At 44.9% G+C, this 144,179-nt stretch overlaps 1 protein-coding gene across 9 annotated transcripts; it reads left to right on the forward strand.

Annotated features, from left to right (window-relative positions):
* The first annotated feature begins 6,011 nt into the window (after positions 1 to 6,011).
* Positions 6,012 to 106,076, forward strand: SPATA2 (spermatogenesis associated 2). Of its 9 annotated transcripts, none has more exons than XM_085619157.1 (6): positions 6,012 to 6,195; positions 9,989 to 10,191; positions 10,809 to 10,892; positions 25,369 to 25,408; positions 25,541 to 25,976; positions 104,136 to 106,076. In XM_085619157.1, exons 5-6 carry the CDS (start codon positions 25,662 to 25,664, stop codon positions 105,387 to 105,389), a joined length of 1,569 nt encoding a protein of 522 aa, XP_085475283.1. In that variant the 5' UTR covers positions 6,012 to 6,195; positions 9,989 to 10,191; positions 10,809 to 10,892; positions 25,369 to 25,408; positions 25,541 to 25,661; the 3' UTR covers positions 105,390 to 106,076. The 9 variants fall into 9 exon arrangements, with proteins under 9 accessions (XP_085475283.1, XP_085475287.1, XP_085475284.1 ...); XM_085619159.1 differs by lacking the exon at positions 6,012 to 6,195 and adding an exon at positions 6,329 to 6,498; XM_085619158.1 differs by lacking the exon at positions 25,369 to 25,408 and having other exon boundaries at positions 6,018 to 6,195.
* The last annotated feature ends 38,103 nt before the right edge of the window (positions 106,077 to 144,179 follow it).

Here is a 144,179-nt window from a genome sequence, read left to right on the forward strand (position 1 = left end):
ACCCTGAACGCACCCTACGAAAGGCCTCCCCTTCCCAGGAATTATGTGACTCCCTGAACGACTATTTCATTGATAAGATTTCTTTAATAAAAACCAGTATACCGTCCCATCCCTTTCAGTAGGATTCTACGGTCCATCACTGTAACAACAGCACCCTCTGCAGCTTCCCTTCTATTAGTGAAGAGACCTTTCAGTCTCTTTTAGTGGAAATTAAATCAGGTGCACCCTCGGACTGTTGCCCCCCTCATATTCTTAAAGAGTGCCTTGCCATCCATCCTGGACCGGCCCTTGCCTTATTGAACAATTCTATAATATCTGGCATAGTCCCTCTAGCTCTTAAAAAAGCTACAGTGGTCCCCCTCCTGAAGAAGTTGGGAGCCGATCCGGCGCTTCTCGCCAATTACCGTCCCATATCCCTGCTACCTTTCCTGGCTAAAGTTTTGGAGGGCTATGTAGCTAAATGCCTCTCCAACTTTCTGGAGTTGTACAAACATTTGGACTCCCATCAGGCCGGTTTTCGTCCCGCACATTCTACTGAAGCCGTGATCTTGTCAGCTATGGACAGCTTACGTAATTTCGCTGATATAGGGTGTCCCCGAGCCCTGGTTTTGTTGGATCTGTCTGCGGCTTTCGACACGGTCGACCATAACATCTTGGTCGACCGTGTCAGGGGGGCCGGAGTCCTAGGAACTTCGGCACGTTGGATCTCCTCTTTTTTGGAGGACCGCTCTCAAGCGGTGCGCCTCGGCCAATTTTCATCTAACCCTCACACCACCACCTGTGGGGTGCCTCAGGGCTCGGCCCTCTCCCCACACCTGTTTAACATCTATATGGCCCCGCTGATTAAATCACTCAAAAAGAGAAATGTATTGGTCCTTAACTATGCTGATGATCTGCAGCTCTTTCTCAGGGTTGATAGTTCCAACAATTCCATCATGAAATTCCAGGATACTATGCTATTTATCCAAAATTGGATGGATCTTAACCACCTGAAACTAAATCCTGGGAAAACGGAAATTGTCCTTACTGGGGACAGCCTTAAGCATTGGGGCCCCCAATATTGGCCTCCTGTACTCGGTCCACCTCCCATCCCCTCTAGTTCTGCTAAGACTTTGGGGGTACTTCTGGATAGTGGGCTATCCTTAAAAACCCAGGTTGGAGCTGTGGTGTCCAAATGCTTTTACCAATTGCGAAAAATTAGGAAAATTCACCGTTTTCTAACTCACAAAGCTCTGGTCCAAGCTATGATTTCTACAGTATTATCTCATCTAGACTACTCCAACTCGGTCTACTTGGGAATGCCCCATTATCTGTTCAAACGACTTCAGCTGGTCCAAAACCAGGCAGCCCGACTGATATACCATCAACCTAAATGGCAACCTGCCTCTCCTTTGTTGAGGAAATTACACTGGCTTCCGGTGTCACAACGTTGTGTTTTCAAAATCGGATGCCTTATCTTTAAGGCCTTACACGGTACCAGCCCGGAATTCATTAACAACCTCATACTTAGGTACTCCCCCATTCGCTACCTAACATCCACCCACCTTTCTTTTCTTACTATTCCTAACTTCAAGAGGGTTCGTCTTGGAGGTCGCAGGTTTGCCACTCTTGCTCCCAAGCTGTGGAATTCCTTCCCTCTTGAGATTCGAACTTGCACCGACCTCCTTCCATTTAGGAAACTCCTGAAAACTTGGCTGTTCACTCAGGATTAGCTTCCGTTGCTTTGTCATTCTGTTCTCTAGCGCCATGAAGCCAACTCGGCGTACGTGCGCTATATAAATCCCCACTAACATTAACATTATGCCCTTTCAAACATCCTAAACTTTCTTTGAACAATGTTGGAAATTCAGATACAAAATCAGTACACCTAGTCCCAACCTTCTGTATCTGCAGCCGCGGTTCTGCATTTGGATTCAAAGTAACAACCAATAAACGTTGGTGTGGCCACCCAACCAAAACCTCCCCTTTTTTAGAGACATACATTTTCCCAACCATTAATTTCTTGCCCAACTCTATACAAGCATTGAAATAACCCAACATACTTATGGGTTGACCTCCAGATCCTCTAGGACGCACATCGATATTGTACAGTTTGTTTTTCTCTTGAAACCATTTGCTGAATGTTTCTTTTGAAATAATAGCAAGATGAGAGCATGAATCAAATTTCATCTCTAAATCAACCTCATCGATTTTCACAGAATGATCTTGTCCCCCAGACTCTTTGACCTGACATATAATTTCTTTTATTTCCTTATTCTGAAATCTTTTCTATTTATTTCTACAAAATCTTATAAAGTGTCCCCTTTTTCCACACCCATGACAAATAACACCCAAGGAAGGACACATTTTAGAATTTGCCTTATGACCACTTCTCCCACAACGAAAACACTCAAATGAATTTTTAAACCATTCTTCTTTCACATCCTCTTTAGAGGTAGACTTTTCATTTTGTATAACACATACATTTTCTTCCAATTCTTCCACACACGGTTGACTTTTGTTTTTCTCACTCTTCAACTCAGATACACATTTTAGCATATGATCCACCCTTTTTGCTATTGAAATTACCTCTTTCAAAGGAGGTTCATCTTTTAGCCATAGTTCTTCACGAATGTTAACTTCTCTGCACTTTAAAACAAATTGATCCCGAATATGTTCCTCATTAGCTGCTCCAAACTTGTAACGTGACGCACGTTTCCTAAGGCTGGTAAAATAATCTTCAACTGTCTCATCCTTTCCCTGTTCCCTTAACCCAAAATGATACCTTTCCATTATAGTACTCACCCTGGGCAAATGATGTCGATACAGTTGTCCAATACTTATTTAATATTCAGTTAACCCCCTTTGTTCTTCTGTAGTCAAATCTGGTAGATTTTCTAGCACTTCCTGTCCTTCACCACCAAAACAGTGTAGTAACAACAAATGCTTCCTTTCTGCACTTAAATTAGTACCACATACATGTGCATAATGCCCACATATCTTTTTCCATTTGCTCCACTTAATAACAGGTTCACCTGGACTGCTCAAAAAGAATGGAGGTGCTGGTACATTTTGTATGATGCACCTAAATAAGTGGAACTATAGCCCAAAAACAGAACTAGACTAGAAATCGTAGACGAAGAATAATGCACGGAGAGAAGAAAAATCGAGAAAGAAAGAAAAATATATATAAATAAATAAATCAATAATTAATATTTTTTCTTTTAAATGAGCCAAAAAAATTATATATATATATTCACTGAAAAAACCATAGGTTTCAGGCACGTTATAGTTAGGAATTAGCATTTAAAAAACCTTAAAAATGCACTGAAAAAACCATAGGTTTCAGGGGCGTTATAGTTAGCTGGACTTTTCATTCTTACAAAACCATTGAAATTCCCCCGTTATAGTTAGTTCAGCTAACTATAACTCGGGCGCCCGCAATGCACTGCTGATGACGTCACATATTACATCACTCATGACATGGTCAGTGACATCACTGATGACATCTCAAATGACATCACTGATGACATCACGGATGACATCATCCAGTGAATGCGTGTTTTTCTGAAAATTACATATGTTTTATATATGTATATCTCAAGGTCGATGGAAGAATAAATGGGTATATAAGTGTCTAAATGGATGATTTGTTTTTGAAAAATTGATTGTATAACGGACTGATTAAGTGTATCTTAGTGAATACATGGCTTAGTGAGTAATGTTTAAATATGTAAATATCTGTATCAGTCTCTCACTTTGTGTATAAGTGGCTGCATGGGTTGGTGAGTTGCTACATGAGTGGCTCCCTTTGGTGTGCGCATTACCGTGAAGACGTTTTTTCCTTTAAACCAATTAGGATGTGGAAAGGAGTGCGCACATTTAAAATTGGGCTCCTTGCTGTGTACTGACTTCCGCGTCACCTCCGTACAAGGTGAAGACTTTCACAGCGTAGTCTTCTGTGCAAACTCGCAACCTGAAAACAGCAGTTAAAGTAAACGCATTATTATTATTTTTTTTATAGCTTTTCCTTGTTGGCACTTTTTGAGAACACTGAAGCCCGTAGGCACAGATCCATTATCGCACGCTGCGCTTCACATGCTGTTTCCATGGAAACACTCTCTTCGAGCCTCGCAGACAGATGTACCTCACAAGTCAATTACAAACGCCCCAATATTATAAATTAGGAGAACAGTACAGTTGCGAGTCCGATACAACCGCTTTCCTGGGTAAACAAAGCCCAGCATGTGTGTTCACCCGCACAACTACAGATATTCTTACTCCAATGGTGTCCACACTCCGTGCCAACGGCCGAACTTCATATTAATCATTCCTTGTTGATGTTGACGTGCTTATGCTCAAAACATCCCTCGCTCGTCGCCGGTAAAGGATCCTCGGAATGATGAAGCAGCACACCAAAATAAGCTCCAGAAAGCACCTCATCATCCAAACATTGTCAGCTCGGTCCTTGTACCACCTCTAAATAGATTGTTTGGACGCTCAGTTTGAAAATTAATTAGTCCTGATGATGACCGTGTAATTATACAACGGTCGAAACGCCGTCTACGCATATGTGGCCATAACTAAGGCAGGACGCATCGTCTTGCTTCTTGTTGTTTTAGTTTTGTCCTGAACTCCCCCTGCTGTGTAATTCCTTCTGTTCACCACTTGTCTGGTTTTGTATCGTATATTAATTTCTTTATGTACCACTATATGTTCCTGAGCGCACTATTTCAGATTGTTTTTAAACTATGTATTGAATAAAATGTATATATTTTTCTAACATTTTCTATAGGGGTTTTCTGTTCTTTCCTCCCCCCCTTTTCATTCTTTCCTTTTTTTCTGGTCTATTAATGCATTGTTATTGAATGTTTGTGAAAGTTGATATTGATCACTTGAATTGTTGTTAGGATTAATTATATTTAACAGTTATCCAGCACTTCAGTGAGTGTCACAGCTGAGAGTCAGTCACTATGCATATGCGTGACAATGCATTTCAGTGCGGTAATGCGGAGTATCACACTGAAATGCGTTAGTCTAATGCCTGGGCGTGGTACTTGGCAGGACTGGGAAGGGCCGTCAGTCATACACACCGAATTGGACGATGGTTATTTTGGAGACTCATTCCACATGGTTCATGGGATATGTAGTTGTAAAGACGAGGCGATGGCTCCAAGATGCTTTTCACATAAAGTATTTAAGGAGTACAGAGAGCCGTCCCAGCCGGCACAGCTACAGCACAGAGTCCAACTGCCCTCCAGAGAACCTCAGAGCAGAACCAACTTAAGCATTCTATATGACATCATGATGTTCTCACAAGTCTCTGCCAGTATCAGCATCACATCACCACAGTAGTCTGTTTCTTTTCTTGAAATATGTTCTTTAAGGCTGCAGATTAAAAAAAGTGAAGAAAGAAATGCATAATCCCCGCCTCACATCCTGACATAGAATGCAATTAAGACTGGTTTAGAATGTTGAGTTTGCAGTTACACACAGTCGAATAAAGATGCATAAACTGCTGTGCATGGCGTAGTCAATGGTGGGTACCCAGGCTGGGGAGGATGCTACATGAGGGTGCGGTCACAATCCACAAATCAGTCTTTACTATGGTCTAAATCTCAGAACAACAGCTACCTGGCCAGAATATTTTCAAGCTGTTCACTGTTATTTGAGGCAAAACTCATTTCATCGCTTTACCCCTAAATGGAAGTCTCCTCATGACTTGTCCTGTAAGTACGTCAACCTGAGTCGCAGACAATTTTGGTTCCCTGGCGCTCGTTGCCAGTGAGCTATTAGGTAACGTTAAATATAATGCTCTTGCTTCGGCCTCTGAGATAACTTGACTGGGATTGGCTTGGGAAGAATATGGTCAATTTTCATTGGATGGGGACTTCATTAGCTGCGGTGTAAAGAATGCACTAATGTAAACTGAGATTGGCTGAGGAAACACTTTGTCAGTTTTTCATTGGTTGCGTGCCTCTAAGAGTTGCACGTGCCCATAGCTCGGTGTTGGCTACTGCTTGAGCCCCTCCGTCAGTGGGCGGGCTCTAGCGACGAAAGTGAAGCCAGCGACGGTGATGCCTTACGGAGTGACTAACTGAGCTTGAAGAATATAGCGGCGCAGGGCTAATGCAGCTTGTTTGCCTACTAAGCCTGGACGAAGGACTGTGGCCAACTAAAGGATACGCGTGACTCGTGTGAACGGGATTTCTGGTGGTAAGTAAAGTCACCAAGACAGGTTCAGAGAGCTGCTAAGACTGCATCTCTGATGCCATACCTACTATGCAGGAGCCACACGGCCCTAACCTTGTACGTCAGCACGTCATCTCCTGCTTCACTAGCCTCTGCTACTTCCGGTACTGTGACTCCCCTCCCCGGTGCTGCGACTCCCACCGATGTACGTTCTTCTGTGTAGGAAGGCCTGCATTAGCCGATTGCGCCCGGGTTGTCACTGCCATCATCCACCTGTGCTTCCGTAGACTTCCGTCCCAGTCCTTCGCCGGTAGCAGTGCTTATCCGGTGAGTCCACCCTCACCTGCCGAAGGGGATTTTCCTTTGGGGTCCACGTCCGCCGCAGAGCACGGGACAAGAGGCTTGATGGTTTATTCTTTTTGGACGCTTAGTGGTGACTGTCAACGAGAGCATAATAGAATATACTCAGATTTTCACACCATCTTTGGATACTACGCTTTTTGTTGGAGAAAATGCAAAGAATCTATTATTTTAGTGTTTTATTTCTATATGTTAAGTACAGCTGACGATTTTATAAGTTTATCTTTAATTTTTGGTGGAAGTTATCTAGTAAATAAAAAAAAACGGACTTTTACTCGCGTACTAAATTTGGGAAAATTGTGTTTAAGATTTCAACACTTGTCAAACTGTTATTGAACTAGCAGCAAAAGCCCTTCCTTGTCATTCAGTGACAGAAGGATAATCTGTGCTGCCACGGGCAGGGATTGGTATCGTGTACGATCACACGACTGTGCACTGCAGCCTGGGGTTTTCCGTCTTCCTTCTTTCCCTAGCAGTGGTGGCTGTGACATTTGAAAGTGGTAGGTCATAAAAGTGCTTGTTGAGTGACCTGTGGCAAGCGAGCGTAGCCCAACCGTCATACACGGGATCCCTCCATGAGAAATTTTGAAAAAAAGAGTGGGCAAATAGGGCATTTTCAAGCAAATTTGAGAAAGCATGACAGTTAGGAAAGCAATTGTGAAAGAGTAGTTAAAACCTCAATAAAGAGATTTCATTTGATAATGACATGGGTAGCTGCTTATTCAGTATAACCAGAGAACTTTTCAACATCAAAACATGCAATGCACCTATTCGCCTGCAAGCACTGTATTTTCATTCACTTTTGCCTTCTCAATATTTTGGCAACAGTGTACCTCCTATACACAAGGTTGCACAGAATCACTATTGCAACTGGAATAAGTGACCATTGCACTGTTTGTTCAGCAGTAAGGCCAAGGATTGGGTGACCAAGTATTCTAAACGCCTTTTTGTCCCACTGACGGGTACTGTGTGAAATTTGTGCTGCCTTCAGCCTCTACACCTTTCAATGGTGGCCCTTTTAAGAATGCCTGAAGGTGACTCCCCTCAAAGTATGCACTGTACAAAAGAAATATGCTACACACAAAAATACAACATATTGGAATTAGATGCTCATTCTGTAACAATTCAGTTGTCAGTTCCTGTTTTATGTTGACTCTTTCAGATCAGGAGTGATTTTCCTTTGAAAGAGCCTTTGATCCTTGATAGTGAATTGTGCTGGATGATATGACATTTCAAACAGATTAACAGTGCGTACATCATGACACACTGAGCCCTGCTTATCGGAGTTCCCAGTAGCATAAAATGGTCGGTGCCTTTGGGCAGTTACAGAGAGAGCTTTTGACTGTAAGCCCTCTCCTACATCCTCTAACCCCTGTGCTTAATTTGTAAAAACAATTAAGTGTCTGGTCCCTCATCAGGAGGCTGCTTCTGCCTACTCCCTACATTGCCCCTCCTAGCACTATCTATGACAGTAACAACACAACTGCTAACCATCACACTCCTTCAAGTGAAACAATTCAGACTATTCCAGGACCCCAAAGCTAGGAAATTAGCATGGGCAGCAGATACTAGTTATTTTTAATGTATATTGAATTAGTAAACCACTGTTGTTGTGCTCACGCTAAATCAGGCAAACAGCCTACCTTGTGGCAGACTCTCATAAGTGCCGGTGCTGCCAAATAAGTGCCAGTGCAGAGCACTGGAAACCACCAGCTCAAATTAAGCACTGTCCTAAGCAGGACACACATTCAACAAATATCACGTCACTTGTTTCTGTAAACAATCATTACTGTTGTGCAGCCCTCATTTGTCAGCACTGCAACGACTTCTGTATCTGATACAATTGTATTCCAATCATTAGGCAGTTTCACTACAGTAAACATTTTGCATTCCAGCAGGCAAACTTTACTTTCAGAAAAACATGCAGAACATCAGGGTCAGCCTCAGACTGTCTGGAACACAAAATGAGCTCCAGCACGAGCACCAAAATAAAAGCGGACACTAGATAGCTAAAAACTGGCCCACTTGATGACATTTGCAAATGGGGGGAAATTTGAACTTGTAAAGACATGGTGATAGTATATAGTTATCTTACAGTATGGTAGACTGCATGCATTTGTGTGTTGCTGTAGTGAATGTTTGCAGTAATATGATCGGGGAAAACAACAATAAACCTCAACCCAGGCAGCAACAAAACAGGCTAAACATACAACCACAAAAAGACCCACACACTGACCTGTCGGACCAGCCCATCAGACACAGCCAGATTGCTCTAAGCGTTAGGCTGTCTGACACTGCAGAAAGAACAACCAGTAGCCCCAGAAATCAAATTCACACACACGCTGTAAGACATCTAAGCGCTTCAATGCCTCCTCAGGGGTAGTGAGCGCTATTGTCAATAAAATTACAATCTAAAATGTTGCTGTGTCTCGCCTCCGCTCCTTTAAAAGAGTTTGACGAGCAGCTTCTAACATGCATGGCCATCAAAAACATATATGTAACCTGGACCCATTTCCTGCTGCTGCGAAGCACTTTAGTGTTCACCTAGCCAAACTGGATGAAAGACACCCTCTTTCAGAACAGGCCAAAGGTTAATTTCAAAGCAATCTCTTGTTATGACAACGGAATTGATCTGCAAGTTTGGTTCTGGAGTCCCAGCTGAAATGTGAGGCGGAAGCCTAAATGCACTTGTCTGAGAAGTAAATATCGTGATTGCAGACATCAATTCTTTAAGGGGAAGTGATTGTAATGAGAAAAAAATGTGGCTTCTTGGTAAGGGCCATTTTTGGGAGCGCATGTAGCTGTTTAACGTACTGGTGTCTGCTTCCACCCCAAAGCCCACAGCTGACACTCCCATATGGAGATGTCATCCAGACGCACAACTTTACACATGGCCCTGCCCTTAAACGTCGTCGTCGGAGCCGAGGCCTTGGTTCAAACTAACACAAAAATTATATTCACAAATTAAGATTGAGACTTGCAGTCACAGAGAAGAACCCTCGTCGTTACTTGCTGTCTCGTAACATTGCACAGCCTGGCGAGGATTCGAGTGCGTATGATGGGCTGGTCAGAGCAAGGCACCTGTCCAACCCTACATGCGCACGGAAATGGCACTTCACCCCCCTATACACGCACCCACACTTCCAATCCACTTAATTTAAATGGAAAAGTAAAATTTGACTGACAGGTGGATGTCACAAAATCCTGTGCAACTGTGATAATGAAACGAATTTGCTTCTCTTGTTTTTGACCGTTGAATATGTAGTTTCACAATGTAATCTAGCTGTAGTACAAAGCTGCGAGAGGAAACTGACGCTCATGACTGATTGAAAACAAGTCATATCGTCTCTTGTAAGTCGATGAGGCTGAGTGAACCAGGCTGCAATCCGTAAATTGTCCATATTAGTCCTTTATGTTCTTGACTAACCAGTACCAATGTTGTTTTGTTACTTGGCAGGTGTAGACTGACTGGCACGGGTAGTAGAGCACTTGTACTTTCGTCTTCTTGCCAAGCAACCCTTTCCAAGAGACCTAGAGTATTATCGCTGAAAGACTGGAAGAACAGCTGCAAGAAGTTTGTCATGGATAACTAAGGAAGATTGCAGCTCGGTGCTTTCAGAATCCGCGTAGACACCATCCTAATTTTAACAGCCGCTTTTGGTAGGTACAGCGATATGCAAATTGGGTCTGGGCAGCGTTATTCGCAACAGGTGCTTAGGAGTGTGGTACACATGCAGCTGTTTCACTTGTCTGATCTATTGCTTGGATTGGAGCAAAACATAGCGGTCACCTTTTATTGACGTCATTGGTGATGGTACCCAGTTCTCTCACTTAAGCACTGTTACATTGACTCTCTTGGACCCCGGAAGTTTAAGAAGTGAGGTCTCTTTCACCTACTGTTAAAAACGAATCTCATTGAGTTAGGCACTTAAAGCACCGATTTAAAACTCCAAATGTCTGCACTGTTGGTTGTGTGCTTTATATACAGTCTTATGGCTCACTGATGGTTATGTTTCCAGTATGAGAGGCTACATCTAGCAGTCTTTTGTGGACTTTTGAGTTAAGTATTCCTTTATGGAGCTGCCCTGAGTAGGCTAAAATAGGGAAAGTGTTAAATTGCTTGTTATTTACAGTGACAGCAATTTCACGAACTCAGCCTATTTAAGTGTGATTCCATTGCCTTTATGTTTCTCACTCAAAATCATAAACCCGTTGTGAAAAGAAGTACAAATAGAGGAAGAGTATTTAATTGTGGTAAGAGGATGTGTTATTTCTAGGTTACCGATGAAGAATTCATATTGAATTGTGACTGCCCACTATATTACTAATGATCATCACGCGTTAAGGAACCTGCGTTTGAGGTAAGTGTCACTGGAGCTTGTTTTCTATCAAACTTGGTGGTAACATTGTCACTGTTCAGTATTCTCCACCTTGCTCTGGAAATATTAATTTTGCAACTAAAACAGCTAGATAAAAGTGGGATGTTGTTTATCGCTCTTGACACCCTCAACTTCACTGTATTGTTTTGGAGAAGATGTCCTTCTGCTGGAGGAAAGGGCTTGCCCTGACTTTGCATGTTACTATGCTTTTGAAACAGTGAACGAAGTTGTCTATCGTATTGGCATGCGCCTCACTTTCATGTTGGTTTATGTATGAACTTTTCTGAGCTGTTACTTTATTCTCTTGGCCAGGGCAAAATGCACATTGTTAGAAACCATTCTTCTGCAAGAATTTAATTACATAATGTAGATCTTTTATTTTCCTTGCACATAGTTAATAAAAATCATCACAAGTTCATCCATTTGTCATTCTAAAATTCCAATAGTTAAAAAAATAAATCCTAAAACCGGTTAAGCTCATGTCAATATAAGGGGATCTAACACAACATTTACAGCCTAGGAAAACAGTTAAAATAAAGATGTTGCAATATTAAGATTTATAAAAATTATTTTGACAATTCCTAACAATTTTTAAAATGGTTGTGGCTGCATAAATGCAATGGTAGTGCAAAAGGTACAGTTCAACTCTATCGATGCCTGAACTCGTGGAGAATAAGTCAGATTTAACAACTCCAGTTCATATCATCCTGGTTTCTAAAAAACCCATACATTTTACACAATTACAAGAGAGTTGCAGGTGGACCCCATATAGACAAGGAATCACCGCTTGCCTATGTGATCTGTTTTGTAGAGTGTTTAAAGTTCTTTCGTAGGAGATACCTACATGCATCCAAGTTTGGACAAACACACAAACTGTGAATTAATGTTTCCTCTTTATGTCAACATAACTGAAAGGAATATGTTGACCAAGTGCAGTTCTATTGTGGAATTATATCTTTTGTTGATAGGGACCCATCTATAGTCTCATGAATTTTGACTTAATGAAGTAAGAAAACATGGCACTCAAAATAAACCTCTGGTTTTAAGCTGCCATAGTTGTTAATAACCATCCATGCATAAGGTTTTTTAGCAAATTGATTCTTGTCCTGATGATAGCAGGCAAGTCTGACCCATTTACAGCTTGCTTAGAAGAGGATCCTGATGCCCCTGAGGGCCATTACGAGCTGAGCCCTTAAGTGCTCAGTGTGAACGTAAGGTAATCACACTAAGGAATATTTATTTTACCAAAAAGAACTAGGATGCAAATAAGCACGGCCAGAGAGTTAATGAACAACTGTTCCAATATTTCTATTTTTTTTTTTTTTAAACAGAATTTAATAAATGCTTTTTGGCATGACCGCACCAGATTAACTAGGCTGAATACCAGTCATATATGTTTGTCGTATTTGGTTGCAGTTTAAAAAGATGCATAAAAAAATAGCCTGGATTGTATTCAATAGATTGCTGTCTTGACCTTGCATTATTTCTGAATCGTATATGATTTATGCCATTAATTTGACCTCTATTGTTTTGAGTATGGGAATCATTGTTGGATCTCTCCATATTTACTTGAGCGATTTAAATGCGACTAATAGGGAGTTTGTTTTTGTTTAACACTTTGCAAATGCTGATTGTACTGAAGTTGAGAATCAAGGATGACTCCTAAGTATGTATACGTCTTAGTGGTATCAGCTTTTTATCCAGTCCATTTTTCCTAGTATATTCTGCAAATGTGGTAATTGAACGTTGCAGATTAGTAGTTTTGCTGAACAGGACACGATCATCCGCATTTTCAAGGCTGTGGAGGAGAGTTAGAGCTAACCAGGGAGGATCCAAGTTAACTTAGGTCAGACTGTCATCAAGATCTTCTATCAATATGTTAACGGATGGGGAAGAACACAGTCCTGTTTTAGACAATCACTTTTCTGGATCTTCTTTGTAGCTGTTAGACCATCACTAAAATTCACTCTCACCCAGGGGTTATGAAATAAGAGCTAAATTGCACGGAGTAATGTTGGGGGTATCCCCCATTTGCTTTATTTAACCCAGAGAGCCTCCTGTGAGTCTTTATCAAATGCTGATTTTAGGTCCACTAAGCAACCATAATTTAGACACATTTTTTCGATTGGAGGCCTTACTAATGGCCGTTAGGTTTGTTATGGAGCCAGTGCCTTTTTGAAAACCAGTTTGGTTTTATGGAATGATTGATTTTGCTGAGACCCACACCTCTAAGTGCTTCAGTAAAAGGCTACCAAGGAACCAGGCCTCCATGTCAAATGAGTAATTAGCTTATCATTGATCAGATCGTTTTTTAAGCACTTTTGTAGATAAGATGAAATATTGTACCTCTCCAGGAATCTGGTATGACATTAGCAATCAGACAGGTATTCAATAATATGCACATATTATTTGACCAGAAATTTGTATGTGCTTTGTATATTGGGAGGCCATTTGTGCCAGGTGCCCCATCAGTCGTGGCTTTTTTAATGCTTTGTTTTATCTCTATTGTAGTAAGAGGAGAGGCCTGTAGTTGGCGAAATGTTAGGATCGAGACTCAGAATTTGTTGACTCATTAAGGTTTTCTCCATGTTTTGTCCATGTTTATTCCACGTTATTTGCAGTATGCGTCCTGTGCACCCCGTAAATTAGACCATTAATGAACTTCCAAAAGGCTTTCGGGTTTCCCTGCCTACACGTTTATTGTAGTGTTATCCATATTGTGCTTTTATAATGGCCGCCTTCTTGTACATAGTCCTGGTTGTCAATACATTCGGAAACAGCTTGTCTGGCAGATAATTAAAGTTTCTAGTAAGCTCTTATTTCCTTGTTGAGTTTATGTTTTTCACCCCTTAACAATTAAGTAAATAATTTGTTTTTCCTGTTAGTATGATTAGAGAGAAATTATATGCATTTGGGATTTTTGTAGGTGTGAATATTTCCAAAACTATTCCAGTGAAAAACCAAGCATTTACCAACATCCCTGGGTTATCTTCCCAATGTAACCCTTCTTGAAGAAAGAATTTTGAATATTTTATAATGGGGACTGTCTGTTTCTTTCCACTTCAGTTTTTTAGGGAGAAAGCGTAAGATTAAATTGATTCAGGTTTCTTCACATATTTATGGGTTCATCTTTTTATTTATTTACTTTTTTTTTTTTAAAGGTTTTATATAGCGCTGGCCGGACCCGGGGGTATCGGAGCACTTTACATGAGTGAGGATAGTACAGGCATAATACAGTTGTTCATAGGGTAGAGATCACACCGGTCCGACGATTATAAAGAACAAGTAGCATAATACAAATTAGCATATGTCAAACCAAAAGAGAAATGAAACATTAAAAAAAATGGATACATGTGTCGAATTATACACAGTAGCCTGAGATGGAGGTAGGCTAGGAGGGTGGAGGGAGGGAAGGCGTGAATGGGAGTAGAGAAAAATAGACAAGGGGAGGTAGTAATTCAGGGGAGGGAGTATGTAAGGAAGAGGGTTAAAAAAAAATGGAAGGCGGGGAGGTAAAAGGAGGGGAAAGGACAGGATTATGGACCCCAATATTTCTTGAGCAAGTGCAGTTTTAGGTCTTTTTTTAAGCTGATGGAGGGCTTACAGCGCAGGTCTTTACGGAGGGCATTCCAGATGCTGGGGGCATATACAGAGAAAGGGTGAGATTGAGTGGTTTTCTTTTTTGTCAGGGTTGGGACAAGGAGGAGAGCGTTGGTGCTTCTCAACGGTCGGGCGCAGCCTGATTTGTTGAGTTTATCAATGAGATACAGCAGGGGCATTTGGTGAAGGGTTTTGCGCATAATGCATGCCATCTTGTAGGTGGATCTGCCTTCGATGGGCAGCCATTTATAGGGCCTTAAGGGCTGGGGAGATGTGGTCAAAGCTTTTGTAGTCGATGATTAGCCTGGCCGCTAGATTTAGCACAGATTTGAGTGGGGCTAGGTAAACGTTTGGGGTTCCGGAGAGGATGGCGTTACCATAGTCAATTCTCGAGAGGACACGAGATTGGACAACCGATTTTAAAGCCGTCAACTGGGATAAAGGGTTTGATTTTCTTGAGATGGCGTAGAGTGAAGAGCGCTCCTTTGGCTGAGGTTTTTTATGTGGGCCTGGAGGGTTAGGCTATTATCAATGGTGATGACAAGTGATTTTACTGAGTTTGATAAGGTGAGCGGACAGTTGGGGGCATTAAGGTCAGAGATCCATGTTAGGATAGGAAGAGGGTTGTTTTTTTGAGAGAAGAGAATGATTTCCGGTTTTTTTACGGTTGAGTTTGAGATGGTTGGAGTGGAACCAGGATTGGATTTTAGGGTGTTGTTAGGGTGTAGAACATCGGAGTGGGATCTGATCTTATAGTAATGTTGGGTTTCATCAGCATTGAGGTGGTAGTTGATTGCAGCTTGTTTTAGAATGAGGGTAAGGGGTTCCTTAATGAGGTTAAAGAGAGAGGGAGAGAGAATAGAACCCTGGTGGACACCGAGGGACACGGGTGTGGGGTTAGAGAGGCAGTTGTAGATTTTGATTTGTTGTGTTCTGTGTTGGAGGAAGGAGAACCATTTAAGTACCGGGCCATTAAGGCCAAATCGAACTTTGAGCGCATTAAGTAAGGCAGGGTGGTTAACAGTATCAAATGCAGCAGAGAGGTCGAGGAGAATGAGTAGGCAGGTCTCGCCATTATCTAGAGAGTGATGGATGTCGTCTACAATATTTAGTATGACAGTTTCTGTACTGCAGCCTTTTCGGAAGCCGGATTGTAATGGGTCGAGTAGGTTAAAGGTGTCAATGTGTTTGTCCAGTTGACGAAGGGCACATTTTCAAGTGCTTTGGAAAGGAGGGGAAGGTTGGAGATGGGGTGGAGATTATTAAGGTCTTTGGGGTCAGCATGGGGATTTTTAAGAATGGGAGTGATTTGTTCGAGTTGGAGGGAGGGAGGGACACATCCGGAGGTAAGGGAGGAGTTGATGATAGAGGTCCAATAAGGAGCAATGATGTGCTTAAGCTCCTGGGCAAGGCTAGCAGGGAGAGGGTCTTTGGTGTGCGAGGACGGTTTAAGTTTGGAGATTATGTTAGAGACTTCAAGCTCAGTTACAGGGTGGAAACTGTGCCAGGAGGTGTTGTTTTTAGGCTGTGAGTTAGAAATGCTGGTATCCGGAGGGGTAGTGGCAGGAAGGAGGAGTCTGGGTGAGGGGGAGTTAATAGGGAGAGAGGTTGAGAAGTAGAGTCAGCGATAGATAGGGGATAAGGAGGGATCTGCGATGCAAGGAAGGATTGGTCCATTATGGCTATTTTTTCAGAGAAGTTAAGAATTTCTTCGCATCTGTCAGTTGTGGCCGTCCGGGTTGGAGGGGCAGAGGAAGTTTGGTTTCAAACTATGTTGAACAGCTCTCTGGGTCTATTTTTCACTCGATCGAGTTGTGTACGGAAGAAGGAAGCCTTTTTCATGAAAATGTGTTTCTTGTACGTCGCTCTGGCGGATCTAAGGAGAGCAAGAAGGGCGGCGGAAGGGTGTTGTCTCCATGTTCTTTCTGTAAGTCTAAGTGCACGTCTTTCGTCATTGAGGTTGGAATTGAACCACGATTTAGATGGAATGTTTCTTAGGGTTTTAAGTTTGGAAGGGGCAATTTGGTCTAAGACATCGATGACCGTTTTGTTAAAATGCTGGGTGAGTTTTTAAGCATTTAGGGAGAGAGGGGTGAGATGAAATTGTGTTTTGGAGTTTAGACTCCAGTTCACCAGGGGGGATGCAATTAAGATTTCTGATCCATTTTGTGGCTTTAGTGGGGTGGGGGGGGGGGGGTGCAGCCGAAGTGCCGATAGAGAACAGAATGAGGTGATGGTCAGGCCAGTCGATGGGGATGATGTTGGAGAGGGAAGCCAAGTCGTTGTTGGCAATTATGGTGTCAAGAGTGGCCCCTTTGTAGTGGGTGGGAGAATGGCAGAGTTGTTTGAGTTCACTGATCTCAAGAAGATTGGTGAGGAGGTTGACTGAGGGGTCATTAGTCACATTCCAGTGGAGATTAAAATCTCCAAGGATGGGCTTTTTTGAGTTAGAGAGAGAGACGATTGAGTAAGAAGTTCGGATAGTTCCTCAACGAAGGAAAGTGGGTTACCCGGAGGGTGGTAGATATTATGCAGTCGATTCGGGGGAGAACCTTGAGACTTAAATTCGGCTTCAAGGTATTCAAAGATATTGCGGAAAGTCAAAGATCATTTTCAAAGATAATCGCTAATCCACCCCCTATTGTCTCAGTTCTGTCTTTTCTGATGAAGGAGTAACCCGGGCGGGAAAGTGAGTCAAGGCTAGAAGTAGTGGTCATTGAGCCAGGTTTTCCTGAGGAAGGCGATGTTGATAGCTTCGTTAAGGATAGTTTCTGATATTTCGATTGCATGTCGGACGGCCGAACGGTAGTTCACGAGCATGCAGGTGAGGGGTTTAGGGAAGTCTTTGGGGGGAGAGCGTGAATGGATGGTGGAACGTTGGGGTGGGGTCTGGAGGAGACGGGAGAGGAGGGGGATCTGTTGGTCCCCACATTAATGAGAATGTTGGAGCTCGGGAGAATGCAGGCGAGGGGTTTAGGAAGTCTATGGGGGGGAGAGCATGAATGGATGGTGGTACGTTGGGGTGGGGGTGTTGGGGAGAAGGGAAAAGAGGGGAATCTGCTGGTTTCCACAATAACAGGAATGTTGGGGTGAGGGGGAGGAACGTTAATCGAGGAATTAGGAGGGTAGGAGTTGCAGAGGTCATGAAGGTCGGAAGAGGTGAGATGACTCGATGCACGGTGGGGCCTATGGGTACGGCAGCCGAGGGGTGTAGTGTCCCACGGTTTAGGATTAGAGAAGCGTTGTGAGACAGGGCTGACGGAGTTAGAGTGATTAAAGAGGCACTTGGAGTAGAGGGAGTTGAAATCCTCTCTCAGCCGTGTGAGTTCAATCGTCAAGGTTGAGAGACTGCGTTCAATGTTGGACAGAGTCTGGATTAAAGGAATAGGGTAGAACGCGGTTGGGAAAGAGGTGGTGTGAAGGCTGGGTTCATTGTTGATCGGGGAGAAAATCTGGTGTGAGGAGATGGAGACAGTTCGGGAAGGGGGATAAGAGGAGTGCACAGGTTGTAGGATGCATGGCGGGCCGATGAGAAGGACAGGACATTCCTTGAGTCAGGAGATGTGGTTTGAGATAAGAGGCCATGAGGGCGGTGGGTATGGACAACAGCGGGTGTAGGGGGAGGACTGTAGTTCTGTAGGGTGAAAAAGGGGTTGGTGCCGAGTGGGGTGAATTTGGGTGTTCCATGGAGGGGGGTAAGGTGGCAGGAGTGTGGTCTGGGGTAGCATTAGGGGTTGGAGGGAGACGGTCATTGGAGAGCGAGTGAGTTTGGCAGATGGATGGTGTTGTTTGGAGGCCGGGGGAGGGAAAGTCTCAGGAGGGACGGAGTGATTGGATGTTGAGAATTGGGAGACAGCATTAGCAGTTGAGACGTCTAGGGGAGGGAGCATTAGAGTCGATGGAGAGAGCCAAAGGGTGTCGAGGAATTGGGTACAAGGGGGGGGGGTTAGGCAAAGGTTTGGATAGAAGGAAGGACAGAGTCTGGAAATGGTGCTCAAATATGGAGAGGTGGTGTTCAGAGGATTGTATGAGAATATTACTAGTTTTAAATATGGAGATGTCTCTGAGAAAAGTTGGAAACCACTTCCAACTTTTCTTTATTCTTTATGGATTTAAACTGTCCACTACCACAGTGGACAGTTTAAATCCATAAAGAATTTTGCTTGATTTGGATACTGGGAGGTGTTGAAGGAAGACGCTTTTCAATTTGGAAGGGCACTTGGAGTAGAAGATGTAATTGGTTTTTATAGGGGAGGAAGGGCTGAGGTTGTTGTCAACAATTAATGTTTCAGGATCCCGAATTAGTAATTTGTTTAAAGATTTTCTTGCCATTTTTTGAGAGATTAGGAGGGTAAGAAATGGTCCCTAAGTTGGGGCCATGTCTGATGAGGGTTGAGTCTTGGAGGGTGAGGGTGTGGTTGAGGGGGGCATGATAGGTCACTGAGTTGAGGTGGTGGCGGAAAAGAGGGGAAAGGGGGAGGGATGAATAAATAGTAAATCTGGGGGGGAAGAAGGAGAGAGAGGGAGGTCGGTGTTAAGGGGGTGAAGTAGTGGTCAAAAGCAAGGGGCAAGCAGCAATTGGGGGGGGGGGGGTGAGCGGGGGAGGTCAGTAGGACACAGAAAAAAAATAGCCAAATTAGGGCATACATAGGAGGGTAGGTTATCCTGAGCGAAGGATTACAAAAATAGTCAAACCAAGACAGGCTTAGACACAGGTAGTTGAGGAGTGATGAGCAGTTGACCGACTAAGGGGATCCAGGAAAAAAGTTTTGCGCAATGAAGTAGAAGGTGGCGAGGACGGACAAATAAAGAAGATCAGGAAAATTATGATACAGGTGAGGCATGAAAGAAGATAGGGCAATATGGAAATGAATAAAAGGTCAGCATAGGAGTAAAGAGATATGAAGCGAAGGGGAGGGCAGCACTTGGAGGGGAAAAAGGTGAGAGAGGGAGGTCCATAAAACGAACCAGGTAAGATTACCAGTTAGAGCAGAAACAAGAGGATAGGTTATCAGGAGAGGCCAAGGCACAAGTAGCAGAGTTGGAAGACCCAGAAAATTCACATTGAGTAATGTGTTAGAACACTTGTGTATTGGTGGAGGTAAAACATTAGTGCGATCTTTGGTCAATTACACAAACCAAATATCTGATTCTAGAGGAAGCCCATTCAGAGTATGAAACAGAGGTTATCATCTAAAACATCAAACAGTAAGGTTATTACAAAGTGGATACGAAGGGCAAAAGAAACTCAGGGAAGAATATACATTAAACTGAGGACTCTTTGGGTAGTCCAGTTCGGTGAGGACGTGGTGATTCAGTTCAGAAAGTCTATGACTGCTCATGAGGGGAAATGATAGAAGGCAAGAGAGGTCGCACAGCATAGGTGCGACAACGTTCAGCAGAGGAACAAAATGACAGATATAGGCGTTCGGTGGCTGCCTTACTGGGAGCCCAAGAATTGTAAGTGAGGAAGAACCAATCAAATAATTTCCTGAATTCCCTGGGCAGGCCGGTCGGGAGGGCAAGTGGACAAGATTCAACCCTGAGTATCTGGGGTTAGTTCTGAGTATCCGGGGGTTAGTTCAGAGAAGTCTCAAAACACAGGAGAAATGACGTTCAGCTGGGCCAAATTCGGAGGCGTATGGGGGTCAGTCTCACTGGGGGGGGGGGGGCGGAATGTGGCTAACATGGGTGGGCCAGGCAGGGGGCGACTCACCCTGATATCAGTACACCAGTAACGTCGTTCGCCATCTTGTGGACCGTGCCATCACCATCTTGGGGAGTGGAAGCAGCCATCAGGAAGGAAATGGCCGCCGCACAGTCAGGGTAGTTGATCAGGATGGAGGCATCTTTGGTCCGGATGAACCGGCGGAGAATCGGGAGGCAGTGGGCAGATCAGGAAGACGGACAGAGGAGGCAGCAGAAGGTCCGGGGAAGGAGTGAGCTGCGCAGAGAGAGGGCGCAGATCTGGGCTTAGGGGAACTGGGGAAGGTTCACCGCCCTGCTCAATGAGGTTCTACAATGAGAGCGGGGATGGAACAGGAGACCAGGAGCTCCTGGAATGAAGGACCAGGGCAAACGCAATAAAAGGATCTCCCGTGGTAACGCCAGAGGAGAACAGGGGAGAGGAGCGCCGGATCCCAAGGGGAGAGTCAGTCGGTTGATCGCTCCCGAGTTAGAGTGCTGGGGGAGGGGGCGCTGCAACACGACTAACCTGGGGGTCGGTGAGGTCGAGTCAGGAGCGTGGCGGAAAAGCCGGAGAGGCCGCGGATGTAGGCCAAGCCTCTGAGAGATCCCCAGCGAGAGCCAGAAGGGGTTTACAGCCTCGACAAAGAGAGGGAGCAGGCCGGATGACATTGCGGGCCTACCCAATGGTAGCCCACCTTGACTCCAGGGGATTAGGGCCTGGTCCGTTTGGCGAGCCCAATCCTTGAAGTGAGCTAAGGGGAGACGGGTCCTCGACATCCTGGTCCAGAGGGCTCGGTCTTGGAGGGCCCACACACCAGAAAAGAGCAAAAAGTAGGCATCAGATCAGCAGGAGTCGCCATTGGTCCGGGTGGCTGGCTACAGTGTTAATATTTGTGGAAGACAATAGCTCTTGATTCATTGACCTATTTGGAAGCTAGAGATCGTGTGAACATTTTTCACACTCACAAGCGTGTCGTTGAAAACAGAGTTTGTGTTTGACATAATTTGAGTGGGGCTGGTGGCTGATCATCTTTACATTGCCCGTTCAGGACACGAAAATCAAATTGCTGAAGAGTATCCAACAGCACTTCTCGCAGCTTGTGTCTTTTTTTTATGTATCTGTCCAACCAGCAGTGGAATTTTCCATTTTCATTTAAAATGCTCACCTGTTCTGCGTCAACTCCAGATTGATCAGATTAAGGTTAAAATCACCAGTTGGGAGCCAGCCGGTGTCTGTATAATTCGTTTTTAGGTTTCATTTAATGTCTTTCTGGTTCTCAATCATTAATCTTTTTTGCTCTCTGTTGGGACGCAGATATATGTTAAGGTCAATTAATGAAAATGAATTTGCTTCTTTCCAAATGTGTATGATTATTCCATTAAGCCAGGATTGAGGGAGATTCAGTGGTACAATATTATGATTAATCATTACATAGCTGATGGCCCAAATTATTATTATTATTATTATTATTCATATTTTTAAATTGTTCCTCGGGCCTGAAAGCGGGAGAAACTAATTCCCCTCCTGAAGAAAGCGTTTCTTGACCCAACCAGATCCAAAACTCACATCCCTATTTGCCTGCTCCTTTTCCTAGCTAAAGTTGTGGAAAAACATGTAGATAATCTCCTGGCTGAGTTTTTAGAGGTCAGCCATATTCTGGACAACTCTCAAAATGATTTCAGGTCCTACCACAGCTCAGAATCTTCTCTCTTGGCTGTGACTAACGATTTGAAGAGCAGCAGATGAAGGCGGCTCTTCGGCCCTTACCATTCTGGACTTGAGCGCTGCTTTGGATACTGTATAGCATAAGGTGCCTTTACAGCACCTCCACGATTTAGGCATTTGCTGCAAGGCTACGTCTTGGTTTACCTCCTTATTTAACAATCGGTCATCTCTCCTCCTTTCTAGACCATTGGAGCACCGGGTCCCTCAGGGCTCCTTGTTGAGCCATATCCTCTTTAACTTTAAAGTCAGGCCTCTGTCAGAGATTGTAAAGCCCTTTGGGGGCTCCATAATCTTGTAAGAAGATGATACTCAAATTATCTTCTCTTTCACTGCTGATGCTTCTAAAGACATTGTTACATTTCAGAAATGTATGGCAGTGCCCAACTGGATAGAAGATAATTGTCTGGAACTTGACTAATAAAACTGAGATCCTGTTTTTCAAAAAGCACACCCAGACTTGGGAAGATCACTGGTGTTCGGAAGGCTTTGGGCCCCCCTCTTCACCTAAATCATCTTTAAAAAAAAAATTATCTTTGCTAATTGGTTGGATGATTTCGTTTTATTTGAGACTTAAGTGAGAAATCTGGCAGGCTCCTGTTTTGGCCTTCTGAGAGGCCTTAAACCCAATATTGGTTTCTTCCAACCCTACATTTGACAGTTGATCATCTAATCTCTTATCCGGTCGTGCCAGGACTACTGTAACATCTTGTATCTTTCTGGCAAGCAATCCTTCTTAAAGAGGCAGCCTTCAATTCAAAAAGCTGCTGTCAGATTATTGTTCTACCTCCCCAAGTTCTGCCCCACCTTTGGGCTCCATCAGCAGCTCCACTGGTTGCCCATTGAGAAGCGCATTCAATTTAAAATTCTTAGTACTGGCACATGATTATGAATTCTGCAGAAGCCCACATTCTTTTAGGACTCGTGCAACCCAATCTTCCTACCAGAACGCTTTGCTCAGCGGAATGAAACCTGGCAGTGATCCCTCGGTTCAAAAGAAAGAATTTGGGAGGTTGCTCCTTTCGGGTTCTGGACCTGCCTTTTGGAACAGTATGCCCCTGATCTAAGAACTACGCAGAGTCCTCTCTGTTTCAGGAAAAACTTAAAACCTGGCTCTTAGCTAACTTGGCGTCGCCACGCGGTCCCTACCTTTCTCTGGTGCATAATGCCTTGTCTATTGTGGTTGGCGCTGGGACGCCCCATTGCTGGGAAAGCCATTCGCTTTGTAAGTCATATTGACATAACTTCTGCAGTCTGTGGTCAGCTTGCTACCCCTGATGTTCTGCCTTGAATAGTCAATTTGTTGTCCCTCCCTCTAGGCCCCTCCTACCTAACCTTCATTATCAGCTTGCTGCCCTTGCCCCCTCCCGCCTGTTGTCCATGGTCAATTTGCTGTCCATGCCGGCTTCCCCCTCCATCTCCTCTTTCTGCCCCGGCCCTACCTTTTTTCCTCCATGTGCATGCCCTTGCCTTCTCCTTCCTGCCCTCTATGGCCCATTATTCTGTTCCTGACAGCCTGCGCATTGTGGTCCACATGCTGCCCTTGCCCCCACTCCCCCACTCGTCTGTTGTTTGTCCTTTCTTTCTCCTGCCTTTCTTATGTGGTCAGTTACCTGCCAGCCTACTCTCTGTGGTCCACTCGCTGCTCCCACCCTCCATTCTGGTCAGCAGTGATCACCTTTCTCCTGTCCTCCATTCTTCATCTGTCTGCTCTCTCTCATTCCGCCTGCTCTCCGTGGTCTGTTATGCCACTGCCCCATCTGCCTGTATCTCCCTCTGCGCTCGTCCTCCATTGTCTATGTATGTGCTCCTGTCCTTCTCTCAAGCCCTCCGCTGTCGGTAGTGCTGCTACTCTTTCCTGGTCCTCCTCCCACTTCGCCTCTTCCTGCCCTTGGTTGTCTGTGTGCGTACCCCTGCTCATTTTATCTTTCTAGTGTACTAACCATAATTTGTCAGATGGAACCCCCTCATTTTGTTCTCTCTAAAGAAATGCTATAGATTTTGCAGCTTTGAACCAGAGAACGTCGGGGTGCACCACTCCTGTCATAAATACAGAGTGTTTCCTCTCTTAGTTCATTAGAACACAGTGGGAGGCTGCAGTAGAACACTGGGGAGTTAGCCATCAGGCTCCTGTTTCTTATGGAACGACATTGTACTTACCAAGTCAGATTTTATTCTTACATGGCTGAGGGAGATCGTGTGAATTTATAGGAAAGGTATGCTCTTATTTTAGCTTCTGGAGTACCTTCCATCGCTTCTATGAGAAAATCATGCGAGAAAATAATTTTACCCCAAACAAGGTTTATCATCGCAGCCGAGTATCTGTATTATTCACAGGGTAAAATTATCTTGGAATCACCAAAAGTCGCAAAATTACTATGGTACCCCCAGGAAATGATTTATATGGTGACTAAAATCTGTTATCACCGTTTGTGGGTTCCTTTTTGTGACCCTCAAAACCGCTATTCACTACAGTGCTTTTCAGGGGGGAACATGACTGCGATTCCTGTAATGTTCATGTTGTAGGTAGATAATTAAGTTTGGAGGTCCCCCACATTCCCCTTGAGTTCACCTTGCCCCCTTATATATATTTTTGGTAATTATTTTCAGGACGCTAGGACTATGTCCCTGAGTCCTGTATGGTTGGCTGGCCACAGCCTAAACAATATGCTGTGCCAATCAGGATTGACTAGTCTCCTTTAAAGTGGTCAATCAGAACATGTCTGGACAAATACAGTCCGGATATAATTATTTTTGTCACCCCTTTATGACCACCTCAACGAGCACCACCCCCAACTTTGGTTTTATACTTGCTCCCTGCTCGGCGTTCATCCCAAAACTTTTCAGGAAAAAGCTGAAGTGGATGAACTTTTTTTGTGTACAGTTTGATGAACCTTCATGAGTCATTCCAAGTTATTAATGAAATAAAAATGCAAGTGCTGACCTAACTATAACTACACCGTGGCGACTACCTCTGTGTGATAGAAGAGAAAAAAACAAATATATAAAATCACTTTAGATAACCACGTGACATCGGAGCATTTTTCCTGGGAATCAATAGTTCCAATTGCTAGAGACTCCAGGACTTGGAAGCTTAGATGCTACTTTGTTGAAGCTGTGAAGGTTTTGCACTCTCATGTTCATTTCGAGGCTTCCAAGGAATGCAAGCAACGTTCATAAATCAGTTTATTCCAGCAATGGCTATTTGCTTCAGTTTGATTTCTAACACTTGTTAGGCTTTTAAAGTTGTATACAGCTGTAACCGTTGAGACAACAAATTATTATATATAAATCCATTATAGAAAGTTTTTTGTTCTGAGCGTTGACGCTCGTGGATTGAATTCATGCTAGTCACACAAGACTTCAAGGTTGGTATGGTTATGAAAGATGCAGATGTAGACTTAAATGTGTAGTCGATTGTAATTTCTATACCTTTCTGTGCACTAGGTTGATGCCTGCAGTACCATGTTCAACAGACCGTAAGAATGTAGGTTTTTTTTGTTTATTTTTAGTGCTACCCCATCACCTACCCCCCCCCCCCCCCCCCCCCATAAACTCGCACAACTTTGTGTAAAATGACGTTTTCAGGAACTTACATTCCAATTCTTCTGACTTTCAGAGTTTGCTACTGAAGATTGAAAATGCCCGCCTGCTACCATCTTGTTGAAGCCAAGTTCCTTGTCCTAGAAAAGCCATGGAAGAGATGATGTATCTGTGCTTCCCAATCAAAGTAAATCTCAATGGATACAAAATATAAAGACGACTTGTTTAGAAAGTATGTGCACTTTCATGAGTCAAAATTGGATGCGTTTGAGAACAAACAATGCTACAATGATGACTACCTTAGAACTGCTGCTTCAGCCTTGCTCAGCCTCCATAAAATTGATCCTTGCTATAGATTCCGGTTGATAAAATTTTATGAGGTGGCTGAAAATTCACTGAAATTGATGAAGTCGTCAAATTTGCACAAACTGTACGAGGCGATTGAAATGTTAGAGACTATTGGGATTAATCTTTTTCTTTATCCATGGAAGAAAGAATTTAAAACCATTAAGGTGAGCGCTTTATAATAAATGTTTTCTTTGTACGTTTTTTTTTCTCCTTAAATTGTTATCTTTAATGATAGTGATTAGTTTGCAATAATGTATTTATCAAGAAGTGCTGGACATGTTAAAAGTATAGAAGAAAATGACCGTCAGTTTGGATGGGTTCCGTTATAGGCCAGGATGATGCATTTGGTACGAAGAATTGACATAGGCAAGGGCTTTAAAAATATTTGACTTATCCTTCAGAAAGTGTTTTTATCAAGGCCAATTGTTAGTTGGAATTGGTGTTCCAATCAGGCCTAATGAGTTGCTTTGGTTTTAAAGTCTCAAATTATAAGTATTCATCGTGATCTTGAAGGAGGGTTAAGATTTAATGGGGCGGAAAATGTGCCAGTAGTATATTCTGGGTAAGGAGCCCTAAAAGAGGCATCTTTGCAACCTTGATATTGTACTTCATGTTTTTAGAGTGGTGAGTAGTTTATAATTGGCAGAACAGTGATTATGATCAAGCTTGCACAGGTTACGGGTTTCTTGGCAGTATGTTGGGGTGGGCTCATAGATGGTTGTTAAACCAGCATAAATATCCCTTTTTAGGTCTCGGGACCATCCGGTCGGCAGACCGGAAGACCGGAGATTTAATGACTTGGGAGAAGAGGGGCTTGAACCTGCCCCTCTTCTGCCCTGTTCTCCATTGGCTGGCCTCGTAAATGCTGGCCAGCCATTGGAGAAGAGGTCCCGTCACTCCAATCCTGCCCCGTCCTTTTCGGATCGGGGGGCGTGTTTTTTGCGAAAAGTCTCAGGGAGGAGACAACAGCAAAACACGCCCCCGAATCCGAAAACGACATGTAAGACCAAACAAAATTTCGAAATTGATATCTTTCAATAAATACCTAAAAATCCTATCAATTTTACACAATGTAATCCACCTCATGTGTTTCAAACCTCAATGCCACACATTTGCATTAAAGTGCATCACCACGGCACTGCTAGTGTAGGAGGAAAAGTCTTTATACGGGATAGGTTAACATGAGCCACTTCTGTCTGTTGCGGGTGCACGGGTTTGTTTCCTGTTTTCGAAGTGTTGCGGTCACCATGTACACTGAGCTTTGTTAGTGCTACAAGCTAACATTATACCTGATTTCAGGTGATTATAACAGTGCTGTACGTTGTAGTTGGAGTGTTGGCCCTGCATTGCCTGGCTTTGGTGCTACACCCTGTTCTGGTTCGCCAAACGCCTCTCATGTTTTCAAGAGCGTGAAGCTGTGGTGGCACTAGACGTAATTGTCATGTACACCTCCCTCGGCGCCAGGGGCTGGTATAACACTCACAAGCTGCGCTTTAACTGTAGTTATACATTAGATGCAGCAGCCTCTCTAATTGGTAATGAACATACGCTCTGTGTTTTCCTTGGAGCTGATGCCGGGATGATGCTGTCTAGGCCTGCCGAGTCCTGCCTGCCTCCTCGGGGCATCAGACAGTGGCCATGGTGACACAAGAGCATTCCCTCATGCGAGCACGCCAACTTCATCCCCATGGACGCGGCACTCGGACAGCCGGGCAGATTCATGATTGGGCGCCTTTCACGACACCGGACAATGATTGGTGAAGGCGAGAAGTCGTGTTGTGGAGGGTCGCGTGTTGTGATTGGCCGTCGGTTGGCTGCGCACGCTTTGATTGGACGACTGGCGGCGACGCGGGCGAGTTGAATGGGCTGCGTGTGTCTCGCGGACGCTTTAGATTTAGCTTGGCTGTCACTTCTCAGCTGGAGCTCGTCTGTGCCTGAGCAGCCGTAGCTTAATCCGGAGCCGCCCCTTCGCTATAACTAGCTGGGGTGGGGCCACTTTTCTTTGCTGACCGGACCATCACTGTCTGTCTGCCCGCACAACAACCGTACGGAACTGCAGCACCGCACCAGCTAATGTAGTAGCTTGTTATTGTTTGAAACTTGTTTTCTACTGAAGGACTTGGTGGAGTAGGGGTGTTTGTAGGGGTGCTTGCTGGAGTAGTGGGGATGTCTTTGCAGAAACTTACGATTGTTAGCCTTTGGGAATAGGCGGTGGTTGTGCAGAACCATTTAATTTCCCCCATTTAAGGTTGGCTATGCTTTTGTTGGAGCCTGCGTTTTAGAACGTGTTTTGAGTATGTAACTAAGGCGATACTGCTCTTATGTATTTTTCTGATATATTCTACCAATGTTATTTCTTAATTTGTGGTTGTGTGTCCCGTGGAGCTCTGATAGGGAGCGGGCAGGTATGGTTTCTTTTTTAGGTCTCGGGACCATCCGGTCGGCAGACCGGAAGTCCGGAGATTTAATGACTTGGGAGAAGAGGGGCTTGAACCCGCCCCTCTTCTGCCCTGTTCTCCATTGGCTGGCCTCGTAAATGCTGGCCAGCCATTGGAGAAGAGGTCCCGTCACTCCAATCATGCCCCGTCCTTTTCGGATCGGGGGGCGTGTTTTTTGCGAAAAGTCTCAGGGAGGAGACAACAGCAAAACATGCCCCCGAATCCGAAAAGGAGGCTGCCTTTCTCCGAGGCATTTATTCTGTTCTGCCTCGGAGAAAGGCAGCGGTGTGCTTGTACTGGCCTCCCCCCGGCCCTCCCTTGACCTTCGTGGCACGTTTTCCCCACTGCGGCACATCCGTGAGTCTTCTGGCACCAGGGGCCTCGGTAGGTTAATTTCCCGGCCCCTTGTGCCCCCTGCGCGGGCTGGCCTTCGCTGTTCTTACTGCTTGCTGTGACTGAACCCCCGCCCCCACCTCATTGCCTCACTGTACAATGCCCGAACGTTTCATACAATAGACGGTGGATTTCAGACGTGCTTTCAGTCGAAAAGCATCGAGGCAGCTAGGAAAGTCGGTTAACAGTTTAGTACAATAGTGACGTAACCCTTCCTCCTCCGCCGCCCCCCCCTTCAGAATCCCCGCTGCGCAGCACCCCTCCCAGGAGCCCGCGTACTGTGTCTGCGGTGACGTATGGCCCTGGAGTTGTCATGTCATTGGTATGCTTTCCTCCTTGATACAGTTGTCTGCCATCTAGTGCATTATTTGGACAAACACCGAGCCTCGTCGGCCCCTGGTTTCCCTCGGGCTGTCTCCCCCTCAGACCTGCTGTGACCTTTCTGTATCGAGAAGGCTGCCCTTCCTTCCAGGAGCCAGGAGGCCATGTCAGGGCAGACACAGTACCTGCTGACTCTCGGCTTCCCTCGCTCTGGTCCTCTCCCTCAGACCCCCGGGACCTTGATGTGTCTGGCACCTCCGCTGCTCTCCCATTCACGAGTCAGAGCAGGCTCACGCCTGCTGACACTGCCTTGTGCAGCTGACTGAGCCCGAGGCACGGTGGTCCCGTTCTGCACTCTGTGCATCAGTGTCTGGACGGGAGTGTGCCTGACACTAGTCGAGATGTGGTTCACTAATTGCTCTGCCATGGTAAAATGTGTTCTTTGTGTGTGTGTGTGTGTTTTTTTTTTTTTTTTTTTTTTTTTTTTTTTTTTTTAAGTAGGAATAGATTTTTAAAGCTAAACATTTTGGCTAAAAACGGTCGGCGCCCTCCAGAATAGGGAGTGTTGGCTGAGAGTAGAAAGTTGACAAATTATATCTCACTGAGCTGCAGCACTCCCCGGCTTTGCCCCCTGAAGAAGCTGAGGATGCTCTCTCCCCCCGTCCCCGCCTCCTGAGTGAGCAGTGCAGCCTTGCCCAGGCCAGCATCACGGGGTGGAGGTGAAACCCCTCCACCCCCCAGGGATGAACTCGGCTGACAGAAGCGGCTGTGCGGGGCACGCCGTGCTCGAGGCTTTCCTTGGAGTTGGTACGCTTCTGGGACTTGGGAGAAGAGGGGCTTGAACCCGCCCCTCTTCTGCCCTGTTCTCCATTGGCTGGCCTCGTAAATGCTGGCCAGCCATTGGAGAAGAGGTCCCGTCACTCCAATCATGCCCCGTCCTTTTCGGATCGGGGGGGCGTGTTTTTTGCGAAAAGTCTCAGGGAGGAGACAACAGCAAAACACGCCCCCGAATCCGAAAAGGAGGCTGCCTTTCTCCGAGGCATTTATTCTGTTCTGCCTCGGAGAAAGGCAGCGGTGTGCTTGTACTGGCCTCCCCCGGGCCCTCCCTTGACCTTCGTGGCACGTTTTCCCCACTGCGGCACATCCGTGAGTCTTCTGGCACCAGGGGCCTCGGTAGGTTAATTTCCCGGCCCCTTGTGCCCCCTGCGCGGGCTGGCCTTCGTGATAAAATGAGCAGTTTGGTCACGGCCAGCAGCGTTGCTGGGTAGTGTCGCCAGCTGCGGCCGGTTTATTAGTCATTAAGCCTTCCGACTCCTCTGTATGTTGAAATTCACTTCTAGAGAAAATCAGCGAGTTTGTAAAATGTGCATGCAACTGGAAAATATGTTCTTCGAAGTAATGCTAGGGACATATTTGACTGTTCTTACTGCTTGCTGTGACTGAACCCCCGCCCCCACCTCATTGCCACACAGCCCTTTGAAACCCTCTTGTGATCTCCTCCCCCCCCGACCACTCATCTCCGAAGAATTATCACCACTGTTATTCTAGTGCCATACTTTCTGCTTCCATGTCGTCCCCATACCATTCCTCTCCACCCAAGTCTCCTGCCACTAACATTCTTCACCAATAACCTCCTGTTTGCACCATTCTTCACCACACTCTCCCTCGCACCATTCCTCACAACTCCATCCTTTACCTTAAGAGAATTTCTCAACATTCTCATCCTCGAGGCACTCCTTGCGACTTCCACCGTACCCGTGAGCGCGTGTCCATATAAGGCACTTGGAAACATTACTCAATCCCCCCCCCCCCCCCCCCCAAAAAAAACCTCCTTGCATAGGGTACAGATCGAATCTAACAGGGCACAGCAGTTAACAGAAAGCAACACCGCACCTACCAGTGAGCAGCAGCGACCCACAAACACCACCGAAATTAAACCGGATACGACTCCACAGCCGAAGGGGTCATAGCGAGGTCGCGGACTGCTCTTTACATCTAGCCGAGAAGTTGCACGTGTTCTACAGAGTATGTGTCGAAACAGCTGGCTACTCTACAGTGCATGTTATCAACAACACCGCAAGATACGATTCAGGGAAACTAGACTTAGTTATCCTCGTCCTACATGCAAATTAAGACAACCCCCCCCCCCCCCCCCCCCCCCCACACCACTCCCGCAGCCAAACCTCCTCCCCAGTCCCAGACCCCAAGGCCGGGGTGGACTCGGGGACGAGGGCCAGGATGCGAAGATGTGCAAGCTGCGATAAGCTAGGCTTCAAGGAAAGTAATAAACACGGCTTTATGTTCACAAAAAATCCCCTCACACTCTCTCTTTGCCGCCTCATTATAGGAACAAAGTGACAGAGCAAAGCGTATTACTTTAAGTTATGAATAATGGGTTTTCAATTAGGTTGAAAGCATTTCTATTGGACACGGACTACATACGGGTCAATAAAGCCATTTCCACCAAGACGGGATTTCGAGAACAAAGCCCTTAACTAAGGAGAAAACAACGGTCTCGGCATTGTTAAAGTTAGAGCTATTGGCATTGCTCATGACAATGCCGTTTGTTTAAATGTTTTAAAAACAAACACATAAACAAAAATAATGTCATGAGCAATGCCAATAGCTCTAACTTTACCAATGCCGAGACCATTGCATTGTAAATGCTTGTTTGAGACCTTATGGTGGATAGATAGCAAGTCATCCTTGTGATGGTTTTTGATGTTGGATGTGTATGGATACATTTGATAGTATTTGCATGGAAGTTTGATTGTATCCAGGAAGAGGAGTACTGGATTATATCAACTGCAAGGCTTTACAAATGACTTTTTGTAACTCATGGCAAGTATTTTTAAGTCTGTTAGGTGCTGCCTTTTCCATGTTTACTTGAAATCTGGTAGCAGTCATTGTAAATTTGCGATCTAAAGTTGTATGCTGGCGTTTCAGAGAACTCCATATTTTTCAAGTCGAGGGGGATACAGTCAAGAAGGCTGGTTGTAAGTTAATAGGAGTAAATCGACATAGGGGTTTTGAAATGAATTAATCAAAGTGCCAGACAATAGCTCTTTGCAGTTGGAGGTTATCGGAGGAAGATAATAAGTAGACCACAATAAAGGTGTGTGGTGTACAGGTGGCACAAGAAGAAGGCATGCTGTGTGCAGGTGGTACAGCAATGGTGTCTGTTATGTTAATTGAGTGTTCTCAGCTCTAGGCCATTAAGGTGTACGCAGCTAGGTGCTGATTGGCCATAGAGCTCAAACAGCAAGAAACAAAACAGGCTTGAGACGCAAGAAAAAAATTAATGGAGCAGATCCTGTGGTGCTGTGAGTGATAGAGTAGTTGGCTAGCTGTGTCAAAAGCAGCAGAAAGTTTGAAGGGCAAGAGAATGGATGTCCGATTAACTGAGAGGGTGAAGTTTGTTACATAACGTGGGCGTGTCATTATGGTGTTAATTATTTAAAGGCTTAATGAAGATTTACGTAGGCTGTAGATAGCAAATGAAAGTTTCGAACAAATACAGCAGGGTGCTATTGTGTGTGTTTTTTTTTTTTTTTTTTTTTTCTTTTCTTTTTAATTTTTCTTTTTTATTTTAATTGTGGAAGAAGAAATAGAAATTGAACACAACTGAAGTTTGAAATGATAGGCCAACCAATTTGTTTGGGAGCTGTTATAGGACAGTAGAGGATTTTAAGGATTTACGGTGTTCAGTGGCAATGTTGACTAAAGTATACTGTTAAGAGAAACTTTGCTGAAGAGTGCTTCACATAATTCCTTATAACAAATCTTTTCTTAACCCTTCTTATTCAGACTAACTTTTCTCAATTATAGTACACATAGCGTAAACCTCCATTCTATCAATGTTTTACTTTCCAGTGAAAATACCCACTTGATGCTACCACACCTCAATTTTGCCTTCACATCTGTTAAAGTGCTTTAAAAAACTGTGAGCTAATCTTTGAAGATTTCGATTTGTTCACCTATACTTTGGGGTTATGGACATTTCCTTGTGTGTGTGTATGTTTTTTCCCCCTTCCCAGTACTATTTTCTTTCATCGTTTTGTTGGCATGATTACTTTCTTCTAATTTACTTGTTTGCAAAACAGTGGGCGTTTTCTTGCCTCTTGTAGATGTTCAATATTTTCCATTTATTCTTTCTGGCTGCCTGTCTGCAAAATACACTAAATTCCTCCAACTGCTGCAAAATATGTTAGCTGCTATTACCCATTAGTTCGTGTTTTTCATAAAAAAATGTTTGGATGTCAGAACCTGCTGATTACTTTGAGCCTTCACATCAGAGAAATGTGCTTCCCAAGCATTGCCGCATCTAGGTTCACTCTTAATACCATGCAAGCATAACAGACTCTCAAACTGTGATCTACTTAAGCCAGTAGACTGGTAACCTCATAGGTTTGGCTGACTCTGTTTGTATTTATAAATTTCTTAAAGCCCTGACTGCTCACCAGCGACCTCAATAAATAAGGTCTACAAATGTTACCCTAATCCTATGGCGATGGTTGCAGCCTATTGGTGACTGCATTCAATTAACTGCATCTTACTGATTAGTGTCCTTTAGTTTTTAGAATGAGATGCATACAAATCTGTAGATTTTGTTTGGTGTTTGAGTGGATCTACTCAGTAGTTTCACTTGGCTTTACACTGACATGTCGCACTACAATTTAATCTTTGCGTGTTGTGCTCTAAATGAACTATGCATAATACTGTGGCAACAAATGATGAACGGAATTCTGATAATATCAAACATTTCCCCTCCTCCCCCCCCCCCCCCCAGTCAAGAGATCTGGGTTAAATCCATCGTTCTTTTGCTCACTAAATCACCCCAGTTTGGACCTCGCCATATGAAAATCAGTCTTGACCCTGTTTCTCATGGGAACAGTCCAGCCTGGGTTTGTCGATGATTCTACTAGAGGGAACTGAGAAAATTGGCAAAATATAGCAACCTTTTTAGGTTTTTGGGAAAATAAGAATAAAAGTGCTCCATTTATTAGGTCTCGCGCCTAGCGTTGCAGTGCGGAGCACTGCTCGCTCATCGAGAGACCTCTTGGAGGGGGTTTCAAAACGTACCTAGAAATCACACACGCTCGTGTGTGTTCTTTTTCTTTTGATCCCCGCGATTGGCTTGTGCATGTGTGTTTTTCACAAACTGAGCACGCAATAGGCCAAAGGCGGGCACATTGCTCCGTCCATGGCCTATTGGTGTCTATTACGCGCACCGGTTGTCATGTGGTTTCAATTATCGTGCCCAGACAAGGGCGCGATAATTGAAGCCACGTCTCGCTGTGACGCATGCGCGCGCACCACTCGCGGGCTTCTTTGGTTTTTTTTCGCAGTGGAGCGGAGTCACGACCTGCAGAGCGGAGCACACAGGGATCTAGAAAGGTACTGGTGTTCCAAAAGTCTGGATATCCTCATTGTGAAAACATTTCTTCGGTGAGTGTGGACAGGTTTTATTTTTTTTAGCACTATTCTCTGGGAAACCAGTCGTATACAAGAAAGGGATTCTGAAATATGAGGTGCTTGTAACACAGAAGAGCTAACTACGAGGAGAAGCATTTTACAACTCCAATGATGATAAAGGTATTGGAAACATTGTAGTGAGTGAATTTATAGTGCAAAGGCACAAGAACAGCAGGTGACGATTCTAGTCGAGGTGTTGCAGACGGTGGGAACTGCCACACTGCTTGAGCTCGGTGTTCGTCATCTAGCATCCCTCCAATCGGAACCCCGCCCCTATGCGTCCTTTTCTACTCCAGGTTCTAATCCCCCTTCCTTCTGCTTTCTCTTTAACTTTATGTTCCCTCGCTTTCCTCTCTCCAGGGCTCCCCCTTTCTCTTTGTAAACCCCTTCTCTCAAGGTCCCTTCCAGTGGATATCTCCCCCTGGTCCCTTCTCACGTAGTCACATTTATATATTCTATTCCCATAAAGCTGCTCTTGGTTTGCCGTCTAAGCCGGTGTCCACCACCCCTCGTCCCCCCCCGCCCCCTCGCTCCTCCCACCTTCCTGGTGTGGAATCGAACTTGTAGTTTCCAATTCCCTCAAAGCTGCTCCGTGCTGCCTACCTCTCGCACCCTCAGGGGGGCTGGTAATAGACTGCCAGTGCCCACTTATTGCTTTCAAACAAGATTTCAGAAGTTCTTTGAAGCCCCTCCCGCTGCAGCCCAGGCCTGGGGGGGCGGGGTGCTAATACATGTGAGAGGGACTTGCACTACAAAGCTCTCAGAGCTAGATCCTCGCCCAGGGCGGCCCTGCCTGCCTACAGATAGCCTCAATCCGCCTCTCACCGGATCAAGGGACAGAGGCATCAGTTAAGGCTTGGCTTAGTACTGCTGTAAGAGACACTGGCAGTAGGAGACGGTGGACGGTCCCATTGACACCGGCGAAGGGGGTGTAAGTGGTGGGGGTGGAAAGGAGTGTTGAGCGGTACAAGAGACTGCCAGTGACGTGCCAGGGTAAATTGCCCCTTCCTCCCAGATGGGTAATAAAAAGGCCATTTTTGGAGCGCAGTGAGCCCCTCAATCTCTGGGCCCTGGTGCAATGAAAGGTGCACTATTGTGTGGGGAGATGGAGTTCCTGCGAGTCTGCCAACACCAGTGGCAAAGGGCCCTGGACCCTCCCGGTTAGGGCAGTCAGTAGGAGGAAGGTGACGGCCCAGGGTACCATAAACACTTGTGAAGGAGAAGGCGTCCAGTAGCCTGCTGTACCTCCCATGGTGAACAACGCTTGTTGTTATGTTATCTTAGCAACATTTATAAAGCGCACATCTGCTATGAGGGTGACCCGTTGGCGCTGTGGCCTGTCCAGGGTGCACGTTTAAGGCTATTTCTGGCTGGCAGCGTATTGTCCTGTCTTATGTGCTCAGACTGTTAAGGATGAACTTTAGTGTTGTGTGTTTTGGTCAATGAGGGCTGTATTTGTAGGGCTGTTCACAAACTCCCAAGGTGTGGTGGAGGACCAATCGCCCAGAAGGTGGTTGTATCTTGGTCAGTTTGGAGTGTATTATTTTTTTCAAGTGTATAGGTTTGTGTTTGTGGGTGAGCAATAAGCTGGAAAGCTAATCCACTTGGCTTGGGTTCTGTTAGAATGGTTGTTGTCATTTACCTGCCTGTGAGGCATGTTAGATTGTGCAACATATACGTTATAAGCAGTGAGTATTGTAGGATGTATTGCAGACTGCTTTAAAATTGTTCTGAGTCTAGAGTTGCTTCTACTGTTTGTTCGCTTACCGGTTAGGTGAAATTTTGTTGGGTGGTCTGAGGGTCGTATTCAATTTCAGTCTGTGTTTAGTGATTGTTGTCATTTGCATAGTTTAGGTGCTCTGTACGTCGCACAGGTCTCTGATGTTTATGTATTTAGTGTGCTCTGTATGAAGGTTGCTGGGGGCATTTGTTTGTGCATGCTGTGTGTGTCTTGTATTTTCAGAGTGTGTTGTAGGGTCTTAGATGGTCTTTTTTTTCGTTGGGGAGTTGGAGAAAAGCTCATTTCGAATTGCTGTAGGAGGGTGTGGGTTGGTGCATATTTTGTGTTTTTTTTTTTTTTAAATGAGATTGGTGGTTGAACATATGATCATTAAGGTGTTCTATTGTGTTTGCAGCATTGAGCCCTAAGGCAGAAAGGTCACTGCTGTGTTGTAGTCGTTAAGATGCTCTCTTTATGTTGAGTGGAGCTGGTGCAGCACATTGACATTTGAATGGTCGTCGGTGCTGTACTTGATGTGTAGAAGTGTGGGCTGGTGTGTCTAGAGTATTCTGTTGAGCTGAGTTTGGCTGCTGTTGGGAATTTATTGGTAGTAGTTCTTGCAGATTTTGTGGTCATGTAATGGAAGATTCGGGGCTGAATATTTTGCCTTTTGATTTGTTGTCTTTCTAAGGTCTTCTGTTTGTTTTTAGCGCTATTGAAAAGGGGACCATGCCATCTGTCTTGAGTATATGGCACTCTCTAGGAATAAAATATGGTGATTAAACTGCCTATGTTTACTGGTGAGGAGCGGCGTATTGATGAGCACTACTGACCTAAGGCTTGTGCAGCAGGGCAGGTTGACTGGCAATGATTCAGCTGTGTAGTTCTGCGGGGAGTCGATCTGCCCAGAGCATTAAGATGCTCCTTCACTGCTGCTGTACTTTTAAAAGGAAAATACTAACACTTGTCAGCAGAGCTACTGTAACAATAATTTTCATTCTCAGTGGCAAACTTGACAGAGAGTACGAACACTGTATTTTGTGGCTACCATACTTTACATCAGAGTACCAACACTTCTCACCAAGGATGCCATACCTTAAATAAGACAGTGCCAACATTTTTCACCAGGGCTGCTATACTTTAAATCATCCAAGAGTACCAACCATTCTCACCAGGGCTGTTATATTTTAAATCAGAGAGTGCTAGAAATTCTCACCAGGGCTGCTATACTTAAAATCCGAGCGCACCAACAGTTCTCACCAGGGCTGCTATACTTTAAATCAGGCAGTACTAACACATTACAGAGCTGCTATACTTTAATGCAGAGAGTACCGACAGTTCTCACCAGGGCTGCTAAACTTTAATTCAGCGACAACCAACAATTCCCATCAGGGCTGTAATACTTTAAATCAGGCAGTACCACCACTTATCACCAGGACTGCTATACTTTAAATCAGAGCGTACCAAATCTTTTCACCAGGACAGCTCTACTTTATATCAGATTGTACCAGTCCTGCTCAGCTGGGCTGCCATACTTTAAAGTAGACAGTACCAACTCTGGTCACCAGGGCAGATATACCTCAAATCAGAGAAAGCCAACACTTCTCTTTGGGGTTGCTGCACTTTAAATCAGAGCATCAACACTTCACAGCGTGGTTGCTATACTTTAAATCAGAGAGTGGCAACACTTCTCTGTGGGGTTGACATACTTTAAATCAGAGAGTGCCAACGCTGTCAGTGGGATTGCTACACTTCGGGGGGGGGGCAGGGGGGTGGTACGCTTTAAATCAGACAGTACCATCATTTCGCAGTGGGGCTGCTAGGCTTGAAAGCAGACTGTATCAAGAATTTTAAGCAAGGCTGCAATACTTCAAATCTTAGAATACTAAAATTTCCCATCAGGGCTGCTTCACTTCTCAGTAACCGAGTCCACCCTCTGCGGCTTTACTATTGAGAAGAGGGTGCAGGCAGACATCAGGATGACTATATATTGTGATTGCTTCTTTAAATACAAATGGCCGTTTTGTGCTATGCCAGGTTTCCATTATTTGGTATTGGAGGGGGAGGTGCAGCTGGTTTAGTGCCTTTCAAGTCCTCCAAGAGGCTGGAAGAGCTTGGCAAAGTCAGTCACGTTATGCTCACCCAAGAACCAGCTTTTAAGAGGCCCTGCCCAGAAACATTACAGCCTCTACACTAGTCCTTCAGCCTAACAGAAACTGGTCTGGCATAGCACTGGCTCTGACCATCCCAACCGGCGTCCAGAGGGACGCGCCTGTTGTGAAGTTCCTGTTCTGTCTAACGGAATACCTAACGGTAGCCTGGAGGGCCTCTGTTAACGCGCAGATAGTGACTGCAGATGGGATGAGGGGCGGCGTCAGAAGTGAGTTCTGCAGAAATCTACAAAATATGCCCGTTTAAAACAACAATCTGCATAGATTTAATTGCAGCATTTTCACGCTGCAGTAGGGGCGTTTGTAATGAGTGTCTGCGCAGCGGCTAGGCAGGCGGGTGCTCCTCACCCGTGAACTCGCCCTCCGTTGTCTAATGGGAGACAGACAGCCGGTGAGAGAAATAATTTGTCAGCAGAGAGGGTGTCAGATGCGCAATCCGCGGTACCCATTTAGCGCGGGAAGCCTGCAGGTCCCGTGCTCTCCTGAGCTTCGACGCGCGCGCGCCATTGCGAGACCAGCTTTTCCAAGCGGGTCGGGGGGCGAGCAGTGCACCGACTGCTCCCCATTAATTGAAGCAGATTAGGACATAGATTGGCTGTGACAGGCAGGGGGAAAGTGGGGACCGGAAACAGCTATTAGCGGCCCGACAAACAAGCTGTCACATCTCACATAAGTTAACTCCAAGCACTTACTATTATTTCACGACGGCTATTAACCCGTTTTCTCACATTTCTCTATTAATTTAATATGTACTCTGCTTCTCCCACCCGCTCCTATAGCTGCTGTGTGCGCGCATGTGTGGCTGTCTGGTCATGCATGACATCTTAAACCAGAACTAGGGCTATGGTTTCACTGTTAATGCCTGAAGTACAGGCTTAAAAGTCGCAGCATACCAAGTGCGGTTTGCTAAACTGCCAGGTCTTGTCGAAGACGTGCACATTATATTGGCCCACTCAGCAAGTACTTTCAAGATGTAATTTGGACAAGTCGAAACCAGTTGGTTTGTTATTGAGAGACTAAAGAACACATAAAAAGCAACTTAATCCACGTCCTTCCTCCCCCACGCTTATACTTGCTTCTAAAGGTATTCCAAGTTTAGTGCCTACTGCTGTGGCCTCATGGCAGCAGTGTCTGGGAGTGTGCTGCAATGAAAAGTTACATTTCAACTCTGCTTTACAATGCTTGGAGAAATTGTAACTTTCTACAACGTTTTCCAGATCTGGAGTTAAAATAGTCAATTATTGCATTACACTTTTCTGAGGTCAATAATACCTATCTAGAATTATATTGCATCCAGTACATGCCCTACTGCTGTATCGCAAGGTAACTATATTATTATTTTTACATCTACATCATTTACCTAACCCTGTTCACTATAATATTCACCTATTATTTTCACCTTTCTCTGTAGTAGTATAAAAATGCTTTGGATGCGATATTATTGTCATACATTATAATGCTTGTTATATATTTGAGTATACCTGTCAAATAAGCCGCTGGGACTATTTTGTGACAAGCAGCGCTTTCTCAAAATATTCAAGGACTTGAGTTTGAATAGTAGTATATTAGCCTTTGCAGCATCTGCAAAGGCTCTGCTGTCCTCGGGGCACAACTGAAAACAGGGGTTCACCCTCCAAATTGCTCTGAAGCACCTTCCAGGCCATTTGTAACACCCTCTAAGGATCGCCCCTAGTGCACACACCAAATCACTCGCTAGCACACTTGCTCTCCCAATGCTCCTTTGCTTGTGCTAGAAACTGCTACCTAACTCGGAGTCACACTTTCGGATAGGATGGAATGGGGTCCCCAGTTAGCAAAAGCTAAATTACGACTCACGCAGGCCTGCGATGGGATCCTCAAAATGTATAGAGCGACCACCTCCAAACCCATAGCACCCACCATTGAGATATACAAAGCACAAGCACGGGCTGCAACTCTTTATGGGGTTGAACTTTGGGGGCACTGCCTAACTGGAGACATTGGCAGATCTGAGAATTTGTTTTTAAGGTCATTACTGTCCTTACCACCTAGCACACCCCTCACACCACTTAGATTGGACTTGGGAGTTAGGCCTATCCAGGATGAAATTGCATTAAGGCCATTACTGTACTGGCGTAGGCTGTGGGCAACACCGGAGCTAGTGAACTACCAAAACGACACAAAATCACTAATGACCCTTTCTGGCCTAGCCAATATACCGTGGCTGCTATATATTAAAAGGGAGCTTATTAGACTAGGGTTTCCGGCTCTATGGCATCATCCTGAAATAACTGCCCCTAAACTCTCTAGAGCCGAATTGGCTAATGCATTTTGGTTAAACAATAAAAATATGATGTTAGCCAATAACAAATTAGGCCCACTGACTATGGATTTTCTTAACATCAAGGTGGAGTTCAAAATAGAATCCGTTTTAGACCTGATTGAGCCTAATGTCTCTAGAATATTGTACATGCAATTTAGATATGGCACATTGCCCTTGAGAGCTTTTACAGGAAAGTGGTCGACTGACAACCCTTCTGATTGCCCAACTTGCGGAGCCAACAGTGAAACTGACTTACACGTTCTTTTCTTCTGTCCCACATACAAACTAGTCAGAAAACGCTTGCTTCTCCAACTCTGTAGGAACATGGGGACTACACACTGTAAGGTTGCCTACAGAATCTTGAAGACTGATACATCATTACCTATAGTCTTCTCGGCATCACGTTTCTGGCATGCTGTGTGGCGAAGGAGGTGTTCTCTTCTAATGTCTAACCCTTAGGCTCAACCAACAGCCCCTGATTTTATGTATCACTGTTTTTATAATCATTTTAAACTTTTCCTCTTTTCCTCACTGTTTTAATGAATTGCTTATGAACTAATGTAATCTTTATTGTATATACCTTTTATGAATTGTAATATTCTCCTTTTTAATAATGTATGTTTTTTGGATCGATTATCTTTTATGGTCTATGACCGAAATAAAGATTACTTTGATTGCTACCTAACTCACCCTCTGGATCATTCTGAACACATCAGAAAATTCCTAACCTGTGCTCTAATTACTCCAAACACACATTGCAGACTGATCCCTATCAAATGTTCTCGATTGCACTTAACACATACTTTTCAAATAGTTACTAATACACCCTGGAGATTTTCCAAACCAAACAGTGTAGATCACAAACCAAGACACTCTGGATCGCTCTGATTAATATGCTCCAGATTGCTTCTTAATACAGTTTCTAGAATTCTCTGATCATTTGCTCTGGATAGTTCCACTGTGATCACAGCACACACTAGATCACTCCCTAACACATATTGCAGATCACTTCCTTTTGCATGACTCAATCATTCCCACACACGTGCTCAGGATCACTCTCTAAAACCCACTTAGCATTGCTCCCTAGCATATTCTAGATTATCTCTAACACTTTCAACTGTCCATTCAGCCCTCACTCAGACTCCAGTAGGTTTAGGTCAAGCTGGTCTTATACGAAGAAGGAACATGGTCACTTTGAAGTCCACCCTTCTCTGTATTTGATAGCAAACTGAGGACAAAGTGGATCGATGGGGGGCTTCCCAGGGGAATAGTTCTGCATCCAATTTATTTCAACGAGCGCTCAGGAGGACGGAGGACTGTTCAAACAAGTCCTCTCTCTGGAGCATCAGAAGTATTGGGACCTAAGGCTCAGAGTAAAATTGACTCAACTGGAATTTGATTGTTGAATTTTCCAATCCTTTACTCTTCACAAATGTCAATTTATAGTCGACCACAGATATTCTCACTGAACTTATGTTCCCCTTTTTAGGTATCGTGCCTAGCGTTGCAGTGCGCAGCACTGCTCGCGCAGCACGAGACCTGATGGGGGGGTTTGAAAACTGACCTAGGAATCGCACACGCTCGTGCGTGTGCGATTCCTTTTGGGCCACGCTATTGGCCTTTGCCTGCGTCTTTTTATGAAAGACTGCACTCAATTGGCCCGAGGTGCGCGCATAGCTTCGCCCATGGCCTATTGGTGTCTATTATGCGCACCTCCGCCATGTGGTTTCAATTATCGTGCCCAGACACAGGCGCGATATTTGAAACCACATGTCTTGCTGTGGCGCGCGCGGGCGCACCACTCGTCTTTTGTTACACAGGCTTCAGGTGCGTGAGCCCCCCACATATGGTGCAGATGGATTTATTTCTGAAAACAGTAAGGGGAGCATTTGATTGTCATTTTATTCCGCTTGTGGCTTTATCACGCTTGCCGGTAACAAAATAACGTGGACTTGCTTGACAAATTCGACTGACTTTACTCCTGCACCGCCTAGACAGGCTCTATTCCTTAGGATGCTTTACTCCTGCGCCATCTAACAGACTATGTGCGTCAGGATACTTTACTCCTGCAGCGTGTAAAGGGGGCTCTGTTCGTGCTTAATTGTTTATTTTTTTGGGGCAGTGCAGCACGCTTTAGCAATAGCGGCCATGTGCCTTTCTTTTTGTCTCCGTAAGCAGCCAATGGCGGCTGTGCTCTTTTATTTTTAAAGTGCACGCCTCGCCTCACTCCAGCAAAAGGCATGGTTCGGCAAACTCTATTTTAAATATTTTATGCTTTTAGAAAGCAGCGTGGCACAATCGGCATGCTGCGTTGCTTACTAAAAGCCTAAAATATTGAACAATTAGAGTTTTTCTTTTCTTCGGCATCGCTCGTCAAACTCTGTATGTGTATTCTGCAGTCCCCTAGCAATGAGATAGAAGCTTCACTATGCACACTTTCACTTTCATTTCCCAAGTAGCCCTTCACCCCTGCGCTTCAGCATTTGTTAAAGTTTGACTGCCTTCTTGTAAAATTCCCTGCTCTTACATTGAAGTCTGCAGAGACCCCCGCACGTAGAGTGCATATATCTCCCCAATTCAAGGTGGCTGCCAGACTAACTAGAGTGAACATAGACTACTCGCTTGTAGTTTCAGTACCTGTTGCCCGAAATACGTCATTGCTTTTCCGGCGTGTTTCCCCTTTGACATTTTGGGCACGCATTGAATGCGGATTGAAGTGCTCACTGTAGTACTAGTTTTGTCGGTTCCCCACGCCCTGGTGTTACCAGCCATACCGGCCCCCACACCACCCTTGGCCCCATCCTTGTCCGCCACTCTGCCCTACAAAGCAGCGGGCGCATTATCAAAAGACATGTGCAGAAGGAGCGCATGTCCCCCAACTGTCAGAGATGCTGCAAGTTCCCTCAGTAGTGGGATTGTGGAGGGCAACTCGTGAATAGCATTTTACTCACTATTGTGTATGGTGTGATGCAAGTATTTGACATAGTTTCGGTTGCCTTGGCTATTACTATTATTAATGCAATACCTGATGCTGTTGTTGTGCCCATCTGCGCCTCTGCTGAAGCCGCTGCAGTGCCTGCCGGTGTCCACTGCACTGTCCCTGTTGTTGTCAGCTGCTGCAGTGTCTGCCGGTGTCCTCTCCGCTGTCCCTGTTGTTGTCAGCTGCTGCAGTGTCTACTACTCTATTTATATTTATCTGACAACGCAGATTTCTACCAGTAATGAGGTACCTAGGATTGTTGGCGATAGAAGTGTTTTTTTTTTATATTTTTTTTTATATAGATTTATTGTTAAACCCACCTTTTTGTCAGTGTCTGTTTACTGCATTGCATGTAATGTACTTAGCTGAATGAACTATTTGTTGCTGTGCTCACATTGGTACAAATACATTACTTCAGCATTTGTTAACGTTTGAGCTGTTGGCGTTGAAAGTGACAATGTTTTTACTGTTGTTTTTTATTTGCAGTGGTGTATTTATACTTGCATAGCGTTATTGTCATTGGTATAACAAGCCAAAAGTAAAAAACATTGTCATTTTGAACGCCAACATCTCTAACTTCAACAAATGCGAGACCTGTTGCATTGCAAATGCTTGTTTATTTTCCTCCTAAAAATGGCATCAACAAACTGTTTGGTGTGCTAACCTCACCATCTCCTCAGGAACATGCAGAGCTGAATAAAAAAAAAACAGGTTGGGATTTTTTTTTTCCTTTTTTCCTTTTTTCTTTTTTTTTTTTTTTTAAGATGTAGCCCACTTTTTAGGTCGAGCCTAGCAGTGCACATGCCCTGCTCTGCAAGGCTTGATATATCTTCTCTAGAAACATTTACCACATCCCTCACTCCCCATTGGTTCCTTTGTGTGCCTTTTAGAAAATCCCTTCTTTTCTGTGGATAATATTCACATTTGTTCCGCCATTCGGTGGGTGGTTTCCGTCCCTGGCGACTGGCCCTGGTACCTGTATTATTGCTTTTCTCCCTATCTCTACAGTTTCCTTGCACTTCTTTTTGAGTTTCTTTAGGAAGGCTCTTCTTTCAGCAGGGTTTAGCATTTTCTTAGCCCACTGAAACTGGCCCTGCTTGCGAGTGTGCACAAGACCAAAGCCTCCTCCCCCTCCTGCTGCTGCAGCCTGTCCTCCGAAACGTACAACAATATTTAGCCCTCGGGGTGCTGCGCCCTCTCGTGCTCACCAGGGCCTGTCGGATGTTGTGATTTCTAGTGCTGCCATCAGCCCAGCGCCTCGCCCCTTTCTAGCAGAGCAATCTCTGCTGTGCAGAGGCATCAACAGCCCCGGGACTCGTCTGCCTGCTTGGTGAACGTGATCCTATTTTTGAAAGGCTCTCCTCTAAGTATTAGTTGCCGCTGGTTACGGTGACAGATCACCGTCACGAGGTGCGAGTAATGCTTTTATTCATCCTTTGAAACATTGGAAGGTTTGCAAATGTTATGTCGCAAAAATAAAGCGAGGTCTGGAGCATAGAATGAGCTGCTGGATAAAAGAGCGGTGACCCCACTCGGAGCCTTCTCTCTCTCGGCCACAAACACATCCATAGAGACTTCACAAGTATGGAGTAGTGCGCAGCAGCACCCTCCTCAACCTCCCCAGTCTGAAAGCCGAAAAAAGTTAAAACATGAATATAGCCACCACCTGCTGTTTCCGGCGCATGGAGTGCACAGTCTGCTTTCTAATTGGCTACTGTTTTCTGCAGAAATGTTGCAAGAGTGCAGTGCATGAAAATTATTCAAAAGTAGGCTGCTGTGCAGCCGTTTATGTAAGAAGTAAGCGGTATACCGAGTACTGCTCCCGGTGTTTTTGCATTGTCCATGCTTCTGAAACATGTTCTTTAGGCACTGATGCTTCAAGACAATAGGCGCTTGTCTCTTTCAGTGCATTCAAATGGGAATTTTTCACAGTAGCGTGCCCCTGTAACAAGTATCTGGTACCTTCTGTATGCATGTGGGTCACATGCTATGGACCCAGATACAAAGCAGCTGAGTTAAGCAAGAAGAGGGCAAGGGGGGAGTGAGGTTTACAAGAATGGGCTGGTGAAACAGCAGGGAGGGAGCTGAAGCTCAAGACTGGAGGGCTAGGAAAGGAAGGGGACTGATTGCATGTTCCTCTCATTTGGCGCGCTATCCCCCACAAGGAAGTCCCACTCCACAGAGTCAAACTCCTTAGTGGCGTCTAAAAAGACTGCCAACGTAGCCAGTTCAGGATCAACATCTTGCATCAGGGAGAAAAACGTGCGGAGGTTATGCGACTTTGCACCCACGGGTTTAAATCCTGGCTGATTAGGTAGTACAAGGGATTTCATAAGAAGGCTCAATCGATTAGCACAGACTCTGGTGAGAATCTTAATGTCACAATTTATCAGGGATAATGGTCTGAATGATTCACACTTGTTGTCAGGTTTACCTGGTTTCAATAAGTAGATGATTACCGCCTCGTGCGTAGTCTGGGGGAGAATCCCTGTTTACCTGGCTTCTTCATATATCTACTTCAGAATAGGGGTCAAGTGTTCAATACAAGCTTTGTAAAAGTCGTCCGGGAGGCTGTCTTGATATTGAGCGTGCCCTGATCTCAACTGCATCACCGCCGCCTTAATCTCATCTTCCTCAATTTCAGCGTGTCTCCCCCAACTATCCCAAGGCCATATCATCCAGATATGGGTTTAGGTCAAGTGGCTGTATCCTTTTCGTAGTGTAGAGGGTTTCATGCGTGTCTCAAAGGAATAATCCATTCAGTTCCTGTATTTCTAACTCACAATTGTAGAAACTGTTTTCGCTAGTGCTTTTCCAGTTCTTTCCCCCTCGCCATATTGATATGCTAGTAAATGTTTTCCCCTAAATGAGCATTCCCGTTCTGCGGTGTCCCTATATTCTGTCCTCTTGTCCTTGAGGGTGGTCTGTTTATCCCCATTAGGGGAGTCAGTCAATTTTCCCTCTAGGCGCCTGTGGTCTACTTCCAAACGAGTGAGGGTAATGTGTATGTTGCGTAGGATCCCACCTCCCTTTGCAATGCATACCCCTCTGATGGTGACTTTGAAGTCCTCCCAAAGTGTTGTGAGCTGAGGGACTAATCCCATATCACGTTTGAAAAATTCTTGTATTTTCTTTCCCACTTCCGCTCTAAAGGGCATCTAGCAGTGTTGTCGGGGTGAGCCGCCCAGCTAAATGTGGCGTGTGTGCGGTAAGGGGAACTATTGTCATCTCAACAGAGGAGCGATCTGAATGCGTGCGCGCTAAATGCCTGATCTTCCTTACACAGGGGTCCGTACCTTTGCAGGCGATCCAATAATCCAAGCGCGACCACGTGGAATGCTCCGTAGAGTAGTGAGTGAAGGGTGGAGATATCTCCACACATCTAGAAGGTAGTTCTCTACAACAATATTCTGCACCTGGCGCTGAGCTGCAGTGTAATGGTGGGGTTGAGGGTTTGATTTATCGTGTTGTGGCTCTAATGCGGTATTAAAATCCCCCGCCCGAGATCACAAAGGTAGATCCTATGTCCGTCATTTTTCCCACAGGGTGGTGAAGAAATCAGGGTCATCATTATTGGGACCGTAGCAGCATACCAAGGTGACAGAGTACGACGCTAATCGACCCCACATAATATTGAAACAGCCTTGTGTATCCTGAAAGGATCGCATTGCTACATAGAGCGTATGTCTTCTAATAAATATCGCTGTGCCTCTGGTGTTTGTGGAGTAGGTGGCAAAACACTTATGTTCCGCCCATCGAGTGGCAAAAGTAGAAGCCGTTGAGGGGATAAGATGTGTCTTCTGTAGCCTGGCAACTTGAATGTTATGTCTGTCTTAATATGCCAGGAAGTGTCTGCGTTTGTGGGGGTTCCCCAGCCCACGGACATTCTAGATCAAGAAATTAAAACCTAACCTCTCTAGTTGTCTTGTCATGGGATGAATATGAAGTGTTTTGAATTAAGCATGCGCTGTCCATGTGACTATATACATGTAACAAACGACATGTGTTGCCCAGCTAAACTGTCTCCCACACAATGTATTTGTGAAGATGTAGTCCCCTCCCACAACAACAGCCCAAACCTGTTTGAGTCAAAGTTACCACCCTCCCAAACAACCTTAACCAAAGACTGTATGTAGGTTGAGCAGCCCCGGGAGCGGATCCAATGATGAAACACCTGGGCAGTAAGCAATATAGCACGTCAACAGGAGCCTCCCACCTGGCAGGCCTATGGAGGCCATTGCTCTCTCCAGCTTCACAGTAAAAGAAAGGGTAGTAGAGCAAGAAAGAAAGGAAAATAGCAGTGAGTAGTTTGAAAAAAGGAAAGGAAAATAAAACCCAAGGCAGAAACAAGAGAACTAGTTATCTGGTGGGGATCTCCTAGTGGACTAACCAGAAGCCACGGCAGTGGTCCCCCAGCTTCATGGATGGGGAGTGCCCGGAATCAGTCTCGTTTCGGTCCCAATTGCCCACTATAACCACTGTTCTGAGAGTGGAGGCGGGCTTTCACTCTTTTGGTTGCGTATTCCAGCGTTCCGTATAGGGCCACGTGTGTCCAGTGGGAATGCAAAGACTGAAATGACTGTGGTTTATATTAGAGACTGCATCACAGTGAAAATCAAGAAGACCTCGGCCCTACCGCGTTTGCTCATTCGCTGGGCAAAGCTCTCACGTGTGACATCGGGCAGGTCAATCGGGCAAGTGAGCGTGTCGTGACATCTGATGCCGTTGTGCGATTGACTCGTTTAAAAAAAATCCGTTCACATGTGGGTTTGTGAAAAAATGCTGCTTTCCCTGGCGAGGGATGTGGAGACGCGCCAGTTAGTGCATGGCATAGTCTTGTTTGGGCTTGTTGTATCTTCCTTTTAACCGGCACGAATTCCCTCCTGCCTTCCTGTACCACCATGGTAAAGTCAGGATATATCGCAATGCTGTTCCTTTCGAATGTGAACTGACATTTTTCCCTGGCCAGTCGAAGAGCCATATCCCGATCGCAGTAATTGAGGAGCCTGAGTGAAACAAGACAAAAGCACAATATACTGGTCGACGCGTTTCGAACCCCGTAGATTTAAGGTGGGGTTCTCTTCAGGACCACTCTCTATTTAGGACGAAATCAGCCAATTTCGTCTTGTGAATAAACACATATGCCAAATGGTTTTTGGTGAGTGGGACAACCAACATGCCAACGGTAAAAGGGATTTGACCTTATAACCGCTTTAGGGGAGATTATATCCTTAGTGGAGAGGAGCTTCGTAATTTAAGCCCAGGCCTAATTAGCCATTTGTGATGTTCGTTGTACGACCTCAATATCGATATTAATTAATTAATTATCAAAACGCGTCGACCAGTATATTGTGCTTTTGTCTTGTTTCACTCGGGCTATGTAACAAGTGGAATGTATTTAAAAGTTTAAGGAAACACTGTTACCTGTGATTGTCTTTTTATTCGTCAATTATGGCCCATTTTGTTGTGTCAAAAAATAATGTAACAAGACTTTAATGTTTTGTATATGTTTCATGTGTTAGTTTATGTAAGTAAGTGATTTGTCTTTAATATTGTCCAGCATTTGTGCCCCCTTTTTTTCTCTGTGAGTCTCTATAGGCTCTGGAAGTTAAAATGTGTGGTCTTAGGTTTTTGGTATATTATTGAAATTTGCTAAATCATGAGATTTTGTTAAAATAAAACAACACATTTTGTTGGAAAATATTTCATATATGTATTCAACTTGATTTCGAAAGATAACCACCTTTGGTGTTGGTGGTGTCTGTTTCCCTTCAGAGGCATTGATAGAAATATCAGTACTGGCTTTTTGTTGTTGTTTATTGATTGTAGGCTCAGCCTTACTGATTTGAGCTAGACCCTTTGGTGTTATTTACCTCTCACACTACATCGTTCCTCTGTTGGCCGTCTCTGATGCTTCTGGGCCTCAGTCCACCTCCGATTTGAATTCACGGCTGCACCCAATCCTGCTGGAGAGAACAGTCTCAAGCTGTGGGCTTCCTGGTCCTAGCCCCTGCTCCGCCAAGGCCGGGCCCGAGGACCTCTCCAGGCCAGTCTCTCTGACCTCAGTTGCTCTCTGAGCTGTTTGTGTGGTGCCGTGAGTTTCCCCTGCCATCCTCATGCAGTTGTATCTGCCTGCAGGGGCCTCTCTCACTACAGCAGCAGCAGGCATGCGCTCACCGCGGCCCCGTAGCTTCACTTCTGGCCTGCGTCTCTCCGTCTGCTCTCGAGGATGCAGTTTACTCTGGCCGCCGACCAAACAGGGAAGACTACCAGTGGGAGGGTCCTGGGGGGTCGGGGGGCCTCCTGCTCTCAGCACACAGCAGCCGCCATTTAAAAATCGTTGGGGTGGGTCATTTGTGCAGGATTGGGAATTGTTTGTCCCAGTCTGCAGGAGACTCACACCAGTGCAGCCTTCTTGAGTGTGCGCTCTCAAGCGCCCCTCTAAAAGTAATTTCCTATAGCTACAAATCTACCTTTGATCTCAAGGAGCACACATTTACATAGTGGCCACTAGAACTTTGTGCACAGGCGTGCTCCTTGTAAAATCTCACATTGCTATCACCAAGATCAGTGGAATTATTCGTAAGAGCACCAGATTTTCAGACAGGTTAGCTAAATTATGCAGCATAATGCGTAAAATCTTTCATAGTATTAAGTGTCTCTTTCATTTATAAACACAGTAATACTGTCTGATACCACAAGGGCTGACCTCTCCCCAACCCCCCCCCCTCCCCAACACTCCCGGTGGCCTAGTGGTTTCCTGAATGTGGTTGGCAGTGCAGGGAACCGTTTCAGGAAGACCTGTTTAAAAGGAGAGACTCTCCCCTTTCAAACAGGGCCTCTGAAACCTGAGGAGGCAGTTATCTGCATTATTTACTCACCAGAGCTGGAGAGAGGGCTCACCTCCTCCTTACTGCTGCTCCAGTGGGAAATCTTTGACGTCATCGCTCCTCGCGGCGCGCTGATGTTATAATTGGGTAGCGTGGGTGGGGGCTGACGAAAAAGCAAATGCGCGTCTCTCCGCCCATTTAAAAAAAAAAAAAAAAAAAAAAAAAAAGAACCTCCAGTGTAAGCACTGCAGGATCCCTTGTAGCCCTCCCCAGTGTCTGCTAGACACCATGAAATGTTCGTTGAGCTTATCAATACAGCATTGGAGAAGGGAGACCGCAGCAGAGTAATTTATTAAGTTAAATAAAACAAAAAAAAAGACTATGAAGGTGATGATACAAAATAACTCAAGTTAAAATAATTTTACAACAAATTTGTGCAATTAATAGAAAAAAATTCATAATGATTGCAGTTAGGAAAACGCCCAACTGTACTCATTGACAGAAAATAAAACCTGTTAACTTGTCAGTTCTCAAAAAGCAACAAATCAACCTCTTCTGTTTACTTAGTTGCCACTTTTAATGAAACCACTTGCTAGCGCCACTTTTAATAATACCACTTGCTAGCTGCACAACACAACTTTTAAAACGCATTAAAGGTGCTCCCTGCAAGTTCAGACACCACCTTCTATGTGCTTATCCTAAAAGGTAGTGTTTTTCCATTTTGTAAAGCTGGACACCAACATACAATGTGCCCAATGCTCTCTTGGGTAGGCCCGAAGAGTCTGTGGAACTAGGTTGTGTTTCTAGGACTGTCTTTATTCACCTAGATCAAATAGAACAAAACACAATAGTCTTTCCTTTCTTCCTTTCTTTTTTTTTTTTAAAGAAAAAGCAAAATCGTTTTAATGTGACCTTGAAAATGGGAGTACACTACTAGAGCATGAAGATTCATTATGGTATATACTAAGTAGTCCTTTTAAGTGCATTGTATATAATCATTTTTAATTGTTTTCAGCACTAAGCCATAACAGTTTCTACAATTCAGAATATAAAAACGCATAATTGCCTTACATATACCAGGGTTCATATCATCAACCAAAGTGCAATACATTTTCCAAATTCAGAATACTGAACTATGTCCAAAAACACATTGATATAGTGCAATTACCGTCACTCAGTGTAGAATAGGAAGACCTACCCTTATAGCAAGGCCTACACGCTCCATACCCCCCTTTTTCATTTTTGGTCTAATACAACTTTATCATTTCATTACTTTTTGACCTGCTCAATAAAATGCAAATATTTTGCTTGAAGATTCAAACCCAAGCAAATTTAAATCCAATAAAAACCAAGTTAACAAGGGATTTGCTCAGGTGCATATCAACAAACAAAATGTTAACGCGCCACAAGCCCTAGTTGTAAGGCAAACATAACTCAGATCGCCCCCTCCACCCCCATGAAAATTCCCCTTGATCCTTCAACTTTTGGCTCCAGTAGCAATTTAAAATTTCATCTCTTTTTACCACTCGAAAAAGTGCCCGTGTTTTTGCCATATGAATGTGTAGGAGCAGTTTAAGAAGTGGGTTGTCAAAAGATGTACAAAGACACAAAGTACTAGGCCAAATGCTGATGTACATCTGTCAAATTCAGTGGGGTATACTGTTCCAATATAGGTTCAAGGTAGTATATTAAATACTAGGAACCCACTCAGTCGCTAGCAGCGTCTGCTCATTGAAGCACACGCCCTCAAGGGTGGTATGCTTCATCATTAGGCTTTGCTGCTCGTTGGGCTGGCTCTGCAATGCCCAACGGGCCCCTCGATTAGGGTCTTTGCTGGAAATCTTTTAATGCCAGATGGAGCCTGGGTGTGTTAGTTCGTACTAGCAACTGAATTGGAAGATTGGTGTTGGGTGATTAAAATTGGCTATAGGTACTAAACCATCTACGTCAAGGTTAAAAACACAAAATGAGAAACCACATGAAATAATGTTTCTAGTGTTCTCTTTTAAGTAGCCTTTCTTTGGTACATAAAACGTAAAGGGTTAAATTAGATTGGATTCATGGTCGACATGTTTCATGACTTTCTGTCCCTAAGGATCAGTGGCATTTCATCAGGACCTTTAGAAATGTAGCTAAACTTCTCTAGGGATGGAGATCGTCAATCTAGTGGTGTGGTTAATGATCCCTACCTCTCTGAAAAAACCCCAAAGAATTGGTTGTCTCTCAAAATTTACACTCCCTATGTGTGGGTTGCAGTTTAAATACTGATGACCTAGAAGGAACAACCAATATAACGAACCACAATTTAAAAAACCTCTATCAAACACTGGTGTGGTATGACTCGTGATGATAGTGAATACATTTAAAACACGCTCAGTTTGTAGATATTTATGTAACAAACACATGCTCAAATAGGCTCGGATACGATGTGCAAGCAAAGTGTGTGCCAAAAATACACCCATGCAAGTGCGTTGGTAATTGCACTTGATTCTTTCCCTCCTATATTAAGGAAAGGGTCCCTTGAGGTACATAGATGAACAACCGTTCTCAGGACTTCTAACAATTAAAAGGAACATGGATAAAAATCCTGTGGCCTGCGTGCGCAGAGACAGCATGCTTACCGGTTAGAAGCAGTTAATTTCTTGAGAAGGAGTGCTGGCAGGTTTGCCTACCCTAGATGGACATATATATCTTGAATGACCAAATTGCTTAACTAAAAAGGCTTATGTATGGTGTGATTAGGTCAGGTTCCCACATAGTTGTCATAAAATATTACATATGTTTAAGCCGTCCAGACTGCATTTAATCAGCTGTATGTATTAACAGCAAAGAGCCATATCCAAATGCTGCAAACACAACGGGATGATGGACGGAGCGCTGAAACATTTGTTACTCATCCCTAGTCACAGATCTGGGTTGAATCCATCATCACACTTTAGCTCACTTTGCCACCCCAGTTCAGACCCAGCCATATGCAAATCAGTCTTGACTGTCCCTCATGGGAACAGTCCAGTCTGAACTGCCAATCCAGGTCTCTCTGCTGAGACCACTCCTGCCACGAGTTCTCGAGAAGGTCGGGAACTACTGGGCCCAAGTCATTCTAGTGATATGCATGAGGCAAAAAGTCTGGTAACCGGAAATCCGGCTATGAGCATCTGTCTTCTGGTCAACCTGCCTCTTCGGGGGAATCCTCTGTTGCAGTAGCAGGGCAGGGTCCTGCACATACTCCACCTTCATGCATGGTAGATTGAATGACGACAATTAAGGATTTCAGATACCCCCCCTCGAAGTTTGTAATGTTATCTTGGCACCCAAGTGTCCCGCTGCAGAAACAGCCTGCGCCTGCTGTTTGGATATGTTGGTGACTTGGTGTTCCTCACGCCACGTGGACCCCCCTTTCTGCACCTCTTGCTGAGGTTTTGTTTGTTCTTTCTTTAGCCCAGCAAGGCATTGAGCTGGGCACCATTAAAAGTTCTTTGTTAGCCATCTTGGCTTTCTTGCAGCTGCTGGATCAACTCTCCTTATGTAAATCATCTTTTGTGACTCTTTTTTTGAAAAATGTTTGCAACATTTGTTCCCACATACTCCTTTTGTGATGCCCCAATGGGGCCTTAATTTGGTCCTTACTTTTCTTATGTGCTTTACCTTTGAGCCCCTGCTTAGCTTTCCTAAGCAGCTTTTCACTTTGAAAACAGGGTTTCTGATGGCCATTACATTGGCTAGGAGGGTCAGTGAACTACAGGCTCTGTTGGTCCAACCTCCATACACCAACATCTTTTGTGACAAGCTGGTTCTTTAGACACTTGGCTCTATTCTTTCGAAAGTGGTCACCCCTTTCCGTATTGACTAGAGTATTAATGTTCCTGCCTTCAACGCTCAGCCTCATTCGTCAAAGGAGGAAAAGAAACTCCATCGTTTGGGCCCAGAAAGTGCTCTGTCTTTCTATTTTGCTTGCACCAAAGATCATAAGGTGGAAGTTCAGATCTCCATTGGGTTTACTGAAGAGAAGGGCAAGGCTGTGCAGAAATTAACCATCTGCAGATCAACAGTGCTCTGCATAATAATCTGCTACACACCGGTGAAGAAGTAACCCATGAGGGCTTGCAGGATCACTCTGCTAGGCCTAAAACCACCACCACCACTGCTGTATTAGTGCGTGGGGTACTTGCCTTGGACATCTGCCAAACTGCCACGTGGACGTCCCTCTATAAGTTAACAAAGGGCTAGTGCTTGGACAGTCAAGTCAGTCGTGATGGGCATTTCGCCTGTTCGTTCTTCAGGACTTTCCGTGTAAGACCATTCATAGGCCCATCTCCAGGGAGTTATTGCTTGGGTAGCTACTTTAAGATGAGGAATATGCAGTTGGAAGTCTCTATCAGAAGAATGTTATTCTCCTTTTGGTCATGCCTTTTATAGTAGAGACTTGATCTAACCACAGATTACCCACTGACCCTCCCATCTTCCCACTTTGTGAACTGGGCCCGTCCACAAGATCGCTTTAGACATTGCACACTGGTCAAAAAAGTAGCATTGTTTTTACATGACTGCGTTTTTTGGCGCAGATCTAGTCATGAAAGACACTGTGTCAGCGTGCCAGGGTGGTGCCTATATAGGCACTGCAACGTCTCTTCTGACACAGACTATGCCGAAGTAGTGCTGAACAATGACACCTACCAGAGTGCAGATTTACTGCTTAAGTTTTTCCAGATTCAGTCTGATGCCTGGGGAAAATTCTGTGGTTAGGAGTCAGCAGGTGGGTCTCTACCAGAAAACACAGTAACCAAAGAATTTGTTCATTAGTGCCATACGCAAACTACAAATAAATGTTGCAGGATAACTTAAAAATGAATAAAAAGACAGGCTGCTCTTGGCATTGTAACAGCAACTCTTTATTGTTGCAGCAGGGAGAGCGACCATCTTCACACAGGTAAATAGCCGGTCTCAGTTTGCTACTTCGTAGGCAGTTATTTTTATACACAGTTGGACAATGGTTATTACAAAAGTTCAAACTATGAATTACTAGACTGTTCCACATTGGGACCCATTAGTTATGGAAAAACATGGAGTCACCTGTGACCCTAGACTTTAGCCTAATTCTCTACACATCCTTTATTGTATTGCAGTTCTAACAATGCTCAACAAACTAAGTGTTCTACTTTTGAAATGCATGTGTATTTGGGTTGAATGCCTGTATATTTGTGGGTGAGCTTTATCATTGTACCTTCCCCCAGACCTCTTATCAAATTCTGTGCGTTCTTGGCTAATTCAATCTCCTGCTGCTGTTGTCCAATTGCAAAAACAACAGTTGGTGGACAGAATGCAGAACGATGTCATACATTCACCCCAGTACAGAGATCTGGGCCTAAATCCATCGTTTTTTTGCTCACCCTGCCTTTCCAGTTTGAACCCAGCCATATGCAAATCAGTCTTGATCCGGTGCCTCATGGAAATCAGTCCAGCCCGAACTGCCAAGCCAGGGAGGACCTGGCTTGGTAGTTCGGGCTAGACTGTTCCCAAGAGGCACCGGGTCAAGACTGATTTGCATATGGCCAGGTCTAAACTGGGGTGGCATGGTGAGCAAAAGAAGGATGGATTTAACCCAGATCTCTTGACTGGAGGTGAATGTTTTGATTTGTTCTGCATTCCGTCCATCAATTGTGTGTCTTTTGCTGTTGTCCAATTATTCTCCAATCTATTGAAAACACAAAATAAGTACCTGTGTGCCAAGTCCATAAATTCCATTAAGCTTGCTAAACAAGAGTTTTCCTTCATTTACGACCTTTCAGGTCATGCACTCTGTTATTAAGTAAACTCTTCATCTCTTTCTCATCAGCACACGTTTTCAGCCTGCACTGCTTTTTCTCCACGTATAGCAGTGTGACGCTCTCAACTGATGTTTGCTATTGTGTATTTTCATATATCATTTCCTCCATAACATTCCCCCCTCTATTTGATATTTCAAGTACTGGTTCTAGACTTTGGTCTACGCTTGCCCTGAGCATCTACTACATGTGTTTGTGTCCTAACAGGAAACCTCCCTCCTGCTTTGGTACCAGTCCTTCTACAACATGCTAGAAGTAATTGGAAAGTACAATACACCACTATTATGAGCACAGTAGTTGGCAACAAGGCTCTTAACAGACCCAACATCCAGGATAGCAGAAAAGAAAAACACCTGGTAAAACAGTGGGGCACCTCCTTCATCTACCATTTTCTTCTGTAGATTATGCAAAGTTCGTATGGCCATTGTTCACATTGTTTGCTGGGATAGAATACGGCAAGCAGTTCCTATCTTGGCACATATCCCTCCTTCCATGGCCGTCATAAGGTTAAGTACATAAAGGTGCTGCATTATAATCATTCTCATAGCACGCAGCTCTTCCTTTATGGCATTGAATGCATCTTTTGTGGTATTGCTGCACTTGAGGCGCTCCCATAGTTATCTGCAGCCATCGAGCTGTTGCCTTAACCTGAACAAATTTGTGAATGCTCCCAAAGAACAGCTGTGCATTATAAAACAGCTGATACTCTTAAGGAATATCATTCCACGTGGTGGTGCCATAATATTCTTCAGTTCTCTTCCTTCGATGATGTAACAGTCATTGGACTGCTCACAGGGTGTTCATGTAGATGTTAATTCCAGGAATTACCAAAACTAGGGCATACAAGGCTCAGAGGCCACCCCAGTTTTGGTGGTAATTGGGCGTACAGTAGTTCTCTACACTGCGAATAATAGTCCGTGAGGATGGATTTGCCCCCCTGCGTGCCAGCGTTATCTATTGTATATTATTAAACTATGGAACCCCATAGGATTGGTCAGGGACCTTGGGTATAAGTATGCTACAAACACAGTGGTCCCTCACAAAAGGAGTATGGGAGAACCAATAAATATAAAAATACAATGACATTTTAGATTGCTTTGTCCAGCCGGACAAGAATAATTCTCCTAATAAGTTATTCTTGTCTGGCTGGACAACGCAATATAAATTTAATTGTATTTTTATATTTTTTGGTTCTCCCGTATTCCTTTTGTGAGGGACCACAGCGTTATCTATTGTGGCACTACAGTTGTAATTGCATCCTACATTAACATTTCCTCTAAAACACAAAGAAACAAATGTTAGTCTCATGACTGTCTGAGGACTTACTGTATTTTCTAGCCAAGTCTAATGTGCGACGTTGTTTTCCCATATCCGCGCACACTTCTTTACTGCATCCTCACTAACATCAGTGCCATTCCATAAAGACCTAACCCTACAGGAAAATTCAATAGCAGAATGCTATTGATTATGATCAAAAACTGATCCAGTCACTCTAAATCCTGGTCTATGAACACAATGTGGGGATAAAGGATTTACTAAATGGCTATTACACTCGCTGGCGTGTTACTCCTTAAAACCCTAAATCTAAACCATTTATATCCATTCTGTGGTGGTAGAACAACCTGTTTTCTTCCTGCTTGATATCTCTTCCTTAATGTCCTGTCTATCTGTAAGAATATTTAAAACGTCTGCTAAAGTCCTATTTTGTAGAATTAACTAGATAGCGTGCCACTTTGACATGTATTGGTTGCATTTGAGCCTTAATCCTACATAATTAGAGATGCAATAGACTTAGAACTGTTTGGCGGTACTTCGTTAGTTAAGTGTAGCCTTTCTGATCCTATAAAATGAGAAATTGGAGAGCAGAGGAAGCATGATTCATTGGTACTTTCTGAATCTATGTCTGACATATGCTAATACCACACATTATCTGATGATCTGGTATGAACAGTGAGTCACAGCATGAATAGAAAGTTCTCTTCATATGTCTGCAAGGTTGGAGCTAGAAGATGCGTTTCTATGGAAGAGCAACAATAGAGATCTTATTAGGAGACAAAAAGGAAGACAAAAATACATAACTTTTGTTCTGTTATTCCAAAGAATTGTCCAGAGGCAGAGGTGGAGGGGGTACTTTTACAATGACCATCTTCTTCGCTCCTCTTTTTCCATGTATATTGTTCATGATGCTTGGTGTGTTGCTGGATTTAGAGGGCAGTTGGGGAGGGGTGTGTCGGGTCACCATGGTTACCGTAAATGGCATGTCTAATCTGGGCTGTTTACATTTCCAGACAAAATTGTGTACAAAAATCTTGTCACCTATGTGCGCAACTGGGAGGTCAACCTCAGCGGTGGCGCACTTCTCCTTTCCTTTTGGTTACCTGTGTTGAAATTAACTTAGCAACCTTAGTTAATTCAAAAAGGTAAGCATGCATCTCATTTGATTCCTGCTGTCCTTTCTCCCTGTAAGTTAGTTCTAGTAGTAGGTTTTTTAAACATTCATGGTTCCCCCTATCACTATCTGATGGGGTGTCGGGTGATGATCACATCCAGGCGTATTCCTAAGGGAAAAGAGTGTCGGTGGTAGGCAATACAACCACTTCTCATACAATTGTGCCACATACCTTGAATGATCTTGTTCTTTAGGAGGCTGCTCATGTACTCAGCTATGCCATTACTTTGGGGATGGTAAACAGGATACTTTGTTTTATCCCATCCTTAACATTGTCGTAAGATTTGTGAAGATTGCATAAACGGTGTGTGTGCCGATGTCCGATTTCATCACTTATGGAATTCCTCCGTGTGGAATCACGTCACAATATTGGAAAGGTAGCAGCTGACTTAGCATCACACTGGACAAACAGTCCTGCTGCAGTCCATCGGGAAAAATAACAAACTACAAATAAAAGAGACCAATAGTTTTTACACTTATCTAGCATGTCTACAAAATAAATTTGAAGAGCTTCAATGGACCTTGTGGTCGTGGAATAGTAGAATTTGTTACTTTCAATGTGGGGTTGGGAGAGAATTGTTGGCAGACAGTACAGTTATGAAGGTACATGGTAAGAGTATCCTGTAAATTGAGAATTAACCAGTCTTGTTGTATTTGCATAGACAAATGATCTCTTGAAATGTGAACTGGTATATGTAACTGGTCAAGAGCTATCATAAGTAAGGCCTGAGGCATTCGTGGTTTCCCTGTAGATATTTGCCTATATATTAGGTCATCCCCTGACTGAGAATATCCTCCCATAACTGTTTCTCATGCATCGGAGTAGCCTCCTGCAATTCTTGAAGATGTAAACGTGCTGTCTCAGCATAATGAGGCACAACATTATCTATGGTGGTGTTAGATTCAGGTTCAGATGGCGAGGCAGTCTGAGCCACCAAAACCGGGACATTGTGAGCCCGATGGCACAAGCAGTGATGTCTGCCTAGCTGCATCTTTTGCTGCCCAGTCTGCTAGTGCATTACCCCAAGGCACAAAATACAGTCCATTTGTATGTTCTGCACATTTCACAGCCGCCACTGCCTGTGGTAAGGCAAGTACCTCTTTAAGCCTCTAAGAGATTCCTATGCATAACAGGACTTTGTCTGATTTGAGGAAACTGCTCCATCTCCATCTAATAATGCTGGAATGTACAGTAGAAGTCACATAAGCTGAATCTGAATAGATTGTGATGACTTTTCCTGCTCCTTCTTTAAAATCCGCTATCAAAGCTATTCTGCTGCTTGTGCAGAATAGTATGCTGGTATGGTTAACTGCTCTACTATGTGAAGTGTAACTGATAAGTCCAGCTGTTTTGCTTTACCTACTTATGCACCTGTGTGTCTTACTCCTGTATCCTGGTCAATAGTAGAAGAACCGCAACTAAATAGACAATACTACCTGGTATAGGATCCTCAGTTGCTTGACTGCATTCATTGGGAAGGTAAGTTGCATAGCCATTGGCATTATCCTCAGTCTAAAATAGGATGAGCAAAGAATGTAACTGTATGACACTTCACAACCTTCAAAGACGGTAGTGACAGTATCCCCTCATATCTTGACACACTCTGTGTAGACCGAATAGTCGTAGCCTTCTGAATGATGGCAAACACTGCATGCTGTGCATTGAACATCAAAGGTACATGTTGTAGTTTCTCCTTCCTTCCTTCTGTCCCTTGGTACATTCCCTCCTCCCCTCCCAGTTAGAACGTTCCTGGAGTTTGCCTTAGAACGTTGCCTGTGGGCAACCGATAAGGAGAGTGGATGACTGCCAATAAAGACGCAAATCCTTACCTGCTGCCTCACGCGTCTTCTTTACATCACTGGCAGCGAGCAGGCGAAGGGGGCCTTGCAGACATCTCCCCTTTCAGTGCTCTCTCCATAGTGCCATGGAAGAGAGAGACATTCCTTACTGACGTGCCACCATCGGAGAGAGGTATCAGTGAAATGTGGAGATACCGGGTTCAAAGATAAGAAGTAATGATCCTCAGCCTACGGTGATAGGCGGCATTGCTGGACTCTTACTGCAGCATAAGAGTTGTCCGGAGGAAGCGGGAGTATGAAATAGCCGGTGCAGTCTCACAGTTGTGAGTGTTGAAGCGGTGTCCATACGACAAGGAAGTGCCTGTGAAGCCCGTATCCCAGCAGCTGCTGCGACGGGTGGAACTTGTAGTGTATCGGACTCCCTTACAGACTTCCGGCCGTGCTGCTCCCAGCCAGACGCGAGCACTACAAGCACGAATCCATCGGACGAAGTTAGCACCAGAAGTGGAACTGCCCCTTCTCTGCTGTTGCGGACTGATGTTGAGGTGGTAAAAGAGAGTGGCGCACGCCTGTGAATTTCTTCTTCGCGTGAAGACGCCAGAGATCCTGTCAGGAGAGCGTTTCCTCACAGGACCAGCGGTTGTCTTCCAGGCCTACGCATGCCGAGGAACTGCCGTCTCCTCACTTCTTTCCTCTAAGATCAGGGGAGCCTCCATTTTCGGTCCTGTCAGCTGGGCTCGTCGCTGCCATAGAACTGTCAAGGAGTTCCTGCAAGGTACATTAATTCATTATCCTCATCGGGGTGGGGGCTGCCCATCTACGCCTGGTGGGAGAGAGAGCTGTGCTGCCTACCAACTGGGGACTCCGCGAACAGTTTCACTGGAGGTAAAAAGTTGTGTGCACACAGTACTCACGGTGACACACACACACACCTTGGAATACATCTCCTCCACAGTGAAGCCTGGCCAAGTCCTCAGAGCCTATCTAGATGCAGCATTGGTACATGCCCTACGCAGTGACACACATGCCCTAAGTTATAGTATTCTCAGCAAGTACAGTAACCCGACTCCAGTAGGACTCCTTTACGAATAGAGATAAGTACTCTGCCTACATTTACAGCACTCCTTAGTTCCTCATCGGTGGGTAATTTTACTAGGTACCCTTGCTTGCACATACTATGGCAGTACCAGTATTGAGCCAGCCACCTGCCTCCCTCAATGAGATTGGCAAACCAGAAATTCACTGGAAGGACTGGGTAAATCTATCTCATTGCCATGAGGGGTGAGCGTTTTCGGCTGTTCGGAAACAACATGTACTGCTGCACGACCTAGGTGTCCACGGCAAGAAAATTTACGAGACATTACCGGAACTAGAGGGAGAAGAAGAGGATGATGAAAAAGACGTATTCAGTGTCACATTGTTGAAATTACAATTACATTTTGGGGACAAAGTGAATGTAGTACTAGAGACACACATTTTTCAATCGCATTCAAGGGAAGCAGGAATCTGTCTCAAACTATGTGGCAGCTCTAAGAGGACTTACTATGTTGTGCGAGTTTGGTGAACAAAATTCATTAATCGGGGACCAATTAGTAAGATGCACATATAATAGTTGCATACAAGAAAAGGAATTGGCTAAAAATCCTACTCGAAAGGAAGCAATTAATATAACTATAGAGCATACAGCAAAGTGCGTAAAAGAGATGGGAACCTCTAGTGAAGTTGTTGCCAGTATCCAGAACCATGGTGATTCTCAGAGTAATGATAAGGAAAGTGAAATAATGAAAGTAAAAACTAAGGAACAAATGGTAACCAGACAAAACAGGGTAACTGACGGGCTGAAAGGTTACAGGTGTGGCAGTAACAACCATCTGGCAAACAGTCCCTTGTGTTCAGCACGAAATGTTACATGCAAGAAATGTAATAGAAGAGGCCACTTTGCAAGAGTAGGCAAGGATGGAGACCGTAATCAAGTAAAAGCTATCTGCAGCGAGGGTGACCAAACACCAACATATGTTTTTCAAGTGAAAGCTAAAGAGGGAGAGGATACACCCACATATCCTAAGTGTACTGTATACTTAGATAATAAACCCATAGATATGTTGGCAGACTCATGCTCCCCGTTCACCTTGATTAACCAGGTAGATTTCAACAAGTCCTTTGACATGCGCAAACTAGACATCAAAAAACCAGACATATCACCAGAAGGGCACACCAAGGAACCCATACCTTTGTTTGGAATGGTAAAGATGCTTATAGACTTCAAAGGCAGGTCCACCTACGGAAAAGTGTATGTGACAAAAGAAGGATCCAACCTGTTAGGATGGCGCCATCAGAAAGAACTAGGGATCCTTCTGGATCCCAACAATAAGGAACAAGTTCTCCTTGTTGAACGGGAGGAAGGAGCCAACGAGATCTGCAAGGATTACCCGAGTTTATTTTCAGACAATCTGGGGTTACTAAAGGATTTCCAGCACAAGATTAAGTTGAAACAAGGTGCCAAGCCAGTGGTGCATAAACCCCGTCCAGTTCCACTTATGCTGAGAGAGCCGCTAAAAAAGAATTGGACAAACTATGCGAATTGGGAGTGATACAAACCATAGAAGCTTCGGAATGGTTGGCTCCCATTGTCCTAGCGACCAAAGCTAGTGGTGAAGGGATCCGTTTGTGTGTGGATCTGTGCAGCCTTAATGACAACATATGGGTTGAGAGGTTTCCCGTTCCACACATTAACAAGATGCTGAGCACCATGGGTGATGCGAAGGTTTTTTCTGTGATCAACTTATCCATGGCGTACCATCAAGTGAAGTTACATCCACAGTCTAGACCTCCTTTCGGGGCTTATATGTTCAAGAGCATGCCGTTTGGCCTAGCATTGGCTGTGGCAGTATTTAAAAAAATAATACACAGAACGGCATAGAGAAAACGTTCTGCTTCCAAGATCACATCTTAGTATACGGTGCCATGGTAGAAAGGCATGATCGTACCTTGCGAAATGTTTTCTGGAAATTAATGGAAGCAGGGTTGACAGTGAAACAGAACAAGTGTAAAATTAGTCAGTTCAGTAGACTACCTGGGTCATACCATATCGCATGAAGGGTTCAAACCTAAGTACAGCCTTGTTCAGTCAGTTAAGGATGCCCCCTATCCCAAAACAAGCATTTACAATGCAATGGTCTCGGCATTGGTAAAGTTAGACCTATTGGCATTGCTCAAGACATTATTTTTGTTTATGTTTTTTGTTTTTAAAACATGTAGCTAAAAGCGTGTATTTTTAGTTGCCAATAAACACTGTTTGCTTCCAAATGCACGTTTTCAATTGCTTCAGCTTTTAAAAAAAAAAACGCAGGTGGAAGCCTATCGTCCAAAAGTGGGTTTTCAACGTGTCCTCAGTGATATGCAGAGCAACGGAAGTAACATTTGCGTGATTATAAAAAAAAAAACCAATTCATTGGGCCACAGGTGTTTTAATGTCAATGGGCAGGATCAGAAATCTCGCTACAGGATGGGGTAACCAGTGTATGTAAGGGTCCCGCACAGGCCACAAGCATTTGAGAGAAAACCAGAAAGTTTTCTTTCAGAGCCTTGTTGTCACTTGACAATGAGTAATCACCCCGTGCTTTCCTCGGCTGTGCCGGTGAGGACTGTGCTGGCTCACGGCCCCGGACCTGAGTGACAGGCGGAAGGCGGTTGCCCGGGAGACAGACGGGCCTCTTTGTTTACATCTTGGTGCTGTAAAGCGTACTGAGGATGCCATTTTAAAATACCAATAAAGGAGGGGATGGTGAGTAGTGATGACCTACACAGCACTTTAAAAAGCCCGCATCCCATGTTGAAAAATTTTAAAAACGTTCAACACCTGCAGTCTCAGGCCCTGGAGGCTGAGGCCCGAAATGTCCATTGAACCCGTGTCCAAAGCTTGGAGTCTCCGGCCTCAGGAACCGAGCAATGAGATGTGCATTGAACATGTGTCCAAAGCCTGGACCGAGCTCTGAGATGTGCATTGAACCCATGTTCAAAGCCTGGACCGAGCTCTGATATGTGCATTGAACCCATGTTCAAAGTCTGCAGTCTCAGGGCTCCGGGGGCGAACCCATGGCCAGAGCCTGCAGTCTCAGGCCCGATCCCTGCGATGTGCATTGAACCCGTGGCCAGAGCCTGCAGTCTCCAGTCTCAGAGACGAGGGGCTGTTGCAGCGATTCAGAGAGTTCACTGCTAGACGGCCCTGTCTCGACTCTGAACTTTCATGTCCTAAGTGAGTTCTTCGAGGAATAAATCGTGACGGGGCCATAAATCAGCAGGGGTACCGGAGCACAATAAGCTGCTGTCTTTGCAGACACAATAAAAACCGGAGGGGAGCCCCCCCCCCCCCCCATCCCGTTAGTTTGTCTTTTTAAGAAATATATCTGAGCTTTAATTCTGAGAGCTCCTTCCAGAGACACATTTACAGATTTATTCTCTACATTGTCAGTTTAGGAGCCGAACAAGTCTCAAACCTGGAGAAGCGTGAGCACACACCGGAATAAATCACACCGAAGTGCCACGGACTATAGATAGGCAAGAGCAAAAACACTGAGGAGCCCAGATAATAGAAGGCAAAACATGCGCCAATCAAAAGCAAGACACGCAAAAAAGGAATACTGGCAGACCCTTCAGAAATACACAGGGAAGAAGGTATGAAGCATGTAGAAACACATGCAGACCCCTCACCTACACGCATGTTAATACATAAATGATCACAGACACATATAGACGCATGCAAAGATAGACACCACACGTACACAAATATAAACAGCGGCAGCTTTCATAGACCCTCAATAAACAAATGATTACCCCCATACATAGAGCCGTAGCCATAAACCAATGCAAAGACGGAGACACAGAAAAACAGGCCTCTGTCAAAACACAGCACATTTATACAAATAAAGTGCAAAAATAAAGCAAAGCAAATTCACGTAAGAGGCAGACAAAACTATACACACATACACAAATTAAAAATAAACGCAAAATCCAAAAATGTTCAAATTAAATAGAAAAATGCAGACAGGCGCCTTCAACATACAGAAATGCGAAAGGAGCTTTACCTACAGAACTAAAATTAGAACCCAAAATAAATACCTCCAAATCCCATATGAATGTAAATCGCACAGAAACTGTTACATATAGGTTGATAAAAATGCACTCAGGTGCAAGAACAGATATACATAAGACATGAAAACAATGCCACTAAAAACAAACGCAGCACGGACAACACACATATAAAACAACATGGATCCAAAGATGACTTTTCTTAACAGTTTGTATACAATGCACACTGCCACGGCTCTGCGCTTAGCAGTACTCCAGAGAATGCAGAGGTGACACTTGCCCGGCACCGTGGTACTCATCTGAATGGTCACCGAAGGATGAACTGCTGAGACAACTGATAAAAGCCTGAGCTGTTCACGAAGACGCTCTTGTGATCTACAAGTTATATTAAGAGCCTCTGCCATAGAGCCGCTAACCCACCGAGCTATCTTACAAGATTTGCGTAGGAGGTGCGCGCCAAACAGTATCACATATGTCTGCCAAAAACCCATACATCGAAATACGAATTCAACACCACGTTTTTTTATAATTATGAAAACAAGTTTTGAGTGAGCATGTTTGGGGAGGGGGGTTTTCCCAGGGATATTGGCAGCCTGGCCTCATTAGGACACGGGGACCCCGCGCAGGAGATGCAACAGCGAGCAGAGTGCCTGCAACGACTGCCAGGGCCGGCTTTGAACCGCTGCCTTCACATCCGAGCCACATGGGTCTGAAGCAATAAGAGGATCCGAGTGTCATCCTCCGTGTATCGGTCACATCGAAGCTCATACATCTCCCGCCACACGTCTCACATCTGGGCCGCAGTCACGGAGCATAAACCCGAGTTCAGAACATTCTTCCAGAGTTGGTCGGAAAATTGCCCAACATTGCTCTGGAGATGGTGCTCTTCCCCCATATTTTGTCCCCTCTTTGTGTATTGCTGCGTTTTTTTTCATTGTCCCAACCCCGGTAAGCCATGCACATTTTAAAAATTTATTTATTTTATTCATACATCTTTCTTTCTCGATCTGCTTGCCTCTCTCCCAATCTGCTTCCCCCAAGACACCACTGCCTTTCTCCGAGGCGAAGCAGAAATGCCTCGGAGAAACGCAGTGGCGTTTTCGGATTCGGGGGCGTGTTTTGCTTTTATCTCCTCTTGCCATTGGCTGGAGGAGATAATTAGACTTCTTGCAAAAAACACGCCCCCCGATCCGAAAAGGACGGGGCCTGTTCGGAGTGACGAAGCTCTTCTCCAATGGCTGGCCAGCATTAAAGAGGCCAGCCAATGGAGAAGAGGGGAGAAGAGGGGCGGGTGAAAGCCCCTCTTCTCCAAAACATAAAATCTCCGACTTCCGGTTCTGCCTTCGGCAGACCGGATGGTCCTCGACCTAAAATTGAAGAACTCAAATGTGTCCTGGGGCTAATCGAATATATGGCCAAATATGTCAAAAGATTTTCAGAAAAATGCGAATTGTCTGCTTCCTCTCTTAAGGAAAGACAATGATTTTGTTTGTTTCAGTGATGTCATTTGAGATGTCATCAGTGATGTCACTGACCATGTCATGAGTGATGTAATATGTGACGTCATCAGCAGTGCATTGCGGGGGCGCGAGTTAGTTAGCTGAACTAACTATAACGGGGGAATTTCTAGGGTTTTGTACAAGGGAAATGTCCAGCTAACTATAACGCCCCTGAAACCTATGGTTTTTATAGTGTATTTTTAAGGTTTTTAAAATGCCAATTCCTAACTATAACGTGCATGAAACCTATGGTTTTTTTTCAGTGAATTTCAAAGGTTTTTTAAATGCTAATTCCTATCTATAACTTATCTCTAAAGTTATCATGTTTAATGATTTTGATAGGATTTCTATATTTTTCAAATTCAGTGTCAATTTCATTGTTTTTTAAAATTCTTTTTTATCACCATTTTTTAAATTAATTTTTTTAATTAATTCTTTTAAAAATTAAAAAATATTTGTTTTATTGGGTTTTTCAAACATTTTTAAAAATATTGTTTTTAACTATATGTTCAAAACTTTATTTTATATATTTTTTTGATATGTTTTTGGATCCGCGCACCGTTCTCGATCCCTACGTGTTAGCATCCGCGCAATGCGACCGGTACGCGACTCCCAGCCTATACGCGACCCGTTCGATGTACGTAACGCGACGTTTGCACGCTTCCACGTTGCGTCATCTGCGTCTATGACGCGGTAGGTGCGCGAAATATTTAACATTTAAAAAAACATATATATGTATTTCATGTGAATAGTAATTGAAGACAAACTCTAAATTAGTCTTACAACTAATATATTTTTACATCTAATCCTATAATGTTTTTTTATTCAATTTCGCGAATGCGCGCTGGGTGCGTGCTGCCTATGTGCAGGGTGCGCGGATCCCATGTGACCTGCAAAAAAAGAGATTTGATTGGTTCATTACACTTCCTCTTCCCAATTCAATCATTCTTCTTTGACCTTCTTTGGAGGAGCATCTCTTTGCAGAGAAGAACATTTTTTTTACTAAGTTTACACTTAGCTCTAACTTTTTTCAACTAAAAATGGCTTCAGGGCAGCAGCCATCACCTGCATCTCCTCATACATCTGAGGATGAATTTTCGGAGGAGGCACCACGCAAAGAATGTTTTTCTTCAGTGGTGTGGACATTTTTTACTTTTCCCGAGGGGCAGAATAAGACCAATGCCACCTTGGTCACATGCAAGATTTGCAAAAGAGTGCTGTCTCGAGGGGATCCTAACCAGAAATACTCGTGCGGCACGGCTAGTATGATGAAGCACCTAAGGACCCTTCATCCAAACAATCTTGCACGAGAAGAGTGCAAACGGATGAGAAACACTCCTGCTCCTGCGCCTTCCACCTCATCGCAGCCGAGCACTTCAAGAGGACATCCATCAGCCCAAAATTTGGACATCCGTCCTCAATTTCAATATTCAGTGCAGTGCTTTCTTGCGCAATAACTAAGTTACAAAAAGTGACATATTTCCAGTTTTAAAATTCCTTGCGAATGATTGAAGGTAAGCACAGAGTTTTGTCTGCAAAGATGTTCAAAGAAGAATGATTGAAATGATTGCGGTCCTTCAATAGCTACAATGGCAAATATTATGAACCCCTCAAATCTCTCTTTTTGCAGGTCACATGATATCTGATTATGGTCAGATTTCAAAACTACATAGGTATAAACAGAGTGTTTTTAGAAACGTGTTTCAACTTTGTAGCTTCTTGCAGACCTCCTCATTCTGCATATTGAGACTTAGTTAAACTTACATTCACAGTAATAGCAATAAAAAATGGTATACATTTTTTTCAGATTTTCATTGCAATCTAAATTTATATAAATTGCTTATTTTTAAATTTGGATCTGTGAAAGAAAAGGAAAAAAAAATTATAACATGTAATAATACATTTTTTACAACACAGCATAATTTCCACAAAGTAATTTGTTTGCCTTTTTTGCTGTTCTCAGAATATATTAAATTTCACTAAAAATAGTGATTTCAATCGTACTCATCACTTAACAGCGGGCAAAAAATAAGCAATCAGAAAGATTGTTAAAAAAAAAAACGAACATGCTATTCTCAGCAAAATACCACAAGATACAAATCACAGATCTATAAAATGCTTACAGCTAACAACATTTTATAAGTCTAACTTACAAAAACTGTAAATGTTGGCAGTTTAAAATATTCACCGAATCTAAGGATGAACTTTTAGAGGAGGCACCACGCCCACAACGTGTTTCTTCCGTGCTGTGGACATTTTTTACTTTTCCAGAGGAGCAAACAAAGATCAATGCCACCTTGGTCACGTGCAAGATTTGCAAAAGAGTTCTGTTGCGAAGGGATCCTAACAAAAAATACTCGTACGGCATGGCAAGTATGATGAAACACCTAAGGACCCTTCATCCAAACAATCTTGCACGAGAAGAGTGCAAGCGGATGAGAAACACTCCTGTTCTGTATCTGTAAAAAGGAATCACAAATGTATATTAATAACTTTCAAATGTATACTATTCCATTACTGTACAAACACATTTTATATAAAAACTGACTAAGAAACTATAGCCCTGAACCACAAGTGTGACTATGGTTAAAACACTACGTGCATACTACTTTGAAGCAGTTCATGTCCTAAAGCCTACCTCACTAAAAGACTACATGCTAACTGAATGATTACAGCACTATAAGGAGACACACTGGGTGAGTAACAGGGTGTTTGCTAGAAGTATATGAATACTGACTGGGGTATTGAAGGTGTGAAAAACAACTGTGTAGGTGGTTAGAGGCCTGCATGCATAGTGAATAGGCATTTGAAGCAGTCTATGTGATAAGGCCTGGCTCACTGCATGAGTACTTGGGAACTGACGGAATGATTAGAGTACAGCAAAGAGAGAGCCTGGGTGAATTTATAAGTGGTTGGCTTTTGACACAGTGAATGGATTAGTACTTGGTACTGAATGGGTCACTAGAGGAGTGCAAAGGGAGTGACGGGATGTTTGCTGGACTGTATGGATACTGACTAGGGAATTGAAGATGTGAAAGACAAGTGTATAGTATGTTAGAAGACTGCATGCATACTGCATAGACATTTGAAGCAGTCTATGTGGTAATGTATGGTTCACAACATGAGTACTTGGAAACTGACTAAATCATCAGACTACTGCTAGGACAGTGCCTGGGTAAAACTTTTAAATTTTCAGTTCTGGCACAGTGAAGAGAATAGTACATGGTACTGCACTTTAGTGTCAAACCCTGACTTATTTTATCAATGCATAAGCAAAGAATAGCTTCTAAAGCTACTAAAACCTGACAACATGACCAGTTTTAAAATAGTTCTGTCAGCAAATACACAATGTTACCAAATGCTTCTATCACAATCCTTACCCTAATGCACACAGACTCACAGTGTGATTTTAGACAAGCAACACTATTCTAGGAGTTTACCAAAACTCATTCATTAGTCTAGAAGAGGTAAGGGTACTGCACACAATCTACATATTTAAGAACAGCACATTAGTGTCAAAGCATAACTCATTTAATCAACGCATAAGCAAAGACTGGCTTCTAATGCAACTAAAACTTGACAACATGACAGGTTTTAAAAGAGTTATCTGCCAGAAAATACACAATGTTACCAAATGCTTCTCTCACAGTGGTTCCCAAATGCACACAGACTCCGTGTGATTCTAGACAACAACCACTATACCTAGGAGTTTACCAAAAATCATTCACTACTGTGGAAGTGGTAAGGGAACTGCATACAATCTACATATTTCAGGACTGCACTTTTGTGTCAAAGCCTAACTCATTTAATCAACGCATATGCAAAGACTGGCTTCTAATGCAACTAAAACCTGACCACATGACCGGTTTTAAAAACGTTCTCTGTCAGAAAATACATGTTACCAAATACTTCTCTCACAGTGGTTCCCAAATGCACACAGACTCAGTGTGATTCTAGACAAGCAACACTATCCCTAGCAGCTTACAAAAACTCATTCACTACTGTGCAAGGGGTAAGGAGACTACACACAATCTACATATTAAAGTACAGGAAATTAGTGTCAAACCATGACTCATTTTATCAATGCATAAGCAAAGACTGGCTTCTAATGATACTAAAACGTGACAACATGACTGGTTTTAAAACCGTGATCTGTCAGCAAATACACGATGTTACCAAATGCTTCTCTCACAGTGGTTCCCAAATGCTCACATGCTCACTGTGTGATTCTAGACAAACAACAGTATCTCTTGCACTATACCAAAACACATTTCTTCATCTAGAAGGAGTACTACATTTTAGTATAGAAACATAACATAACTCATTTCACAAATTCATAAACAATGACTGGTTTCTAATTTTACCAAAATATAAAAACAGCACAGTTATCTGTCTGCAAACACATGAAAAATACAAATGTTTATCACAGAATGGTTTCTACATGCACACACACTGTTAATAAGATTGTAGAGAAAAAGTGCTCCCTACACTTTAGCAGGAGAAATACATTAGTCTGATTAAAATCAAAATAGTCTACATACATCCCCTCACAATTAAATAACTCACCTTTCAAGTTGTTTTGTAGATTAAGAAGTATATCAGTCACACACCAGATTTTCTTTTACAGAATCTCTGCACTGTGTACCTCTCAGAAAAAACAAAGAATGGAAAAGTTTCCCTTTCATTTTCCACATATACATGTAAACATCAAATCACAATCCTTCACACACAAATTCAAAAGCAAACACACATTTCTATTGGTTAAACATTTCAACCCTTTCCAAATGAAATACATTTCAACCCTTCCCCCAATCTGCCTTCTGCCTGTTACCATAGAAACAGGTCATGGAACACTGCACTGAGCACACAGGTCACAAGTTCAGCACACAATGTTGCTAAACAAGACAGCAAGTGTGCTTGACTTTTCAACATATCAGCTTATCATATATAATGTTCCTTACAATCCGTTTTTGTTAACCAATAAGAATCATGCCTTTAAAAAACGGAAATATACACCCTACCTTTTAGTGTAGAAAGTTGTCATACAACCAATGATTTCTTGTCTTTTTCCAAATTTTTTTTTTCCTTGGATCCGCGCACCTAACGCGAGAGAATCCGTGCACCCAACGCGATAGGATGTGCGCACCGTGCGCGCATTTCGCCGTTTTTTTTGTTTTAAATAAGGGGGCCCCAGGGGGTCCTTCTGGGACCCCCTAAGCACCTCTAGAGGGTCAGAGTATTTCCACTCTGCCCCCTTTATATGTTTTACACACTTATTCCCCTTGCTTCTTCAGCCTCGCTTCTACCGAGGCAGAAAATGGCCGCCAGCAGTTCCTGGTTTCGAATGTAGACAGACACTCGACAGCCAATTAACATTCAGCGCGCGATCGGGAGGGTGCGCACTCTGTTCGGGGAGGGTGCGCTTACGGTGCGGGTAGGGTCCGCGGATCCTCTCCGGCCATAGATATATATATGTACTTTTAACTCTAATTTTCTCAGGAACTACTGAACGGATTCACACCATTTATGCAAAAGGCACGAGTCTGAACTGAGGACTACCTCTTCGGCAAATTTGGTGTCATTCCGTTCAGCGGTTAGGGCTGTAGCTGCGACAACAGATCCTATGGGAAATTGCATGGGGAAAACGCGTTTTGGGACCCCCCTTTTTTCTCGGCCCCCGCTTGACGAATCACCACAAAACTTTCAGGGTAGAAGCGGAGCGGGCCAAAAGTTTGAAACATTTCGCGAGGATTCATCAACCGGTGCCAGACTTATTGGGAATAGAATGTTGCGGATTTCCTATGGAAAATAGGTCCTAAATATAACTATCTACTGGCGACCGCCAGTAGATAATAAAAAAAAATATATATATATATCCATCAATCTATCTATCTATCTATCTCTCTATCTTTCCTGTGCTCTTGCCTTTCCTTTCCCTGCGTAGGGAGATGTGTTGTAGTTTCTCCTTCCTTCCTTCTGCCCCTTCGTACATTCCCTCTTCCCCTCCCAGTTAGAACATTCCTGGAGTTTGCCTTAGAACGTTGCCTGTGTGCAACCGATACGGAGAGTGGATGATTGCCAATAAAGACGCAAATCCTTACCTGCTGCCTCACGCATCTTCTTTACATCAGTACACCCATAACAATTGGGGTGCTCTTCTGCACTTCAAAGGCGCCAGTGGTGAGAACTTGCTCTCAAGAATAAGGTCCTCTCATCGCTGAATCCAACAGTCCACTAAAATATGCAATAGGTTTGTGTCCTAAAGGATATTTTTGCATTGGGACACCTGTCATCACTTGACAATTGCAATGGCAGAGATAAAACTCCTTGGTGTAATCAGGAGATGCCAAAACTGGGATGTTTGTTATCTTAGCCTTCAACTTCTGAAAAGTCCCTGATTTCTGGTATCCACATTATCTTGTCATTCCGATCTTTTGCTTGTTTGATAGAAGCCAGCAAAGGTGCTAATAGGATGCGGTATTTGAAAACCCATTGGCTCACATAACTAAAGAGACCAAGGAACTTCTGCATGCCGTTTTTTAGCTCAGTCATTTGGCAAGTAGATGCTGCTCTTTCAAGGATTACTCGCCGACCCCGTCGGTGACAGTATTTGCCCTAAATAATGGACTTCTTCCTGGCACGACTGGACTTTAAATCTCTCTACCTTGTTTCTTCTCTGAGGAACAGTAACACGAAGAGATATGGTATCTTTCCTACATTGCTGATTCTGTAGGGCTACAAACTAGTATGTCGTCGACCTAGTGTAACAATGTACTGTGACACTGAAGGTTTGATAGCTCATTTTCACAACATTATTGAATATGCTAGAGGACTCTTAGTAACCTTGGGGTAAACGAGAGTACAAATACTGAGTCCCACGATAGCAGAGCGCTGTCAAATAATGGCTCTCTGGATGGGGAGGGATGCTGAAAAAGGTATTCTTCAGATCTATGACAGAAAAATATTTAGCATCCTGAGGAATATTTGTTAGAATGATGGAGGGGTCAGGAATAACTGGAAATTTTAGTACCACTACATCGTTCAGAAGATACAGATCTTGAAAAATACGTCAGGTATTACCCTTAGATTTCCTAACCGGGTAAATCAGGGTGTTACACGGAGATACTCAGAGTAAATTGCTCCTTCTTCTAGCAGTGCCAGTATAGTAGAGGTGATGCCCTAATCTTATTTAACAAGAGGATACTGTCTCACTAGGTAAGATAGCACCTTCCTTTGATATATTTCTAATTGGTGTAGCGGTACGAATAAGGCCTACATCATGGGGAAAGGTCCGCTTCCCTGACCAAATCAAGAACTCTACCTGGTGTGGGCGACCTTACTTCCAGTACTGTCCTCAAAGGTGTGTCTTCCTGGAAGATAACAACTGTTTTCTTGGAATTGTCATCAAACAGTTGATCATCCAATATTTCCCTAACCATTTTACCTGCCTCAATGAATATAACACATGCCCATAAAACATGGCTGTGGTCACTGGCTATCAGTGTCATAGGTTGGTGTTACCTCGCAGGCCTCTATTTGCGATATTAACTCTGTGTCAGTCATCCAAGACTCTTGCCCTTGTCGCTGGAAAAGGCATTATTTAGGTAACTGGACCTCTCTTTCTAGTAACTCTGGCGTCTCTACTATGATTGTACTGCCTCCATTGCAGTAGGTTGCGCTCTGATTTGATCCCCAGTATAAGAATCTACTGTCACTGCCATAATCCTGGAAGGTGAAACTCCATGGGTAGAGCAAATCATGACACCATCAGACTCAAAATGAATGGTCATATTTAATTGGCCATTAGAGCGGTCTCTAAGAGATTACCCGGGCAGCTGTAGAAAACAGCCATCAATATACCTCCCTCCTATTTCCATCTCCACTGGTTTAGTAAATGGAACCCTCATTACTTCCCCAGAGAATCCTTGTGTGTCCAGTGATCTAATAGGGATTGGAAAGTCTCTCTCTAATGCAACATCAGGTTGCTCCTGTATCTACGAAGAATGCATACCTCTTGTCATTGATGGCTACCGTCACAGTGGGTTCCTCATCTGGCCTGTGTGCCACTGACCATAGTGGACACATGGAAATACTCTGGGAGCACCATCATTGCGTATATTCGCCCACATTTTGTTGTGAGATAATTTCCTAATCTCACAATCACACCTCCCTGTCCACTTAGAGATGGAGCCACCATTGGGAGTGCTTGGTAACTTTGCTGTGACAGCACTTGTTGTGCTTGAGGCATTACTGATTGCTGCAATTTCTGTGGTGGTGTCGTAGGCACATATACTATTTACAGGTTTGACTGTGGATGCACTCCTGTATTTCCTGGCTGGTTGTAAACTCCTGTCCTTCCACTTTGTTCATCCTATCTCTTAGTTGTGCAGTCTCTAACAAAATGTTAATATCTGTGACAGTAATGAGGTACTTGTTCCATCCCATGGGGACCTATCTTGCCTCTTTTTATTCCTCTTCTTCTACTTCCCTGTCCCAATACACTAGATGGCTGTTGTGGCTGCTGCTGTTGAGTGGTCCCTGGGACTGATTCCACCGACTTTGCCGTCATCTGAGTGGTGGCTGCTACCGCAGCTCCTTCCTCTGCCCCTTTCTTTGCCAACTTTTGCTGTACTAACTGAGCAGTTGCTTTCTTTGTCACTTCCTGCTTGTTACTCTTTCTTCTGCATCTTACAAAAACTGATTATATGTGCCTGTCTCTCTGTCCAGGGTTTGACTTACAGTTCCATAATATTATCAAGGTATGGGTCCTGTACATCATAGGGTAACCCCTTCACTACATAGTAAAATAACATGGAATTTCCTCCTGTTGCTTCCTAATCAAGACCTACATCTTGGGTCCACTTTTCTTTCATCCTGCTGAGAAACTGAGTGGGGTCCTCATTTAGCTGCATTCATTGAGTCATGAGGGACCCAGTGCCTGGATACCATTTTCTCAGCTGATCCCAAACTACTGTCTTAACTAAGTTAAAGGGAGATGCCTCGCATGTAGAATCAGTGAGAGTAACATTTCTCACTCCAGCTTTCTATCTCCCTATCGGAGAGCTAAGCAAGCCTTTTATGCCTCCTACTGCCAAGGTGATGCCTGCAATTTGTTTTTCAAAAACTCCAGTCCATTTCTCTACTCCCTCTATAACCAGTGGTTGCAATTTCTTGAGATTCTCCTTGTCCATCTGTGGCCAAGGAACATAATGTGGTGCCTCAGGTCCCTTACGTATCAGGTAATCTTATATACAGGACTGGCAGAACGCTGGGTATTGTGCTGTCTAGCTCATTTTTGCCCCACCCTCTAACATTTCCGCATGTAGGGATAGTCCCAGTCTGGATCTCCCTCACCATAAAGAATGCAATCCTCAGCACTTGCCATATCCCGTGGATCAAAGGACCCTTCTTGTGAGCATGGACTCATCTGTTGTGCTATCCCTTCATTCCATTCTGCCAAATTATACACACATGGCACAACACTGCACCAACTATTCTCTCCTTCAGAAACTATCTCACTAGGAGTTAGAACTGTGCTGCGCAAAACTGATTAAACACTTGTATGCTGTATTGGTCTATCATGTAGTGTCAATCCTCCCAAAGCCTCACAAGATTCCATCCTGGGGAATGGCTGTCCATGTGTTCCCTGAAACTGCAGTTTCTCGCGCTCTGTTACTCCGGGTTTACTAGCTTAGAGAAGCTCTCCTTTTCTAGTATCAATGTGATTAGCCAATACCCTTGCACCCTTTCTATGATCAAAATCGATAAGGGGCCCTTCTTGAGTGCATATATCATTAGTGGAGTGCCTAGCCTTTCACCCATATTATCTACACATCTATGTATGGACTCTATTCGACATCCTCCCAAAACTTCCTGAACTTCTCATGAAAGGTTATCCTAATATCCATCTCTCCTCACTTCTCTCACATCTCTCCTATCCTCGCGCCCACCATTCCTGAACACTTTCTGGTGAAACCTTTGCTTTCCCTTATTAGGTCTCGCCTACGCAGAGCGCATGCGCTGCATAGGAGGGGACCTTTTGGAATCTATCAGCTTTTTGGGCAAAAACGTGCACGTCTTGCATTGCTTTGTATTGCAACACGTGCACATTTGGCGTTTCACTTGCGGGAGCGAGGTTTGGCAACATCTGTTTGTAATTATCTTGCAAACGGATGGTGCCCCTTCTCACACCCGCAAGGGAAACGCTGTGTGTGTCCCATGCACTTCCCCACCACCCCCACAAGAGTGCACGTTGCTTTAACTTCCGGCCACGCTCCACTTCCGCATTCAGCCACTTCAATGTTTTTCTGCGGTAGTCATGCAGTGCCATTTCTACGTGAAGTGCGCCGCTTTTCTCTCCCAAACTTCAGAATCCGTATTTCTCGGTTTCTCGGCAGCAACCCTCTGCCTTTAGGTGTCCGGCCTCGCATTTTAAGGCCAGTCTCCTGCTCTCGCACCACAGGGCCAGTCTGCCTCCGGGTGCTGTATGAGGCTGGTGTTGCTCTGTTCCACGGCGTCAGCGCCTTCCTCATATCTGTAAGCTCCACTTTCGCGGCAGTTTAAATATCCCAGGTCTGTTTTCATTTCCCCGGTACCCCTCCCGCGGCTGGCCGTCCCCTGTCTTGGGTTGTCCCCACGTGCCAGGCTGAATGTAGCCAGAGCTGAGGTGGGGGCCGTTCGAGGCTGCCCACTCAGTAGCAGGAACCAAGCACTTCCCCGGGTAGCTGTTGGCATTTTCCCATATGGCGGCATCACTCAAGACCTGGACAGACACTGTTTACGTAGTGTCTCACGCGGAGCTACGCCTGAACGTTAGAGATTTGGGTAGTCAAGCTGCATAAATGCTGCAACACAATACAATCCTTTGAATTTCTGCACCTTCGATCCAGGAATTTACTAAGATTTTGACTGGGAATTTCCTGGTGTCTACCAAAGTAAGGGCTCAGCAACAAATTCAATTTTCTTTTTGTTCAAACCTACAGAGTGGTGCTATCAGACCGACCCTAAACATCTCAAGCTAACTCTTGTAGCTGCGTCACTGGATATATACCGGCTATCATGGGAGAAGTACTCATACGGTATTATGGAAGGAGGGGAGCGGACAGGATACTAGGAGAAATCCACTTTTGAGGAGTGCTTAGACTTGTCTCAAAAGACTTGCCATAAAGCTACGGTGGCTTCTCACTTCTGGAATTTGGCTCCTGCAAATTTACTTCTAAGATGCGTAACAAAATGCTCTAACTTTTTATAGTCAAATGTCCCTTTCTTTGGCCAGGAATACTCCTATTCTGGAGTGACTTTAAACCATTCTTGGCAATATATTTGTAATTTTCTCTGATCGTTTGGGAAGGTGTTTTTGGATGTACTTTAGAGGAGTCTCTATAATCGCTCATATTTCTAACAGCTCTTACAATTGTATCTTTTATCTGTCTGGTCAATATTACTTTTTCTTTAAAATGTTCTCACTAGTCCTCATTTGGATTACATTACATAAAAATAAACTGTCAATGCGTGAAAACAGTCATATGTTAAATATTGTATTTTACAATAACATTCTGCAACTGCATTTCTGGGGCCACATTTCTATTTACGCACGCACTCAATCATCATCAACATTTTAAAAACACTTCAACTACTTCTAAATGTGAATCTCCATTTTTCTAACTCTACATGGTAAATGCAGTAAGCAACCATTGGGCACTTCCCTCCATGTTTGAAGACGATAACCCTCAAACCATGTGTCTTATAGACCATGGAATGACTTCTGGATATTGGGTCCAGGTGGCATTTCTGTGTTCAGATTGTACCTTGAGGTAACGTTTAGCAACATCAGCTTTTCAGCTGACTCTGTAAGTCAAATAATGGAACACATATTGGAAACCCAACTCCAAATCACCAATATTGACCACTTGCAACTTTATATTGGGATAAACAACTTAACTGACTGTGGTGCCTTCAACTTTAATATTGTTCAACACATGTACACTACCTTGCATGTGGTAACCTTATATATTTTATTTTCCTTCTATCTACATCTCTGTTTACCATTGCTATAGAGACATATCATATAATATATACAAAACATGGAACAAAGTCCGCATTCTCCTCATCTTCAAGACTGCAATATATGGGTCCTACCCTCCCCTGTGAATAGGCAGACCTTTAGAAAATATTGTGTCTGCTCACCTCATCAAAGATGTGCTGTGATCTCTTCAGCAGGGTAGGCGGTATTTCAGTGGCAGCAGCTGGTTGAGGGAAAGGAGGTCTCCTCTCTGGCTCGCCAACTGGTGCAGGGAAACTTAAAAACAAAGAAAAAGACAGGCTCCTCCTGACAAGGTAAAAACTACACTTTACTGTCTCTGCAGGGAGAGTGACGGTCGTCATACAAGTAGACATCCGGTCTCAATTTGCTGCTTCTCAGGCAGCTATTTTTATACACAGACAATGCTTGTTACAAAAGTTCAAACAATTAGTTTTTAAGCGTTTTACACATTGGTACAAATTAGTTATACAAAAACATGGAGTCACCTATGATCTTAAATTTTAGCCTAATTCTCTGTACATCCTTTATTGCAGTTCTAACCATGCTTAACAAGCAAAGTATTCTGCTTTTCAATGCATATGTATTTGGGTTGAATGCAAGTTTATTTGTTGGTGTGCCTTATCATTATGCTCCTAAGACCTCGTACCGGATTCCATGTGTTCTTGGCTAATTCAATCTCCTGCTCCTATTGTCTTATCATTTTCCAGTCTATTGAAAACACAGAATACGTGCCGTGTGCCTGCGTGCTAAGGTCATAAATTCCTTTAAGCTTGTTAAACATGATTTCCTTTAACTATGACTTTACAGACCATGCCCTCGGTTCTTAAGTAAACTCTTCACCTCTTTTTCATCAGCATGAGTTTTTGACCTGCACTGCAGTTTCACCATGTATAGCTGTATGACGCTCTCCATTGATTTTTGCTCTTGTGCCGTTTTTTCAGATTTCATTTTCTCTATAACATAATTTAGCCTCTAAGTGATCATACATTTGGGGGGGTTAAGCTATGCCTTACTCCAGAATTGGAACTTTCATAGATTCCCCGTCGTCGGAATGGAAGTCCCAGGTATACGTAAAATAGCAATAGAAACCATTACCAAAACAGAACCTAGGCCTAGACCCATTCTTGTTTTGCAACCTATCCACCTCTTTTTGTAAAAGAGACCAAAAAAAAAAAAACAACCAATCAGATTAGCCTCACCCCCTAGAACCCTCCTGAGAGAAACTCCGATTTTCTACCGCAGGTTGTGCAAGGGAGTCTCCACTGAGCTCTGCTCAGATTTTTTCCTAAAACTTGGATTCTACAGCAGTTTTTTTCTTCAATTTGTTCAGGATGTCGGATAAAGAGAAGGCTCTCTTTAAAGCATGTGCTACCTGTGCTAAGAAGAGGTTATATATTGAAGACTAGCACAAGGACTGTATTTACTGTCTGTACCCAGACCATAAGGCTGCAGCCTGTAAGATATGCTGCACTTTTTCTACCAAGACTTTGCGTGATCGTGGAGGGCGTCTTTTGACCTGGCTCCAGAAGCTGAAGTCAAGAAAGGAGCCAGTGTCCAGTGACAGCTACGAAACATCTTCTGTGACCTCTTCCAAAAGGTCTGTCAAAAGGGGTAGAGCTTCTCCTTCACCTTCTGAGAAATGCCCTGGTAAGGCCTTGAAAAGACCTCTGATAGGTCTGAAAGGCTTAGTCCTGTCGTATCTCCTCACCAAGGTTTAAAGGGAGAGGGAAGGACTATCAACAGGAGTAAGTTCTGAGAGGACATCCACTTCTGTTCCTCCAACGTCTCCTCCTGCGGCTTCAAAGACCTTCAAAAAGCCATCATCATTGACTTCTGAGGTGAAATCATCAAAAAAGACTCACTCGTCAACGCTGTCACAGATTCCGTCGACGAAAAAATCTAAGGTACAGTCTTCTTCATCTTTCACCCCGTCAACGTGCTCGTCGACAGTAGTTTCATCGTCACCGGTACTGACACAGGGCTCTGTGTTGACGAGTTCAACACCGGTGGTATTTGTATCGTCAACAATGGTGTCGACGATGACGACGTCGAGGATGTCGACGACGAGTGTGACGACTCCAACGACGACGCCAATGAAGATGACGACGACCTTGACGACAGCGTGGACGCCAGCTGCGTCGACAACGGTGATTTCTTCGTCGACTATTCTTCCGTCGACAGTCCCGTCGACGGTGGAAAAAATTTCGATTTTGCTTAAACGTCAAATCACACCGGAGATGACTTCGCTAAGTAGGGTGACTCCTTTACGTCCTACACTTCTTCTCGAAGAAGAGGAATCGGATGAGGAGGAGGGACCTTTTGGCTATGGTAATAGTCCTTCTCAGCTACATGTCAAATGCCAGGACACGGATTCTGAAGGGGCGTTTGAGGATTTTGAGCAGTATGGTCCTCCCTCTCAATATCAACGGGACTATCATCAGGAGATGGTCCAAATGCCCTCCTCCTTGCTAACAGATTTGCAAGCTATGCTCTTGGATTACAGGAAAAGATTTCCGACACAGCCTCCTGTTCCAGTTGGAGTGCCGGTTACTGCTGTTCCTCCTGATCTTCCCGTGGCCCCTCAATTACCACAGCCTCCGCAAATGCTGGAAGCGCACGATGTTCCACCGGTTGCGCCTCCCGTCCAGGATGACGCCTCTGACGACGACCAAGGCAACGTCACAATCCCGGATCCAGATGTAGAGTGGGATGACTGTTATTCCGGATCCAACTTCTCCTGCTCCAGCACCTGTTGATTCCCCCCCTGTGGATATAGAGGGCTGCTAAAAGGTTCGACCTGCCCATGACCAACGTGGAATCTGAGTGCTTCCTTTACGATTTTAAGGAACCTTATAAGAAATCGGTCCGGTCAATTCTAATTGTGGACCATGTTTGGGAGGAAGGCTTAAAGGCAATGCAAAATCCAGCCACGGTCATTCCAGTTTTAACTCGTCTGGAGAAGAAATATAAGGCTCCGGAGGGTAGCCCAGCCTGTTTAACCAGCCAGCCTACACCGGACTCTGTTATCTCGCAGACCGCTCAGAGGAAATCTAGAAATCCTTCAGCTCCCCTTACCACTCCTCCAGGCAGTTGTCTGGATATAGTGGGCCAAAGATTTTCTTCTATGACCAGCCTGCTGGTCAGGGCGGCTAATGCTTTGGCTATACTTGGACAATACGATCACCACATGTGGTGCCACCTGTCCCCCCTATCTCGATCAGTTTCCGGAAGAACGAAAGAAAGAATCTAAAAAGATTCTCCAGGAAGGCGAGATAACATCGGCAGAAATCATTGATTGTGCAATGGATATTGCAGCGACTGCCTATCGCTCTTTGGCTGGAGCGGCTGTCCTTCGCCAACCGGGCTGGTTGCGGGCCACTTGGTCCGCCCGGATTTCCAGAATAAAATCTTGGATCTTCCTTTTGATGGGTAAGCGTTGTTTGGAAAACATATGGATGATGCGCTCCAAGATATTAAGAAGGATACAGAAACAGCTAAATCCTTAGGGACTCTGCAGTACCGCAAGCTCCCATTCAGAGGAGCGAGGGGAAGAGGTAACTCATGTAGGGGAGGTTACCAAGAACAACGGTACTCGTATGGTTCCCAGTCTCAATCCTGCTAGCCGAATTATAACCAACGGCAGAATCAATCTTCTTCTTTCTCTCGCTCAAACAATAGAGGAAGGCAGGGTCGCCAGGGCAGAGACCACTCTAAGCACCAATAGCGGCTTGCTGGCTCTGACTACTGCCCCCTCTCCTCCTGTGTCATCAGTGGGAGGCAGAGTTTCATATTTCCTCCACAACTGGCAGCAAATAACATCAGACCGTTGGGTATTAAACCTCATTCGTTAAGGCAATACCCTGGAGCTTGTCCATCCACCATCATCTAAGCCCCCTTGCGCCACGGGATCGAAACATCTCCGTCTGCTACGGTTAGAGGTCCATCAAATGCTCCTCAAAGGAGCTATAGAACCGGTCCCTACCTCTCAAAGGGGAAAGGGGTTTTACTCCCGGTTCTTCCTGATCCGGAAGCGGTTAGAAAAGTGTCGCCCTATACTAGATCTGAGGGAGCTCAACACCTATCTCATCAATCCTTTCGGAGGGTTTCTCTACAAGACATCCTTCGACTACTCAACTCTGGGGATTTCATGGCCACTCTGGATCTAGAGGATGCTTATTTTCACGTACCCATTCACCCAGCTCACAGGAAGTTTCTTCGCTTCACAGTAGCCAAGAGCCATTTTCAATTTAGGGTTCTTCCCTTTGGACTGCGATCTGCACCTCGGATCTTCACAAAGGTATTAGCTCCGGTAGCAGCCTTTCTGCAGAAACAAAAGCTCCAGGTCTTCCCTTACCTGGACAACTGGTTGCTAAAAGCTCCTACCAAACAGGCAGCAGAGGAAACGGTCATAACGTGTACACGCCTGTTTGCCAATCTCGGCCTAACAATCAACGAACAGAAGCCTTCTCTCAGTCTCAAGGACAACCAGATTTCTGGGAGGCATGCTAAACACACCCGTAAACAAGGCGTTCCCGACCTTGGAGAGGCAAGAGAAGCTGAGGTCCATGGCTTCCCGACTGTAAACAAGGTCACTTTCAGTTCGCCTCTACAAGTCCCTGCTGGGTTCCATCTCCTCATGCATACCCCTGATTCCTCACTGCAGATTAAGAATGCGTCCACTCCAAAAAGATTTAGACTTGCAGTGGTGCCAAGTCGACGGATTCTTCGACGACAAGATCTCCAGTGACTGAGGCCATGAAAGAGGCTGCGTCATGGTGGATGACCAAAGAAAACATTTCTCAAGGTCTATCTTTCAGGCTAGCCCCGGCTCCACACATAATAACTGCGGACGCCTCTCTCGAAGGCTGGGGAGCGGTATTTCAAGATCTTCATGTAAGCGGCCGGTGGCAGTCGCAGCATCGTCTGTTGCATATCAATCTGCTGGAGCTCAGGGCGATTCGCTTAGCCTTGCAAGCTTTTCTTCCACGAATTCAACAGTCGACAGTTCTTATATGTACGGACAACACAACGGCCATGCATTATATAAACATAGAAGGAGGCACCAGATCTCGACTGTTGTCGCAAGAAGCCCAATCAATCTGGGAGTGGGCAATTCAACAAGAAATATCACTCCGAGCGGAACATCTTCCAGGTGTCCTCAACAAAGCAGTGGACACTCTCAGCAGACTGAAGTCTGTCAGCCACGAGTGGGAACTGGACAACTTCACTCTTCGGAAGGTTTTTCACCCAAGGGGCACACCTTCCATAGATCCCTTTGCCACTCCAGAGAACAAGAAATGCTGGTTCTATGCAAGCAGCATTCACCATCCGGGATCGTTGAGGAATGCGCTTTCGATGGCCTGGTCAGGTGCATTTGTTTACGCTTTTCCCCCATTCCTCTGATCCCCAAACTTCTCAGGAAGCTCAAAGCAGAACTGTGCAGGATGATTCTGATAGCCCCTGCGTGGCCCAGACAGTTTTGGTTCACAGAGCTTCACCTTCTCTCCCTGGACCTTCCTCTGCCTTTGCAGCCGATTCCTTTGCTGCTGACGATGTCCCAGGGCCAAGTCTGGCATCCGGATCCTCAGTCTCTTCGGCTCTCGGCATGGCTCCTGAGCAGCGAGAATTTCTTGGTCTGAATCTCTCAGCAGAATGTAAAGAAGTACTTTCTCAGGCAAGAGCCCCAAGTACGAATAAGACTTACAGATAGAAATGGAAGTGTTTCTGTATCTGGTGTCAACACAAGGGCCTCCATCCTTTTGAATCAGAGCCGCATGAAGTTGTTCCATACATTCTGTCATTAGCAAAAGCGGGACTGGCTCACTCTTCTATCAAAGTGCATCTGGCAGCAATTTCTCGCTCCAGACGCACGTCTTCAGGCCCTTCCCTCTGGTCGGCAAGGATAGTTAAACAGTTTCTCAAGGGACTTTTCAGAGTTTTCCCTCCAGTCAAGCCTCCTCCTCCTCTTTGGCATCTGAACTTGGTTCTCACCCAGCTTATGAAGCCTCCTTTTGAACCTATTCACAAAGCAGAGTTGAAATTCCTCTCCTGGAAGGGAGCGCTTCTTCTAGCTTTGACTTCTGCGAGGCGTGTGGGAGAAATGCAGGCTCTCACCATTCAGGAACCCTTTCTACAGTTCTAAAGAGAAACAGTGGTACTACGTACTAACCCAAAATTCTTTCCTAAAGTTCCTTCGGACTTTTATTTGAATGAGCCGGTAACTCTTAAGACTTTTTTCCCTCAACCGGCTACTCCAGCAGAGAAAGCACTTCACTCTCTGGACATTCAGAGGTGCTTAAAGTTCCATCTTCAACAAACTAAAGACTTCAGAAAGTCTTCTCAATTGTTTGTGTCTTTTAGTGACCCTCGTAAGGGATTTCCCCTTTCCAAGCAGGGGATCGCTTGTGGGATCACTAATGCTATCCAATATTGTCACAAGGCAGCGGGCAAGCCCCTGAAAGGGTCCGTACTCATTCCACGAGGGCGATGTCTTCTTCTACAGCCCTCTTTGCTGGTGTTCCTATCCGGGAGATCTGCCGTGCAGCGACCTGGAGCAGTACACATACGCTTACAAAGCATTACTGCCTGGATTCTGTGACGCAGAGTGACACAGCAGTCAGCCGAGCAGTCCGCCAAGCAGTCCTGAAGAACCTCTTTCACTAGCGGTGAGCTTTCCCTTTCATCCCTCCTTCCAGGTTACTGTTTTATCAGCTCTAGCACATTTTTGAACCTTATGTATTTCTGTTTCTGATATTTCTAAGTATGGTGTTGACCACTGAGAATGTCTTCATGATTTGTTTACTATGGCTTTGTTCCTAGTTTGATATCGGTAATTGTTCCAAAAGATGTGCTGATAACTGCTAGCTACTCTGATACAAGCACGAGAATCTATGAAAGTTCCAATACTGGAGTAAGAAAACAAGTTACTTACCTGTAACTTTGGTTCTCCAGTATTGGTAACTTTCATAGATTCCCATGCGACCCACCCGCCTCCCCTGGGAAAGCTCAGCCTCTGCCATCTTCAATCGTTTGGTTTCACAACGGCTACGCAAATCTGAGGTTCTGAGCTTCTCTCAGGAGGGTTCTAGGGGGTGAGGCTAATCTGATTGATTGGTGGTTCGTTTTTTTTTGTTGATCTCTTTTTACAAAAAGAGGTGGATAGGTTGCAAAACAAGAATGGGCCTTGGCCTAGGTTCTGTTTTGGTAATGGTTTCTATTGCTATTTTATGTATACCGGGGACTCCCATTCCAACGACTGGGAATGATACAAGCATGGGAATCTATGAAAGTTTCCAATACTGGAGAACCAAAGTTACAGGTAAGTAACTTGTTTTCTTTCCATCACTCAAGTGGTACACTCCAAACATTCTGCTTTGCTCAAAGAGGTTAAAAGAGACTTTGTGAGGTAGAATCTTTAACACTTCTTCTGGCTAGGCAGAATAGCTATTGTCAAAATGAACACTCCCAAGAATTCTTGATCTATTTCTAACCTCCCTCGTAAGGTCCTGAAAGACTGCATAATCATATTTAAATCCCTAGTAAACGCATATCTGGTCCTATAAGAAGGCCAGAATTGCGGCTTACACACCTCTGTCGCCACAGACTGTTGGTTTGGGAATTCCACTTGTTCACAGTTACCACCTGGCCACATTATTACGGTTTGCAGAATGGGGAAAGATGGAGACAGACAAAGGAGCGGCATTGATCATCTGATAGCTACAGTTCCTACATGGGAAATCCCATGGATACATTGACGACAGTTGGGACCTATACTCCTCCCCAACCACGTTGGAGGCATGAGGTGGTGGTGACAAAAATGGGCCTTACTACTTTTCCTTCTTCGTTTACTTCCATATGGTTTAACCCTGGCTTATTCCCTGCTATGGATGTCTTGGGGAAACAAGAAATGAAGAGAATGCAGGTGTTTCATGGTGGGAATTCTATGTAAAAATGACCGAATGGAATCACTCGAGGATCTTGAGCGTCAGTACCAGCTCCTAGAGATCGAACATTTTGCTTCTCTGCAGGTGCGGCACGGGATTCTTCAGCCTGATGTAAGGGGAAATGCTTCTAGTCTGTTGAGTGATACGTGGCTCATGAGCACACACACCAATAAACATACAATCTCCACCATATTAAAATTTCTCAATGATGCGGACAGTACCACTAATACACCAGCAAATTATAGTTGAGAAAGAAACTGCAGAAGACTTTTAACAGAGAAAGAATGGCTCAGAATTTGAGTATGTTAGATAAAGTTTATGCATTCTTCTTCTTCTCTATAGGTGTAGAAAAACAGTGCTTATGTGAGTTCCGGAGACTCCTGTGGGTCCACAATGCTTTTTCAGGGGTCTGCAACTGTTTGGATAATTAAATAATATCAGATTAAAGTGGGTATAAATGAAGAAGCAAAAAGGAAAATTGTAAAATGTTCTGTTTCATACAACACCTTCGCCTGGGACCACAGCTCGTAGCCAGCTGAACTTAGACTAACCCCCACTCAAACAGACCATGCATGCTACCTGGAACTCATCCTCCCCAGCCAACTGACCATGAAACAACAAGTAAAGGCAGTCTCCTTCTCCCACACTGTTTGCATGCGCCACAGAATCTTCAGATGGATCCCAATCCGTACAAGAAAGACGGTCACTGAGGCCTTTGTCACCAGCCGCTTCGACTACGGCAACGCTCTCTACGTTCTACCCAGCTCCTCAGAAGACTCCAGACCATAAAGGACACTGCAGCCAGACTCCTTCTGGACTTTCCCAAATGCTCTCATGCCACCTCCCACCTCGAGGACCTTCAGTGGCTCCCCATCCAGTTCAAGGTCCTCAAGCACGCCTACAAAGCCCTCCATGATCAAGGACCGTCCTACATCAACAATCGACTGGTCTTCCATCAACCCTTTAGACACCTTTTGTTCCTCCAAACTCAACCTCACCCCCTGCATCCGTCACAGCTGAAGCAGAGGCCACTCCTTCTCCTACATCACCACGAAGACCTGGACCAACCTGCCTCTCCACCTCCGACCAGCACCCTCCCTGGCAGACTTCAGAAAAAGAGTCAAGACCTTGCTATTTGACAGAAATGGCATCCTCAGCACCCAGATCCCCCTAGGGGAGACAGTTCTGCGCTATGCAAAATACTTATTAATTGATTGATTTTGTAAATGTGAATTTGAAATTGGAGCCTGAATATACATTTGGTATATTCAAATTGATTTGTGGTAGCAGTGTAAGTGCATCAAATAGAATGTAGTACGGACAGTAAGTGGCCTCAATTGAATTTAGAAGAGCTACAGCCTTACCATTAAAATTAAATTGTTGATTTCACCCCCCCCCCCTCGATTTGTGAATGAAATATATTACTTAAATTTGTTTGTTTGAAAAATGCTTTTTGCCGATCAGTTTATCGAAAATGTTTAGGTCGGGTTCACCAGGTTCCGATTCAGTGGGTGTCCCTAACTTCCTGTAATGACTCACTGGGGGTCCCCGAATTGCAGTAATGATTAAGTGTGGTGTCGACAGAAGTCAAACGGTTAAGAGCCACTGGTGTAGAATACTACAGAAGTAGGACAAACAAAAACAGGGCACTTGTTGGCAGGGGTGCGGAACGCCAGTTACATTGGCACATATGGAGGCAGCCTTTGAAACACCCATAGCTCGAAACCTAGCGTGATTTTACTGAGCTCCCCTCAACTGCAAAAAATATCCTATAAATACCTAAGGAGCAAACCCCTCCGCATACTTATAACGGTAGCAGTGCGGACGACATTGCCACTGAACACTGGCACCACAGAATGTGGGAAGTCATCACCATGGAATAAATCACACATTTAGATCAGCAAAATAAAATGTACAACAAAGATTGTGCCGCCTTTATTATCATATTGTCAAAAGAATACCATGAAGTGCATAGCCTCGATATCTCGGAACGTTGCATCTTATTCCAGATTATCGTTATTAGACATTGAGCAAAACGTAGTTGTGATTAGGAAACACCGAACCTAAACTGAAGTTCTGACATGGAGTGTTCATCAAATGGGATAATCTGGTCATTTCTAGTCCAAGCGACGATTAAGCCCCTATGCTAAAAATCTTAAATTCCTTCAAAGGTAGAAAAGCTGGACAATGTATGACGAGGCGGAAGTTGTTTGGAGTCACTTTTTTATTCTTTAAAAGTCACTAACAATACAACGTCTTGCCTGCCAGAGGCTGTAGGGGATGGTATATGTTTCAAAATAGCAGTATAAAGTTTTGAAACTAAGTTTGAATGTTAAGGTCCCTGTGTTGAGGTGAGCCCAAGGTTCGTATCTGCTGTTATGTTTAAGGTCAAATATATTTGAAGCACCAACTCTTTAAAGGTAGGCTTGGCTTAGTCATGGTTCTGGCCCATTCCTTTCTGGTGCAGTGTGCCCAAACTCACATGTGGGATGTTTTTGTTTTTTTATTATATTTATTTAATCAGTTGAGCGGCATTGCAGGACCAATGGATGTTCGCTGTTTTCACAACATTTTATAGTTGGTATTGTAGCATTGCTAGTGTTTGTGCAGTTTCGGGCAAATCTGTCAAAGGTTTTTTATTTTCCAACGTTGATGGAGGTAAGACTGACTCCTATCCTTGAAGTGTGATTCAAGAGTACACGTACGTCTGTAGTTTTCCTTGATTCTTCGTTCCTATTAATTTTATTTGTCAATATCAATATTGCTTGATCAGTACAGAATAGAGCATTGTAATTCATGGTTCAGTTGCATCCTGGTTTGTCTTGTTTTTGTATAAACTATGAAAGTTTTGAGGTAAGGAATAGTAAGAATCTGAAGAACATAGCATTATTTTTTGAGTCTGGCCCTTCAGTTTAAAATGTTTCAAATGTAAATCTTGCTGTAAAATGCCCCCCATTTTAAATTAGTATTTTGTAAATTCATTAACAATTTTGAGGAAAGCTTGCTCAGTCTACACAAATGACCCAATGTTGAATTCAGAATAGTCTGTTTTTCAGAAGCTAGGAGCTTCGTGGATCAGGCTGACTGTGTCCAACTAATTGCAAGAATGTACACATAGCACAATAGGAAAAACTCTTCATTTAAAACTACGCTCTTCCACTGCTTATTTAAGAAAGCTGACGGTTCACTCTTTCTAGCGTAGTAAAACTTGATCCAATTTTATGAAAACTGCATACTTTCTTGCACTTAACATTTATTGTATTTTTGAGCACAGCCTACATTTTTGTCTGTGTATTTGCATTGAAGCATGTGTGATTGAGCGGTAGCTATGTATATATCCTGGACATTGGTTATGGAAAGATAAGTTAAAAAGGCTTGAACCAGCCAGGACCAAACCACTTAAGTGGGTAATTGGCTTAGTTACACCCATGAGTGCATCTGTTCCAGGCATTAAATCCATGTTCGCTTATTTATTGGTAATGTACAGTTCATTTCAGCAGCTGCATTGAGGTCCAATGCCTTGCTTGATCCTATGGTTACTGAGACCCATGCACCTAAGGTAATGTCCACACTCCCCAAACGTCAACGCCTTGTGTCACCCAATCATTGCAGTTATGGTTTGTAATACCTTCCTGTGTTCTTTCTATTTCCGAATTATCTTGGTTCTTTTGCCTTTTTTCAGTTTTTTTTTTTTTGTCCTGTCCACCCATTTGTTCTACCCTCTTCCTCATTCCTGCTTTTCTTTATATATCTCATTGTTCCTTTTACTTTCTATGTCTTAAACATTGTAAATAGATTGGGTTATTACCAATTTTCCCTCTATTTTTTTTCCTCTGTGTGCGACAGTGTACGGTCTGTGTGCTGCAGCCAAGGCTATGTGTGCCAGTAACCAGGCGCGTGTGTGGGTGCAGTGCCAAATATCACTCCAAACTTTTGCTTAAAGTGAAAAGACAGTGCATTTCCTCACATATAGATCCACGTGAACGGTGTTAAGGCGGGTTTGAAACCATCTCACATAGCAATATGAAGCCTTAGCATCTATGTTGCTGCATTTCTTTTCTTAATAGAGCTGGGCTTTGGGGTGATTGTGTGCATTTGTTCAAGTTTTCATGTTAATTTCAGCTCATGATGGGTGCTGCGATTAACATGAAAACTTTAACAAATGCTCTCTTTGAGCAGGAAAAATAAAATTATAGTAACGTTATTATAATTTTACTTTTTGCAGTTTCAGGTCTGGATTAGGGTAGGGCCGCATCAGGCTTTCGACTAACACATTTTAATGCTAGTGTCCGCGTCACCGCATTAAAATGCATTAGGAGTCCCGTATTCTAGCGCCCCTCTGACAATACTGTAATTGAGGCACCCTGCCAATGAGGCAGCACCAGCATGCTAAAATTGTCTAACATATGAGAGCATGCAACTGCGCCTTCAAATGTAAAATGCTATGCATCAGAGATATGATATATTCATGAACAGGCAGGACAGAATTTAACAGATCAGTTAGCTGTGCCCCAACCAGCCTTCCTGTGAGTCTACTCTGGGGGTACCAGCCATCACGAGGGTGATTCATGGAGCGGGTCTTGCCTTCTGTTTTCCCACAATCGCACCACCCTTTTGGTGACCAGAAGCACAGACATCGAAGATTGGACACACCGGCAGGTGGTAGCTTTGTTTTTCCTTTTCACACCCCACAGCTGAGAAGTCACATTCCCTGAGCCTCTTGCACAGGATGATATAGTTTTACAGCCTGCTAGACCCATTCCTACCTAAGCCCCCCATCAGCCTGGACAGAGATTGTTGACAAAACAGTCAGCTTCTCAGCCCCTGCCGTGCCCTCTGAAGATGTGTACTTTCCTGAACCAGAGGCACAGTATTGGTCTTGTCACTTGATCCCGGGACTTGATTGTCAACAGAGCGGCACACAAGTGTTTAAGTGCGACCGGCAGAGGTAGGAGGTGTTTTTAAAAACAAGCTTAGAATCCATATTTTCAGACCTTCTGTTTGTATGATCTGGGTTTAAAGCAATAATCGCTTATATACTTCAAAAACTTTGTTTTGTAAATAATCTGCTTTGACACACTTTTTGAATCATCGTTGTTTAACTAGTCTCAGCGTCAATGAACCTTGCTTTACCTCGCAAAAAGACAAAAGAAAATCTTGGAAAATAGACTTCGGGAGATTCAGGTCGTTACCCAACCCTTACCTCAGCTACCACCTTCTCCACAAGGATGGGGTGCCTCATACTTAATGCTTTGTCACACGGTAGCTGCTGCTGAGGGCCCGTCATTTCAGGGGTCAAGAATGAGGTTTTCAGGGAAAGGGAATGGGATTGGTAATTCCAAGTGCATGTGATTCAGGACCCCAAGAGTAAAAAGTAGAGCTTTCATTAGATTACTCTGCATGCTGCACAGAGAAGGGAATTAAACATCTTTCAGCAATAGAATGAAAATGCAGCTCTGCTGGGGTTTTCGCCTCACACTGCCAAACAAACTATGTCCAGATCAGATTCCCTTTCTTTTCCGACTCCAAGCACAAACCTTTTTTTGTAGTGACTCTGTCCAATCATTTTGATTCACCTCATGCACTCTAGCTCAGCCATTTTAGTAGCAAGACGATCATTAACCCTCAAAGTAGTCAGCTTGCTTCCTAAAAGCACCACACATGCAGTGGTCGGGATCGGCAGGGCACGGTGTGCCCCCACTTCTTTAATTTGATAGATTCCGTTCTCCTGCTTTTTTATTTTAAACATGCATCCCAGGATGGCAGAAATAGCGAAGGCCCACAGAAAAGGCTTGGCGTTTGTGGAAGTTCGGGGCAGGGCGGGTACAGAAGGAAAAGGACTCGGTCTCTTCCTTCTTGCCCAGAGAAGACCAGGACAGTTTCCACTTCTGCTCTGCTGCTGGCAAAAGCACTCACTGATATCTGAATAATTAATGTAAAAGCGTCAAGGTAACCGTGTTGTTACTGCTTACATTTCACATGCTTTACTTAAACTTGCATTCCCTATGAGTGTTTGCTTTTTCCATGTTTTTGTTACTTTTTTTTTTTTAGGCAGCATATTCTCTTGTCTAATGCGTAATTTGAATTGTCGCATCCAGGAGTTTATAGCGGGCCACAATTGGGTTGTAGCTGAAGGCAGTGCAAGTTTCTTTCAATGGGGCAGTATGGTCTTCAGTGGAGGAGAGGATGTGGCACTATGGTCAGAGCTGCCGAATTTGGAACTGGAGAACCAGGTTCAGCCTTCATGACCAGTCCACCAGACGACTCTCCTGAGGGAGCACATTCCCTTGCTAGACCTTAGATGCCCTGGTGTCTTAGCACCATCATGTGTATCCTAACGGTGGAAACTGTGGGTTAACCTTAAAGGCCTGTCAACCACAATTCATACCGAAGTTCACCGCCAGTCTTGCAGGTAGGCCTATGAAGCAGCACACCCTAGCGTGACAGTGACTGAGGTCACAGGACCCTTGAGCAAGGTAGCTCTACGGTGTTGCGATCTCACCGGGCGCTGAGTTCGGGTGGGGTAACATGCTTGCAAGTATATTATGTTTCTAAAAGCACATGATGCCTCCTTCCTGCCCTCCAGCAATTTTAGGCAACAATAAAAATGTCATGATAACTCCGGTGATTAATGTTCTTCCTGAGAGAGCTGGTGTATCAAGTGGAAGGTTTGACTCATGGAAAGGTAGCGCAGAGAACTCATTTGCCTGCTGCAAAGAACATGTACCATCCAAATCACAAAGTGCACATAATGTAAATGGGTCAGTGGGTTACTGCTTTTGTCAGTGAGATCCTTTTGGTACTTGCAGTTTATTAGCCAAAATCCTAACTTAGAACAGTGTGCTATTAACTGTCATCTAAGAGCTGCATGTTTTTCCCCCAGTCTGATTATCCTAATGTTGCAAAAAGGGTTCATTTGAATAGAAATCAATTCTGGTTATTAAAGAAAACCCCCCAATCATGGTATTACGTTCTAAATTCAGTGTGTTCCTCCAGACCAATCACTATTAAACTATACTGCCTACTCGTATGGATGTCATGTGACTCCTACACCTTGTAGTCCTTTGTCTTATGTAACATTTCCTGTACGGAGATTTACACACAAATGATTAATTGTCTCTGTGTTCTAAGGGTGATGTATAGTGCTCTGACACCCTACACTGGTATCAGTGGTGCTGTAAATCAAGTTAAATTCATCTGAGCGATAGTATTGTTATGGAGACTTGAGGGGCACTGTCAAAGGGTGGTAGTGAGGGAATCAGTGGCGGAAGGAGTCATTGGGGGTGCACCTACAGACATTGTCGCACATGGCTCCACCAGCGCTAATGCCGGCCCTGCCCTTGAGGCCAGGCCGCCTCACCCATTGGTCCCTCCGTTGGCCTTATTTCAGCAGTAGTAGCTGTAACTCGCCATGGGTCGGCAATGCAGGATTTGCAAGAACACCAAACGCTTCATGCACAAGCAGTTTTAACATGTGCTGCCTGCTTTGGGGCCACTGGAATTATGCAGCAATGGAGGGAAAAAATCATACCGCAATGTTGACTAAATTATGCAGCAAAAAAGGCTGCAGCGTAATGCAGTATATTTTCTGATACTTTATTATTTTTATAGATGGTAACTGTCCCTGGAAAAATGTTGCCTTATTAGCACCAGTGTAAAATACAAATCCAGCATTGACAACCTTTGCAAACGGCAATCCACTTCGCAGAAACACTAGTCACATTTTTTAGTAACATTTCATCCGTTTGAGCTACAAACAATTTTTTTGTTAAAATCGTCAAATTATGCAGCAGATGATGCATTATGCGGTAAATATTGCAGAACCAGAATTATATAGAAAACATTTGCAAACTAGGATATTTTGCCATTCATGCTTGAACTGTTCTTGTTGAACAAGCATTGAAAATGCAATAGGTCTCGCCTTTGATTAAGATAAAGCCATTTGCTTTGCTAATGTATAGCAAAGCAAATGGCTTTTACTTAATGAAAGGCGAGACCTATTGCAGTTCTAATGCTTGTTCTACTCGCTGCTGTATCTGATTGACTAGTATAGTAGTTTGTGGGACATAGATTGCGTTCTGGCGCCACCTAGCTGCTAGCTTGTTTACAGTCAGATACGTATTGTTTCCTACCTAATGTGTGACCCTTCCTTGTCAGCTGCTGTTAGTAAGTTAGCGTTTGAAAGGGTTTTGGCTGAGGGGCACAGTGCCGTGAACACAGGCATAGTATGCGATATCTACATTTTGCCTTGCTCCTCCAACTCAAAAAGCTTCTAGTTTATGCGCAACTACTATATATGCTTAAATGGAATACAAACCTCTTATCCGCCCTCAGAGTTTTCAGAGTACTTCTCCTCATGGATGTTATCACACACCTGCGATTGGCGTTCGGTACATTAGTACAGCAAATCGTTTTTTTTTTTTTTGGTTTTTTTTTGGTTTTGTGGGATTTTTTTTGTCCCGATGTTGCATGTACTTTACTGTTCGAACAGTTGCATGCTTTAGTTGTGCCTGGGTTTTTTGTTTGAGGAGCGAGCTAGAGAAATGGGAGGAAACCTGAATGTTGTAGTGGGAGCTGTGGCTAGTGGGGACTGGTGTGATCGTGGGGGTCTGCTTTTGTTACACTAGCGGGACACATCACAACCTTGCACAACTGCTATGTGTTAAAGTCTAGACTGCATTGCAGGTCTTAGATCAGACTGGTGCCTTCTGTGGACACATCGGGTGGGGGAGGGTGGGCGGTCTACAGAAGCATGCAAATCTTTGGCCCCGCCTTTGGTAAGTAACATGAACTCGCGCATATTGCCATCAAAAGATTCCACTTCGTGAGGGTGCTTCTGCCGGCGCTATTGTATTTTCAGTCAGCATTCAAGCATGCTGGGACTTTTACCCCCACAACAAAAAGGTAACATTAAATCTAGACCCATTATCTTTACAGCTGCTATCAGGGTTTCCAAAGTCCGCGTTTGACTCGCTGCTCCAGTATAGGATTTTTCTTGGCATTCTGGGACTCGAGATCCCGGGATGCAGAGGTCTAACCCACATCGATGCCAAATTCGGCCTTCAGACTGTCGACCTGAGAGGGGCTGCCAGAATACTGCAGATCTATAGATAGACGGTCTGTGGTGCAAAATCTCAGCGCATATTGGGCTAATGGCGTGGAGTTTTATCTTTACTTCTCAACCCGGACGCGCACCGTCTCAAGTCGGGGGGAGTCCGGAAAACAGCTGTATGTGTTAACCTTCCTTCAAAAATAAAACACTGACCAGCAAAGGAGTACAGCTAGAGACTTAGCATGTCGGCCAAGGTGGCAGCAGTTGTGAAGTCGCAGTAGGAAAGAGCAGCAACTCACTACTCCGAGACACCTGTTTTCCACTGAAAAATGCTGGTACTCAGAGGTACAGATTCTTTGCACCTACCCAATTGCCTCAAGTGATCTCTGGGACCCCTTCACAAAGGCAGAAGCTGTGTGTGTGTGGGGGAGGTCTAGGTATGGAGTTGATGGATAAAGCATCCCTTGCATTTTGCCCTCAGGAGCAGTCGTGTTATGTTGCCTCCCGTGACTTGCGCATGTGTAGTTACCGGTACTGACTGCCCAGTATTACACATTGTGGGTGCGTTAATTGTCGCCTGTTTCCATGTCTCGAACACGTGTAACAGAACCCCTCTTGTACTGCTCCGCTCTCATGTTCGCCAGTAGCACCGGTGGGGCGTTTTGACAGGACTGTTACTGCCGCCCCACACCCCCACCCTTCTGCCTGCTGTGGGTGGTAAGTTGCTGTCAGGCATCTCACAATTATCGTCCTCGCGCAGTTGACCTTGGCAGCGGGCCCTTGGATGTTTAGCCTCGTCCTAAACACCGTATTAGTGTTAAGTGCGGTGTGGAGGGGCTGAAGAACATGTCTCTAGGTGCAGCTCGGCTTATTCTGCTGCTGTTGACTTCTTTTTTTATTTTTTATTCAGTGAGCCTTTGTGGATGCCTCAGACGTGTAAATGGCAGCGCGCTCTCCGAAGTAGCCTTACACATGGCCCTAGTATCGGTAATCCCCTGTTCCACCGGATATTGCAATGTATTGGAAGCAACTGACTTTTGGGATATGGACATTTCCCCCCCCCCCCGCGTGTTATGTCACAGGTCTGAATACTTGGGCGCGCTTGCGCACTTTTCAGTGCCGTGGTAACAATAATTGATGGGTAGATATTGGTAAACAGTGTCCATAAGTGAATTGATAGATTGGGTTTTGATTCCCATGCGATTTTTAGTTCTACTCTAACCTGCGTGCTGAAAAGGCAGCAATTAGCTGATCCCAAGCCCGTAGTGAGCGCAGACAAGATACACACAGAAAGGTTGGGGGGAGAGAAACGCTGCTTTTATGCTAGGAAGGGGGGCGAGGGCTTCCAATGTGAACCAGGAGGGGGAAGCAACAGAGCATGAAAGCAGCAGACTTTGAGCGCGCTGAAGAAAGAAAAGGCAGCAATCAGCTGAGCAGTAGCACGGCTCGAGGACAGCTAAAACAAAAGTAAAATACACCAAAGCAACAACAAAAAAATTAAATAATTTAAAAAAAATACAAAACCTTGTCGTGGAAGGGCTCCTTCCTCCGCAAAACAGCCTGTCTTGATCACGCTGCCTGCACGCGCCAGTACGATCTCTAATAGGTTGACAAGGTCCACCAATCACAAAGCTTATTTGGTGGTTGCCAACCAATAAGAGAGCCAACTAGCACGTGCAGACAGCGTGAACAGTAGACTAAGATAGGAAAACATGTGCGACGGGTGGAAAGCAGGCGAGCCTGTCCAAGTGGGCCGTCTGAAAAAGCCAAAGGGAGGCAACATGGAAAGCTCTTTTCCAATGGCTGGCCACCATTTAGCATAAACGGTGACGTCAGCCAATGGAAAAGAGGGGCGGGGCTTAAAACCTTTTACTGAAGCTACTCAAAAACATTAAATCTCGCCGAGCGAGCTGCGCATGTGCGCAGCCACGCTTGCCGAGACCTAAAAAGGGAGAAGTGCTGATGACAGAAGCTGCATGGCTCAGAGACAAATGGTTTGTACTTCCTCTTTGAAGCTTATGTCACCTGGACAGAGACGTTTTAAGGCATGGGCAAAGTGGGCTCTGGCCCCCTGAGAGAGCCAGCTCTGTTCTGCAAGGCTTGCCCTGACGTCCTTGAATAATTCATCGACAGATTGTTTTAAATACTGTTTTTCTTTGATTTAGTTTTGATGTGAGTGGTGCATGAAAGTCTATTACAAATATTTTGCAGCTAAATGTTTGTTTCATGCAACATCCATAAATAAAGTTTCATTTAGATCAAAATAGGACTTGATATATGAGAAGTGGGCAGGTGTCACAAAGATTTGCAGTAATGTAAGTGAGCTGCTGCTGTGCTACAATATTGAAAACACTCGCCACTATCCATGAACATTAGATGTAACCACTTTAGAATTGGACGAGTGTGCCTGTGCACTGTCAGTGACCTGGCCTAAGAGGGCATGAAAAAGCTGAAACTGGACCTCAAATTTAAAACTGTTCTGAACAGGGGCCCCTAAAAACTATCTGCCCGGGCCCCAAAATCGCACAAGTGCAGGTGGGGCCACCACTGGCAAACAGCATATGTTAAGCACTGGTGCCATTGTCATCAGGGCAGGAGTCGGGCGCAGGAACTTTACTCAGTTTATGTTTAAAACTCTCACTTTTAATAAATGCAGTTTACAAAATGTGATGTATTAAAGTGAAACGCTTCTGTGTGTTTTTTTGAATTTTGAAGACACCTTTTCAAATTCTAACCTGGTATTTCGTGCATGATTTCCCCCCACCTAAAAAACAATAGTTTGAAATAGCGTGATGCTGCTGACCTGGTGTGATTAAAGGCAGATTAAACCAGTCACAGGGCCTCCAAATGATCAGTGAATGCCAACATTTATTATTGCCTGCAGCTAGTTCCTTCCTTCTCTTGGGTCCCCCCTGCAAGAAACGAGATGAGACATTCTCTGAATCGACGGCTCATATGCTTCATAACGCTTTCAGAGTGAAACCATGCCCCACTAAACACGTCTGTGTACTACAAATTTATCAGAAGCGAGGCACCCCTCCTTCAGCCGGCTCCTCTCCTGATGCGCATTAATCTGTTGCCTCCCACTACCTCATTGTGCCCTTCGGCCCGTGCTCCCCCACCAATTAAATGAATGGCATTTCGTTAACTCCTCCCAGGGCCACAGTGGGTGCGCCCCAAAAGCAACCACCTCCATGGCATTGGAATTCAACACTCCTCCTAAAATTGTCACTGCTGTAGCTTGTGACCTGGAAGCTAATGCTGCGTTTGTAGGCTTGCTGCATTTCTTCTCTTAATAGAGCGCAGCTGCGGGGCGATTGTGCGCCTTTGTTAATATTTTCATGTTAATGGCAGCGCCCTTCATGGACTGCAATTAACATAAAAACTTAAAAAAGGCACACTATCACCCCGCAGCCCAGCTCTGTTAGGAGAAGAAATGCAGCAAGTCTACAAACACAGCGTGTGCTTTTAAGTTGTTCTTGTTTGGTGCTGCATTTCGTTTGTTTTCTAGAGTGTGGCTGCGGGCAGATTGTGTGCTTTTGTTTAAAGCTTTAATTTTAATCGCAGCTTGTGACGCGCTCTGCAATTAACACAAATATTTAAACAAAAGCAAACAATGAGCCCCACAGCCGCACTCTAGAGAACACAAGAAATTTAGCAAGAGAAAGCACTTGCTAAATGCAAGTTCGAAATGCCCGTTTTTCGCGCTGCAGCGGCGGCGTGAATGCTCTTGGGGATGTGTGTGTGCCACACACACAGCAGTGCACTCTCTGGGGCACGGAGGTGCGTGGGGGTGCAGGCACGCGCCTTCGAGGGAACACTGGTTATTACTTGAAGGGGGTAAGTACCCATCTCCAGTAATAATCACAATCGTTGTCGGTCACTAAATTAACCTGAGCTCAACCCCCTGGTCGTTGCGGCATAAAGTAGTCAGGGTTTACTTGGATTTAATTGGCAAAAGCATTTATGCAGTATTAAAACAGTAATGCTGCTGCAATGCAAAATATTAAAAATCCCAAAATGATTTAGATAAATGATGTTAAATGTAATAAACCAAATGGCAGATCTATAAGGGGAACTGGAGATGTGAATTTCTATAGTTCTAAGTAGAAATGGCGCCAAGAAGCACATGCTGCCAATGATGGTCAATGGTTCAGTTTGACACTGATCACAGTGGATCGTGGGTTGGATTCACTAACCAGAACTGTCCTGGTCAGAGTTACCTGCTGACTTTTTAGTCCATTAAGCCACAATGCACCACAGGAGCTAAAGTGTGTCAGGACCCAAGGGAGACGCGTAGGGGGAAACAAGAGGGTCTAGTTGGGGTCCAGCTGCCACTGGGCAGTTGCAGGAAAAGGCCTCTTGTAACTTGCTGGGTCCTGTATCTTTTAACTGGTCAGCATTATGACCCTTGGAGCCACACTTTGTCCTGGGTACAGGAGAGAGAGCAGGTACAGTCCTAGGCTCTTCTTAGGTCTCAGACACCAGGTTCAGTCATCTTTTGATCTTCCTACGGTCCAGAGTGTACTAAAATGGGTGCCTGGAAATGCCACATTTATGCCTGGCACAAGCTAGTTAGTGGAAATGACTCCTGAGGATGCTCTAAACAATGAGTAAATTTTCCTGGGCTAACCCTACCCTCTTTGGCCATTTTTCAAGATGGTCGAAGTCTTCGACCACACTAAACTTGGACTCTGAGGGCTAGGGGTGTCTGTGGGGAGTGTACAGTGGTAATCCTAGTGTTATCCCACATCTAACACCACAGTCCAGTTTAATGCATCCTATTAAACCTTAAAACTTGGGGCCTGATTACGAGTTTGGCAGTCATGGAGCCGTCCGGCATGCCATCGCCCTGTTTCAGAACTGCCAAACTAGACCACCGGCTGCCAGCCATATTACGAGTAATCGCGTGGTCTGGCGGACAATCTTTTTGTGTTCCCACGGTAATGCTATTAAAAAGCACCGCAATGGGAACGCCAAATCCCGTTTCTGAACGGCATGTACTATAAAGTCCATGACTTGCAGGAAAGGGGGTGCCTGCATACAAGAGGACTCAACATGTGCCTCCTCCACATGCACACCATGGCCCTGAGTTCACATGGGGCCCTGTAAGGCCCCCTTTGTTTCCTCTCTACCACAGTTTTCAGTGCGGGCTCACTGCCGTGAAAATCGTGGCAGAGGAAACTCGTAATATGCTTGGCGGGGCTGCAGCGGCCCGCCAAGCATATTGCGGCCTCAAGACTGCTGCAACACCTCCAGGAATCTCTGATCCCTGGCGGTTGCGGCTGTCCATTGAGGGTCCTAGTGTCTAACGTGTAATAGGGGTGTCGGACCGCGGATGCGACAGTGCCCGCAGAGAAGTCTAGTAGGACAAAGCTGACACATTGCTTTGCCATGGTTTCTTTTCTTTGAAGTGCGCCCCAAAAGTAATCTGAAAAGCCACTTCTCCTATGGAACAGCAAAGCCCGCTAAAATTAAAAATAGCTTTGAGGGCATTTTAATTGTAATGATCTATTTAATAAACGTTTTCATGTCCTGTTTTTAATTACTAATTTTAATTAACTAGGTTTATCAACCCCTCCATCCTGCCCTACAGCCCACTAATGGGTGACATAAATATTTAAAAGGAAGGGTTATGCCTTTCAAAAGGGGATTATTTTGACAGGATGAATTTGCTGTTAAAACCTGCACAACCAGGTAACTGGTAGGCCTGGTGACAAGCTGTATTTTGTCACTGTAGTGGATGGCACAAGGAATCCTGCAGTCCACTGGTGATTTTTTTTTTTTTTTTTTTAATTTACTGGCCTGGATCACACTTTGGCACCATATACCAGTGACATATAGGTAAGTTAAATATGCCAATCCATGGTATACCAATTTCATCATGCACAAACACTTTACCTCTCGTAAGCACGAGTAAAGTGCACAGATTTCTATTGCCAGCAAACATTAGGTTAATCAAAAAGGCAAAAACAATTCTGGGGTGACCCCGCATAAAGGTCACATTTCCAGCAAGGTTCATTATATACAGTTCCATCTCTTGCTCCTCCTCTTTCTGTAACATTATTCTAACTCCTCTTTTGCTTCACATTTTATTCTCTTCTTCCATTATACCATTTTCTTTCATCCTCCTTGTCCTGCTCTCCTGTTTCTCCTTTTTTCCCAGTATTCCTCCTCTCCTCTCTTCGCGTCTCTATCTTTTCTTCCTTTCACATAACTAAAACTACACTGGAATTTAATTCTTGTGATTTTCAAGGCCGTGTAATCCAGTGGGTTGGTGATGACTGGCTTCCGTAAACTTGCACTTGTTCTTTCTCAGACCTAGGTGGCTTGGAACATTTCTGTGGATCCACCAGAAAGATGACTTAGCCACTTCAACTGAATTGGCTTTTTTAATTGTCAGTAAAGCCTCATGAGCAGATCACATCTTGATCATTCAAGTAATTGCTGTTGAGAGAAGACATCTGGAGGGACAAAAACACACAAGTGACTGAACTTATTAGTTGTTAGTCAAATTGTATGCTAAATAACCTTTTCCTAAATTACTAAAAACAGTGGCCTCTTCTTATAGTAACAAAACAGCCCAGGATTCTGTGAAACGGAGCTGCTGAGCTGTGAACAAATCAGTAGTCTGCCCTCTGAGCCCATAGCTACTTAGTAGTGTACCTAATGCATTCGGTCAGTTCTTGCTTTTTAGCCGACAACCTATGCTTCTCTTTAAACACCTGTCAAAGAATCCGGTGTGCCTTTTGCTTCCAAGCTTTGGCTGATATGATATTGAACCTGCAAACTATGTTTGTAATGATTGTAACTTCCCAAGTGCAAACTTCAGTTCAAGTCCTATTTGCTCAGTGTACATACTCATGAAAAGTGCTTCCGCTTTGCAGTTAGTTTTGATTTAAAAAATGCTTTTTTCAAGGACCATAGAAGGTAAAATCATTACAAGGTAGTCAGTTACAGCGTAGGTTCCAATAAGAAGTAGCACAGATAACAATAGCAAAATTGAATATTATACTTGGATTATCAATATAAAGTTGCAAAGCATTTTTATGGGTTTTATGTAGAAGAAGAGAAAAGAAGGGGGGTCCCTTAGAAAAGAACCATTTATGGAGATTTATCAATCAACCAGTAACCATACACACAGATGCATACAAACAGTTTTTATTTATGCATAATCTTCATCTTCCCAATTTACTTGAAAGTGTGTGTGTGTGTGTGTGTGTGTGTGTGTGTGTGTATATGTATATATATTCAAATATCCTGTTCTCCAAGGCCACCACAAAAAGTCCCTCATATGCATAGATTGGACAGGAGATGAATGAGTTCTATCGAGCCTATGAGTATGATTTTCAATTCGAAGTTATTTATGAGACAGTAGCAATAGGGAGATCCACAGACTTTCCTGCCATGGTAACATTTCCAGATGTTAGAGGATCCTCCTAGAAAATTGGAAACTTCATCAAGTGGTAATTGAGCATATAGCCACAATGTTATCACAAACCTGTAACCGAAAGGAATAAACTTTGAGACGTTCAAAAAAACTTGTGTAAAGCATTTACTATTTGCAGAAAGTTTCATTTTATGACGAGAAAAAGGGGTTAAATTGAACCTATTCTAAAAGAAAACTAGTGTTTGAGTAATGCTAGCTGAACATGAAGTGGATTTTGGACTACATTTTTTGCGCAGGTCAAATTGGAAGGATTAACAGAAGTATTTTTCACGTTGTAGTTCAACTTTGGTTTTATATCTGTGGTTATCTGAAGAAAATAAAGATTTATACATTTCAGTCTTCTTCCATTCAACAAAAAAAGTCTGCGAATTTAAAGGAAGGGTCAGTTATTGGAGAAGATGTTAAGGATAGAAAGGGTCAAGCTTGTGTAATGGGAACAGTTACTGTTATATATTGCAAATTGTGTAAACAGTTGAACTGTTTTGAATATTTTGCTGAAAACCTTGCTTATCTTAATAGTTTTTGTGATGTTTTTCTTCTATTTCAGACATATACTGGACCATTTGTTTATACTGTAAAGTCCAAATTACCTGAAGAGCACATAAAACAGATCTTAAGTTATATGGGATACGACCACGAACTGGGAATTGGATACAAGCTGAAGGACCAGGTGGACACAACCCAAGTGAAAAGGATTTCTTTTGAACTTTTTTTGGCAAGGGTGGAATGTGAGCTGTTACTTGAAATTCATGCACAAGTCAAAGATAAAGGATATTCAGAGACTGATGTTATTACCGAGCGAAAAAAGAGCAATGAAGATGTTCGAGGATGCAGTGATGAAATGAAACGAAGAGCAGAAGGAACTTTAAACACATCAATGGCAAGAATGATACTTCAGAAGTCTGCTAGTGAAAGGGCATCCAAAGACTACATCAAACCAAAAGTGACCAAGCCATCAAAATCGGTTGATACGTACGACAGCTACTTGGAAAGAAGAAACAAACCTCCCCTTATGACATCCTTAAGTCTTCGCAAAGAGCCAATTGTTACAACCTTAGATGACATAAAAGATGAAATAATTCGTCCCTCACCTTCTCTTCTTACAATGTCAAGCTCTCCACATGGGTGTTCCGATGATTTTTTGCACATATCGCCTAATCCGAATGGAGTGTTGCGAACAAATGCCACCACTTATAGTTCTTACTACTCTGCGCAAGAGGATCTGGATTTATATACTGATCCAGACTCTCGAAGTGTGGTAACTTTGAAAAAACCCGAATCTGTAAAACCAGACGTCTGGCTGATAAAAAATGATACCACACAAAACTATCCGAAGCGTACACATTTAGCCAAAGAGACCACTTCTGCACAGTGCCAAAATTGTGGTGCATCTTGCAGCACCACAGCTTGCCAAAATTGCGACAATATGATTATTTATAGACCAGATCATCCCATTGTAAAACAGAGTGGATTCTCGGTGAAGGCACCTCTTCAAAACGATACAGTTTCCCCTGCTTCTGCATTACGTGAAAAACCCTTATATTGCTCACAAACTTCAACTCAAGAAAAGGCTTCGCAGAACAGCACAAAACTGAAGCCAGGAAGCTCAGTACGTTGTAGCTTTTGTAACAGACCTGGCGCTTCAAATACATGCATGATCTGTTCAAAAGTCTCTTGCGATGAATGTGTTAGTTTTTACTATCGTGACTACTGTTGCAGAAAAAGTGAACACCATAAATTTACTCCCAACAATCAGTTAAATTACAAATCTACCCAGATGTCCCACCTCGTTTTTCGATAGACTTTATATTTTATGCAGGAAAAGGGCTATGGTACAAAATCTTTGAACTTTTTGTCTTTGATAGAAATATTACACCGAACTCTGAACTAGATGTTCTGAATGGTTTGGAAATGGATAAACTTTGTCATTCCTGTTTTTGTTCTGTCACAGTAGATGTTGGATATCATACAGGTAATGCTACTTATTTTGGTCCTGTTGGATCATGACTATATCAGATGTCGCCCTTCAGACCTTTGGCGCCTTTTTGACTTCAGCTTTTTAAATTAAGATTAGTATATAAATTGAAAAGTACATCATAATATAACTAACTTTTTTGACTACAGTGATTTTTGTTGAGATATATATAGTAAAATCTATAAATCTATTTTCTAATTGCATGGTGTTGAGGGATATAGACTTAAGACTACAGATCATCATTATTCTCTGTGTAAATGCTAAATCAGATACTTGCAAACATCTCCATTCTGTAATTGTGTACACTCGCAATAGTCTTCTTGTATAGTACTAAAAATGTGAAAATGTATACAATGCATTTGAATCATGCAGTCTTTGGCTAAAAATCGTTCCACACAATTATCTTATTTAAATCTTATGTTTCATTTGTAGTGCACCCAATTCTGTGTGCTGTAAATATGAAATTTCACATAGTACCAATTATTTTCAATAAATATGCTCATTATACTGTTGTACTTAAGGTTTGTAATTGTTGTAGTTGTGCAAAACTCCATGAAATAGTGTATGTTCTTTCAGGGCTCAGCTTGCACACGGTATATGGTGTTTGTGAATGGTCGAAGAACCTGTTACTGAATATTGCCTCAAGACAACTTTACACTGTAAACATGGACACTAAGCTATGTCTCTCTTAGTAGTGCCAAATGAATACACTCCTTTCCAAAGCATGTGTCTGTATGTTGGGCAGTATGCTGGCCGCCAAATAGAATTCAGAGGTGCCTCGCAATACTAGGACTGTTCGACAGAGGACACATATGGTGTTTTTATTTATATACATATATTTGTTAAAGACTTTCTAGTTTTTATTTCGAAAATATTGTAATCTTGTTTTCAATCAGAAATTTAATATTTTGAACATGTGTTCTAGGGTAGGCATATATGCAAAACGAATTGCAGGGAAGCAGATCTACTTTTTTGCTTTCAACATTGGTCGAATGTTCCCCAGAACGCTCAGTAGCTTGCTGCCCGTTCTGTTTTTCTCGTTTTTTCAATCACTCTAAATTGGATTCTCAACTGTTGTAGTACATCACCAACATTTCCATTTTAGACGGTTGAGAAAATCCGGTTTCATCTGATTTCTAAAAATATCTATTTTGACTACTTGCTGTGATGCACATTATATAATATAGATTGCCTCGAAATGGGTCGAAGTAGAGTGAATTAAGGGGGTGAGAGCGAAGTCGGGTCATGTTTCTTTTCCAAGTATTTAATCACTTCTCAGTCAACCTGTCAAGTGCCTTTTTGTTTCTTTCAGCCTAGAGTAAGGAGTGATGTTTATTTCAGTCCAGAGTAGGGAAGGGACATCTTCATGAAAGCTCTGATTGCCAAACTAAATTTACACGTTTTAAAGGGTGAGACCTGGATCTAAACTGAAGATGGGTGACCTATTAGTACTTGTTAAACCTGTCTGTCTTTGAACATATTGAGCCATGAACGGGAACGAGGACAGGCTATTTTTACTATGATATGATGTAGGATTTTCATCCTATTTGCCTTGGCAGTGTATGCTGCATGATAGTGGAGTATCATGGCTTGAGGTGTTAGCATTTGTAATGTTTGTGACCTGCAAAGGACCCAAATAAATTGTTATTTTAAGAAGAAAAAAAAGCCACAGAAAAGGTTAGCAGCAAAGGTGGATGTAGCCCTTAAACAGTGTTCACTTCTTTCTTAATTTTTTTAAGAGACTGACAAATTTCTAACAGTAACAGGAAACGTTCTGGCTCTGTTACTGGCAAATTTCATACACAACTTTACCCCATTAGGGAATATTGAGGAAGATATTACATAATAAGTTAATGAGTTCTGCAGAGGTAGACAAAAAGTAACTCCTACGTGTAATATTTCACAAAAGAGCATTACATTATTAAAGTTAGTTTTTCATTGTTGTCATTTAGAAGAATGTTGATAATGTACATTGAATTTGAAAAACATGTATTTACGGACTGTATATACTGCAGAATTTATACAAAATCTTTACTGTGACTATTAGTTGAGTGATTTTTTTTTTAATTGTTTTTAATGTATTTTTTGCAAATATATATATATATATATATATAATAGTATATTTCACTAGTATCAAAACTATATATGGTAATTTGCAGCAAAAACTTAAATTAAGGAATAAACCGTGATGCCACGTAACTTACTTGTACAGTGAACATAGTTGTTACTACTTTACAAAAGGGTTATTTGTACATAACACCACTGAATAATGTTATATAAATTGTGTTGACATGCAAGTAATTACATTCTATTTTTGTGTGATCTTGTATGAGATTGCTGTGATTCGGACAGTAAAAAAAAATGCTAATTCAAACAATGTCTATTTTGTATCTCATTTTCATCACAGTATAATAGTGTATTTCTTATGCCATCATTGTGCTGTTGGGTAGTTTGACAAATTTGCTAGATCCTGAAATATTTTTGGATATTGAAATATTGCTTACATTTAACAAAGTTTTAAATTGAGCTTGCTTGCTGGCGCATCTTCAGGGAAGTACAGTAATGTTAATAACCTTGTCATTTTTATGAATTTTAAAGCAGATATGTAAATTCTGGCCCTTCAAACTCTGTAAGCCAAGCCCTTCTTCCAGCAGACAGACAAGACACCCTGGTTGTAAGTTCCGTGTTGGAATTTGTTTCTCTGTATGCTTGTCTGCTACACACCTCTGGGTCATGAAGCTGGTGGTCTGCAACTCAATTAACAGCTCTTCATTGAGCCTCACTTGTGTAATACTGCAGTGTAATACTAGTCCCATTTTGAGCTTAAACTTTTTTTTTTTGATAATCAAGTTTATTGACATTTAGGTGAAAACAAACATTCACAGTGACAGCAAAGTCGAGCACAGTACCTTGAGGATCATAAACCGTAAAGGTGATGACATAGACCTGATCATCGGGCACTAGAATAAGCCCCTGTGCAAATTTATCGAAATATATATAAACTCATACAATAATCAAGACAGTAAATTGAGCCATTTACCCCAGATCTTTACAAACCGTTCAGGGCAACCTGAGCCTCAAAGAGGGGTTTCTCCTTGGTCGCACACCAATCCACCCCCGTCGCCATTTCCGCACAGTAGGGGGCTTGGCCTGAGACAGGGCTGCCGAAATGTCCCGTTTTGCCACTGCGGTCCCAAGGAAACACTTATCGGACCGAAAGCCATCCAGGCCATCAAACACACCCAGGAGTAGACGTAGTGGGTCATGAGGGACTACCCAACCCAAGGTCTGTGTAAGTTCTAGTTCCACACCTACCCAGAATGTTGCAAGGGCAGGGCACTGCCAAACCACATGATAAAAATCAGCTGGGGCGTGGCGCACCGTGTGCAGGATAGGAAGGGGTGCAATCGAGCTCTATATAGACGCACAGGGGTAAGATACACCGTATGCAAATAATAGAGTTGGATTAGGCGTAATTTGGAGGAGGTCGTTAAGGTTTTGGGAGCCATGAGAGCAACCCGCCAAACTGCATCCTCCAGGGGACCAGGCCAACCTTCCCAGCGGGCGCACAGTGAATCCAGGGACGCGGGCCATTGTTCACAAGGGAGCGGTAGATCCGTGATTACCCCCACCCCCCACCCACCCAAATTCCCCATCATAACCTGGACCTCAAGGGTACTGAATTCGAGAAGGGAGGTGGGCGATGGAATGTGGACAGTGAGGGCGTGACGAAGCTGCAGATACTTGTAAAACTGGGAGGCGTGAAGGGGGTAGCGTTGCTGCAAATCCGAGAAGGCTCTGATATGATCCCCAACCCAGACGTCCCCAAGAAGCGAGATCCCAATGTGGTCCCATTGACGGAAATCCCGGAGAGAAGAAGTCTCGCGCAGCCAGATACCATGCCACAAGGGTGTGTGGTGGGTGAGCTTCCCATCCCATCTCGTATGGTGCCAGGCAGTCGCCAGGCTAGTAAGACTGCCCTAGTGATAGGGGGGAGGACTTGTGGTATGGGGGCCCGTACAAGTAGGCCTGGAGCTGTGGGAAGTCCATAGTCTGGAGCTCAACCTGGTACGCCGGGTCGGATCAGCCGCCGGCGAACCAGTCATGAACAATAAGTCTGGTGGCCAAATAATAAAGGTGAACATTAGTCACACCCATGCCACTGTCATACGGAGGTATCCGACAGTGAGCCAGGGCGATACGTGGCCTCCCACCCTTCCACAAAAACCGGGTGAGCAGACCATCAATCTCGCGGAACCAGCTCCCCAGGAGATGAAAGGTTATGTTCTGACGAATATATAGAAAGCGGGGGAGAACCATAATTTTAAAGAGTGCACTTCTGCCAAGTGGATTGAGAGGGAGGGACTGCCAACGTTTGAGGTCTGCCATGGCTCTGGTAACCAAGGGTGTAAGGTTGAGGGCCCACTCAAGCTCTGGGAGCAAGGCCACCCAAACTCCTAAGTATTTGAATGATTGCCTGCGCAAGGGGATAGTTGTCAGCCAGTCGCAGCAGGCTCGCGATGGGTGAAGGGGAACCAGAGTAGATTTCGCCAGGTTGAGTCGCAGGCCGAAGACCTCCTCTAAGGCGTGAAGGACTTCCAAGCAGCGTGGACCAGAGTCCTCAGGGTCCGCCAGGAAGAGGACGACGTCATCCGCATACAGGACGACTTTGGAAGCCAGGGGGTCCATCGCCTACGCAAATAAGAGAGGTGAGTGGGGACAGCCCTGGCTGGTGCCCCTCTGGATGGAAAATGCCTCTGAGAGCGCACCATTGGTCAGGACCCATTCTTTAGGGTTGGAATACAGGGAAGTAATAAAACGCCTGAATGGGAGGCCAAATCCCATCGCATCTAACACATCCTCCAGGTAACCCCAGTCAACCGTATCAAAGGCCTTTTCAAAATCGATCAAAATTATGGCCAAGTATGGGGTGAGCTGGTGGCGGTGGGAGGTGGAGGCGGCGTATGCAGTGCCGGGTACCTCGGGCAAGCATAAAGCCACATTGGTCTGGGTGAACCAATTCGTGTAGGAGGGGGTGGAGGCGTTGGGCTAAGGCAGTGGCAAAGATTTTCACCTCAGTATTGATGAGGGAAATGGGGCGGTAATCCGTGCAGGAGAGGGAGGGTGGCTGTGTTTTAGGCATAACCACGATAGTGGCCACGTCATTCTCCGGAGGGAAGGACCCCATTTCCACCATGTGTCGGAAAAGATTGACTAATGAGGAACCAGCAAGTCGCGGTAGGCTGCATAATATTCCTGGGGGTAGCCGTCAGGCCCCGGCGTCTTGCCGGAATGCAAGAGGGAAATGGCTCCATGTATCTCCAGGGTAAGGGGAGGTCCAGATCCTCCGAGACAGTCTGGGCATGGTGGGATAATTGAATCGCGGCCCCTTCCAACAGGTCAGCTAGGGAGGCCTCGGGAGGTCGGACCGCGTAAAGCTGGGCATAATCTGCGAAGGCTTGGGCGATGGCACGCAAGGTAAAATGATGAGTGCCGGCCGCGTCGTGGGCCTCAGGGATTATACAGTTGTTTTTGGGATAGGAGACCAAATTATGGAGTAGTTTCCCGTTCTTGTCTCCCCAGCTGTATACACGTGCCACAGAGGAGCGCCATAACATTTTAGCTGAGTCCAGGAAGATCAGACAGATCTCCTCTCGGAGCAACGCGAGCTGTCGTGCAGAGCGAGCACCCTCTGCAGCGGCCTGAGTTGATTCCAACTGTGCGGCCTGAGCCTCGAGTTGTATCAGGCGGGTGGTCTGGGCCGCTCGCTTTGCGTGGACCAAGCCTCTAGCCACCTGGTAGCCTTGCCAGCCTCCCACAGTGAATCCGGGGAGGGAACCGATCCCTTGTTGACCAATAAATAATGCTTCAGTGCCTGCCCGAGGGCCTCAACGAACTCCGCATCCTGTAAGAACCATGCGTTCATTCGCCAAATCGTGCGCACTCCATCGGGGGCACGCCCCAGACGGAGGGAAGACAGGGGAGTGATCGGAAATACCTCGGGGAGAATAGTAACCCCAGATGCCAACTGGCAATCTATGCCCGGCAGTAGGACCAAATCAATACGGGAGTGGGTATGGTGAGCCGCGGAGGTAGGTAGGTAGGTAGGTGTGTGTGTGTGTGTGTGTGTGTGTGTGTGTGTTGCGTGTTGCGTGTTGCACTCTGCGGGGGTTCCAGACCCTCCAAGCATCGCAGAGACCCAGGGCAGAGGACCACTTAGAGAGGCGCTTAGCAGAGGCAAGGCAGGACGTTGAGGGAACACCTGTCGTGTCAAGAGCAGGCTGCATAACCATGTTAAAGTCACCCGCAATGACCGTCCGACCTTGAGGGAGAGTAGAAATTAACAGTGTGAGGCGCTGGAATGCAGTGTGGCGGGAGGGATGTATGCACAGAGGAGATTGAGAAGTTGACCTTCAAGCCTACCGGTGAGGGCCATGTACCGTCCCTGTGTCACTCTACATGTACCAGAGTGAAGGGGAGACCTCTGCGTATCAGTATGTCCCCAGGAGCCCGGTGCGAAACCAGAGTGCCAGACCCTATCAAACCCGTAGCAGGCGAGAAAGGTGCAGTGAGTCCCCATGAGGTGCGTTTCTTGTAGGAAGAGAATATCGGGCGCTTGGCGTTGGGCACTCCGAAGGACTGCGGTTCGTGTTATACGGTCTAATAAGCCATTGACCTTCCATGACAGAATGTGGAGGGGTCTACTAAGAGGCGGCATCATAGGACTGGGTGGGGTATGGGTGAAAAAGTGCAGATGGTCCCGGTTCCCAGGGAAGGTGACATCTCAGAGTCCGGGTGTAAGGGTAAGGCTTGTGTGTTCTGGTAGGTCTCTTGCCATCGGTTGTGGCGTATGTGTGCAATGAGCTGTCATGGAAAACAAAAAACAATGGCCCGAATGAGGCCAAGAATAATAGGCAATCAGGAGGCAATGGTCACCCCACCCCCTCCATCCCACCAACACCCCCCACCCTATACTTCTGGAAATGAAGCATCTGTCACCCTGAAAAGGAAAAGTTAACAGAAAACAATGATAACAATAATGAAAATCAAATTAAGTGCTAAACTAAAACGATAAGCAGGGCGTATTCGTGGCGATGATGGACCCCTCCATGCAGACGGATAATCTACTGTGAACAGCTGCAATAGCACTTACGAAACATTTTGCGTTTCCAGGCCCGCGGGGTTGCAGGGTCAGACGCAGTCATCCTCCCCGGATCCCCAAAGTGCAGGACTTCTAGACAAGTCAGAGTCAGATATGGCAGGGCGCAATGTCTCTGAGGGGTCAGGGACCTAGCTCCGATTGATCAGAGAACCAGCCAGGCTGCGAGTCCCAGAGACCAGAGGTTGTTCGGAGGTAATGAGTAACTGGGACATTGCTTCCGGCTATCTTGACGCCCCGCTCTGCCGGTCACCCTTCTTGCGGGACCGAGTGCGGCACTGCTGTGGTTTGGGAAGGCGTGGTTGGGGTTGTGGGGGCCCTCGCCGACCAGGGGGGGGAGGTGGGACTAGTCCGAAGGGAACGCTCCTCCGTGAGCCAAGTCCAGGCCGCTTGAGGGGTGTTGAAAAAGTGTGGCTTGACCTGGAAAACGACTCTGAGCCAGGCTGGAAAGAGGAGACCATAACGCAGACCCAGATTGCGCGGAGCTTCTGTTTGACATTATCGCATGTTCGTCGTTGGGCCTGCACTTCTCTGGTATAGTCCGGGAAGAGCATGTTCTTGCTTTTATGGTATGTCACGGGCCCTGCGTCCGCGCCGCCCGAAGGATGGCGTCCCTGTCACGGAAATTGAGGTCCCTCATGATGATGGGCCGGGGTGGAGCACCAGGCGGAGGCCGGGGGGCCAGGGAACGATGAGCACACTTGACTGCAAACCATGGAGAGAGGGCCTCTCTAGGTATCCAGGATCTCACCCAGGTTTCCACAAATGTGTCTGCTCGGCCCTGTTCAGCCCCCTCAGGAAAGCCTATGAGGCACAGGTTATTCCTTCTTGAACTGTTTTCAGCGTCTTCGGCCCGTTGGTACAGTTCTGAGGTCTGAGTCTGCAGCCAGGTCACTTGGGCCTTCAATTGGCCTATCTCATCCTCGGCTGTGGAGATGCGCGATTCCACCTCAGATCCGGGCTGTGGCGTTACGCAGGTCCTGACGAATAAGGGACATGTCCACCCGCACCTCACCGATCTTGTTCTCCTCCGAAGCCTGAGAGGTGCCAATGACCTGGAGGATAGTGTAGAGGCAACCTCCCCCCCCCCCCCAGCAGGGGCAGGGGTACCCGATGCCCCCCTCCGGAATCCCGGTCGCTGGTGGTGTACTGGTCCATTTTGGTTTGGGTCTGAGGAGCAGGTGTCTTCGGGGCACGGTCTCTGCCCATCGCGACCGTGGATACAGGCCCTTGGTGTCTAATCAGGCGGGGGGCGATCATCAGTCCCAGGCAGGGAGGGGGCCAGCACCCAAGCAGTCAATACTCGGGCCTGGGCGTCGAGGCCGTTCCTCCCAGGACCCCCCGGTCTCGAAGGAGCAACCAGCACAATTCTGGGGACCTCTCTCTCTTCCATCCGATGTGACGGTCGGTAGCAGGGGAGCACGACCCCTCTGCCCAAAATGGGTGGTGGTGGAGCGATGGGGGGAAGCAAGGGGAACCAGTCCACCGCACCCCATCGCAATAAATCCGGATCTATTCCCACCACCCCGAGCCCGCAGCGTGCAGGGGTCCGGCGCCGCTCGATGGTCGTGGCCGAGGGCGGACAGCAGGCTCTGATCACCATTGTGCAGCAGGGACTGGGCTCAAGCGGGTGGGGGGGAGGCCGATAGCAAGGCCCCGCACCGCCCAACAAGACATCCAAAATCCCCCCAGCCGGATAAGTCTGTCGATCATTGCAGGAGTCCAAGAGGAGGAAATGAGGGCACCTCCAGCTATTGGGGGGGGCGGCCACGGGGCAAGACCCCAACCCCACGCGGCGCCCAGCACCGGCAGTGGGCCAGTACGAGGCAGGGACAGCCAGGCAGGCCCACCCCGCGCCCATAGGCCGACACAAGCAGAGAGGCACCCTCAGGCAGGATACGTGGCGTAGGGGGAGGCAAGGTAAGTCAGTGGTGGGGGGGGCGGGAACTCCAGCATAGTCTATTCGCACCGCCACAGTAGCCGATCCCCAACTCCAACCCCACTCACCGAGAGCTTGTAGATGGTGGCCATGGGCGGTCCCCGTTGTCCTGGGAGACCGGTGAAGATTTGAAGTCGGGGTGAGTCCGCAGCAGCATCGCGGCTTATGACGAGCAAATGCCCAGGCAGGGTCGGGCCCGCTAGCTTTTCAGGAGTAGTGTGGCGCAGGCAAGTTCTTACTGGGGGGGGGGGACTCAGGTGAAGAGAGAGGCCGCGACGAGGGCGGAGTCCACCCCCTCCAGCACCATGGAGTGCGGGATGCAGCGTCCAGAGAGCCAGGACGACCCCCAGCCTCAGGGGATGGGTCGTCCGAGCACAATGGTGGAGGGCACAAACTCTGAGAGGGACCCCCCCGTGCCAGTACCCGATAATGGTACCCGAACCCGGCACAGCCCCACTCACCGGGCAGATGCTCCTGCATGGCACGAGGCCGAGCCCCACCGGGTGTCACCAGGCGGTTATTCGAGTCTCCGCTGGGGCCGGGAGAGAGTCACCACCGCGGCCGGGCCACCTCCGTTCTCCGTCCCTCTGAACCAGTCAAGGAAAGGAGGAGGCTCACACGCCCCACAGCCACGGTCCTGGGCGCTGACTCGGCGCAGGCAGGTGATGTCTTGGGGCCGCAGCCCCAGGATGGGTCGCAGGCGGAGAGGCAGCAGGCGGGCCCAGACCAGGCACGACCGCTACCCCGCATCAGAGATGGGGAGCAAGGCAGCTGGTCGGCAGGGCAGAGACATCAGGCCCAGAGACGGGACGCGGCGGAGGCCGCCATTTTACAGGCCCCAGGCCTCAGGAGGAAGAAGGCCAAACAGGGCGGCGGGAGCCCGGAACCAACAATGAAAGAGATCGCAGCAGTGCTGGTGGGACAGGGAACCTCCGTGGGCAGGTAGGAGGATCGGATGGCAGCTACAAACGGGCGGATGAGAGGCGGATGGATGAGGGGGTCCGGAGCACTCTTAGAGTGCGACCGCCATCTTAACACCTCAGGCTACGCCCCCTTTGAGCTTAAACTTATTCATATTACTGCCCAGGTTCTATGCAAAACTCCAGAGAGCAGAATGTAGTTCTGAAGTGTCCACTGAGTTTTACTCTTGAGCTGTCAGGAAGTTTCCCGAAGTTACTGTTCTACACCATGGGATTCACTGCGGTGTAAAGAGGCCTGCCTTACTACTATTTCAAAACCATACCTACTGCAGTCCTGTTATGCAATTTGTTACTGTATGTGCTTTGCAGCTCACTTTACCACCAACAATTTCTCCTAGTGGGACCAGGAGCAGCTTCCTTTGTGACAAAGAAAAGACATCTTACAAAATGGCCAAAAGAGCCAAACGCAGACTTTACGATAATGACCACATAACAAAAGTGGAGTAAACCAGAGTGGGGGTGAGCATTCAGTGCAATCTGTGGCTCAATAACAGGAGGAGAGACCTAGGCAGTTCTGGAGGAGGAAAGAAGGGACCCGCAGGTTTCAAGTTGCAACTCTGCCTGATCCCCTGATTTAGCAATTTGTCTTCCTACACTGTAGCTGGGTTAACAAGGGTGACACCGACCTTGCACCCCTCAAATGGTTCTTTAGCAGCTGGGCTGATTAACTTCTTCCAGGCAATATCTCCTCTGCAAAGTGCAGTCCAAAAACCCGGGCACTGTTCTGGGCAGCCCAGCAGCGCTTCCAGCCGAAAACCAATTTGACTCAGTCCTTAGTAGTAGTAAAACTACAGACCCGTTTAATTGTGCAGACCATCGGTTATTGTTTGCTTATTGGAGGTGAAAACATGGTTTTGGCATTCCCTACTGCCTTCTGTGTTAGAGCCTGAGGGAATAGAACACAATAGATCCATGTTGTGCCTCTACAAACATTGTGCAATTGCCCTCATATTTGTTTTTATGCTGTCAATATGAGGAGCTGATTTTTACCGCAAGCTCTTTGATTGTCAGCACTTCGACTAGTTGGCTTATGAAACGCCCAGGTGGCAAACAGAGCAAAACATTGCCTTCTGGACTGGGTTGGGGCAGTGGAGGAGAGACAGGAATGAGTCAGTCGTTTATTTTACCTTTTCACAGTTTGGGACATAGAGGGTTGTTGAGTCGGCCTTGTCATGTGCAGGATGAAACATGCATGCATACAGTTTTCACTGTTTGGAATATTTCTTTAATATCTGATACAATTCTATTTAAATGGCTAATTATAGTTCTTTACAAGAGTCCTCTTTGGCTCCCCAATTTGTGTTATCTTGGACAGCAGGCAAGTGCCTGCATCATTGCTTTCACCTGAGTATTGGACATTACAATGAACACCTTCACCCCACACACCTTTACCACTAGAGCATTACGACACGATATAACGCATTGTAATGCCACATGGGCTTTACAGCTTATTCCTTTATCTCACATTGCATATTGAAAAGTAGATATACTTAAACATTTTTTTTATATATATATATATATTATCTACTGGCGGTCGCCAGTAGATAGTTATAGTTAGGACCGTGTTTCCATAGGAAATCCGCAACATTCTATTTGGAATAACTTTGGCGCCGGTTGACGAATCCTCGCGAAATTTTCAAAATAGGTGGGGCGCTCCGCTCCGCTCCTACCCTGAAAGTCTCGGGGGGGATTCGTCAAGCGGGGGCTGAGAAAAAAGGGGGGTCCCAAAACGCGTTTTCCCCGTGCAATTTTCCATAGGGACCTTTAGTCCAAGGTACAGCCCGAACGGCTGAACAGAATTACTTGAAATTTGGCAAAGAGGTAGTCCTCAGGTCAGGCATGTGCCTTTTGCATATATGGTGTCAATCTGTTAAGTAGTTCCTGAGAAAATCAAAAGTAAAATCACATACATATCTGGGCAGAGCCTAACCACACATCTCATCGTGAGATCTGATTGGCTGTCAGTACTTCATCCAAGAAGTGTTGGCAGCCATCTTGGGACCAATATACATGATAGCACCTCATTAAAAAGCATTGCAGTTAATAGAAGGTTTTAAGACTTTAGTTACATTATAAATCATTTGTTGATGGTACCATACTCATTTTAGGAATTGTGGTGTGTTCTAAGGTGATTTTACCATGTGAAAAAGCCATCTGCTGTGATATCACGAACCATGTTTGAGAGAAAACTATTTTCTCAAACTTTTCCCACAGAGGTTTGGAAGGTGATCTATAAGCTAAACTGAGAGCATATTTTCTGTAAATTCACATTATCTTTCTCAGTCATGTGAGAATGAAGTCTGACATTCTCAGTAAAACATGTACATCCAACAAGGGCAGAGACTGTCAGTTGATTCCTTTGTGTTCTACTGCAGCTTCCCAGAGTGCTCTAAAGAACAACTAGAGCGCTAACAGTCTTACTTATGACAAAAGTATGGCACACCTGAAGCCATCTTGATTGGAATAAAGTGGTAACACTTAAAACATTTAATTTACAAAGGAACAAAATGAGGGGGTTCATTTTGCCATATAAATTATGATTAGTGCTGCAGAAAGAAAAACTAGGGCACATTTTGACTTCTGAAATCCTCTTTTATTTCATAAAAACATTCTGACTTGCAGACTGAAACATGCACTTTGAATACCAGCAGCAGACTTGCCTGGTGAACAGTAGCTTTACTACAGTGATCTAATGAGCAATTAGAGTGCTAACATTCAGAATTTATGGAAAATGTGTGACATATCTGAATACCTTCTTGATGGAATCAAAGTAAAAAACTGAAAGCATTTCCTACTGAGGAGACTGCAGTAAATGAGGAAATTAGGAAACTTCATAACAAATAAATCTCCCAAGATGGCCACCAGAGACAAAAGAGCCCAAATGTAGCCCAAATATCTCCCAGATGTAGCCCAAGTATAGCCCAATGACAGAATGTCCCAGAGTGTTCTTAAGAACAACTAGAGCGCTTACTGTCTTACTTATGACAAAAGTATGGCATACCTGAAGCCATCTTGATTGGAATAAACTAGTAACACTTAAAACATTTAATTTAAAAAGGAACACAATGAGGGGGTTCATTTTGCCATAGAAATTATGATTAGTGCTGAAGAAAGAAAAATGAGGGCACATTTTGAGTGACTTCTCAAATCCTCTTCTATTTCATTAAAACATTCTGATATGCAGACTGAAACATGCACTTCTAATACTAGCAGCAGACTTCCGTGGTGAGCAGTAGCTTTACTACAGTGATCTAATGAGCAACTAGAGTGCTAACATTCAGAATTTATGGCAAATGTGTGACTTATCTGAATACCTTCTTGATGGAATCAAAGTAAAAAAACTGAAAGCATTTCCTACTGAGGAGACTGCAGTAAATGAGGAAATTAGGAAACTTCATAACAAATAAATCTCCTAAAATGGCCACCAGAGACAAAAGAGCCCAAATGTAGCCCAAATATCACCCAGATGTAGCCCAAATGTAGCCCAATGACAGAAGTGTGCAAAACACTTATTTTTTGTGTATTTGCAGTTTTATATAATGCAGACTTGTCAGGTATTGGAGTGCTTTACATGAACATTGGTTACAACTCACAAGATCAAATTCATTTTGGTTGTAGACATGGGGAGATTAAGTGATTTGACCAGAATCACAGAATGTTGAGCTGAAGCAGAAACACCAGCCTGGTTCCCCAGTTGCAAAGTCTGCAGCTCTGGAAGTAACACCACACCCTCTCCCCTTGGATGCAACATTTAATCAAGTGGTCAACTGGATACAAAAACTAAGATTACAAATAATTTAAAAGTTCTTTGTCGCTATTTGAAAACTCAGAAAATATGTCCTCATTTTAGTTTTTTAGAGCACTAACCATAATTTTGATGCAAATAAGACCCTCTCATATATGTAATTTCTAAAGGAAATGCTCTAGGCATTACAGTTTTGATTACATCAAGATGACGTCAGGCATTCCACACTTTTGTAATAAATATAGAATGTTAGCAATCTAGTTGTTCATTGGGATACTGTTGAGAGGCAGAGGCCAGGGGCACGGACTCTGAAAATTGAAGGCAGGTAGGAGAGTGCAGAGGCAACAATTTGACCACACTAGGCAGGCAGGAAGGGCAGTGGCAGCACAACAGACTATGGAGGGCAGTGGAAAGGGGGGCAGGGGCAACAAACCAACAATACAGGACTGGCAAGAGAGGCTGTGGCAATATAATAGACCATTGTGGGCAGAAGGAAGAGGCAGTGGTCATACAACCATACATGCCAACAGACCCGTTTCAGCCTGGAAACGTCCAATGTTTTTAAGCACAAATGGGCTTTACTTGATCTGTTTCCTGTCTACAATCTTCTCTTTTTCAATGTAACTCAAAGGGGAAAATCAATACCCCAGTTTTATTTCAAAATCTCCCTCTTACCAAGTTCAAAATGTTCGCAAGTATGGTACATTGGATCATGGTAGGCAGGAGGAATTGGGGTAGGGACATGGACTCGAATAACAAAGGACAGGAGGGACATTGAGAGGTGCACCAAACTGACCCTACAGGGCAGGCATCAGGGTTTGCAGCAGCACAATACATCACACAGGGCATGCGGGACGGGAGTGCAGCACAACAATCCATAGAAAGCAATAGGGAGGGGACAGGACCATGCACATGGACAACAGAGGGGAAAGAGGCAATGGTAGCTAGCTGACCATAATGGACAGACAGGAGAGAAAGCTTCAGCATAACAGACCATAAAGGGCAGGAGGGACGGATCAGGGGCATTACAATGGAACCGACAAGCCAGGAGGGAGGGAATATAGGGGTCTGCACATGGAAACAGAGGGCTGGGGGCAAGGGGGCAGGGCAGGAGCAGCAAGATGACCATGGAGGTCAGGCAGGATGGGCACTAGAAACAAGACACACCATGGAGAGCAATAGTGAGACTATGATGGCATACACACAGACCATGGAGGGAAGGTGGGAGGGGGTCAGGAGCAACTAGCTGACCACACAGGGAAGGTGGGAGGGGCCATGGCAGCACAGAAGACCATGCATGGCAAGCGGGAGGGTTAGTGGCAGCACAATGGCTATGATGGGCAAGAAGGAGGGTGCAGGGGCATGCACAAAGGACCATGGAGGATAGAAGGGAGGGTCAGGACCTGGGCACAGACAAGAGAGTTCAGGGGAAGGGGCCTCACAACAGACCGCGCGGGGCAGGCAGGAGGAGCAGTTGCAGCACAACAGACCAGGGAGGGCAGAAGGGTGTGGCAGTAAAATGGACCATGGAGGACAGGAGGAAGGGGATAGGGGCATGGCATGTGGACAGGCAGGGTGGAGGTGGCAGGGACAGGTTACAGTCATCTGACAATGCTAGGCAGGTGGTAGGGGAGTGGCAGCTCAACAGAACACTCAGAGCAGATAGGAGTGGCAGGTCCATGGAACATGGTGGTCAAAAAGGATGGAGCAGGGGCATGCACAAAGACATCGGAGGGCAGGGGGAAGGAGAATAGGGGCAGCAAGCAAAGCACAGAGGCTAAGCAGGAGGTCAATGTTGGGCCATAGAATTGGGCAAAGGAGGGCAGGATGAGTGGACTGGTACATCATGCTAAATGCAGGGCAGTGGCAGCACATCAGACCATGCATGGCAGGAGGGAGGAGGCTAGTCCATGGATTCAGACAACAGAGGATAGGGAGGAGGTGGATGGGGCAGCAAGCTAACTGTTCATAGAAGGTGGGTATTAGGAACTTTGTTTTTAAAATGTGTGTCTGTGCGAACTACTTAAAATATGAACAAGTATGCAGCATAATCTCACTTTTATTCAGGAAGAAGAGGACATTTGGGACTGTGACTCTGGGCTCACTTGGCAGAAACATCCCCTGACCCTCCACCCCCCATCGCAAAATGTAATGCCCGTGAAAAGGGTAGGTGGACGCAGTGTTATATAAAACATAGTCCTGAGAGCACGATTGAAAATGAAAACTAGATATAGTATGGTATAAACTATGCACCAAAAAGTGTGATATAAGATGAACCGGGGCGTGAAATATAATATGCAATACATTGTGCGCAATGACAGATTCATTGGAGAGCGCGAGATAGCACAGGCACTAGCGCTTGCTATGTGATATGCGCCTTGGAGTGTAATATGCACAGGGCAGTGTTGTGTAACCTAAGTAGTCTCTAAAGTTGTAATATAAAATATGTGCTGGGTAGTGTAACATTGCATATGCACTGTGACAAAGATATGGATCCCAGACTGTAATATGTATGGCATAGCGCTGTGCTTTATAACATAGGCATCGAGGAAGGCACGTTAGATGGGGCAATATAACCCGTGCGAAGGCAAGTGTGGCATGACATATTCACGGGGTGGTGTTACAGTGCACATGGGCTAGAGAGCGTCATAGCATACGCACTAGCTGGTGGAATACAACACAGAGTGTGTGGCACTCGGCGGGCAGTGGTGGATGTAACACAGCATTGGGCTCAGCCAGGAGCACGCTGTGACTCTCAAGTGAGGTTTGTCTCCTTTCCAGAGAGTAAAATAAAAAGTATTACACATCCGGCGGTGGATGTGTGTTTTATTAACCGTGAGGGGGTTTCTTGCATAGTTTGGTCGAATTTTTGTCGAATCCCCTTTGAATGGCTTGGTGTGCATGTGTATTAAATGTGCCCGTCAATAGCTACCCATGTTTGTATAAATAAACGACAAGGGTGTCTACTTGGAGAGTACCCACCAGCGGGGGCGCCGGGATTATGCACGGTAGGGCATCAGACATGTCAGAGCTTCACTAGCGGTGTGAATACATTCTACGTGGATTCATTGTATGCATAGTCGCCTTTTAATGAATATCACGCAAATCGTCATGGTGATAGGTACATACGGTTTGTCCAGCATGTCCTAGGTGTTTCTATAAATATATATATATATTTTTTTTAAATAAAAAAAACAAAGGCCGGCCCCGGGGGCTGGGGTTCCCGGGGCCATAAGTGGCCTGAGGAGGGGGGCAACACAGCCCCCCTCCTAAAGAATAAAAAAAAGGCCATGACCTGGGGGTTGGGGTCCCCGGGGCCGATTAAGGCCTTGGGAGGGCCAAATTAATTTTCTGCAACAAAAAAAATTAGGGTGCAGGCCCTGGGGGATGGGGTCCCCAGGGCTAATAAATTAGAAAAAGAAAGGGGGCCACACAGCCCTCCTTCTTAAAAATAAATAAATAAAAGACCGGCATCGCGCCGGAGGCCACGCCCCCTCCTTGCAGCACTCTGCAAACGCGCCCCCTGGCCAGTTGTAAGTTGAGGAATTAATTCCCCTTCAATACTGAGGGTCCCTGAGGGCCAACTAGCCCAACAGGTATCTCCAGTATGCGCCAGGGAGCTGCGTTGCAGACAGGTGTTCTGAGGCCACGCCCCTTTTTACACCTCCATGCAACGCAGCTCTGTGTCGCTTACTGGAGGTACCTAGTGGGCTAGTTTGACCCTAGGGACCCTTAGGATTCAAGGGGACTTAATCTCTTAACTCAGAACGCCCACAGGCCCTGTGGCGCGTTTTTAAGTTGGGGAAATAATTCCCTTTCAATCCTGAGGGACTCTGGGATCCAACTAGCCTACCAGGTGCTTCCAGTAAGCACCACTGCTCTGCGTTGCAGAGAGGTGGTGCAGGCCGTGCCACTTTTTACACCTCTCTGCAACGCAGCTCTGTGGCGCTTACTGGAGGTACCTAGTGGTCTAGTTGGACCCTAGGGACCCTCAGGATTCAAGGGGACTTAATCTCCCAACTTAAAACGGCTACAGGGCGTGTTTACACAGTGAGGAAGAGAGGGGACGGGGCATGAGGTGACGTGTTCATACATGCCCTGTGGTGCGTTTTAAGAGGTAGTTTTAATCCCCTGCCCTATTATATACTAGGGGCTTACAGAGAAGGTCATGCTAATCACAGGGGGACCCCAAAACATAGTGTGCCCTAGTGTATGTAGGTGTTTTCACTGTATTCTGAGTGTCTTTTAACATAGCACTGGCTCTAGGACTGGTTAGTCAGACTCAGTTACCACCAGTATCCGTCTGAAAAAGTTGAGGGTACAGGATGATTTTGCAACAAGGCTTGTTTCTGCTCTTCTGTTTGTTCTTTCTGCACGTTATACTTCTTCCTGCACTTTTCTTCGTCTTTGAGGACTTCTGTTGCTTCTTTCTGCATTTCTTTTTTTTCTTTCTGTGCGTTTTTCCTTCTTTCTTCGCATGTCCTATCTCTGTAGTCATAGCTAGAAATTAGCATTTAAAAAACCTTTGAAATTCATTGAAAAAAACATAGGTTTCAGGCACGTTATAGCTAGGAATTAGCATTCAAAATACCTTAGAAATTCACTGAAAAAACCATAGGTTTCAGGGGCGTTATAGTTAGCTGGACTTTTCACTCGTACAAAACCATAGAAATTCCCCCGTTATAGTTAGTTCAGCTAACTATAACTCGCGCGCCCGCAATGCACTGCTGATGACGTCACATATTACATCACTCATGACATGGTCAGTGACATCACTCATGACATCACTGATGACATCTCAAATGACATCACTGATAACATCATCCAGTGAATGTGTGTTTTTCTGAAAATTACATATGTTTTATATATGTATATCTCAAGGTCGATGGAAGAATAAATGGGTATAGAAGTGTCTAAATGGATGATTTGTTTTTGAAAAATTGATTGTATAACTGACTGATTAAGTGTATCTTAGTGAATACATGGCTTAGTGAGTAATGTTTGAATATGTAAATATCTGTATCAGTCTCTCACTTTGTGTATAAGTGGCTGCATGGGTTGGTGAGTAGCTACATGAGTGTCCATATAGGTTATTAGTTGGTTTTTTGAGTATCAGTATAAGTGTCTGATGTCTGTATGGTTCGGTGGGGGGGTATTACGTAGTGCATAGGTGCATGAATGAGTGACTCACTGTTTGTATGTGTTGAAGACAGCATGTGTGCAGGACTGTATGGGTGGATGAGTGTGTGCATGGGTGTGTTAGTGAGTGAATGGCTGTCTCAATAGTGTCTCTATGAGTAACTACATATGTTTAAAACTAGTATATGTGACTATTGGTGTATATAAGTGAGTATATGTGAGAGTGAGAGATTGAAAGAGTTCCTGTATGAATAAGTATGTGTTTCTATAAGTGATTAAAAAGACTAAGTATGTGTAAGTTTCTGTAGAAGTAAGTGTGGTGGTGTGTGTATAACTGTATATGCAGGTAAACGGATGTTTGATTCTTTATTAGCATGAGTGACTATGTGTGTGAGTAACTTTATGGATGAGTGGCGTTGTGTAACAGGATGTATAGGTGTATGAGTACATATGATGAGTGAGTACATGTATGAGTGACTGTATAGGACTGTTGGTGAATGAGTGGATGTGGATGTGGATCTTACAATTACTGAATAGGTTGTTGTAACTGGTATTGGTATGTCCATTGTTTTGAAATTTTTAATTTCTATTTTTGAATGTGTGTATCAAAGGTTATATTAGGGGGAGAGGAGGTCTGCCACTCTAGCACAAGGACGATGTCATCAGTGATGTCATCAGTGATGTCATCTGAGATGTCATCAGTGATGTCAAGAGAGATGTCACTGACCATGTCATGAGTGATGTAATATGTGACGTCATCAGCAGTGCATTGCGGGCGCGCAACTATAACTCGCTATTGAGACAGTCATTCACTCACTAACACACCCATGCAAACACTCATCCACCCATACAGTCCTGCACACATGCTGTCTTCAACACATACAAACAGTGAGTCACTCATTCATGCACCTATGCACTACGTAATACCCCCCACCGAACCATACAGACATCAGACACTTGTACTGATACTCAAAAAACCAACTAATAACCTATATAGACACTCATGTAGCTACTCACCAACCCATGCAGCCACTTATACACAAAGTGAGAGACTGATACAGATATTTACATATTCAAATATTACTCACTAATAGGCCTGGGCGGTAAATTCCGTTCCGTTCGCGGAATTTGCGGAATTTGGGTAATTTCGCGTACCGCAGAGACCGCGAAATTGCCCAAAATTCTGCTTTCCGCGACTTCGCGAAATTTTTGCTTGTTCGCGTTCTCAAAATGCGTGTTCGCGAGATATTTCTCCCCGAGCACGCAAACAGCGATTGTGAAAAAGAAAAAAGCATCGCGAACAAGCAATTCCGCGTGTTCGCGGAATTTCTGCGTGTTCGCGGAGATTTTTACCGTTTCGCGGAGATTTGCGTAACGCGATTACGCAAATTCCGCCCACCCCTACTCACTAAGCCATGTATTCCCTAAGATACACTTAATCAGTCAGTTATACAATCAATTTTTCAAAAACAAATCATCCATTTAGACACTTATATACCCATTTATTCTTCCATCGACCTTGAGATATACATATATAAAACATATGTAATTTTCAGAAAAACACACATTCACTGGATGATGTCATCAGTGATGTCATGAGTGATGTCACTGACCATGTCATGAGTGATGTAATATGTGACATCATCAGCAGTGCATTGCGGGCGCGCGAGTTATAGTTAGCTGAACTAACTATAACGGGGGAATTTCTATGGTTTTGTACGAGTGAAAAGTCCAGCTAACTAGAACGCCCCTGAAACCTATGGTTTTTTCAGTGAATATATATATATATATATATATATATATATATATATTATCTACTGGCGGTTGCCAGTAGATAGTTATAGTTAGGACCGTGTTTCCATAGGAAATCCGCAACATTCTATTTAGAATAACTTTGGCGCCGATTGACGAATCCTCGCGAAATTTTCAAAATAGGTGGGGCGCTCCGCTCCTTCCCTGAAAGTCTCGGGGGGGATTCGTCAAGCGGGGGCTGAGAAAAAGGGGGGGTCCCAAAACGCGTTTTCCCCATGCATTTTTCCATAGGACCTTTACTTGAAATTTGGCAGAGAGGTAGTCCTCAGGTCAGGGATGTGCCTTTTGGAGGTCTGGTGTAAATCTGTTCAGTATTTCCTGAGAAAATAGCATTTAAATCAATATATATATCTGTAAGCGCGCACCGTGCGCGTACGGTAAAACTTACCGTACGCGCACGCTGCCGTGCGTGAGCGCGATTCTGATTGGTTGTTAGATCTTAGTAAACATTCGAATCGGTCGAAACCAGGAAGTGTCGGCCGCCATTTTGTCTCTCGCAGTCTGAGGGGGTGAAAAACAAAGGTGGAGAACGTGAAAAGGGGGCAGGGTGGACAGTTCCAGACCCCCTAGCCTTCCCCACGGGCCAAAATTTCCTTTAATTTTTTTGCGAAAAATCGCGGAGTACGCGTAGCGTGCGCGTACGGTACGCGCACGGTGAAAAACCAAAAAAAAAAAAAATACATAACTTAGCATTTAAAAAAACGTACAAATTCACTGAAAAAACCATAGGTTTCACACACGTTATAGTTAGGAATTAGCATTTAAAAAACCTTGCAAATTCACTTAAAAAACCATAGGTTTCACACATGTTATAGTTAGCTGGACATTTCACTCGTGAAAAACCATTGAAATTCCCCCGTTATAGTTAGTGCAGGCAACTATAACTCACGCGACCGCAATCCTCTGCTGATGACGTCAGATATTACATCACTGATGACATGTGTGTCTTTCTGAAAAAAAAATATTTGTAATGTATGTATAGCTAAAAATTAATGGAAGAAGACATGGGTAAATAAGTGTCTAAATACAGTGATGTAATATCTGACGTCATCAGCAGAGGATTGCGGTCGAGTGAGTTATAGTTGCCTGCACTAACTATAACGGGGGAATTTCAATAGTTTTTCACGAGTGAAATGTCCAGCTAACTATAAGATGTGTGAAACCTATGGTTTTTTAAGTGAATATATATATATACACACCTGTGTGTAAGTTTGAGAAATATATGATTTACCGGGGATCGCCAGTGGGTTGCTCTAGTTAGGACCTAGTTTTAATGGGAAAAGCATTTTTGTTTTGCTAATAACTTTGGTGCCGTTTGATGAATCTTCACAACATTTTCAAAACTAGTGAGCCAGTCACTTCAGCTGCTCTCTGGAATTTTTCAGGGTGGTTAAGTGAGGGCCTAGAAAAAGGTGGCATCCCAAAGCTTATTTTCCCCATGCAGTTTTGCATGGAGATTTTAGACACGACTACAGATGAACCGCTGAACAGAATTACACCAAATTCGGCAGAAAGGTAGATCTTGGCCCAGAAGATCGCTTTTTGTAATTTGGTGTAAATGTGTTCTGTAGGTTTGGAGGTACTAAAGAAAAAAGATTTATGTATATCTAGAGACGTGGATCCACACACTAACAGCAGTGCCGTGATTGGCTGGCCGCAACTTGAGGGAAAAGTAGCTGCCACCATCTTGTGAATCGGGTCACAGTTCCCGGGGAGGGCTGGGGGGGAAATAATGTGTAAACAGATTATAAGGGTTAGGATAGAGGTGTTCTGGACCCAGGGGATTAATGAAGGGGGATCTGTAAGGGACCCTCATGAGCAAAAAAAAGCCCAAAAAGTTTATGGGAGGGGGCGCGTGAGGATCCACTGTGCCCCACCCCATATAAATCTGTTATCTTATCTTTGAAGCATGTACAGTGTGCATGGCTGCCTGTAGGGGTCCCAGCACTAAGTATGCATCCAGCTGACCAAGACAGTGGTAGACGCAATCAAACAGCCATGTTTTCAGGAGTTTGTGAAAAGTAAGTTTTAGGTTGATTGTCCAAAGGGTGGACGTAAAAGAATTCCCTAACTTGGCAACATTGCATCGAAATGACCAACCCCCACTTCTGGCTTTTTTAATGGTGGAAACCACTGCAAGTCTGGAATTAGTAGACGGCAGATTTCTAGTAGAGGTATATGGAGAAGACCGGGTTTGGGATATCAAAGGGCCTTTGTCCATCACAGCTCTATAGGCTATACAGACGGAATATGTGCCACTGGGAGCCAATGAAAGGACAGAACAGCTTGCTGGGCTGACTTGTGTCTGGGAACATTATGGAGCAGCAGAACTGCAGAATTCTGTACTGCCTGCAGTTTCCTTTCTACAGATTTAGGGGCTCCTAAATACAGGGAATTTCTGTAGTGCAGGAGCGATTAAATCAATACTTGGACTACGATTCTTTTGGAAGAAGGGGGGGAGAAGATGAAAAGTTTTCTTGAGTCTTAAGGATGACATAACATGTTGCTTCTAATAATGTGGACTGGGTAGCCATGGTCAGTGATTTATCTAACCAGACACCTAGCCTTTTTATGGCCGACTTATGAGAGGGGGGAGTGCCCAGAAGGCTCTGCCATCCCGGGTCCAGTTGAGAAGTCAAGGAATTCCCAAGACTCATAAATTCTGTCTTCTCAGGGGAAGTAGGGATCTGGCCTGTGAGAGAGGGCAAAAAGCAATTGCGTGTCGTCTCCATATGAGATTATAGAAATCCCAAATGACAGAATGTAATCAACCAAAGGATGCACATAGATTGAACAGCGGAAGACTAATTGCGGAGCCTTGGAAAACTCGGCTATTCAATAAAAAGGTGTCTGAAGTACAACATCCCTCGAAGACCTGAAAGGTCCTGTCAATAAGAAAGGATCAAAGCCAGGAGAGGGCAAGCCACGTAACTCCCACGTTACAAATTCTCTTAATCAGGGCGTCATATCTGATGGTGTCAAATGCTGCACTGAGATAAAGGAGGATGATGGCGACTGATCCTCCTCGATCCAGCAGCATTTAGCCTCCTCAACAGCTGCCAGGAGTGTAGTCTCTGTACCGTGTTTCGGTCTAAACCTACTCTGGGTAGGGTGGAGAATGCCGTGAGCCTTTAGATCCTCTTGAGAGGTGCTTGCTAACTTGACTCTCGAGGACTTTGCTTAGCCCAGGCATTAGAGAAATGAGCCTATAATTCCCTGGGTCAAGGGGGTAGAGATGTTTTTTTTTTTATTTTTTATTTTAGGAGGGCCTTCACCATGGCATGTTTCCAGGATGTTATGGTAATTCCTTCGACTAAGAAGATATTCAAGATGTTGAGTATAAAAGCAGAATCTGATCCAGAACTTTAGCTAAGATGACTGGTGGTCAGGGTCTGGAGGAGAACTCGACTTGACTTTATTAAAACTCAGAGAAAGATTCTCTAGCGTCATGTCAGGAAATGTACTAAGAGTAGTTTTAAGGACTGGTTATCCATCATTATTAACCACAGGGTTCGAATCTGGTTTGAATGGGGAAAACGTTAGATAGATATCGTCAAATTTGTTTGGGGGCAGGACTTTGCGATATCGTTGCTGATTGTTGATGATTCTGAGGTTAGGAAGTTGTTGGGTGGATCTTAAAGTGTTTTAACAATCCAAAGTATTTTTCTCGGTGCATTTGAGGCCGCATTTATTTTTTTATCACAGTATGTTCTTTTCGCCAATTTAATATCACTGTAGTATTTTTGTATAATCTCCCTATATTTTGCTTTGCCTATTTCGAAGTAGTCTTTCCTCTACAATCCCTCTACTTTCTTACACATCTGTTGTAGAGTCCTAAGGTGAGCAATTTACCAAAGGGCTTTTTTTTTTAGTAGTCTCAGTTTTTTTAGGAATTACTTCATCCAGGGATTGGTTAAACCGGTGCGAGAATTCACTGCAGACTCGATTAGGATCTGGATTGAGTTCAGATCTAGTTGTATTAAGAATCTGTTTCCAAAGATCAACATTAAGACAAACCGCGATCTTTCCGGATGATGCAACTGGAGGGAGAACGAGGGAGGTCACTAGTGCAAAGAATCATAATATGGTCTGACCTGATGATTGGAAAAGGGTCTTGGACTTTTAAGAGAATATCGTTAGAGAACACCGGGTCAAGCAAATGACATTTCCATGTGTAGGGCCAGGGGGGAGTTGAGTGAGTAGAGTTGCAGAGAGGTCCTGAAACAGGCCAGCTGCTTTGGTCCCAGCCTGGTTCTCTAAGTGCATGTTAAAATCTCCTAGAAGTGTTAGGCTAAATTTTAAATTAGAAAGATTGGCACCAACTTCGGGGACAGTTTCTAAAAATTCCCCTGAAGGGGCTGGTAGACGATATAGCAAAATTCCTGAAAAGGTGTAGTTAGGGGACATGGATATAGCAAATGTCAAACTTTCACAGCCAGAAAGGTGACATGGTTCAAAAAGGCACCTATAGTCTTTTTTTTGTAAAGAATGACTGCAATTCCCTCGTTCCTCTTTTTGGTTGATCTTTACTACAAATTTAATAGTCCAGAGGCAGGGCTTGCACAAGGTCCGGCCCCAAGTCTGCATGAATGCAAAAAGAGCATTTGATGGACAGAATGCAGAACCATGTCTTGCATTCAACCCAGTACAGAGATCTGGGCCTAAATCATCGTTTTTTTGCTCCCCATGCCACTCCAATTTGAACCCACCTATATGCAAATCAGTCTTGACCCAGCGCCCAACGGGAACAGTCCAGCCCGAAATGCCAGGCCAGGTCCTCTCTGGACTGAAAACAATGCATCCTAGAACCGGTTTCAGGGTTTCACCCCTCATCAGCCAGGATAGTTTGGCTCCAGTGGCATGGAGAGCATGGGACCCACGTCTGAACATACCCGTCTCACTCAGGGTGACAAATGCAAAAAGAGCAATTGGTGGACAGAATGCAGAACAATGTCTTACATTCGCCCCAGTGCAGAGATTTGTGCCTAAATCCACCGTTTCTTCCCTCCCCATGCCATTCCAGTTTGAACACAGCCATATGTAAATCTGTCTTGACCCTGCACCTAATGGGAACAGTCCAGCCTGAACTGCCAGGCCAGGTCCTCCCTCTCCTTGTGTTTGCTTTGTTTGCCCTAAGTTGGCATGGTATGCCCAGACGTGGGTCCCTTGCTCACTTTGCCACTGGATTCAAGGTAGCCAGGCTGATGAGGGGTGTTAACCCGAAACCGGTCCCAGGATGCTTGCTTTCTGTTCAGGGAAGACCTGGCTTGGCAGTTCGGGCTGGACTGTTCCCATGAGGCACAGGATCAAGACTGATTTGCATATAGCTGGGTCTGAATTGAGGTAGCGAAGTGAGCTAAGGAACGATGATGGATTCAACCCAGATCTGTGACTGGGGATGAGTATCTGAAAAGTTTCAGCACTCCGTCCATCTCCTTCTGTTTGCTAAGTCTGCATGAAGCCATGTTTCTGCCAGGAACATAGCAACAGGTTGTTTCTCTTCCAAGAATGAATAAATCTCTTGTTTGTGAAGTGGAAGTGACCTGCAATTAAGAATCACCCCTGATTGGGTTTGGTAGTCGGCATGATTCTAAGCTCTGTTATCCCCGGTAGGGACTTTAAGCAGTGTTTACATTGTGTTTCCCCTTTCCCTATGTTGACTGAGCGCAGGCAACTGCTCTCAAATGAGCCTTGAAGAGCAAGGAGCTGAGTGGCAGAATATTTTAGCTTACTTGTGTGTGGTGGACCAGGGTTCCAGGCCCTTGGTTCCGTTCAGGCACGGATGGGCGCAGACGGACTCGCCTTAGGTGTGCCTAACAAAAATGGCATCTCCTGAAGTCCCTTTCCTATCCCCATGCCACTTCACTGCACCGAAGGTGGTGCCAAATTGAAAGCCATCAATTTCAGTTTTCCCATCCCACCAAACCCCCCCCCCACACAGAGCGTAAAAAGGTAATCAGCAACAGTGTAGAAAAATAAAAAAGCAATTTCAATTTTAAAAGACCGTTTCAAATTCATCCAATTTCTATAAAACGTTGCTTCCCCCCCACCAACAGTTCTGCTTAGAGTTGCGCTACGTACTAAAAGTGAGCCTGCGCCCCAGGCTTCATTTTATAATGAGTGGCGACTGGAGCGCTAACAAAAATGTGTCTCAATGTCGCTTTCCTCTCCCCACAACACTTCAGTGTGCTGGAGGTGGTGCCAAATTGAAAGCCAGCAATTTTAAAACCACCCCTGGAGTCAGAACAAAGTGCAATCAGTATGAGCATAAAAAGGTAATCAACAGTTTGAAAATCTTAAAGGCAAGTTCAATTTCTCAAAAGGCAATTTCAAATTCACAGTTTATATAAAACTTCATTTTCTCCCCCCAACGTTTACGCTTGGAGTCATGCTCTGTACTGAGTGGGTCTGTGAGTGGCTGTATGGACGTCTGCCGGCGATGTATCCAGATCTCAATAAAAAAAAATACACCTCCTCACAGACCTACTCCCATCCATACTGCCACTCACACAGCCACTCACACAAACACTCACACCTGTACAGCCACTCACACTCACTCAGAGACCGCACAAACCCACTCACACCCAGACAAACACTGACTCCCACCTATACAGCCACTCACACACCCACCTGTAGACCCAGAAAACCACTCGCACAACCACATCCACACCCATACAGCCACATAGCCAGTCACAGACGCAGTGACTCACCCAGGTTACTTGGACTTTATAGTTGGTAAATAGCATTAAAAAAACCATAGAAATTGACTGAAATTTTTTTAGCTGATGGAGATGTCTAGCCACAGATTCTTACCGTTAAATTACCCTCCGGTATTAGACTGGATCCGAAACATTTTCTACAACAGTTCCTCTGTGCGTCGGTAGAGGGCATCAAACGACTCCGTAACTAAGTCGCCCTTTAGATGAGATGTCGACAGAGTCAATATAAGCGGTCCCCGGATGCGCTGACATTAGTTTCTTCCTTTTTGCCCTTCTACGTGGATCACGAGAATGGTTCCTTTTTTCATTCTTGGCCTCTCCATGTTTTGTCGATGATACTGTGCTTTTTTTCTGGTTTCTTAAGGGTTCTGTGAATGACCAATGTTGGCCCCAGACACTCTTATTTGTATGTGGTGTCTGGCTTTTCACCATGACTCCGAAGAGTGCGGCTCCTCTCATCAGCTTTGGCTGTCTGCGCTGCATGACTCGTGACAACGCAGTGGTTGCGGGCCACATAACTGTTGTGGTCTTCTTGTTCCAAGGACTGCTCTAAGCGCTGCTCCAGGAATCCTTCCGTGAGCATCCGTTGTCATCGATGTTAATTTAGTAAGTCATGCTGTAAGTGGTTGAAGTTGCGGCCTTCCCTATACTGAATCAGTTGAAAGAGTATGATCTCTCCCTTCATGCTATAGCTGGTTCTCTGCCTCACTATGGCATGCGTCTGTGCCCCAAGGAGGCCAGAGAAGCGTTGACTGAATTCACGTTAGTGGGGTCTCCCCCTAGTGTCAATGAGGCCCTTTGGATCCGTGGTTGGATCAGTCTCTGCCCCTTGGGGTGCCTACCTGCAACGCCAGTGTCTGTTCAGCCGACTCCGAAGTAGACGTCGATGGCGCCAATTGTCTCTACTGTATCTCCTCTATGACAGAGTGGCATCAGCAGAGCTTGTCACCCCTAGCTATCTTTCTCCTCCTCCGCCTTCGGAGGAGCCCCCAGCTTTTTTCACTTTGGAGGGCCGATGTTTTGGTGGAGTCCGTGATTACATGAGCGACGCTGCTTGGCTTTCTCAGGAGTTTCATTGGTTGTCTGAACTTGGTGAGGCTAGTGGCCTTGAATCTTCTGCCTCCTCAAGCTTGTTTTCTCCTCCTACCCTATTTACTTAGACTAGCTCTGCTTTTGATGAGCTTCTGAGAAGGGTTGCAGTGGTTCTGGAGCTGCAGCTCCCTTCTGTGGAGGTGGACATTGAGCCCTTATTTGGGGTGCTTCATCAGGGCCAGATGGGGGCCGAGCCTGTGCTCCCCTTCAGAGAAGCCCTACTTGATTTTTTTTGCTGGGCTCTTAGGCTAAGCCCAATTCAGGGGCCCCGGTAGACCGGTGTATAGCTAAAAGGCACTGTTCTGTGCCTGAAGACACGGTCTGTCTCCTTCGCCAACCTACTCCACCCAGCTTCGTGGTTCAGGCTGCTACAGCATCCCCTGACATGGGTGCCCTTCCGGACGTCCCTCCAGAGAGGGAGTGAGGAGTCTTGATACTCTTGGTCAGTATTTCTTTACTGCAATCAGTTCCGCTTTGCGCTCACCTAATGCTGCTTGTGTTTTCGGCCTCTTTTCTCATATGTTGTGGGATTCCGTCTCATGCCTTCTCCCCTCGCTCCTGGACGAGGCCTGGGCCGCCCTTATCCAGTTATTGCAGGATGGCCTGCAGGCAGCTAAATTGCTTATTAGATTTGGTATGAATACAATGGATTCTGTCAGGCGTGTCATATCTTTCAGTGGCACCTTGCCGGCATACCTTGCTACTCATCTCTGTTTTTTCAGAAGCTGTAACATTCACCTTGGTGGACATGCCTTACGATGGCCACCATCTGTTTGGCACTCATGCAGATTCCGCTATACAAAGTTTTTGGGACAGTTGGGGTGGAGCGGGATCTTAAGCACTGTTTGCTATACCGTCCTCTCCTTTCCCCGTACTTAATCTGTACGGGGATGGTATCCTTGATTTCTTTTCTCTGAGCCGTTCTAGGGCAGTGCCTGTTGGCGGCTTCTTTTCACGCTTCTTTTCACCTGTCACCTCTGAGTGGCATCTGGTGTGGTATTCCTTCCGCGGCAGGTATTTTTGGTTTTTTTGCATTCTTATCCTGTCGATGACTGACTGGTTGTGGTCCCTGGTTGTTTTTTTGGGACGTGTCTTATTTTTTGGCACTGTTTGGTTTCTACGCCGGTGGCTGCACGATATTCTTTTGCTTTCTACCCAAGTTCTGATTGGGGTATTTTCATGGTAGGGTGTGGATGCACTGTTGCCTTGTTCCCTGTCCTATGGAGTATTCGTCTGTATGCCTTAAAGGTATTCCTCCATATGTTTCTGACATGATAGTACTCCCTATAGGGGACTCCACATGCCATGCTTTGGTACAGTAGTGCAAGCCGGAAGTTGGTGCACGGGGTTTCTTCTTGCCCCAGTTGAATGTTTCTTCATACTAGCCAGGGGGTTCTTTCCTTCCACTCAATCTGGTGCCCTTCTTTCCTAGAAGACTCAAGGGATGGGACATGGTTCTTGGACTAGGGTGCATTGTCTGATCCTGACCTAGGTTTTGTTCCTTTTTACTGTCTTAAGGCTTTAGCACTTCTTGTGCTAGTTTTCACTATAGACTGGCAAGACTGGCTTCAACCCTTTCTCTTTTTCTCTTTAGGTTCCTTGCGGACATACCTTGTCTGTATCTTGGCCTGGTGACCTACACTGCTGACCCTTTCTCTTCTATGCCTCTGAGTGGCGTGTTTTAATCTGCTTCTGCTTTGTACGAAGCTGCTGTTGCTTCTCACTTTTGGACGATATTTTTGTGACACCTGATAGCAACCCCAATGTTTCGTTACTGGCCTGGATGTCCTTCAGGTGTGCTATTTTTCATCTTCTGTTTCTTTTTGATCATGGGTTTCTTTACCACCTGCTCTGGGTTGATTCGTACGGAGGTTGGTGATACCTTGCAATCCTTTTCTGAGAAGTTTCCTTTACTTCTTGCTAGCGTGGATACTGTTCAACCCCTTGGAGATTTGTTCTCCCTTGTACTAATGATTTCTTTGGTTTGGACCTTCACTTGTGACATTGGTCTTTCCATACTATTTCCTTCCTCTTTGTCTGCTGCTTCAAGCAGGTCCCTTCTCCGTCTGCTGTTCTTTCTTTTAAGATGGTGACTAGTTATCGGAATAGGCCTCCCCTGTGTTGGCCTTGTTCAACTAGACTCTTTTTACAGTCCTCCATAGTAGTCTTTATTTCTCTATTCTGACAGGATTTTTTCCTCCCCTGCTGTTTTTCTTTTCAACTGTCTCTCTGCTGCCTCATCGTAACCGTTCTGTCGGTAGTCTTGTTTTCTGTCTGCTTGCTTTGTTTTCTGGAGTCTGTGATTTCCACCCCCTCTATTCCTTTTATACGAGGCCATATGGCTGGTTGCCAGCTCGCTGTTGTCCCATCTTTGGTCCATGACCGATGTTGTGGCCGTTTATATGTACCCTTCTTAGGCACATTTAATTTTACAGTGTAAATTTCTGTGTGTTAAAATGTATATGAATTATTTATGACCTACTTGCAGCCGCCAGTAGGTAGTTATAGTTTGGGTGTAGTTCCCATAGGAAGAACGTTTTTTCATTTACCAATAACTTATTTTTCAAAACTAGTATGATGCTCACTCCTGCTGCTATCTTCAAAGTTTCATGGTGATCTGTCAAGGGCGGGGTTAGTTGCGAGAAAAAGGGGTGTGTTTGGCCGGAAACGTGTTTTCCCCTATGTTAATTCCCATAGAGATTTTAGACACCACTACAACCCAAACGGAAATGCACCAAATTTGGCAGAAAGTAGCTGTTGGTCCAGAAAGCGACCTTTTTTGTAAATATGCATAAATCCGTTCAGTAGTTTTTGAAATATTATGGAAAATCCAAATTTGTATATATAGGGACGTGAAGGCTCTGCGAACCCTCCGAATCTTGTGCTGAGATCTGATTGACTGCAAACACTTTAAACCAGGAAGTGTTGGCAGCCGTCTCAGGACTCTGCTTGAGCCGAACCCCACAAAGAAAGGTATATAAAAAAAAAAGGACAGGGTAGGATCCCCCTGATCCCCCTAGGCCTCTTGTGGGGGAAGGGGCCTGCATGCCTTTCCCCACAGCCCGCCACCTCCCTGGGGTATTAAAAAATATGTATGCCGGCGGGTCCGCTGGGCCCACCCGCGCCCTGAGGACAGTCACCTCCCCGGGGCTTAATATAATAATATGGGGGTCGGGTGGCCCCCCTCTGCGGCAGCCCTGGGTACCACCACCTCCCAGGGCCTAAGTAGTGTAATAGGAGGGGGGTCACGTGGTCCCTCTCCAGGAGCCATAGGTGGCCCTGGGGACTGCCACCCCCCCAGGGCCAACTCATGCTATGTCCTGGGGTGCCCACCCCCAGGACATAGCTGGTTGCTGTGGCTTGGAGGGAGATTTACCGATCCCACCAAGCCACAGCAAATACTCTGCTTCCAGCAAGTGTGAGCATTAAAAATACTTTCGCTTGCTGGAACCAGAGCAGAATTGCTTTCAGACTGAGGGAGCTGTATGTTCAACAGCTCCCCATGTCTGATAGCAATGCCGGCTCCCACAGAAGGCAGGGAGCCGGCGGGGCCCTTCAGGCCCCCCTGCAGTCCCCAACGAAAGTCACAGGGTGCCCTGGATGGGACCTGGGGACCCAAATGGAGGCAGGGCTCCGTGGATGGGGTCCCGGGGCAGAAATCGGTCTAGGGAAGAGGGCCAAGCATCCTCCCCCTCCCCAATTTTTTAATAGCTGGAGAATAGGGTCCCTGGGGCTGAAATCTGCCCCGGGAGAGGGGGCCGTGCAGCCCCCCCCTTACCCACACACAAAAGTAAATAATAAAAAGGCAGGGCCCCGGTGGATGGGGTCCCCAGGGCCGAAATCAGCTAGGAAGGCCACGTGTACCCCTCCCCTCAGAAAAGTTAAATAAAAGGAAAAAACGACCAGCTCGGGCAAGTCACCGGAGGGCCCGCCCCCTTTCTCCACCACTGGGTGGGGGTAAAGTCCTCACTGTTGCTGAGGGTCGTTGGGGGCCAGCAACCCCTTCTGTTACTTCTGTTAAGTGTCCCCTATGGGCATTGCTGAGAGGTCTTCGGAGGCTATGGCCCTTTCTCCACCACCCTGCAAATGCGCCTCCTGGTGCACTACTGTTTGGGGGATGAATTCCCCTCGGCGGCTGAGGGTCCTTGGGGGCCAGCAACCCCTCCTGTTACTTCCAGGAAGTCCCTCACAGGGGCATTGTTAAGAGGTCTTCGGAGGCCATGCCCCCTTTCGCCACCACTCTGCAAACGTGCCTTCTGGTTCACTACTGGTGGGGGAGGAAGTCTCATTGGCTGCTCAGGGTCCGGGGGGGGGGGGGGGGCAACAACCCCTCCAGTTACCTCCAGTAAGTCTCACACAGTGGGATTGCGTAGAGCTGGTAGGAGGCCCCACCCCCTCTCTCCACCACTCTGCAAACGCGTGTCCTGGTGCTCTACTGGTTGGGGGATGAAGTCCTCTTGGATGCTGAGAGTCCTTGGGCGCTAAGTAGCCCTCCTGGTACCTCCAGTAAGTCCCTGAGAGCTGGTTGGGGTGGGGGGGGGGGTTAGAAATGGGTGTCTATAGTTGGCAGGCTATTACTCTGTCCAATTAGGGACCCTTCTTCCTAGTCAGGATAAGGGTGGGATACAGTACTGAAATAACCCCTGCTCACCCCCTTGGTAGCTTGGCACGAGCAGTAAGGCTCACCTCAGAGGCAGTATGTGAAGCATTTGCACATGACCAACAGTAATACAGTAAAAACACTACTAAAGGACACCACTCCAGTTGTAGAACCAGCATTTACAATGCAATACGTCTTGCAAGTGCAACGTTTTCAGCTATTGGCATTGTAAATGGCAATGCCTTTTATAAAAAAATAAAAGGCATTGTCATTTACAATACCAATAGTTCTATCTTTTGCAAAAGCAATGCCTATTGTATTACAGAGCGTGGTGTTCCTAAAGCAGGCACCACGCTCAGCATGCCAATACAAAAACTAAAAAAAGCAGCTGCCATTGTCCCCATCAGTGTCCTAAAACAAAATAGTGCTCACCCACTAGATAAATCTGACCGTGTAATGGGCAAAGTAGAAGGTCCAGTCGTTATGGGCAGTAATAAATGCAGACAAGGCGGGAATTACAAGCCTATTAATGAAACGGAAGCCACCATTTAAGAAGGACAATGAGACAAAGCCACTGACAAATATGGGCAGAGAGTGGGCGGGGCTGCTAGTGCATACCCTAATACAGCATGCCTTGCAGAGCGAGCAGCGCATGAACACTGCCACTAGGATCGAGCTACAAATAACCAAAATTTATCTGGGTAAAACGATAAAAATCCAACATACAATAATCAGTCTAAGCACTTTGCAAGATTAACCTTAGTAATGTACTTCCTTGAAATCGGTAGCTTGGTCTGGTGCAACAGCCATGATGAAAACAACCAAACAGTTTCGGTTGACCGCAGCGGTGCGGACTGGCCTGTGTGTCAGAAGACTTGTAGACAGTCCCTTTTGTTCTGGCTGACCGCCGCGGTGTGGGCCGGCAGCGGCGGTAGTCAGTGAGACCAGGGCTGCGGTAGAAAGCGGGACGGTGCTAGTCATAGTTCCTCCTCTCAGCTTCCCCAGCTCTTCTTCTTGCATCTGATTCAAAAAGAGGTCTAAAATTCTGAGGTCTGGGCCCTAACATTTATACCACATTTCCCTTTTCCTCTTGTGGCAGAGTGTCTGTGCTCAGGCCAAACCAGTTCTGTCCTCTCTGGCCCAGCTTCCTGGCAGGAGATGGAGATCGCATTGTCCAAGGCAGACCAGGCCCATTCAGGTGCAAGGAAATCTCCTCCCACTACTCTAAATGCAGCCCAGGTCTTTTCATCCAGCCCTGCCACATCCAGGAGAGGCAAGACACACCTCAACCCCTCCAGTGGCAGTCTGAAGAGAATGCACATCCCCAGCCCCTGTCAATCCAAAGCCAGGCAGTCAATCCCCAACCCAGCAGAGGCACATAGGATGGCTGAGCAAGAAAATACCCACTTTCTAAAAAGTGGTATTTTCAAACACACAACATAAAAATCATCTTTACTAAAAGATGCATTTTTACCTTCTGAGTTCAGGCATACAAAACTCAATTTCTCCATCTTGACCCCATGGGAACTTATACTTCTAAGATGTTACAAAGTAACTCCCATTCTATCCTATGGGACAGATAGCCTTTTAAAGAGTGAAAGACAAATTACACTGTATTTCGCTATTGGGCCATGTCACACACATTAGTAAATGTCCTACCTTTCACATATACTGCTCGCTGCCAGAGGGGTACCTTGGGCCTGCCTTAGGGAAGACATACATGTAATAAATAAGAAGGTTAGGGCCTGGCAAGTGGGTGCACTTGCTAGGTCGACATGGCAGTAAAAACTATGCGCATCCACTACGGTGGCAGGTCCGAGATACCTCAACGAGGCTACTTCTGTGGGTGGCACAGTCAGTGCTGCAGGTCCACTAGTAACATTCGACTTACCAGAAAATCAAATATACAATTATCGAAACAAAAAATCTATAACATAATTTACTGTGGGAGCACTTGCAGTTTAACACTGAATAGCAGTGAGAAAGTGCGCAGAGACACTAAACAAGCAAAACAGAGTCAAAACCAGGTCAGAAAGCAAAAAGACAGGGGAAATATGCCAAAAGATGCCAGGTCTTACAGGGGTACTGGTAGTTACCGTGAACAAGAAAAGCGAAAAGCCCATTGAGGCAGTCTTTTTTTTCTCCACCGTGGGCATCAGCAGCTTTGTACTGCCCTTTAAGACGTATGTCCTTTTTTGACAAAGCATGCGAAAGGCACTAAAGATGGGTGTTTCTTGTTAGAAAGGTGAACTGAAGAGTTACAGCCTTGTAAGATTAAAACAACTGTAAAACAATAAGAGATCACTGGTCAACTGGAGAATGCTGCTGCTACAAGTCCTGGCACACCCACGCAATAAAGGGCTTCGAGGCACCATATGGTGTCACACGTATATCAGATTGGGCTTTGTCACTGAATTGCCAATCTCTTTGGCATTTGGCTTCACAAATCTGTGTTTGTGATGGTTGAAGCCGTAACTGGTAAAAAAGGCAAAGCTGGTCAGGTGCATTATACCTGCCTTGTATTTCAAAATTTTAAAAATCTTGCACCTGACTGAAATGAGTCTGATGAAAGATTATACAAGACATCACACTTGGGCACATAAAAGCAATATACCCTCCCAAAACTAATGATTTTAAAGATTGTGAACAAACTAAACCTAAAATAAAATGAAGGACCTCAGATTATAAAACTGGAAATACAGTTGTTGTTACGTGTAGCTTGATAGATACCATATCTGATTCAGGAGGGATGGGTCTCTACCTCCCCCCTTCTTAAAAAAAAAACTCAAGTCCAATTATGTGAAAAGTGGCACTTTAATGAGACATTTAGGCATTTTCTTGGTTCTTGCCATGCATCCTAAAAAACAGCTGTCTTACTAAACGATTAAAACAAACTGTCCATGGCCCTCCACCTTCCCATAGCAGTCCCTCAAACATTCCCCGTACAACACACTTTCTTCACTCCAAAGTGGCAAGCAGTGTTCCCAGGAAGCTGCGCGCCTGCGCGCCCGCGCACCTTTAATTAATTGAGCGCGCAGTGTCCTGTGTAAAGCGCGCATACGTTCGCGCCGCTGCCCGCTTTTAAGACGCGAGCGTGAAAAACGGCAATTTCCCTGTTGCCTGAAGCCTTTGTGAAAGTATAATCACAGCGCCCGTTAAGCACGGCAATTAACAGGAATACTTTCAGAAATTCCTACAATCAGCCCGCAGCCTCTCACTATTGAAAAAAGGCATGCATCAAGTCCAAAAGCGTGACGTGTGCTTTACACGTCGTGCTTTCCGACTTGCTTCATTTCTTTTCTAAATAGAGCGCCGCTGGGTGCTAATTGTGGGCCTTTGTGAAAGGATTCCTGTTAATTGCAGTGCATAACAGTGCTGCAATTAACATAAATATTTTCACAATGGCCCACAATCAGCACCCAGCCACGCTCTATTTAGAAAAGAAATGAAGCAAGTCAGAAAGCACGACGTGTAAAGCACACGTCACGCTTTTGGACTTCATGCATGCCTTTTTTTCAATAGTGAGAGGCTCCGGCTGATTGTATGAATTTCTGAAAGTATTCCTCTTAATTGCAGCGCATAACGGGCGCTGTGCTCACTGGTACCTGAGAGGTCAGGTAAATTTACACAGACTGTGACCTGTCTTGTGCCGTAACTAAGAAAACAGAGACAGTAATGCGCCATTAGGGCGACGCTGAAAGATCACTGGTCAGGGGGCTACCAAGGCGGGACCGAAACGGCTGAAGAAGGGGGCGACGAGAGGCCATGGGGCGCCCCCGCCCAAGTACAACGTGAAAGGAAGGAAGGCAGGCTCTTTCAGTGCCGATGTCACTCAGTGAGCTGACAGCTCAGTGTAGACCCCCGATGCCCGTCATCAATGACGTAGCGTAGCAAGGATAGTATGGGACCGAATCAACAAAAAAACAGGCCCTCTGACCTCCCGCTGGTCGGGATTAAAAGCCAGTCATGACCGGGGTACAGTGGGCTCTGGGCACCCCCGGAACCGGTGACACAGCACCTACTATCCTACCCACAGCGATGATGTCTCTCCTCTCTTTACCCCTTTCCCTCTTTCTTCTCTACCACTGTCCACTCTTTGTCGTCTCTCATTCGACCCTATTTCCTTCTTCCCTTTCTCACTATTTCTTATCTCCATTTTCCTTAAGCCATCTCCTTTTATGCCAATTTGTCTCTTTACTCCATTCTTTCTGCGTCCAGCAGTTTCTGTCCCCCAACCTCATTTATTAATCCCTTCCCTCCCTTTCTTTTTTGCACCTATGTCTAGACTTTCTGTGTTCTTTTTCCTCCGTTCTCTCCGTCATCCTTATTTCTACCTCTGTTTATGTTGCCTCTCTTGTCCCTTCTAATGTTTCTTTTCCCTTCCTCTCTCTCCATTTCCAGACATGCCAGCCCTCCCGATTCAGGCGGGAGACTACCGATTTCAAGGCTAGTCTCCCGCCTCCCGATTCCTGCATGCAAAGACCCGATTCCTGGGGGGTTTAAGCAGACAGGGGGGCTTGGTATTGTGTAACGTGCTAATTCTTTCAGCAACAGTGAGAGTGGCGATGCAGGGGCTCTCGAAGGGGTGAAAACCCAACAAAGCCTCATTAACAAGGGAATGGTCTTTTAAAGACCTGTGAAGTACTCGGGGGCGGTTGAGTGTGCACGGGAAGCTGTTTCAGCCCGGGCTGCCACACAGGGGGGCGTTGGGGGGGGGGGGGAGGGCTGGGATAATATGCACTGCCAGCAACCTGTCATGCTTCTGAAAGAAAATAAAAAAATGTGCATTTGCTTTTAAATGTCCAATCCTGCAGCAGCACACTTCCAAAGCCCATACATGACAGTAACCCGATTCAAGACCCCATTCTCCCGATTTTTTTTTTAATCTCCCACTTTGCTTTTCTGAAATGTTGGCATGTATGCATTTCCTCTCATTTCCACCCCTCACCGTCCCCTTTTATCCTCACTTCTTACCCTGTTCTCTATTTTTCCCTTATTCCTTCCTTCCTCCCTTCTCTCACCTCCATGTCTCGCATTTTCTTTCTCTCTCTGCCCTCTGCATTTGTCCTCCATCTCTCCCGCTATGATCAATTACCCTCCTTCCTCCCTCTCTCCTGCCTCAGCTTTTCATTATTTAGATCTTTTTTCTATTCATCTCCCATCGCTTCCTATATTATGTCCCTGCTTTCTTGTTAGTCCTTTATTCTCCCATATTTTTCTTTTTTACTCTGCTTAGTATCTCCTTCATACATCTCTCACTCGTATCTCTTTCGTCCATTACTCACTGGTATCTCCTATGTACATCTCTCACTAGTATCTCCTTCATCCATTTCTCACTGGTATCTCCAATGTCCATTCACACTCGTATCTCCTTTGTCCATCTCTCACTGGTATCTCCTTTCTCCATCTCTCACTGGTATCTCCTATGTCC

The sequence above is a fragment of the Triturus cristatus genome, chromosome 7 (assembly GCF_964204655.1).
Source record: "Triturus cristatus chromosome 7, aTriCri1.1, whole genome shotgun sequence".
In the NCBI taxonomy this organism is placed as follows: domain Eukaryota; kingdom Metazoa; phylum Chordata; class Amphibia; order Caudata; family Salamandridae; genus Triturus; species Triturus cristatus.

Excerpts from the sequence above, each read along its gene's own strand:
- SPATA2 (XM_085619157.1), top strand. The coding sequence starts at position 25,662 with ATGGATACAAAATATAAAGACGACTTGTTTAGAAAGTATGTGCACTTT. Across the intron at positions 25,977-104,135 it reads AAGAATTTAAAACCATTAAG|ACATATACTGGACCATTTGT; the intron begins GTGAGCGCTTTA and ends CTTCTATTTCAG.